The 106,979-nt window shown below is 38.2% G+C and overlaps 1 protein-coding gene across 5 annotated transcripts; it reads left to right on the forward strand.

Moving 5' to 3' along the window:
• Positions 1–7,805: 7,805 nt before the first annotated feature.
• On the forward strand, positions 7,806–87,644 carry Glcci1 (glucocorticoid induced 1). Of its 5 annotated transcripts, none has more exons than XM_052719834.1 (8): positions 7,806–8,250; positions 34,175–34,326; positions 48,949–49,035; positions 59,189–59,305; positions 63,048–63,200; positions 70,710–70,920; positions 83,336–83,456; positions 84,749–87,644. In XM_052719834.1, the coding sequence occupies exons 1-8, from the start codon at positions 7,821–7,823 to the stop codon at positions 85,092–85,094; spliced, it is 1,617 nt and encodes a 538-aa protein (XP_052575794.1). In that variant the 5' UTR covers positions 7,806–7,820; the 3' UTR covers positions 85,095–87,644. The 5 variants fall into 5 exon arrangements, with proteins under 5 accessions (XP_052575794.1, XP_052575795.1, XP_052575796.1 ...); XM_052719835.1 differs by having other exon boundaries at positions 59,192–59,305; XM_052719836.1 differs by lacking the exon at positions 7,806–8,250 and adding an exon at positions 8,260–8,356.
• Positions 87,645–106,979: the final 19,335 nt, after the last annotated feature.

Genomic DNA, 106,979 nt, shown 5'->3' on the forward strand with positions numbered 1-106,979 from the left:
GAATAATGCAGCAAAAATATGGGCATGCAGGTATTCCTGTAGCGAAGTAACCAATTGTTTTGGGTGTATACTTTAAAGTGGTATAGCTTAATCTTTCAATTCTTAGTTCTAAATTCCCAGGAGAGAAAATATGATTGCACCAGCTCTAATCACACATTGAACATAAGTCAAATCAACTGTAGTCAGAGGGGCAAGGTTATTGGGTACAAACAAAACAGCCAGGTCATGCTTTCTGGGTGCTGGGAGAGGATTCCTAGGGAAGGACATTAACTTTTTAGTTACCTTACAAATCGTCTACTAAACTTAATTTTTGAGACACTAACTCTCAGTTTTAGAAGAATACTTCTCCTCTCTGACTTTCTCTGGTCCTCCCCCGTTTTACTCTTTTCTTCCCATTCATGTGTAATTCTTCAATTTTTTTTCCTGACCCTCTTTTCTTTTCTTGTTATGCTTCTCTCTTTTGCTAACTTTATTTGCACTGGTGACTTCAAATACTGTGTGTACTTGTATAATTCCCAAATGCATGTTTCTGCCATTTCCAAGTTCAATACTAAGGAGGAAGAGAAAGTGGTGGGGATGGTGGTGCAGGAGGAAAATGAGAAAAATAGGGAGGGGGGTGATAAGGAGGAAAACCTCTCATTTAATAGCCTCTGGGCTTGAAACTTATAGCTGGACTCATTATCTTTCCCCCAAACTCCTTCCCTGTCTTGGCTGCATGCTCCTGTTGAGGCCACCACTAGCTTCTCAGGCATCCAGACTTGAAGCCTGAGAATGTCTGATCTTCTCCTTTCACGATTCACAGGATCATCAGCCCAGAAATACCATTTTCATCTTTGAACCTTTATCCATGTCCTCTGCCATTCTCTCCACTTAGCCTTCTGGACTCACTACAGAACATCCTCAAAGCTTCCACATTATCTTCTGCTGTCAGTCTCCAACTCAGGTTGTAAACTGCTCTTACATTCATCTTCTTAAAGTGGAGCTCCATTCATGTTTTTGCACCTGTTCAAAAATTTCCAACAGTTCCTCACTGTGAACTCAGTAAAGTTCACGTCTTCCTTGGCAGCGAGAGCTTTCCCTGGTGCAACATTATCTTCCATTGACAATCAGCCAAGGCACATTGCAGTCTTCTCGAAGGTCCCATGCATTCCTCACTATATGACTTTTTTATGCACTTCTTCTTAACAGTTTTCCATAAAAGGGAATTTTCCTCTCCCATGGTTTCCATGCTATTTTATTTGTATCTCTTTTATCTTGGAGGCATATCCTTTCACTCCTAAATAGATCACAACTTACCAAAGTGTGAGAATGGGTATAGTCTGCAGTTGGTAAAATAGAGTTCAGACACATCAAGGATTTTTAATGAGTAACTTCATGAAGAGTTATTAAGGCTTGGTGTAGTGTTATTGCTACTAAGCCTTCCTATGTGCTTATTAGATCCATCAATTTGGACCTCTTAAATAGAACACTAAGTAGGCACTGTGAACACTGCATGCTACCAAAGATCAAAAATAATAAAATAATAAAGAAACTTCATTAGTCAAGTGCTGCTGATGAACTGAGCAGTTTTTAAAAAATTTTTATTACACACACACACACACACATGACGTGTGTGCCTGGCTCCCATAAAGTTGACAGGATGGCATTGGGTCCCCTGGGAATGGAGTTCTAGACAGTTGTGAGCCTGCCATGTAGGTTCTGGGAATCAAACCTGCATCCACTGGAAGAGCAACAAGTGCTCTTAACTGAGGAGCTGATTCCCCAGCCTTTGACTGTATTTTAACAACAATCTTCAGAGCACTCACTTGGGTTATAAAAATCCATTGGTAGACGAAGAAATTAGTTTAGAGGCACATGTTAATCTTTATACAGTCTCCTAAAATATAATAAAACAGATTTCTTTCATATGACTACCATTGCTTTAATATATTACAGACCCTCCATTTGGGAATTAAACAAAGCAATGGTGCAGGCAGAAAGAGAATACTGACTTCTTTGCCCCACCTTGGGTAGCTTTCTGTAATACGGTCTTTTAGCTTAATGGTAAAAGTCTAGTAATGTATTGCCTTTGGGATATGCCATTAACTTCACACTTGGCAACTGGAGTTGCTATTGGAGTTGAGGCTAAAAAACCTGTGGGTCCTTGTAGGGGGTCATCCTTTGCTTGTGAATTTTGTCACATTACCAGTTAAAAATAAAATATATTTTGATTTCTATTATTCTTCTGAGTTCTTTTTAGAAACAAAACAAAATTTTCCTAACTTACAGGTGATGGTCTATGCTACAGAGTTAAATAATTTTCAGTTCCTTTATACCGGCTCTTGGGAATAGCTATTATAAAACAAGATAGGGCCACCTACCAGCCAGCAAATGTCATGTTTTAACTAATCTTCCTCAGCTGTTCCCCTCTGTCAATTCTGTTGTCCTCTCTTTTTCCTGTAAGTTTCAACAATTTTTAGTTCATGAGACAGAGTGACTAAATTCTGCCACTTCCCCTCACCACTGAACAAATATTTACTGTCCTCTGTCATAGCCTGAGCATTGTAGAGACTTAGCAGTTATAAATCTGATAAATCTTCATGACTCTTTTATTCTAGACATGAGAAAACTTACTATATAATGGATTGGATGGTGATAGGTACATTAGGAAAACAGAGCAGAGGAGGCCTAAGGGGTGCTTGCAATTTTAAAGAGGGTAACCAGGAAGGTGGTGATATTTGAGGGGAAAACTGATAGAAATTGAGGGAGGAAGCCTCAGGAAATGTGGCACAAGAACATTTATAGGAAGGCAACGCCCAATATAAATCTAGGCTATCACAAGCAATGGAGAGTTTTACTTTAAGTATCTGCCAGGGATCCAAACCAGGCAGGGCTTTGTTGCTGTTATTAGGGATCCGCTACAAGAGCATATAATCAGCTTAAGGTGAACCTCAGTGCAGATCTGTTCAGTGTTCTTCCCCATGACCTCCTAGTTAATCCCCACAGCCGGGATTACAGCTCAGGCTAGGGTGAGGCTTGAATGCTGTATTAGTCTGTTTTCCCTTGCTATAACAAAGTCCCTGAAGCAGCTTATTTGGTAAATTGTCTCAACTGGCTCATTGTTCAGGATGTGAAAACTGGGGGTGGGTGTCTCTACTGTTGATACTCTTCTTGTTGACAGTGTCCTTTGGTAATGTAGAGCATCTTAGACCAAGGGACAGGAAGCCTGTGTGTTTGTATGTCTAGTCTCTCTTCCTCTTCTTATAAGCCCACCAGACTGAATAATGGGGGCTCCACCCTAATGTCCCTATTGCATCTTAATCACTTTCTAAAGTTCCCGTCTCTTAAGCCAACAGTCTGACTAAATTTCCACACTCTTATATTCTTAATTGTGTGTGTGTGTGTGTGTGTGTGTGTGTGTGTGTGTGTGTGTGTGTGGTATGTACCCAGTGTATTCGTCATGGCGTGCTTGAGGAGGTCAGAAGAGAATTTTTAGGAGTTGGCTCTCTCTTTTTGCCATGTGGGTTCCTGGAACTGAACTCTGGCTGTGAGGCCTGATGCTCAAGCTCCCTTATCTGTAGAGTTACCTCACTGGCTCAAGTTTCCCCATGCTTTATAACAAACAAACAAACAAACAAAAAACCTAAACTTCTAAATGTTTAATTTTATGAGTATAGGTGTTTTGCCTGCATGTATATTTGTGTAGTATCTGTATGCTTGGTGCCCTCAGAGGCCAGAATAGGGCGATGGTTAGAGATAATTGTGAGCCATCATGTAGGTGCTGGAAATTGAATCTGGGTCCTCTAGAAAAACAGTGCTCTTAACAGCTTGGGCCATCTCCCCAGCTCCGAGTTTCCACCTTCTTAATATCTCACAGTGGGATAAATTTCAGCATGACTTCTGGGGAACAAATCTATTCAAACTATGGAAGATATTAAGCCCGAAAAACATGGCTAGAAGAATCAAGCAGATGGTTTTGGTAGCTCTACAGGCTTCACATTTTTTCATCTTGCTCTCTCTCTAATAAGGGCAGCATATTGTTAATCTCATGTAGTCAGAGATTTCCTGCTTTCTCCTGAGTTAAGTTAGTCTATGTATGGTCCTGAGATTTGCAAACTGTTGTCCACAGACATCCCAAGCATGAGGTCTATGAAAAGAGGTGTTCATTATTATAATTTTTATTACACTTATTTAGTTTGGATGGAGGGTTGTGTATGTGCCACAGTGTGTGTGTGTGTGTGGGGGGGTGGAATCACACTCACGTGGTGAGGTTTGACACAAGTGCTTTCACCCACTGAGCCAACAGAGGTGTTTCCAATGTTACCAGCTTTCACGCCTTCAAGACAGTGCAGTATAGCAACAGATTCATCACTAACATTTTAAGCCTTATGTACAACTTTCAGAAGTTATTATACTAGCATTCAATAAATAGGGAAGCTGTACTGGGCCTTTCTATGCCATAACTAGCACAGTAGGACAACAACGGACTTCAAACCCGGCAGCCTACACTGTGGCCAGAGGCTTCAAGTTTACTAAGAAGAATATTTTCCCAATGCTTCTGTGTTCTCTGGCTTTCATTACCATCTTTAATAAGAACAAAGTATTAAGCATTTAACTAACAGACACTTGAAAGCAGGTGCTACATTTATTCTAGCCCACTTGAATTCCTTAGGTATGACCGGCACTCCTTATTTCATGAGAATAAAGCTTTTTAGAGGAAACTATTGGTTTCTTGAATAAAGAGAAAGTGACTGGAATTCCAAATAGGTCTTGATGAGTTAGCAGCAACTGAAAATAGTATTGTAAGATCAGGTACTGTCTGGAGATGTAGTTCAGTGGTACAGCACTTGCCCAGCCTATACAAGGCCCAGGGGTCAATTTCCAGCACCAGATGCCACCAAAACAACATTTAAAAAGTCATACAAGTTCTCTCTGGAGTTCATTTAGATTTTAGATCCGATTTAAGTTTGTTATGTTAGATGGGCAGGAAACCTAAAATTATGGCCAGCTATATTGTTTTAGATCCAAATGAAGTATTGATCATTGCCAACTGTGGCTTAGTATGAATTTAGAATTATAGTAATCTAATGTGTTGAGGTTGTTCCATACTCAGATTCAGGAGTGACCAGAGATGACATTTCTATAATGAAACTATGCTGTAATCAAATCATCAACTTAGAAATTTGCCAGTATTTTTAAAACTATATATTTTAATATCAACTTGGTATAGTAGCTTTTTCTTGCTATTCTGAAAAAGAAAATACCCAAAGAAGCCATTTATTGGTTTTTTTTTTTTTTTTTTTTTTTTTTTTGGTTTTTCGAGACAGGCTTTCTCTGTGTAGCTTTGCGCCTTTCCTGGAACTCACTTGGTAGTCCAGGTTGGCCTCGAACTCACAGAGATCCTCCTGGCTCTGCCTCCCGAGTGCTGGGATTAAAGGCGTGTGCCACCACCGCCCGGCCATTTATTGTTTTTTACTCATGAAAGATTATAACTTGTCAATTAATATAGAACCATTAATTTTTGGATGAAAAAAATTTATATAGTAGGTCAATTCTATCAAATTCCAAAGAGTCATTTTGTTCTATATATAATTAAAACATATGTTGTTCTAGAAAGTAAAAACAGGGAGCTGGTTTTCACTTATAAAATCTCTTTCGAGCCCGGTGGTGATGGTGCACACCTTTAATCCAAACACTCAGGAGGGAGGCACAGGCAGAGGCAGGCAGACTTCTGAGTTTGAGGTCAGCCTGGTCTACAAAGCGAGTTCCAGGACAGCCAGGGCTGCACAGAGAAACTCTGTCTTGGAAAACAAAACACAACATATCTCTTTTGAACTGATGGGAATTTAACAGGTGACATTTGTGGTCTACTGTAAATTCTCTTGATCATGTGTCTGCCCACACCATACATTTTACGTTGGAAGGCACTAAAGCACAGGGCTTCCTCAGACTCGCAAGCCTGTCCCTCTGGTCTCAACTCTCAGCTTCCCACTTACTAGCTGAGTACTCTCAGACAAGACACTGTCTTTGTGCCCCAGCTGGGAAAACAGTGGGATAATAATAGTACATACCTTGTGGATTATATGAAGAATGGATGAGTTAACACATAGTAATGTCCTTAGAACAGTGGCTGGCACGTGGTGAATTAGTAAATGTTAACTGTTATTTTAATATGTCATAAAGTCTGGAACTATGACTAATCTAGTGGGATATAGTACTAGATGCTATTTTTTGTACTTTGATTAGGCACCATCGATTTTTTTTTCCAAAAAAGAATTTAGTGTGATTTTTGTTTGAGCATACAGGAAGCAGAGAAAGGTGAGTGAAACCCATTTAGTGCCTGGAATCAGAGAAAACCTGTCAGTGTGGGCAGACACTAGGTGTAGACCAATCAGACATCCCTCTTCTTTAGTTTTTAAAATCTTTTTTTTTCCTAATGGGAATTAATAGTAGGTATCCGATGTAGACCCTTAATTATTCCTGATTAGGGTTTTATATACTTTTTTACGCCCATGTAAAATCTTTGTACTCCTCACTTTCCTCCCCCAACACAGGAAATTACCACAATGAATTGTTACATTATGCCGAGTATCCCCCCCCCCCCCAAGAGACCATCTGCTCCTGGATAGTCAACTAGGTGCCCTGCATTAATAAATCAGATGCTGCGATGACATAGACTTTCTTGTTGACATCTACAATTCAGAATCTGATGTTCTCCACCCCACTTTGTAACTACAAAAGGCTATAATGGCAGGTGTATTTTGTTCAGTCTAGCTTCCAGACACCGCTCCCGAAGTTGTTTTGACTCACAAGGCTAGTAAGACACTAGAAGACATTACTAAGATGAAAAGGGTTAGGTATCCTTTATTCAGTTGTGACTAAAACATCACACCGGATGCAGGTGTCTTTGCCAAGTTAGTTCTGCCTCCAGCGTCCTCAGCCTCAGGTTGTAGAGGGCACGGGAGGGTGGGGCCCTTGCAACCTGCTTATCGCAGCGTGCGCGTGTCTGTGGGCGTCGGAGCAAGCGCAGGACACTCAGGGACCCACTTTTCTAGTCTCAACCTCACCTCAAAGACTGTCAACTCTTGCGTCCCTCCCTCAGCTCACCACCCCTCCTCTCCCATCCACTCCCACGCCCCGCCCCTAAAGCGGAAACACCGTCCTGTCATTGGCCAAGTCTCCTCTCACTCCGACCGCACCACCAATCCCTGGAATCCTGGAGTAAGAGTGGCGCGGCCAATCGGGGCTCTCGCAGGGTCCGGAGCCGGGTCCGGACCGCCCAGAGGCGGGGCCGGGGGCGGGGCGCCGACCCAGGATTAGTTGCCATTCCGAGTGAGAAGCGGGTCGAGGTGGCGGCGGCGGCGGCGGCGGCGGCGGCGGCGTTTGCGGTGGCGCGGGCTGCGCGCAGCGCGAGGCGCCTCGAGGCCCCTTTCTCTCCTCAGAGGCCAGAGTCGCGGCGCTCCCCGCGGCCGCCGGGTCCTGTCGCGCGGGCGCCCACCCCCTCCACCCCCACCCCCACGAGGGCTGAGGAGGCGCGGGAACCCGGCGAGTGCCCTGTCAGCGCGATGTCCGGGGCGGCGGCGGCGGCGGCGGCCGTGGGCTCGACGCGGGCCGGGCCGTGAGCGCCCCGCCGAGCGCCGCGGGGCGGTTGGGGCCGTTGGACGTTGGCCGTCGCGGCGTCCCCTCCCCCTCGGCGGCGGGGTGCGCGTCGGAAGGGGAGCCCCGCGGCTCCGCCCCTCGCCGCCCCTCCCCCGTACACATCGCACGCACCGCCGCGCCGGCTCCCACACGCTCGCGCGCCCGCTCGCCCGCCCGCCCGCCCGCCCGCCCGCGGAGCCACCATGTCCACCGCGTCCTCCAGTTCCTCCCAGACCCCTCACCCCGCCCCGCAGAGGATGCGGCGCAGCACCGCGGGCTCCCCGCCCGCCGCTGCCGGGAGCGGGACGGGGCCGGCCGGGAGCTGCGCACCCGCCGCGGGAGCCGGTCGGCTGTTGCAGCCCATCCGCGCCACGGTGCCCTACCAGCTCCTGCGGGGCAGCCAGCACAGCCCCACGCGCCCGGCCGCCGCCGCCGCCGCCGCCGCCACGCTCGCCAGTCTCCCCGGGACCGGCGCGGCCCGCGGCCCCAGCCCGTCTAGCCCGACTCCACCGCCGGTCGCTGTCCCGGCCGAGCAGGCGCCTCGCGCCAAGGGCCGCCCGAGACGGTCCCCCGAGAGCCAGCGGAGGAGCAGCTCACCTGAGAGACGGAGTCCCGGCTCGCCCGTGTGCAGAGGTAGCGAGCCCAACCCTCCCGTCCTCCCGGGCTGCGTCTCCCCGACGGTGCCCTGCGTGGAAACTTCAGCCTCTCCGGGCTTCTGTTTGCTAGTTCATTACCGAAGGTGTGAAAGTGGCTGTGGGAATCTCACCCCCCCCTGAGGTCGCGGCAGGGCTTGGAGGAGCGACCTGAAAACCAACTTTTATCTGACCCTCACACCGCCCCTCATTTTTCATCTTGCATCCCTCGCCTGCAAGGAAAAGTGTTTCGGTTTGTTAGCTTGTTAGCTCTCTGTGTTTGTAGCCGGGGAAGGAGTTGCTGGGTGAAACCCTGAAACACGCACACAAACTCTCCAGCGGCGGATGAGGTGGTAGTAGTAATCTCTGCAGCCTTTGTGCTTTCCCACCAAGTTCTTGACTCGTCTCTAGTATGTTTTGCTCGTTTTGTGATTTGGAGGATTGATGGCGTTACTTATGACGTTAGGCTATCCTTTGCATGTGTAGAGGAGACAGTTTTGAATGTGCATTTGAAGTGTGTAGGGTTTATCCACCCGCCCTCTCCACTTTATATAGCCATGCATCAGAGCACTACTACACTACAAATGGCTCGTGCCCGAAAGAAAGGTGGTTTTCACGATGCATTTCTTAAAGCCTGTTTGTGGAGTGTGTTTACTTTTTCCTTCCATCTCTAAGTATACTTAGCAGTTCAGCTGAGCTATGTAGGGTTCTCAAGTTTCTTTTTTGTTGGGTGTCAAAGGTAATGGCGAGTGGGTGGATGCTGTGAACTCCCCTTAATGTTTTCTGTTTGGGTTTGGTTTTGTTTATGCCTGGGGACATAGTGCATGATCTAGTTGATTCCTGGGGGAGAAAAAGAAAATTAGGCAAAACAGGGACGTAAGGCCATAAGGGAGAATCAAGTATCTAATATTCTTAGATACCAGTCTAGAGCTACAGTTGTTGTTGCTGCTGCTGCGTTATGGAAGGAAGGAATCATACGGAGTAGGGAAAGAAAACAAGAAAAAACACCTACTCAGAAGGAAAATACTACCAAGCTCCATACGATGTTTATATGGTATGTGAAATTTTTGTTTACGATGGACGTTCTAAGGTGTTTAGAGTTGGAGAAAGTGATTGCAGTATGATAGATCAAAGTTTAGGTATTTTAAGCTTTAATTTAGACCTGTAATTAGCATGTTGCTAAAGCACTTGCTTTCAGACCACTTGATGGTAAGCCCCTGTGTAGGATGTAGTGCAGTGAAGTAAGTGCTTGAGCACCGAGAAATACATCCTGTAATCTGTATGCACCAGGAGGAATTTGCTCCCCCACTACTCCCCCAGGTCAAGCCAGCTGCTGCAGAAACTGACATCCTCCAGCAAATCCTGAATGAATGAATGAAAACAACGTGATCGCCCTAATAATGACCACAACTGAACACACATCTTTGGCTGTATTTTATAGAAAAGTCCACCATTTTCTAACAGATTAATGCCATATGCAACTCCCTTGCACATTTTCTGTGGCTGTGTTAAAGGAGAGGTAACAGAAAGAAAAGGAGGCAGCAGACATTTTTGAATGATTTAGCTTTAACAGTTTGTTAATGGAGTTTGGGGGTTTTCTTTCAGGGAACAATGTAAAAAAATACGAATTGTAGATTGTGTGCAGAGGATTTTGTGGGCAGAGTTAGAGAAGTTTTGGCAATTGCTGCAACAGTATAATGGCCACCTAGTACCTCCTTTCCTTTTGTTGATAAACACTAACATCGTACCATAAATAATAGTACAACTTGTTTTTCTGCATCCCTCAAAAGCCCTAATTGCTTAAGAATTACATGCCCCATCATAAAGTAGTTTTAATGAAATTTGTGATCAGGCTTAAATTCTGCTCTTTGTTGTAAAATTGCACGTCAGAGTTTAATGCAATTTTAATGCAATCATGATGAAAACAATTCTTGAGTCTGGATGTGCAGTAGGCAGATTTGCAGGGTCAAAGCTTGTGCTGGGGGTTGAAGGGCTTTCTCTTCTGTGGTTCTGCTGTTTATAACATCAGGTGTTTTTGTCAATGTCTTGCATTGAAGTGATTTTTGAATGCAGGCTCTTGTGCTAGTCCCTTGATTATATTACCCTATGTTACTGGTCCACATTCTGCCTTGTTCCTCCTGCTCCATATTGAAACTACAACATATAACTAATACGTTCTTTCTGTTTAGCCACTTAAAAATCTGTCCTGTGACTTAAAATTTCAATTAGTTTCTTTTGAAACTAAGGTTCTGACTTGAGTGGGTTTTAGTTTTCACTGACCAAAGCGCCTGCTGCTGTTGCTGCTGCTGCAGACACTGACATCACTCTGCTGCATGAATGAAAAACAACAACGTGCTCCATTGCTTCCTCTGCTCTCCTCCTCCTTCCTTTTCTTGCACATTTCAAGGTGTGGGGATAGACACTATACTATACTTTGAAACTACACATAAAAATAATTAAGTAGATGGTGACTGAAGGGGTATGTACTTCATGTAGATATGTGTTGTTTACAGAAAGCTTTAAGAGCTACGGACATTTGAATTGTAGGTGACAATTAATTATTCAGAATTTTATTCATATTTTGTCTGATTGTGAAAAAATTATAGAAACAAAGTTTTTTAATTCTTTTATCAGGAAGAAATGTGAACAATTTTTGAACACATAATGTCAGTATTTTTTTCATAAACACTCTTAGCATGCATATTTATGGGGTTAAGGCTAGAGTAATAGTTGATACTTAAGTCAGAAAGCTGAGGAAAAACTGAATTCTGTAAATAGAACAATCAGTTTTAAAATTTATATTAATATATAAGACCTAGTAGAAAGATAATAGTTCCCTTTATTTTGGGCCTATAGCTTCAGATAATTTAAATGGTTACCTTAACAGAGGATGCATAGACCTGCTAACATCATGCTTTATTTAAAAAAACATGGAAATTTACAAATTGAAAGTTCTGTTTTGTTGGTGTTCCTCGATCATCCTCTTTTTGTATTTTTTCTTTCCTGTGTATTTCAAAACTTCAAGGTTTATTATTTATATTCATCTCTGTTCTTCTACTATTAGTAAAATGTCATCCTTCCCTTGTTTGGTTCTGAAGGGTTTTGAAGTGGTGAATGACAAGCTACTGAATGCATCCTCTGGCTCCCTGTGATGTGTTTGTAATAGATGTAAAATCATAAAGTATTATGCTAATAGTCATTTTTTGTGATGGTAATAACAAATTCTACCTTTGAGATAAGTAGAACAATTCGAATGAGACTAAAGCAGAGTGTTAGGGTTAAAATTAATGATCTTTAGTAATGATCTAAAGAAAATAGAAAGTGGCTGCTCTCTGAAATCCAGTAGAACAAAACCCATGGATTGAAACACTAAACAAATACAATGCTGTGAAGATAGTAGGTAGCAAATAGAAATGTGTGTGTGTGTGTGTAAATATCCAACATTAAAAACTTACAGGTTATAGAAATATAAAAATAATTGCCTACAGTGCTCTAGTTGGAGAATCCTGCTTATGTTTTTTTTTTTTTTTTTTTTTTTTTTTTTACCAAATCTAGTAACAACAATTCTGAAGATCTTGTAACTTATTAGTTCCTTCTATGAAAAACAATATGTTAATCTTTTATTTAACCTACCAGATTTATTTTGGTCTCATACTCCTAAGATATTGGCAACCCTAGACTGAAATTTGATCAGATTTCCCCCTCAAGAATGTTGAAAACCTTTTGTCTTATGCATAAAGAAATTATGCTATTATTAAAAGATAATACAAAGCCAGCAAGGGTAGAATGTTTAACTGCAGACACTGTGTTAATGGATATGTGTGTGCTTAACCAGTTCATTTGCTTTTAAGTTTTTAAGCTCTTCATTAATTTCCCCTTTTTGAGTAATTTTAATGCTGTCCTTAGTTGTGAAATACAGACATTTTGGTAATTATTTTCTCTGATAGAAATACTCTCCAATTTCCTTTTTGAAAGTTTATTATCTGGCTAATATTTTTAGAGATTGAGGTTTTCTACACCCTTCTCCCCATTTAAAATTTATTTTTCTTAGAGTCCTTTATAAGAATTTATTTCTAAACTTTCCTGAATAGAGTGAAAATATATTAAGCTTAGATTTCCAGAATAATCTTTAAATTCTGATTTGGGGGAAATATTTTTAATCTCTTGTAATTGAACTAAATAATGTTAATGGCTCTGATTTTTTTCCCCCCTGTCCATTATGGTGCATGAGATCTCACAATCAGTTGTATGAGTAGTAAAAATCATTTAATCAATCTACTTTATGTTCAAAGATTATATTCTTCCCAAATACTATTACCCTGAGCATATAGAACATTGAATACGTAAAGTGTATATAGTAGGATAATGAATTTTTAACTATCTTTAAGGTTTTACGTGTGGTTATTGGATTGAATATAATTTTATTAATTGGAGTACTTTTCACAAAGGGATAGTTAATTGACTTTGGTTTGCATTTTTGGAAGATTTTTACATTGGAGATATATTGAAAGGTAACGACATTCTTTTATTTTACTTGTGATAATGTGGGCTACATTTGAACTAAGGAAACAAGGCTCAGCTCCATGCAACAAATCAAATGTAAACAAAAGTCAGCATTCAAATTGAGTCTGACATTTAAAAAAATAGTAAAAAGTTAGTTGTACCCAAACTTCACGTGCAGCTAATACTGTATCAAGTATATATAACCAGTGACTCTGGGTCTTAATTTTAGTTCAGTCTTTTTTCCAGAGCTTAGAATTTTCAGACCCACCCAAATAGGCTTTTCTACAGTACCTGTCCTGGATCAGTGCCTGGCGCTGTTGTCGTTGGTCCCCGGTATAGCCTTCTGTTCTCCTGTCTTTGACAGCCTTTCTGTGTGCCCTGCATATTATTTATTTACAAATAAGGTTGAGCTCATCTAATGTATGGCCTCATAACTGATCTGCTACGATTAAACTGAAGAAAGAGAATACTACTCATTTCCTGATTTCAGTCTGGGGAACTGATGGAATGATCAGAGCCACCAAACTTTCCCTTACCTTTATCAGAATGACCAGAATGTAATCAGTATTTCTGATAACTCAGAAAAATATTGGTGCTTACTCTGCAAAATAAGTTTTAATGGGTTAGGGGTAAGACTGAAGTATCTAAAGATATTATTTATGAACAAATTATAGAAAAATATCTACCCCAAATCTCATTTTTATAGAAACATGTATGGCTGATACCTTTATCACTGTGGTTTATTTTAAGTGAATATTATTGATGCAAATAACAGGAGGAGGCAAGTTCATGAATAATTGGTGACTTCTTTGTATTATCCTGTCTCTCTAGTTGCTGTAGATAGAAAGGAAGAAAACATTTGAGGGTGACTATTTGCCAATCTATGTATACTTTGAAGTTCAGCAAGAAAATGGGTGTAGAATCCTGTTCTTTTAATTCTAGATTGTTGATTCCACAGTTAAACTGCTGGGATTTTTGGGCTAAAAGAATGACAAAGAAATGGATTTTCTTTTGTGTTTCCATTGACACTCTTCTGCAGTGCTGGGACATGCTCTTATACTTTCAGAATGTCTAAAAATGTTAAGACAGTTTGGTGAATGTAACTAAAATAGAATATGGAAGGATGGCCATTTTCTCTGCTTGCTTCTTACAGGGAAGGGGCCCTCACACATGCACATGGAGGAAATAGGGAGATGGAGATTGTACCTTGTTCCTGGAGCTCAGGGTTATGAACCTTATTGTAGATGCTTCCATTTATATGTAATAAGAATCTATGCTGTCTCTTGAATCACATTATACTGTGCAGAATGCTTTTCTCCTTTCATAAATGTTTAGAATTAGTTATAGATGGTGGTAAACTGATTTGACTAATGCCTAAGGAATTACTAAGCAGGTACTCGTCTCAAGTAATTGTCTCAGTAGATTGATTCAGCCTTCCTAGGAGACAACAGTTATGTTTGCAGTGTGAGTTTGAACTCCACATGTATAATTTAACGGAGTGCCACCATGTTGCACCTTAATTGTGACTTGCCAAAATTAAGAATGAGTTGAAGAAGCTAGTGAAACCCATAGTAGTGTGGCAAGGTTAGTGTTCAAGATTGCCTGTCAAGTTATTGGAATTAAGTAATTCGCCAGCCATCTAGCAGTGTTTTGTAACAAAAAACTAAAAAGCACTGCTACTTGCTGCCTAGTATTGCTGAAGATCAGAAATACCTACCAACAGCTAATAGTAATAAAAAGTATTTCCTTATGTATCCAGTATGGTCATGGTGAAACTTTTTGAAGAGTTCATTAACTGATTTTTGTCTTTTCTACTATTAGAAAAACCATGTTAATATACTTCTTAAGAGCATATTTAATTAACAGGGTCACCCTGTATAGTGTAGGTTAGCTCAAGCTGGCCATCTTCCAGCCTTAAGTTCCTGAGTTACTGGGTTACAGGATGCTGTACCATGCCCAGTCTCTGCTCTTCTTAAGAATCTTTAGAATCTATCTATAGTTGTGCATTTACAAAGCATTCTTTCAAATGTCTGGACAGTGGAGTGGCCCTGAGGATTACTTTAAAGTTGCCACTCTGTTAATATACTTTTTTCTTTCATTTTCGAAACTGAGAATAGCTTCATCCAATGGCTCCAATGGCTTTTGTAATATGTCTGGATCTACTGCATATCGTTGCATATACATAATATTCTTTTGTAGTTTGACTTAGGGTGATGTCACTGGCCTCTATGTGCTCCAAACACATATACGCTTTGTTGTAGAAGTCTGAATTGTTGTTGAATGTAGTTTCCTGTGTAGTATTGTAGAATGTGTAGCAATACTTAATGATGCCTCTTGAGACTATTCAAATGAGTATGACTTGGCTTTGACTAAAATACCTGCTACTACTGAGTGAGAATGCAAGATAGTAAACCTTTTTCCATTGACCATTTATGTGCTGTCTTGATTGAATGCTCAATGACTTATTTTTTTTTCTTATATTAGAATTTATGTATTTCATTTTTATTCCCTTATTTATATTTTAAAGTAATATTAACATTATAGCCCTCACCTTTACTCTTCGCTCATGTTCGTCTTTAAGATGGTTCGGTGTTTTCACTTTGCATAAGCCATTCAATCAAAAGTTAACAAGTTAACTTTATGCAGGTAACTCTTATTTAAGGATTTAATTTTACATCTAATCTGTGGAAGAACAAAGCGGATGCTTGGTAAATCATATTTTGTGTGCCAGTCTTTTCTAACGTTGCAAAAAGAGTATTGTAGAAAAGAGTATGGCCACTGAATATCATTATGTAGTAAGTCATCTGAAATTTTAAATAGGAATTTAGGAAATAGGACAGTATAGAAAGTGATGAAGTAAACTATTATTATTTTATATTCATTAAAAATACTCCATTCTTGAAGTCCCTAAAAATGTTTAAAAAAAGGTAACAATACAGTGTAGTTGATGAATCTTTGCGTGTTTCATCCATATTATTCCATAATTAATGTAGCTGTTTGCAAGTCCTTGGCAGTTTAGCTGTGGTTTGGTTATGATTTTTCATCTCTATATCTCTGTATGTAAGGTAATTCTTGTGGATATGTGTGCTTTATCTAATATACCTGTTATTTTTAGCATTACAGTATGTAGTATGATATCTGGTACTTAAATGGCCTTACAGTAAATATTAGTTAAATCCATATATAGGATTTACAGAGATTTCTGCTTGAGCTATCTAAATACACATATGTGCACACTAAGAGACAAGTATGCATACTCTGGAATGAAATCACTGAAGAATGATCATAAGGACATGAAATCTTATAAATATGTGATAGATTATATTTATGCTACCCCCTTTTTATAGAATTAGCTGGTTTGGGTCTTTGTTTTGGGCCTGACATTCAATGGTTGTGGTTAAGCATAGAAAAACTTGGAGTTAGATCTTTGTATAATGTAGAAGGAGCTAGTATTTTGCTGTAGAAATAGTTGGGAAAAAATGAATTTTACACAAGTATTTATATTTTGAAAGACATAATATAGGCTTCTACAGAGAGAGTTTTTTTTTATAACATACAAAGTTTAGACACAGCTGTACATGTTTTTAGTCATAGATACTTCATAGAGTGTGAAATGTACTAAAATGACTTTAAAATAGTTGCTTGCAAAGTCATTTAAAAGACTAACACAAACCATTATTTAAATGGACCTTGAGACAGTTTCTGAAGGAGCCAAAAGTCTGAATTGTAAAGATACACATTTTTTTTGGTAATTGTTTTGATGCGTGTACTAATTATCTTGTTTTGGCCCCTCCCTTCAACCCCTTCTATGTCTCCCCACCTCACTTCTCAAATTCATGGCTGTTTTCCTTTTTATTATTGTCACACACACAACACTTGTGTATATATAAATGCATAACAATATAAATACAGCCTGCCAAGTACATTTAGTATTGCTTATATGTGTATGATTTCAGGGTTGAGCACCTGTTACTGGATAGCCAATTAGGGTGCTCATTCCTGGGGAAGACTAAGTTTCCCTTTTTCAGCAATAATTTAGAATTCTGTCAAGTAGATCTTTATCTATTGAGATTCCATGGAATAAATAAATGGACTGGCATCTAAATATATTGTATTTCCAGTAATTTAACACCATCATGCCCAAAATCAGTGTGCTCTTTCAGTTAGAAACTGAAATGTAGTATTTCTTATATGGAGAATGTGAGTGATATATTAATCTGTGCTTTATTATTATGAAAACATTAAATTGTCAGGCAGGTTTTCAGGTGGTTATTTGCTTTACTTATTCTCTAACTTATGTGCAAGCAAAATAATTTACCAAAATGTTATTTGCACAAACTGTTTAAGAAGTCAATCACACAAGGTTCATCTGAGGTTGTTAAAACATATTACTGAATAGTGTAATTTCTCTTTGCTGAATAAATGTTCTGACATTTAGCAAAATTAACTAATACCCAAGAAGCTATTCTAAATGAATATGAATATATCATTTCCATCACCTCTTTAGTCTGAGTTTGAAAGTTCTTAGAAATTTGGTATTCAAATAATTCCTAAAAAGGAAAGAACTGTTGTACAAACTGTTTCTCTCTCTCCCCCTTTCCTGGGAAAAGATGTGTTTATTTTAGATAAATATTTCAAGGTCTGTTCTAGAATATTTTGTCCTTACCAAATAAACAAACAATAACAAAGAGGTATTACTCCTTTTATAATTTCTTAGTTCTTTTCCTAAGCAGCCTTAGAAAGTAGTCCTCTTTCCTTGGGAAAAGCTTTAGAAACCCTTGTATTCTTATTACTGTCAGGAAGACAAAACAATGAGTAAACATCATTAGATTAGTCATTTATTTGTAGGAATGCATGCTTTCGTTTATAATTATATATTTCTAGAGGGTAATTTTTTTTAACATAAAGCTTCCAAGTTGGGGGTGGGGAAGGGAGGAGGGAAGAGGAGAGGAGAATGGGATTGCACACATGTGTCTGTATGCTTTGAAGATCACACTCCTTTCTCAGCAATCACCAGATAATAAGTGCCTGATACTCTGTCCACATAGACGAGAGGTTCATGATCATCTTTTTTTGTAGGACTTTAATTTTAGTATACAAGTGGTAGTGACTAAATTTTGCCCACTCACATAAGATAAAATCAATGGAGACCCAACTAGACCCAGTTTTGAAGTTCTTCCCTGTGATTATGGGGTAATTTACTACTTATGTCATTACAATTACATTTCCTTCCCAGAGGAATGCTTTAAATGTTGAGCTTGTGGACTAAACTGCTTACTTTAAAGTTGTTTGATAAGAAATAGGTTTGTTGATTTGGTTAGGAGAAAAATTTACTTTCAACATGTTTCCTTTTGTGAATCATTAAACATAATTTGAATTCACAGTTGTATCCAATTTACTACTTTTTAAAATTTATTATTTTTTTATGTGTATAGGTGTTTTGCCCTGCATGTATATATCTCTGCACCACACAAGTGCCTGGTGCCCATGGAGGCCAGAAGAGGGTGTCAGATTCCCTGAGACTGGAGTTACAGACAGTTGTAAGCTGGCATGTGGGTATTGGAAATCAAACTCAGGTGTTCCTAACCACTGAGCCGTCTTTCTAGCCTGTTTATTCTTCTAAACAAATGTATCATACTTTTCTTCATAATTAGTGAGTTCAAAATTGTTTTGGTTTTTACATTCAAAACTGAAACAAGCTTTGAAAAGTGTACTAGGCATGACGGTGTATGCCTGTAATATTAGTACTCCAGAGACTGAGGCGGGAGGATAGAGATCTTAAAGCCAGTCAAAACAAGAGACCCTGTCTGAATTTAAAACAAAAAGTATAGGGGTTGGTGAGATGGCTTAGAAGTTGAGTGCCTAGTGCTCTTGTGGTGGACTGGAGTTCCATTCCTAGCACCCAGGTCCTAGGGCTCCCAACCACTTCTAACTCCAGTTTCAGGTATTCTGACCCCCTCTTCTGGCCTCTGAAGGCCACTGTAAGCAGATGAGCACACCACACACAAAAATAAATCTTCAGAAAGTATGTGTGGCATTTTTGTGGACTAGAGTTATTCTTAGAGGTAGAGCTTGTTAACAGCAGATTAAAACCGACATCCCTATATTCTACAAACTTAAAAATCTAAATATTTTAAAATATAACTGTCTTTGAAGGTTTGTTAGTGCTTTTTTTTTCTTAGATGTATGTTTTCACAGAGTAGACTACACCACACTCTTATAGTATGGAAATTAATGTTCAGTTTAGATGCTTTGAAAAAGTGGACTAGTATTATTTTATGCTACTAAGAGAATAAAATGATTTAATAAAAATTTATATATAGTTGCACATTTGAATTATGCTTTAATGATTCATTTGTACAGAGATACAATTTAGGAGTAGTTATCAAGATCAGAATATTGAATGATTTAAGTTTAAAGTCAGGGACTTGATGTGGAAATGAAGATGGATGGTTTCTTTGTTGGCACTGTGGAGTACAGTCGTGGATGATGATGATAATGATGGTGGTGGTGGTGGTGGTGGTGGTGGTGATGGTGATGATGATTATGATGATTATGATGATTTTACTTTGTACTAGCCTAAAGCTTCTATCTTATTTCTCCCTCTGATTGCTGTATATTATTCAGTCTCAGAATTCTCTTCAGTCTATCAGTTTTATTCCCTTCCCTCTTAGATGTCTAGAGGGCCCTCTAATAGGTCCCAATTATTTCCTGTTAGACTGTAGACTGCTTAGTATTCTTAGGCCTTTCCCTGCCAGTAGGCTTTTATTTTGCTATTTTACTACAATTAAGTATAGTCTATCTTTAGAAGAAAAAAAATTGATTTTTATAAAAAGATATCTTTTGGTTTCTTAGTTAATAAGGTTAATAAGAAAGTCCACCATGTTTAGCTTGACATAAAAGACTCATGCATCTTAATACAACCATTTTGTACCTGTGTTCCTGCTAGATTGAATTCACTGTTTTTAAGAAAATGTTTTGTTTTCTTAAGGATATGTGTTAGTATTCTTTTGTAACTCTTTGAATTCATAGTCTCTGTCAGAAATGTCTCTTTCTCTAATTTATGTGCATTTTTTTTTTTGCTGAAAATTCCTGAATTCTTTGCAAGTAGTCCTTCAGATAGTCTCAACTTTTTCAGGTGGGGATAATTGTTAGTCCTCTGTGTTTTTGAAGCACTGTATACACATATTTCTGTTGTGTTGCAGCTATTTAAGGAACATGGGATCTTACTTAAAATGTCACTTTCTTTATTTAGAGTAGGAATCTAGTCACTTTTGGATGTCACTGCCCGCCAAATATATTCCTCTATTTGAATGTTTTAATGTTACTGTATCAGCTTATTTGAAATTTTACTAAGATTCTTTTTAGTTGACAGTTACTTTTTTCTTAAGTGCAGGTGCCTCTGAAAAGACATTGAGACTTGTTATATTTGTATGACTTAATTCAATTACATTATTTCCCTTGTGCTACTTAGATGAGAACAAACAGTACTAAGAGAATGGATGTTCTCTTAAAAAGTAGGAGGGAATGATGAATATAGTCCTTTTTGAATAGAAAGTGCTGGTCTTTCAGTAAGATTGATAATAGTAGGTATTTGAAAACAGAACCCCTAGTCTCCAAATGGCTCCTAGTCCTATAACCTAGAACAGATGACAGCACTGGATTCCTTGCTTACCAAGAGGTTTTAGCTTGGTGGCTCAGCAGGCAAAAGTGCCTGCCCCTGAGCCTCATCTGAGTTGCCTCATCTGAGTTCTATCCTCTGGATCCACATGGTGGAAGGGGGTAATGGACCCCTAAAAGTTGTCCTCTAACCTGCATATTTGATGCAAATGTGCACATATCTACAATCAATTATAAAGTAGTTTAAAATGTTTTATAGTTAAATCTGTTGTTAAACTTACTCAGAAAATTTGACTTCAATATTTTGTTTTAATGTTACTCAACAGAATTTTTTCCCTCTTTGATGTGACACATGTGTATAGTCATAATCTGTTTGAAATGACATGCCACATTTCTCTGGTAAGCCTGTAGAACTTTGAGATAAGTGTACCATCCTCCAAACCTATTTAAAGAGATCACATTGAGGAATTACATATGTATCCTAACAATTTTTTTTGAAACTTCTTGAAAAAACATTTCATTTATAGTATTGTCAATGATGGTGAATTTCTCTTAGGGATGGATAAAACTTTTGAAAATAACCAAGAAAGTTATTAGGAACCTAGTGTTGAGTAGGTTAGATTATCTTTTCGCAGCGACAGATGATTGTGATGGTAGTCTAGTGAGACTGACTTTGAAATTTGATTCAGATTGTCTCTAAACATAATTCAGACCTTTCTGTTGTAAAGATTTCTATGTCTTTGCTAAATCCTGTTATTTCCTCCTGTATGTCCACTTCTAGACTATAATTCATAGCCTTGTTCCTCACACTAAACAAGCTAAATGGCATATGATACTTTCATCCTCCTCAGTTTAAAAATGTTAGTTTGACCTTCCTTATTCTTGCTGCCAGCTGAATACAGAGATTCCTGCAGAAGACTGATGAGGCCTAGAGGAATGGTGATCTGTAAGATGAAGGAAGTCTGAATCACTGAATGATGATACCGAGGGCCATCTGTCAGTCAGGAAGATACCATTAGGCTGTTACTGTGATAAGCCACTCAGTTTTTCAAGTAGTAGCAGCTAGCATTAACCAACATTACTATACTTTAGAGCTTCAAGATGGTTAACCAGCAATTGTCTTTGCAGTTACTTTGATATTTCTCCTTGATAGTCCCACTCTTTCTTCTTTGATTGTTAAATAGGCACATATAGCTCATTGTGTATTGTCAGTAGGTCTGACACCCCACCAAGTTGATCATGTGACTTTGATGGAATATATTTATTTGGAAGTAATTAGCTATGTGGTGATATTTTATTTGTGCTTTAATAAATAAACCTTGCCTGGAGATCAGAGGAAAAAGCTAGCCACAATACAGAAGTCATGCAGTGTTAGCACATGCCTTTAATCTTATCACTTGGCAAGCATGATCATGTGTGTTCAAGGCCACACTGGAAACAGAGCCAGGTGTGGTGGCACACGCCTCAAATTCCAGCACGAGTTAACCATGGAGGTCTGGAGGTCTGTACAGACAGACAGGAAGTGTCAGAGCTGGGCAGAAAGAGGAAGTGATGTAACTGGGCAGAGAGAGCAAAACAGATGGCAGAACAGCAAGGCATATAGACATGGGTAGACAGGAAGTAACTGGCATTTGGAAGCTGCTGAATTAGTGAGGTAAGGTTAGCTGTGGCTTTCCCTATTTCCCTGATCTCTCCCAGGTTTTCACCCACATATCTGACTCCATGTTTTTTTTTAATAAGACCATTTAGAAATTCATCTACAAGCTATCACCAACCAAAGCACCTATACTTTCTGATTAAAATATTGAAAAATCATCTTTAAAAAAGTTTATAGGTATCTTAAGTAATGGCAGCCTCAGAGAAATAAAACCAAAGTTTACCAGAGTATCTGGGAATCACAAAGATCTTAGTGTATTTGCTAAATGGTCTTCCACTTTGTTCAGTTCTTATCCCATCTCAACACTTCATTATACATTATAATTTTAAATGAGTTGCATAAACATTAAACAAGAGTAGAAATATATATGCAGTATCACAAAATTAACTTTAATTTTGTATCAATAAACTAAAATCCATAGCAATGTAAAACATTTCAAACAAGTTGTTGCTGTTTAAAAGTAGATTCAGTAATCTACCCTTGCATCTTATCAAATCTATATCCCTTTTCTTCTTTAGAAAGAGATTGCATTTATAATCATCCCCCTTTAAATAAAAATAAACATAAACAATATTTGGGGATTTGGGGCATAGCTTCCTGCTGGTTGGGGGCACCGGCAATCTTATGGAGATCCTGAGAAAATTAAGAATTATAGTTAAATCTTCGCTGTAGTAGTCTGTGAGGCTTTATTGACCCTTCAAGGGTTCTTGGTTGATCAAACTGTATTAACCTGGAAGCATCCCATAGGTTCTCATCTTCTGTGGAAATAAAAGCAAAACCTCTTTTCCAAAGCAACATATCCTTAGACATAATTTTTGAAGTCAAAATACCTTTAAAATATACATATTGAATATACATAGTGGTTTAACTTAGTAGCCTTTACAATCAAATGCCTCTTTCCAGTTAAAAATCCAAAGACAATGTAATAATCTGCAGTACCCAGATTGTTTGTGTAATTTTCATCTTTACATAGCTTAACTTTTATATTATTCTAATTCTCTTTAAAGACTATTTTTCAAAAACTATTCCTTCATAGTTACTCCTTTTTTTCTCTTTCAAGCCTACGTACATTTTTACATATATTGTAAATCGTTTAGAGTTTTATTCCATCTGAATCTGTCTTAATGTGCATTTGTAATCAGATTTTGACCATTGATTTAAACTGCAGTATGCCTACAACCAAAGCGGCAGCCCTGGCTGCTGGCTCTGCACACCTCAGCTTCCCAACATGGCGGAGGTACATTTACTGCCAGCTCTGGGAAGCAATGGGTCTATGCCTCCCACAAGCAGCATGTAGCCTAGAAACCTGTTTTTTTGTCTGTACTAGCAAAAGCTAAATTCACCATATAGTGCACTGCATGGCTTGGAGACACCTCTGTGTACAGCAGCGGGAATCCACCATGCTGTGGATCAAGCCCACATGCCATGAACCTGCCATACTATAGGTCAGGCCCGCACACTGCAGCATCTCTGTATCACGACTTGCCTGAGAGACACAATTAGGTTGGGCACCAAATGTAGCCAGAAGTTTATCCAGTCCTACCTGGCCCCGGGGTTGGGACGAATCTCTCTGACCTGCATCCCACAGCCCCTTGGTCCCAAGTAAACACACAGAGGCTTTTATTATTTACAAACTGTATAGGCTTTTGTTATTTACAAACTGTATGGCCTATGGCTTCAGCTTCTTGCTAGCTAGTTCTTTCATCTTAAATTAACCCATTCCTATTAATCTATATGTTGCCACGTGGCCATGGCGTTACCAGTCTGCTGGCATCTTGTTGCTCCGTCATGGGCAGGCTGGCATCTCCTCGCACTCTTCTTTCTCCTCTCACTATCTCTTGGATTTTCTCACCTGGCTCCATCCTGCCCTGTGGGAGGCCAATGCAGCTTTATTTAGTAGCCAATGGGAGCAACACATATTCAAAGCATGCAGAAAGACATCCTACAGCATTATATCCATCCACACTGTATCTTAAAGTTGACATAATTTGATTGTTCTTTTGTAGAGTTTCCATAATATTAATAGAGCTAGTTAATTCCTTTCTAGCTTTAAAAGTTTTGAGGTGCAGATAAGATGGTTCTGTGATTAAAGCTACTTGTTATTAAGCCTGAAATGTGAGTTAATCCCCAAAACCCATGTGGTAGAAGGACAGAACCAACTCGTAAGCATTCCTCTGACATCTGTACACACACACACACACACACACACACACACACACACACACACGGAATAAAGTGTAAACAGTATTTTAAAGAGATTCTTCTTTTTTGACATGTCTGGTGGATTATTCTCTGTCCCTTCAGAGTTCCTTTTAGCCTCTTCCATGGCAAGGAGAAGGCCCTTCTCCAGGCTTCACTCCATGATGTTTATGTCATATAGCACCGTCTTTAAGTCTGTGAGTCCTCTGACCAACCATTTCCCTTAAAGGGATTCCTGGATTCCTGTTTCTTGATCCCTTTATAGTATTTACTATAGGCTTCTCTAAGATGTTCTTTGGAATTTACTCTGTGATCGTCAGCTTTGGAAGGCAAGAATAGGTCAAAATTGTATTACGAGAGTGCAGGTGGGTGCTCAGATTTCAGTTACTTCTCTAGACTGAGCAGAAACGTATTTTTTAAACCTATCCAACACAATGAAAGTTTAATTGAATATAAGAAGTGTATATACACATATATTAAACATATATAAGGCTATTATCTCTATATGCCTGGCTTTAGAAGAATTTGTCATCACACAATCACATATTCAGAAGAACACTAATTTTACTATACTGTAGTCACTAATTTTACTCGACAGTAGTTCAGTATTTGTTTGATTTATTTGAACATGTTCTTGCTCTCCTTTTTCAAAGATTCTAGCTGAATGGTTCCTCCATTCCATCCATCCTTAATTGCTTTGCATACTTTAGGTTCAATTTCTTCTAGGTAGATTCTTTCAAAAAAGACTCAGGAAGGTTGTTATTTTAATTCTTGCTGATTTACATAACAAGAGTGCAGATATAGTTTTCACTAATATAATTTTTCTTTATTCTTGATAACTTCATACATTTTTTACAATGAAATATTATATCCACCCCTCCCATCTCTCCCACCTTCCTGTATTTCTTTCATCATGTCCCCCTCCCAACTTCTTCCTTTTTTCTTTTCCTTTTTTTTTTTTTTTTTTTAATAACTTACTATGTCCAATCAGGGTTGCCCATGTGTCCATATACTGGAGCACGAGAAACCTCGTAGTGACCACACCTCCAGAGAAAAATTACTTTCCTTCCTCTGGCAACCATCAGATGCCAGGAGCTTCTCAGTAAGTGGTGGGGCCTGGAGAGCATACCCCTCAAAATTTTATGCTAAAATTTTGGTCTTCTGAAGATAACCACACCAGCTGTGAATTAATGGGTGCAATGTGTCAGGTCCCGAAGAAAGCTTTTCACAGCACTCCATCCAATTATCTAGCTCTTATATTCATTCTGCATCCTCTTTTTCTTCATCCTCTTTTTGTGATGCTCCCTCAATTGTAATTTTTATCTAGGGCTCAAGCACATGCTTGCACCATGCCTTTGAATTTCCTAGCTTGATAATGAACTTTGATCCCATGTGAACCTCTTTTCTTTACAAATTACCCTATTTCTAATATTCTGTTGTTGCAACAAAAATGGACTAGGACAGTGGCTCATATATTGATCTAATTTTTCATTGTTTTTGTGCCAAGAAAGACAGACCAATATAGAATGCTGGTAAAATGCCTAGAACATGCTGACTAGAAAACTAAACTAGTCATAATTATATTAGATAATATTATTATACATCAGATTAGATAGAGATGCATATCTCCTTCCTACGTGCTTTCTTTCTTTTTTTTTTTTTTTTTTTTGAGACATGGTCTCATGATGTAGCCTTAGCTGGCATGGAACTCATTATGTAGACTAGGGTGGTCTCAAACTCATAGAAATTTGCCTGCCCTTGCTTCCCAAATGCTAAGTTTAAAGCTGTGTACTATGCTTGTGTCCACATTTTTTTTCTTATTCTCAGTTATGCAATTTTAATTTCTTTTAAAAATCATTCTCTGTAAATATAAGGCAAGAAAAATATAATTTGGTAGTGATAATATTTAAATATTTAACATTCATATGATATATAATAAACTATATTTAAAACTAGTTTCTAAGATAATAGCTCTCATTACAAATATACTAAAGCTAAATCTATTTATAACTGGAACTTTATCGATTTTGTCTTTAACTGTACTGAAACAGTGGCAAGCACATTCCCTACTTGTATACATTTATGGCTATTTTTCAAATCTCAGATTAAAAAGTATATCATTTTGAAAATTTTGAAATTGGAGACAAGCCACCTAATGTCTTGCTGTCTCAATGCATTTGCTGTTTTGATTTCTATGAAGATTAAAATAGGTTAAACGTTATAAAACACTATTTTTAAAGGGCAAAAGTTGTTTTATAAGATGAGTGTACAGTATTATAATTTTAGGGTCATGATTAAATCCTTCAATAAAATTAAACTATTACGTTTGAAGTTTCACCCTGCTTAAATACCTAAGTTCTACTCTGCTTATATAGAAAGCCTGTTTAATAGCCTTTTTGAGACTGCCTTATTTTTTTCAGTAAATGACTTTTATTGCAGTCAACTTTCATTGCACTCCAAATGCTTTAAGTGCTTGAATCTTCCAACCTTTTTTCCCTCTTTCTTTTCCGTGGTATTTCAATCACCTTCACTTCCCACTCTGTTTAAATAACCCTTCCCAGGTCCACCTCATTTCCCTATGCCCTCAACTTGTGTCTTATCTTTTTTTAAAAAAAAATAACCTACTGTTTGTGTTGTTAATATTCTCATGGGTGTGAGGCCTCCACTGGAATATGGTTGACCAACCATAGTCCATTTGTTTAAAGAAAACATAATTATTCTTGCCAAGAAGCCATCAGCTGTCAGTAGCTCCTGGGGAGGGGGGTAATGGGAGGACTTATGAGCCCCTCTCTCTCCTATGCTAGAACATTGACCTGCTGCTGCTGCTGCTGCTTCTGCTGCCCCTCCTCCTCCTCCTCCTCCTCCTTCCTCCTCCTTCCTTCCTTCTTTTCCTCCTCTTCCTCCCTTCTTCTCCTCCTCCTCCTTCTTCTTCTTTCTTCTTCCTTCTCCTTCTTCTTCTTTCTTCTTCCTTCTCCTTCTGCTGCTTCTTCTTCTTCTTCTTCTTCTTCTTCTTCTTCTTCTTCTTCTTCTTCTTCTTCTTCTTCTTCTTCTTCTTCTTCTTCTTTTTTTTTTTTTTCAAGACTGGGTTTCTCTATGTAGCCCTGGCTGTCCTAGAACTCATTCTGTAGGCCAGGGTGGCCTCGAACTCAGAGATCCACCTGCTTCTGCCTCTGCCTCCCTAGTGCTGGAACCACTGCCTGGCTGACTTGGTTACTCTTGTGCAGGCAGCCATGGCTAATGTGAGTTCATGAATGCAGTTTTATTGTCATGTCTAGAAGACACTGTTTTCTCCCTAACCTCTTGCTCTTAAAAATCTTTCTGCCTTCTCTTCTTTGATGGTCCTTGAAGCTTGGTGGGGGGTGGTGATAAAGATGTCCTATTTGTGACTGTTCATCTCCATGAACATTTACTCTCTGCACATTGATAAGTTGCTATTTATTTATTTACTTATTTATTTATTTATTTTTTGGTTTTTCGAGACAGGGCTTCTCTGTGTAGTTTTGGTGCCTGTCCTGGATCTCACTCTGTAGACCAGGCTGGCCTCAAACTCACAGAGATCCGCCTGGCTCTGCCTCCTGAGTTCTGGGATTAAAGGCGTGCACTCCCGCAGTCTAGCTCAATTGTTAATTTCTGCATTAACCACCACCCACTGTGCAAAGAAATTTAGGATGAAGATTGATAGCTGCACTAATCTATAGGTATAGAGACATGAATTTACAGGACAGTTTGATATTGTGTCCTTTTAACAAAATAATAGTAATGGATTTACCCACTGGGGCCTGTGAACACATCAAAAATGGGTTCTTAGCTGGCTTAACAGTACCAGAAATGCTTTTCCTTTGTGGAGTGGGTCTTAAATCTGATCAGAAACCAGTTGTTTACTATTGTAACATCTCATGTTACTATTGCACCCGTGGGCATATTTTGTCACACTGGTCATTGTGGTTCACAAAGTTCTCAGTTGGGTAAAACTTTTGCTAACTTCCTCCCAGCAACCTACATCAGCTCTTTCTGATAGTATGAAAGCTATCTGGCATGGAAGAAGCTTCCTAGTTAGTACCTACTTGATTTCTCCATGTCCTGTGAGCTTCAACAATTGTGTCTTAGCAAGTTGTGTGTGTTAAACCAACAGCAGGGATAGTAGCCTGTATTTGTGTGTGTGTGTGTGTGTGTGTGTGTGTGTGTGTGTGTGTGTGTGTGTGTAGGCATCTTTGGGTTACCCATGACCACCAACATGATGTATCTGTACCTTGCATTGGGGTTTGCAATTGATAACATAAATCTTCTGGGAGGAGCATTATCTCTTGTGTAGAGTAACTCCAATTAAACTTCTTTATGGGAATAAATAAATAAATGTGTGTGTGTGTGTGTGTGTGTGTGTGAACTAAAACATGTTTCTATATGCTTTCTAAAACATTTTTAGTGTTATCCAAATCTTTATTCAGCTTTTATCTTCCTAATGTTTACCTGAGCTCTTTATTTAAAATTTAAAATTTGCTGTATGGCCAGTGCTTAGTTTGGAAAGTGCCTTTTTTGAAGGAACAGACTTGTTATTAAATTTAGTTAGATCTAGAAGTTTAGCTTATTGCAAATTTCAAAGAACTGGTTGCCCTTTATGTAGCAGGATGTTTTCTTGAGTCAAGCTTCTATGTATATTTATTTATTTATTTATTTATTTATTTATTTATTTATTTATTTATTTATTTTGGTTTTTCGAGACAGGGTTTCTCTGTGTAGCTTTGCGCCTTTCCTGGAATTTACTTGGTAGCCCAGGCTGGCCTCGAACTCACAGAGATCCGCCTGGCTCTGCCTCCCGAGTGCTGGGATTAAAGGCGTGAGCCACCACCGCCCGGCTTATTTATTTATTTTTATTTTTATTTTTATTTGTGTGTGTGTGTGTGTGTGTGTGTGTGTGTGTGTGTGTGTGTGTGTGTGTGTGTGTGTGTATGTATTTGAGCACCTGGATCCTAAAGATTTAGTTCCAGTTTTCCAGCCATCAGCTCTTGAGCTATTGTAGAATTTGGGTGACCTGGTACCCTGAATAGTTAGTTCATTTGAAGTGTTGATTCCTTCTACCAAATTCTCCTAGACAGGGTTTTGCTATGTGTCTCAGGCTAGTGTTGACTTCAGAATTCTGCTGCTTCAGCCTCTGAGTGTTAGTATTAATAGGCAGATCATGTTTGGTAAAAAACAAAAATAGATTTTGTGTTTGGGTATGTATGTGTGCCAAGGCATTTCTGTGAAGGTCTGAGGACAACTCAGGTGTTAGTTTGCATTTCCACCTTGTTTGAGAAAGGTCACTTCTTTGTTACATATGTTATGCTAGCTGCCATGAGAGCTTTTGGTGTTCCTTTTTCTGCTTCCCGTTTCCATGTTAGGTTATATTACTGGGATAACAGATGATGCACTACTGTTTCTGTTGGCTAGTATTATTAATTAAATATTTGTATTAAGATGCTAATATGATTTCTGTACAGAAAATAACAATGTTAGTGCTTAGTTTTCTTAATCATGTTGCGGAATACTTTTAGGATTCTTTGCAATTGTAATAATGGGGTTCTTGAATTAAGAATAAAGTAGTTGGTTCTTATTGGTGCTGTTGTGACAGCTGTTTCATAGAATTACTATCTATACAATACTTCAAGGAATGATAGCTCGATTTTAAGATCTAAATATAAGCCGGGCGGTGGTGGCTCACGCCTTTAATCCCAGCACTTGGGAGGCAGAGCCAGGCGGATCTCTGTGAGTTCGAGGCCAGCCTGGGCTACCAAGTGAGTTCCAGGAAAGGCGCAAAGCTACACAGAGAAACCCTGTCTCGAAAAACCAAAAAAAAAAAAAAAAAAAAAAAAAAAAAAAGATCTAAATATAAATGATTTAAGTTTGCACTTTGCTTGTGTCATTATAAATGGGAAGCTTTGGCTGATGTCTAAACATAGAGAATTGACAGTTTTTATTTGCTCATATAGACCGAACTGAATATATGGTAACCAGACTGAAGTGTGTTAAACTACAATAAAGAATGGAAGCACTTCATGTATTGTATGCTTTACATTATGCATGACGTTTAGAAATAAGACATCTTTACTACTTGCTAAGTGTAGTTTGCAGGATATCGCGACTTGTATCATATTACCCTAGAGCTAAAGTTCTTAAAGTTTCTAACATTCTCAAACTTTTTTTTTGGTAGAAATTCCACTTTTTTAACTTTCCACTGGAGATTATTATCTTAAGATACCAGATTTTCAAAATCGCTAGTCTTCAGTAATTGCCACTAAAATAAAAAAATTAAAAACAAAACAAAACAAAAAAAAGTTGGGAGCAAGTTAATTGGATATTCTGTTGTATTACTCTTGCAGTTGAATTTATTGTGCTAAAATGTAAAACTGTAATTGGTGGGAAATATATAGAAATCAATAAAAATCTCAGGGCATCTAGGCTTAGATTTTGAAGTGGTCAAAACCCCAACATTGGAAGTTTAGACAATATGAACAGATGAGTTTGTTGATACAGTTGTACTATTTACGATAAATGCTCTGGTAATCGAAGAGCTTCATTGTATTTGATAAGTGGGGTTATTATGGCTGATCATTTCATGGAAGATTACTGTCATTGTCAGCTAGGAAGACACTCCCTGCCAGCCTGTGATCTCTACATACATGACATACATCTGAGCACATGTTCACACTAAATTTTTTAAAAATCTGTATTTATTTACTGTAAGATTAGGAGGAATTTTTTGTTGTTCTTGCTGTTTTTTTGTGTATTTGTTTTGTTTTGTTTTTGTTTTTGTTTTTTCCTGAGACAGGGTCTCATTATGTAGTCCTGACTGTCCTAGAACTCGATGTATAAAGCAGGCTGGTCTTGAACTCACAGAGCTCCACCTGTCTCTGCTTCCTGAGTGCTAGGATCAAAGGTGTGTTCCACCACACCTGCATGTCTGGCTAGGAGGATTTTTTAATTTTTACTTTTTAATGGTGATAGGTACTGAACCCCAGGGTCTTGTACTGATCAAATGATCTACATACTCAGCTTACAAAGAGTTTTAAAAGCATATAGGCTACATACAATTTTTAAATAGCTTAGAGTAAATTAAGTAGAGGTTATGTTTTTCACTATTAATGGCTTTTTAGTTTCATTGTCCTTTTTATTATTGGCTCTGTCATTCAAGGAGTAATTGTTTTTATCCTGTTTCTTTTTGGTAGATGAAGTATAAAGTAACTTTTAAAAACCTTTAAAAGGGCATGACAAATCAAATTTTAAGGTATACATTAATTTCATTTTCACAGTTTATAAAATTAGTATATATTGCTTTTATAAACTGGGAAAAATACTGGAAAGAATTAAGAGGTAATAAGAAAGGGTCAAGGAGAAAAATAGTAAAACAAACAACAAGTGGGAAGGAAATATTACAAACTAGGAAAAAATACAGTATAAGCTATGACAAGAGGGATAAACTCACTTTTTACAATAACAAGTAGGATTAGATAGTTTGTATAAAACATACCCATTACATTTGATTAGATGATCTTGAGAATAAACATACAAGGCAAATTATATAGAAAGCAGTTGGGAACCATAATATTTAGCTTGATAGTATTTAAAAGTAAAAAGTAGTAAGTAAGACAGATGTTAATTACAATGCCTATAAGTAATGATGATGTTACACATTGACATGTATCAAATTGTAAAGAACAAAAATATAAATGTGAATTTTTTCCAAAAAAAGAAAATTTTTAGAACTCAGTAGTTGACATATTAGATAACCTTTCTAAGTACCACATCCAGTGGCTAACTCTTTACTCTTAAGTTTTTATTTAATTCAGTTGACAAGTTGTATTCTAAAGCCAAAATGTATGTTTTTTTATTACTCAGGAAAATTAATCAGGTGTAGCATGAATCTTAAAAATTCTTATCAATAAAATCAAACCTGAGGCCAGTTATTGGGGTGAATGCTGGAAGATCAGAGAAGCAGAACAAGCCACAGCTACCTCACCTCGACAGTTCCTCAGCTGATCCTGTTTCCTCAGACTGGAAGGAAGCTTCTGAGTTCTCATCCAAATGGATCTCAGCTGAACTGCTGCTCGAAAGCCTGAAGCTTAAACAGCTAAAAGCTTCTAGTTTCTGGTCCTCACGCCTTATATATCTTTCTGCTTTCTGCCATCATTCCCTGGGATTAAAGGCTCACTTTCTGGGATTAAAGGCGTGAGTCACCATGCCTGGCTGTTTCCAATGTGACCTTAAACTCACAGAGATCCAGAGGGGTTACTGCCTCTGGAATGCTAGGATTAAAGGCGTGTGCTACCACTGTCTATCCTCTATGTTTAATATTGTGACTGTTCTGTTCTCTGACCCCAGATAAGTTTATTAGCGTGCACAATATTTTGGGGAACACAATACCACCACAATCATGCTTTTTTTTGCACAAAGAAAATTACATGCGATTCCTAATAGTAGAAATAGACATTAGGTTTTCTGCTTTTATGCACAGTAAACTTTAATTAAGTAATAAAAATAAAGAGGGAATTTGGTAATTTTCAGATTTTCTCTAATAATTCTTAGGTCAAACAGAAGCTACATTTCTAAGATAGTGCCTAGATAATATAACATCAGGATCCATAGTACTTTTTCTCTCTCTGTTTTGATAAACTAATAGTGCATTCTGGTTTCAAGAAGATACCTAAATGACAGTGACAAATTAAATTATTTTTCCTGATCTTTAGTAATATGGGTAGTACAATGCCTGATTTAAAACAGGACTGTAAAGACTGAGTCTTGGGAACTTTATTCGTTCCCAATCCCATGGACTTTATTATAAGAACATATTGATAGTATAAGTTATTTGGGGTAGATACATGGAAAATCTAATTTCTTTATATGTTAGGTGTTTCATGTAATAATGTTGATTTTCAGTAGATACTTAAGGTACCTGAATGTGGAAGAGAGTGAAATTGTGGGAGCAGATTGATCGAACTGTATAGAATGTTCAGAGATCTCTCTGTCTCTTTCACCATGTATCTTTCCCCTTGCTCTACTTCATTACACAATGAATTCCCTTTACTGCTTTGAATTCTTCATCTACAAATAAGGATGTTGAATTAAAATACGAAGTTCTTTGTGAATATTATTTATGTGGTCATAAGTCAATTCATTGACTATTAAACATGAGCTTCTTTTCAGTCTGTAGTATCTGAAATTATGTTCTGGTGGGAGAGAAAGACAAACTTAGGGTACCATGAAAGCAGAAGGGATTGAGGATTTCTTAACTAGAGAAGGAAGGAGACAAAAGGATGTTGAGCAAGCTTTCACAGTACCGGTCTGATGACTGACATCTAAACTGGTCTTAGAGATCAGTGAGTTTGTCAGATGAACTTGGAAGGACAGAATTATAGGCCGAGGAAATAGAGGGTTCAGAGATAGACACATTCTACTTTTGGGAAAAATACAAATGATTCAAATGACTCTAGAATAGGCATGTGGAAGAGTAGCAAGATGATAAACACTGAGGTAAATGAGAACCAAATTGTGGAAATCTTTTATGTCATAAGTAGATGATAACTGTGGAATTAGTTTTAGCAATGGTAACCAAGGAGCCAGTGTAAGATTTAGTTGAAATGAATGCAGAGATGGCATTTACAAACAAAAGTGGCAGCTTGTGAGGCCTGATGGAATCTTAATTAAAGTTACAGTAGAGATGATATGTAGATTTCCTTACAGATCCCTAAAATGATTGGGTTTTCACATCTGTGAAAATCTTACAGATTTTTTTTTATGTATATATATGAATATATTTCCTTGGAAAAGGGTCCATAACTTTCATCAGCTCATACAAGAGGGCTATTAGAGTTTGTATGTTACTAGAAAAAGTGATGAAAAGACATTTACAAGCTCTGAAGTTTATTAATTTAAAAATATGCTCTAACATCTAATTTTTTTTTCACTTTTATAGCGGACAGACCAAAATCTCAGCAAATTCGAACCTCTAGTACAATAAGGCGAACCTCTTCCTTGGATGCGATAACAGGACCTTACCTCACAGGACAGTGGCCACGGGACCCTCATGTTCACTACCCTTCATGCATGAAAGACAAAGCGACTCAAGTAAGATGAGCAAATCAAAACTAGTTCTTTGATTTTGAAACTCGAATGTGATTAAATTATCCTGGATATGAAATAAAGCCAACCAAAGCAGAAGCCATTGTTTTAAATTTGCTGCCTCATAATAATTTTTTGTCAGTTGGATATAGAAGTTTTTAAGTTATTTAATATTTAGTAAGTAAATTTAGTCTGTATTATATGATTTTAGAGGCATACTGTCATTTTAAGAATTGTTTTATAATAAAATGATAGTTCTATAATAAAATGAAGATAATGACTAGGAAGCATTTTAGAAAATTTATTTTTTTGAAGAAAAGTTTGCACAGGTCTTGAAAAATGGCTTCTAGAGTATTAGCAACATGGATTATGTTGAAAGGCTATTTTCCTGTTATAAAGGCAAGACTAAAACCAGTGAAATAGAAAATTTTCCATTTTCTTATTTTCCCTATTTTAAAAGAATCCCTAGCCTTTTGAGTTGAAGAACATTTCCTCTCATGTCAGAAAAAAGTATCTAAACATCTTTACTTATTATGGTCTGTGTTTTTTTTTTTTTTCTTTAAGTCAAAATTCTTTTTTATTTATTTTTTTCTTCAAGGCAAGGTTTCTTTTTTTTTGCTTTTTTTTAAATTTTTTTTTTAAATTACACTCATGATATTCATTAATTACACTCATGATATTAATCACATTTGTAGTATCCATAGACTACATTCGCAATATTCATTCAATTATATATAATTTTAATTTTTTTTTTTTTTATTTTGCAATACAATTCAGTTCTACATATCAGCCACGGATTCCCTTGTTCTCCTCCCTCCCGCCCCCCTCACCTTCCCCTCAGCCCACCCCACATTCACACCTCCTCCAGGACAAAGCCTCCCCCGAGGACTGAGATGAACCTGGTAGACTCAGTCCAGGCAGGTCCAGTCCTCTCCTCCCAGGCCGAGCCAAGTGACCCTGCATAAGCCCCAGGTTTCAAACAGCCAACTCATGCAATGAGCACAGGACCCGGTCCCACTGCCTGGATGCTTCCCAAACAGATCAAGCCAATCAACTGTCTCACCCATTCAGAGGGCCTGATCTGTGTTTTGACTATGTCTTCACTAAATGTTTTTTGAAAATCCTGAAATATATTAGAAATATACGTGATTGTTATTGGGCATAAAGTACATGTCATACAGGTAGGGATAGAAGATAGTAAGTAGGTATTGGATTAGGAAATATATATAAATGTAAGGGTATTCAGAATAAGAGCATTTGGGGCTTTATATTTTTTAACGGAATTACAGTTTCTTGTTTGAAGAATGAGGGAAATGCAGGAGAGAGCATTTTGGACATGATCTGTGAGAACCCTGCTTAGCAGTTTTGTTGTCACTGTTTTAGGCAAGCTTGGAAACTGAAAGGAGTTGCTTTTTTATCAGCCATCCCATCAGCTCTGCTTCATCATTTTTTATACTGCAATCTTTTGCTTTCTATTGTTTTAGCAAGAAAATGATAAATTTGATATAGCAAGCAGTGGGATTTTCAGAAGAAAGAATTCGCATACCTTACAGATATGGGGTAGGCATTAGAGGGAGATACCGATAGAGATGATTGAGAACCATATTCTAGAAGAGTTGGATTCACAATTGTGAAAGAGTATAGGTATAAAGGGTAAGAGACAACAAGTTGAATGACTCAGAACATAGTTTGGGGAAGTCACACAAAAGGATGAAAGAACTAGTTTTATTTATTTGGAAACAAGTAGAGGGAGCTGTAGCTAGAGTTTTCCTGCCTGGCCCACAGTCAGGACAAATCTCTCTCACCTGCCAGTCCTACAGCCGCTCAGACCCAACCAAGTAAACACAGAGACTTATATTGGTTACAAACTGTATGGCAGTGGCAGGCTTCTTGCTAACTTTTCTTACAGCTTAAATTAATCCATTTCTATAAATCTATACCTTGCCACATGGCTCGTGGCTTACCGGCATCTTCACATGCTGTTTGTCATCATGGCGGCTGGCAGTGTCTCTCTGACTCAGCCTTCCACTTCCCAGCTTTATTCTCGCGTATACTTCCTGCCTGGCCACTGGCCAATCAGCGATTTATTTATTGACCAATCAGCAACACACTTGACATACAGACCATCCCAGGGAGCAAACATTTACTATGTACCATGTACTGTTTGTTTTATTACCTTTTTCTTGTTTAATTTTCACAAGAACATTGCAGTATAATTCAGATGGGAAGCAGAAACTCAGAGAAGCAAAATGACTTGCCCATGATCATGCACCTAAGTCATATTAAAACTAGATTTCTTCCACAGATTATGTCTGACTTTCCTAGTGTAATAGCTGACATGGTGCTGATAATAGTTGCTGTTCTTTTTAGATTATATCTCCCCTAGGGCAAGAAAATCTTACATTTATTAAACATATGCTTTGTACTAACACTATCCAGAAATAGTATCTTATTTATCTTTTAAAACAACTCTGAAAAATAGCACCCTTAAGAACAAAAAGCAGAGAGAAGAGCTGGATAGTATAGTCCTAGAAGCCAAAAGAGAAAACATTTCTAAGAAAGGTTAGTGACTGATGCCAAAGAGAGGTCACAGAGACTATAAGGATCTAGGGATTAAGGGTATGTTGTAGAGAGTATAGAATTAATGTTATGGCTGGGTAGAGTGCCAAGATATTTGGAAGTAGAGAGTAGTGTAGAGGCAAAGACAAAAGTTCTGCGTAAGTTTCTTATGTGTCTCTTTATCTGCACAGTTGGTATATTGAAACCTAATGCATTGTTATACAATGAAATGATACTGAAGTGTGGCAAATGCTATAAACACACTAGGTTATTAACACTAGCTGTAGGAAAACAACTTTTAATACTTTTCAGGGTCTTTAGCAAATACGAACACCCATTCATATGTATATATTATTTAGTTACATAAGATACAGCTCATCCAACTTTGACAAATAAATTTTCATAGGGACCAGAAAGTCAAGTTTGAACTGGAAATTCTTGGATACCTCAGAGTTATATGAGAGAATATGTTCATAAGGGCCAAACCTATCCAAAGTCTAAACTACTCTCTTCTTGTCCCATACTATGTTCTGTCATTTGAAATGCCTTTTTATGTTTATAGAAATTTTGAATACCCCCCCCCACCATCCTCACAATTAAATTCTGTCCATAAAGGTCTTTTCAGACTATGGAGGTCAGGCTTCCTGTTGTTTAGTTCTAAATAGGCCCATATATATCTCCCTACAACAGGGATAGGCTTGTGGTATGCATGTGCTTTGTCCCTGAGTGTCCTTTTACCCTGTGTATGTCTAGAATAGGGTCAGAGGAATTTCCTATAAATCTTGGAGTGCAGAAGGTGAGCTTGCCATGCCTGGGTCTGGATATAGGTCGTTTATTTGAAATTTGACTTTGAAAGGAAAGTGAAATGTAAGCCTTAATTCTTAGATAATAATGAATTGAAGGCTTACAAAACTTAGCTAATGGATACAAGGTTACACAGCTGGTTAGGTTTGAACAGATTTGAGCCCAGATTGGCCTGCTTCTTAGGCTTTTGGTTTTTCTTCACTTCTTCTCGAACAGCCACTGATTTGTATAGCATTTAATCTAGTGTTTGCCTCACATGCCCAAGAAATGCTCCTGCCCCTGAAGCATTTATAAGTTTAATTGAAGATACAGGAGAGGAACATACAAAATTACTTTTAGTGCTATATCTATTCTTCATGGATTGATTCTTGAACTCCTGTGGGAGTAATTTTTTTTTAGTTTGATGTCAGTTGGGTAGATAGTATGTACTCATCTTGCTATAGATATTAAATATTTGCCTTCCCTTTGTAAAAGGGTATTTGTAATAATTTCTTCCTTTTGTATTGCTGTGTTTTAATTACATGATAATTAATGGTTGGAGAGAAATTATTAATTCAAAAAATGTGTGGACTTTTAAATATATACATTCTCATAACTTCTTTGGATACTAACAACACTTATAGTTTAGTATTTGCATTTTTTGTTTTGTACATACATCATTTAACAAACAGCAAAGACACATTCTAAGAAATGTGTCATTATACAATATCATCATTGTGTGTTTAAAGTGAATGCAAACCAAAATGGCATTAGCCAATTGCTGGCTTATTACTTCTTAGTGAAGAGATGTTTGAGGCTGAGGTTGACAGAACAGTGTGCTGTTTCACAGTAGACTTTTTTTTTATGTGCAAGTGTATGCTCTGATGATAAAGCATAGTATTTTTAGGTATGTAAGTAATTGTTTATTATCAATTATAACATATGGAACATATTTACATACACTGTGTGTTTATACAGCTCAGGACAGTGTAGTATTTGTTTTCACCAACATCACCATAAATTTGAAATATATTATGTGACCATGTTAAAAGCACTATGACTAGGCAATGAGAATGTTTTCAATCCTATTAATAATTTTATGGATCCCTGTTGTATGGGTCCTCCTAAATTTACTGAAATGTCATTATGCAATGCACGACTATATATGCAATATGTTATTAATTATAGTCACTATGAAACAACTTATTTCTTGAAATCATTTTTCTTTATTGAGATTTGATGCCCTTTGGTCCAGTATTGTTCCAGTCTTTGCCTCTAGCCTCTCACAACCACAATAGTATTCTGCTCATATGAATTGAGTATTGTGCATCTGTGTAGATATTTAAGTTTAGATGTGAATACATTTGTCAGTTTATTCTAATGTGCATGTATGTTTTACCATATGATTGTTAACTTTAAAAATAGAGACTACAGAAGCACACTGAACTCTGAGCTGTTTCTAGGTTAAGTATAATACTACTTTGTAATGAATTAAATAAGGTTTGCTGGATAGATGGATACATATGTGGTAAAGTAAATGTAGAAGAGTCTTGTATAGGAATCTGTGAGCTTTATGAGCTATTGAATTCCCCCCGCTATGTATGTATATGTGTATGTGGGAGAGGAGGGGTTGCTTTGGTTGAGATTGAACCCATAATATTCTGCTTGGGAAGGAAGTACCACCCTGAACCATACCAGTTTTTAACTTTTCTATTTGAAAAATTTCTTAGATTTTTTTTTTTTTTTAGAAGAAAAAACTTGTAATCCCTTGAGCTAGTTTGGGTACTATGTGTGTGTAATCCTGATGTTTGGGAGCCTAGGGCAGGAGGACTGCAGATTTGAGGCCATCCTGGGTTACATAGTGGGACCCTTACTAAAAGAAAACAACAAAACACACAGCTCATTGAATTGACTACTATGTGATCCACACATTTGTGTCCTTTTTTTGTAAAGTTGACATGTGAGTGTCCTGACCACATAGTCACTCTGAGTATTAAAAGATAAGGCTTACTGATTTTGAAAGCCACTGGAGAAATAGGTCGTTGCCAGTTTATTAGTTTAATTTGTCTAGCTTAGCAGAAAGAAGAACTAAAAAACATTTGTAAAATTTTTTGAAACTTTTTTCTTTAGCCTTGAAAGCATAATGCTTTTTAAAGAAAAATTATAGCCTTTTAAAATTTAACTTGAGGTCTAGAAAGATGATTCAGCAGATGATTTGCTTGTTCTTGCAGAGGGCTCAGGTTCAGTTCCCGGCACTCAGTTGGTGGCTCACAACCATCTGTAACTACAGTTTCAGGGGACCTAACACCCTTTTCTGACATTTGCAGGCACCAGGTGCAAACGTGGTGCAAAGACACACATGTAGACATAATACTCATACGTATAAAATAAAAATAACTAAATCTAAATATTTTAATTAATTTAGAGTTAAGGTTATTATAGTCAAGCAATAGGAACAATTTTTCTGCCTTTGCCCATAGTGTGAAGTATAATCTCTCATCTTATTTTAAATCTGTGTTTGTAAATGTGGAGCACATGTGTATATGTATATGTTAGTAAAGTAGACAGATAATGAAGAGAGTCTGCAGCACTAATCAGATGTGTTTCCTGTGATTCCCCAGGTATAATAATGATTATGACTGCTGGCTTTAAAGAGGTGGTATATATTTTCTGACAAGGGAAAGTGCCAGTGTCCATTGCTACTCCATCCATCTGGGTCACTGACTGACGGGACAAGCATGAACTTCTTACTGACCTTATCCTTGTTGTATGAGCAGGAAAATACTTTCTTTATAGTTCTAAGCTATAGTTTGTTTGTGAAGGTTTGAATCTTTACTGTCTCATAATCCAGTATACTGATGTGCAGTGTATAACCACTTCATACAATTTTTGGAGCATAGGGTTACTTATTTTAATTTAAAACTTGCAAACATTCCAGTGTGAACATAAAATCAATATCAAAAAAAGATGAATGAAAAAGATAAAGTACTAGAAGTCATGCCCCTCCAGTTTTGTTAGTAACTTAAATTTTCTTTTTTCTTAATCTTATTTAAACTAAAAAAAAAAAAGTCTTAATAGTTTACTGTCCTGTTCACCTTTGAGCTTTACTTTGATTTTTTTTTCTCATTCAGTAGAGGTAATTTTCTCTGTGTGAATAATCCATCCAAATATGAGCTTGGGCCTTGGTTTGTTACCTGTTCTATAGCTGATTCCATTTGATAGGCTATGTTCAAGTTTTTCACTTTTTTTTTTTTTTTTTGGTTTTATGAGACAAGGTTTCTCTGTGTAACAGTCCAGTAGACCAGGCTGTCCTTGAACTCACAGAGATCCGCCTGCCTATGCCTCCCGAGTGCTGAGATTAAAGGCATGCACCATCACCACCCATGTGTTCAAGTGTTAAGAGACCCTGCCACCACCTTCTTTTTTAAACAAAAATATAAAATGTCTCAGGTTAGATGTGTATTTTTATAGTTTTTTCATGTATCTTAGAAAAGAAGAAGTCCCCCAGCCTAAGGGAGAATTTTCCCTTTGGACGCCACCTTTACCACTTGTCAGAGGATTATGATACCATGCTGTTGAAATACCTCATGAAATCCACAGACTTTCATTTCTCACAGGAATGCATTTACAGACCTTCCATACTTGTCCCGTGGTGTTTTAATTCATCTGTATTGAAAAAGTAATACTATTTCAGGTTAGGTGTTTCTGGGTTTTATCAATTTTGTTTAATAAGTAAGGCCTTTTAGGATCAGAATGGTCTCTATAATTTAGATGAACATGAATAATAGCTGCCAGCTCCTGAGTCCTCTTTAATCATTATTAACAGGGTTCCTATGTGTGGTAGTGGGTAGATGCACAGGCTTTGAGAATTTCTGTGCCTGTAGAAATACACTAAATATGTGCTGATGTAATTTGAGTTTATACTGTAACTCTAACTTTCTCTGCTTGATGATCCTAGGCATGCGCCTTGACTTTATGGCTGACTTTAGTTTTATTAAATTCATCTTAGACTATTTTCTCCTATAATATTGCTGTGAAACTATCAACTTTACCATATTGAATCTTATCCGAGTAAAGGATTATCTATTTATTAAGTTGTTATTGTTGTCCTTTAGAACAAAAAATGTAAAGTCTTATAAAGTAAACTAATTTCTTGTTAAGCTTACGTTGCTTAGTGTTTTCTCTTATGGTCTGCTGCTGTAATTCAGACTTTTGATTACCTTCTTATTTATATGTACTGTATTTCAATTAGAATATTCTTGTTTTTGATAAATTTTTAGATACTTTTCTTTGGTTTTCTAGATATATGATTATATAAACAATAATTCTGTCTTCTTTTTACCTATTCTTTGTTTTATGTCTTCTCTTGGAATTGCATATTGTGTTAATACTTTCAGCCATTCAGACTACTGATTATGTTAGCAAAAATTGTTCTTGTCTCTAAGCAAATTTATTCAATGGACATTATTTTTCTGTGACATAAGTATGGTTGGTGTGTATAATACTTCCAGTATTATTATATGTTATATTATGTATCTAATCTAATACATATTATAATATTTCCAGCTTATATTCTGATTTTACTGATTTTGTTTCTTGTTTTATTTAAGAAGGATTGCTCGGGTATGATGAAGGGTTGCTTATATAACAAATGCCATTTCATTGTTATAGATTATAGCATTCTGTAATATAAATATCCTTTGAAAATTTTTTATTCCATGCTGGAAATTGAATCCATTATCTCAAGCATGAGAGACAGAAATTCCATCTATGTCACATCCCAGGTGTAGTGAGGTTCATTAGTAGACTATTATTTGGTTGTTCATTAACATTTCCAGAAAAACGCTTTGTTTACCTAGACTTAAAATAAATATACAATAGCACATGGATTATTTATGATATTAAATATTCAGAAGTTCACCATTTAGGCCTGAAGTTGTGTGTGTGTGTGTGTGTGTGTGTGTGTGTGTGTGTGTGTGTGTGTGTGTGTGTGTATGTGTGTGTGTGTGTGATGTAATACTAAGGCTAGTTTATACTTGCTTTGTGAAAAGGTCTTACAAGATTTCCTCCCTTTGTGTTCTAGCATGGTGTAAATACCATTTGAATTATCTATTATTTGAGTTTGAAACAGTTTTAATCCATGAAATGTACTAGCCTAGTATGTTTATAGATTATATTTCTTTAGAAAATCTCAATTTTTTTGTCATGACTCTATCTCCTTTGGTTATTTGAGAAAGAAATCTTTGAGCCAGGCACTGGCAGGAGGGTCCTCTGAGCGTAGGAGTTTGAGAACAGTGTTGGCAAACAACCTCACCAAAACTTGTATCTTTTTAAAAATAATAAATGGGTTGTTTAATCTTGAATGATCCTGGATGTAGTGGCGTACACCTTTAATCCCAGCACTGGGGCACTTGGGAGGCAGAAACTGGCAGATCTCATATGAGTTCAAGACCAACCTGGTCTACAAAGAGAGTTCCAGGGCAGCTAGGACTCTTACACAAAGAAACCCTGTCTCAAGAAAAACAAAAAACAAAAAACTCAAAAAACAAAATCTTGAATAAAATTCTTATGTATGTGTGCTCTTTTTCTAGATGGCTTTCTTCTTAAGTAGAATTTTTTAAATCTCATTAATCTGTTGTATGGGGAGCTTCTTGATTTTCCACCAACAGCCTTCTCTAGGAGTCTGTTTTTGAGAATAAGTATTTAACAGTTGGCTGTAGCCATCATGCAGTTAAATCACTATTCTGAATTAAAATATATACATTCTTTGAAACAGTATTAAAATATCCAGCCTCTTCCCCCTTTACCTGAAAAGAGCTTGTTTAGGAAATCAAAGGAATAGATGACATTACCTTAATAGTAATAATAATTAAAAATAGCCTTCAGCTTACCAGTTAGATCAGAAATTCATTTTTGATCCAAAGTCACAATTGATAGAGCTGTTTGGGTTTCCTGTGCCCTTGTTCAAGGACTTTCTGTTGACATGTCCTTAGGTAACGGCAATTACTTGGTTTTTGCTATTTAACTTTTTTAGTACTTTGTATGCCCTACATAATAATGTGTCAGCTATATAGTTGGCAGACATAATGTTCCCGTTTTGTGGGCTGTCTTTCCACATTGTTACTCTCTTTGCATTTAGAAGGTTCTTTGTTTTGTGTAATCTCATTTGTTAACTCTGCATTTGTGCATGTGTGTGTATGCATGTGGGAGTGGGTGTGTGTAAAAATGAAAATGTATGACTAGGTGTATGTTTGGAGGCTAGAGGTCAACATCAAGTGTTATTCCTCAGGCACTATCTACCTTGTTTATTGAGACAGCATCTCTCAGTGGACTGGAATTTACCAATTACACTAGGCCACCTGGCCAAGGAATTCCAGGGAGTGACATGCCTCTTCGCAGCACTGAGGTCACAAACATACCACCATGCCCAGCTTTTGACATGGGTTTCAGGAGTTGAACTCAGATCATCGTGCTTGTCTGACAAGCTCTTACTGACTGAGCTATCGCTTCACCACCTCCTTCCACATGTGTCAGTTCTTGTATTATTTCCTGAACTCTTAAGAGTTCTTATCAGAAAGTCCTTGTCTATTCCTGTATTTTGAAGTATTTTCCCTGTGTTTTCTTCCAGTAGTTGTGGAGTTTCAGGTCTTCCACTAAAATCTTCAATCCATTTTGGTTTTGGTTTTTCGAGATAGGGTTTCTCTGTGTAGTTTTGGTGCCTGTCCTGGATCTTGCTCTGTAGCCCAGGCTGGGCTCCCACTCACAGAGATCCGCCTGGCTCTGCCTCCCGAGTGCTGGGATTAAAGGCGTGCGCCACTGCTGCCCGGCCTTCAATCCATTTTAAATTGTTTTTTGGTAGGATGAGAAATAGGGTGTTAGTTTTCTTCTTCTGTGTTTGCTATCCAGATTTCTGAGGACCATTTGTTGAAGTGTCTAACCAAACAGCTCAGTTAATAAATGGGCAAATTAAATGAACAGACAGTTTACAGAAGATGAAGTATAACGAACCAATAAACATGAAAAATGTTCAACATTCTTAGTCATCAGGACTAAATCAAATCAAATGAAAACATTGGGATTCTTTTTTAACCCCAGTTACTATCATTAAGAAATCAGCATACCAGTGAACATGGGGATGGTGGCAGTGCAAATTAGTATGGTCACTATGGAAATCAATATGGAGTTTCCTTAAAATGCTAAAAGTAAAGCTACCATATGACAATTATACCACTCCTACTCAAGAGTTATCTAAGACAACAAATGACAGAGACATGACCTGCTTGTCCTTGTTCTTTGGAGCACTGTTTACAATAATAGCCAAGTTAAGCAATCAGCCTAGATGCTCATCCAACAGATGAGTAGATAAAATGTGATGCACATATGTATACCCATAAAGATGGAGTTTTATTTAGCCATAAAGAACAAAATCATGTTTGAAGGGAAGTGGATGGAACTGAAATTCATTAAGTGAAATGTCAGACTCAGACAATTATTGCATGTTTTCTGACATAGAAGGATGCTAGACTTAATAGATGTATTTATAATCATTTATATATGTATAGTATAAAATAGATGTAGATCTTGGAAAATTTTGGAAGTAAATATGATCAAAGTACATGATATACTTGAATGAAAATATCCTTAAGAAACTCATGGGTTTTTCCTTAGTACAGCTAAGTATATACCTGAAAGAAAGAAAAGTATTTTTCTCTAAACCAGGACCATGCCTACTTTGGTATGGACCTACTGTTCAACTCCAGACTTGCTTTATAAGATTATAGTTAAGAATTAGCTCATAATTTAGGAATAATGTTGAGAATGGATTCTGCATCTCTAGATGCTAATGCTTATTTTGTATAAATGATTGGTTTTTAGATAAGAGGAACAATGTAAACCATCTGGAAAGGTTTTTATGCTTCTGGATGCTAGAGGATAAATCTCTTACCTATTGCAGTGAAGATTATGCAAAATAATACATGTTAAGGTTCTAACACAGTTATCTAGAACATAACATACTGATAAATACTAACTACCTTTGGTTTTTGTTTGTTTTTTTTTAATTTTTTTTTTTTATGTGTGTGAGTGCTTTTGCCTACATGTATGTCTGGGCACCATGGGTGTGTAGTCCCCACAGAGGCCAGAAGAGGGCCTAGGATCCTCTGGAACTGGACTTAGAGAAAGTCGTTCGTTGCTGTGGTTGTTAGCCACCACCTTGGTGCTAGGAACTGAACCGAGGTCCTCTGTAAAAGCAATACTGTCTGTCCTTAACTGCCTTTGTAGTAGAATATAATATTTCGCTGTCATCAAGATTAAATACAATGACATTAAAGAAAGTATCAGAAAATGTCATTATTAATAGTATCAACAGTTGGTTATGCATTTATACAATTATGAACAGTAATTCTGATCGGGTAGAAAATGGCTTAGAGATGATATATTATCTCATAGCATGAAAGAGCTCTGAAATTCTGTAATTACTACAAGGTCAGAATTTTTTCAGTCAGCTATTGTTATGTATGTCTTCTGAGTAATTTTACAAATAATAAATGGCACTTTAGACTTCCAGATTCAAGTGTGGGTGACTGGGTGTCTATTATGAAAACTTCTCCTTTTGCTGTTAAATTTGCCATTATTTGGGCATGGTTAGTTTTTATGACTTCAGTGGGAGTTTTTGGAATGGTGCGAAAAATATTTGGCAGTATCTAGTAGTTATCTGTCTTACTCATTGTCAGGCATAAGAGATTTTAAAAGCATTATATATTAAAATCTAGCAAGATAAGTGGTTAGTGTGGTCCAGGTGGCAGATTTTAAGTACTTTTTTTAAATCAGTCTTATAGATATTTTAGACTTGTTTGTTTAGATGCATAAAAGGTTGCTTTTCTCTTCCTCGATAGTGGAGGCAGTTTGCATAGAAAGAGGAACTCCTAAAGTGTAGTGCCCAAAGCACATGGAATTATATACAATAATAAAATTATTGAGGACTGTTTTTCCCAAAATATCTGTGGAATAATGTCCTACATATTGTTAGTAAGCATACTTGCAAGTGTCCAGTAATCTTGTAAACAGGGGAGAAATAAGCAGATTTTTTTAAAGTGTGTATATATTTGAGTTTTTAGAATGCTAAATTGCATTGTATGTGGAGTAGAAGATGCAATGTGTGATTTCCCCCAAATTTATTTGGTTATGGAACCCTTTTATTAAACATTTTTTTTTTTTTACCAATATCTAGTGCTACAAATAGCACTTTTTCTAAAATTCTAGTTCAGACAGTAGACAGAATAATGGCAGTTGGACCTTGTGTCTTACTGACACCAAAGGAAAGAACTTCTGTTTACTTTGTCCAGTTATTTTCCTGTTTACATAAGATTTATTTATCTTTTGTTACTTTTTTTTTTTTTTTTTTTTTGGTTTTTCGAGACAGGGTTTCTCTGTGTAGCTTTGCGCCTCTCCTGGAACTCACTTGGTAGCCCAGACTGGCCTCGAACTCACAGAGATCCGCCTGGCTCTGCCTCCCGAGTGCTGGGATTAAAGGCGTGCGCCACCACCGCCGGCCTTTTGTTACTTCTTTAGCATATTCATGGACATGACTAAACTTTTGCCTCGCCTTTTTCCTGAGATTATACTTTTTGATTTATAGACACTGTGATCTTTGTGTGTGTGTGTGTGTGTGTGTGTGTGTGTGTGTGTGTGTGTGTGTGTGTGTGTGTGTGAAGAGAGTGCTACTTGGAAGAAATATAAAAGTGTTAAGTCATGCAAAACCTTAAAATTTTGACTATAGTGGTCATACAGGAATAATTCTGTAAACATTATTAAAGATACAGCCGGGCAGGTGTGGCATATGCCTTTAATCTCAGCACTCGGGAGGCAGAGCCAGGTGGATCTCTGTGAGTTCAAGGCCAGCCTGGTCTACAGTGCGAGATCCAGGACAGGCACCAAAACTACACAGAGAAACTGTTTTAAAAAACCAGAAAAAAATTATTAAAGATACTATTATTTGATTGACTAAATTATTTTCAGGTTGTCCTATCTAGAATTGAACATGTGAAATTTTAATGTTTTTTTTTTTTTTTCTTTTGGTTTTTCGAGACAGTGTTTCTCTGTAGCTTTGGAGCCTGTCCTGGACTACCTCTGTAGACCAGGCTGGCCTCAAACTCACAGAGATCCACCTGCCTCTGCCTCCCGAGTGCTGGGATTAAAGGCATACGCCACCACTGCCCAGCTATGATTTTTTATATATTATATTATTTCTTATTCTTGCACTTGCCAGTTGAATGAGATTTTTTTTTTTCAGTTGACTAAACGACTTTTTTTAATAGTGAACCCTTTAAGCAGCCTTTCTTTTCTGTATCCACTTGGTATCCAGTTGTCACTAGTTTGGTTCTGGACAATTGTCACTTTAAGCAGTAGTAATTATTGTAAAGTTGCTCATAGCATTTTGAACTATGTAAAGTCGAATGGTGGCTTTTTTTTTATTACATGGAGATTCTCAAGTACAGCCTCAGCATAAACTTGTTTTTAGCATCCAGTACAAAAAGTGTTTTATTGCCACATATATTTATTGTGGTAATTATTACCCATTGTCTATCTTTAGTTTTTACTTTCTCTTATTTACATTATACTAGGCTTTCTCGTATGTTAAAGTGTGTGGTATTTCAATTTTTTTTAATAACTCCTAAATTTCTTAAAACTTTATGGCAAATATGTGAAGTTAAATGCTTAGTGTTATACTTTAGTTAATCTCTATTAATGCTTAAATTATATTTGAAAATGACTGATATGTAGCATAGTTTTTTAAAAAGCTACATTACTTCCATTTATAAGTCAATTTATATTTGTTTTTAATCCTTTCTATTAGTTTTTTAAATAACTATTTTTAAGTGAAGATGCCTAATACTTTGCTCCATCGATACTCTTGTTAATATTCTCTTCTCCTAGTAAAATTGACTCTGACTAGACATTTGTTACATAAGCCTATGCAATACAAATGTTTCTGAAAGTTGTCTTCTGTTTTTAGTAGAAATTGTATTTTGTTTAGTTTGTTCTCTTTAAAAGCTCAGTATGTAAATATTCATAGTTTTATTTGAATTTGCTAACTATATGATTGATGCTGATGTGAAAGTATCAAATGATTTTTTTAAGCTAGATGACTCAGACATCTTAGATTAATCTGGTCTAATCCATATTTAAATAATTTTATAGTACTAGGAATTGTGTTTCAGTTATTTGAAATTAGGTGGTAGCAGCATTTCTGTTTCTTACATTTTGATTTGTTTGTTGGTTTTAAAGACACCTAGTTGTTGGGCAGAGGAGGGAGCAGAAAAACGATCACATCAGCGCTCTGCATCATGGGGAAGTGCTGACCAGCTGAAGGAGGTAAGTTAGTTTTTATTTTATTCTATAACTATAACTTGATCTTGATGGGTTGTTTTCACTATTTTCTCAATATAGTGAGACTTCTATGTTTTAACTCCTTTTTTCATAGTCACAGAGTTAGCTGAATCTTATATTTTGGTAAAAAGTGAATTTTCCTTGTTTTTCTAACCTTTATGTTCTCAGTAAATATTTATGTGCCCATCACTTACAACATGCCTAGAGTCAACCCTAATTTTATGTAATCATCTCTGTTATCTTTATTTCCCCCCTTAGCTTGCTTTTTTTCTAAGTCACAACAACCAGAGCCATAGATCATAGCTTTGTACAATGATAATACTTTATTTTTCTTATAGCTTTTTAATGATACCCAGTTTACTATGACCTTTTGGAACCCAGGGGAAACCAAATCTTGTAGAAACGATCTACTCCTTGATTTATTATGAATAGTCTAAAATATATCTATGTAGATACTATATTGTTTTTTTCTGATAGTTTTTTTCCATACAAATCATAAATTTTTTTGCCTGTTCTTTCAAAGCTATAGAAACCTAGAGTTAATGTCTAGTCTATGTCTTAGGTAAGCACTTCTTCCAAAAATGATCATCCCATCTCTGCTGCCACCTTCTCAGTGGAGACAATTCATTGCTTTTAAGAGAACTAGTGTACTGGTTTTAGCTGAGGTTGGTAAGTATTTTGTCTTAGTTTGTTTCCTAGTGCTGTGGTAAAGAACATGACCAGAAGCAGCTTGGGGAAGATAGATAGGGTTGATGTCATCTTACAGGTTACAGGTTACAGTCCATCGTTGTGGGAACCAAGGCAGGAACTTGGAAGCAAGAACTGGGGCAGAGACCGTATAGAAGTGCTTCTAACTTGCTTTTTAGTTACCTTTCTTATATAACCCAGAACCACCTCATCAGCGGTGGAACTGTTCATAGTGAGTTGGACCCTCCCATATCAATCATTAATCAAGAAAATGCCCTAAAAACTGGGCTGTGGGCCACTCTGATGAAGACATTTTCTCAGTTGAGATTCCTCTTCTCAGGTAACTGTAACTTGTGTCAAGTTGACAAAATACTACTCTGCACAGTTATTTGATATTTTGAATTCAGAATTATATTACTTAGTTTTGACTCCTAACACTTGGGTCAGTATTGTCTTCTTAAAATTCTGAAAGGGTGGCAGTGAACAGGTTTTGCTGTAGGTTAAGCATAAACATTTCTTCCAAATTTTATTTATGTGCATTTGGGTATGCCTGCTTGTATGTGCACCACATGCTTGTAGTACCCTTTACAGTCAAAAAAGGGCCTTGGATACTCTGGAAGTAGAGTTACTAGGAATCATACCTGATCCTTCGCAATAATAGCAAGTACTCTTAACTGCTAAGTACAGACAGTATTTAGTCTCAGTATTTCTCTTGAGTATTTTTCCTATGCAGAGTTCCAGACTTACCAGTGTTAATTTTATATATATACTTAGGTTGCCAGATTACTCATATACTGTGATGTCTAAACCAAATGGTCTAGTAGCATGATATTGTCTATGATTTTATTTTATTTTTAGCCACTTCTTTATGTTGAATGTAGAAAATCTGTAATTCTAGCCTGCCTCTTACCCAAATACATAAGTAAAAGTAGATTTCCCTAGCAGAAACAAAAGAAAAGGCTTAGTCTAATACATCTAGACTGAAATAGGGATACAACCTCAAGTATAGAATATAAATGATGAAAAAATCAAACTTGTAATTTTATCTTAGTTCAGTGCAGTTTCAGACATATTGCTGATATTTCACATAGTTTTGTTAGAACTGAGTGTATATAGGAGCACATGATATATGCTACTAAAAGGGACCAGCTGAATCAGAAGAATTGATTGTTCTCCTTAGAAAACAACCATAAAGCCAAACAGAATTGTCATAGTAACTGTTTTATTACTCTAGATGTAATCACAATAATTGAGCAATTATATTTATGAAAACTTGGGGTTAGAATAGTACAAGTTGTGGTGTTCTTGTTCAAAATGAAAGAGTAATTGCAAAGGAGATTGAAGATGCCAGTGGAAATAAAACCCAGTTAAGGTTGTAAAAGACCAGAACTTAAAAGGCAGTCCTGTACACACACACACACACACACACACACACACACACACACACACACACACACACACACACGAATCTAGTAAGTCTTATGAAGCGTTCATTGAAGAAAATACAAGCTCATTGGTAGGTTAGCATATGATAAATTAATGGCTTTGTCAGGTTTTTGTTCATCTTTTAGTTTTATAGCTCATAATATCTCTGGCATTAAGGAAGTTGCTTAGTGAAGTGGTTGAGATCCTGACTGGTACATATTTGTAGTTAAACATTAATACAGGATTACTTGCACAGCATTGTGAAGTACTTACTAAAAAGGGCTTACAAATTGAAGGTCAAAGACTAGGTTTACCATTTATTTATTAGGTTTCTCATATGCAAAAGGTACTTTATTTTCAAGTGATTCCCCATCTGTAAAATGGATATAATTAAGAGATCAAGTGGATTTGTGAATGTTTTTGAAAAGTTAGCCTTTGATCTAATTACTTTTCTGTTGTGATAAACGCTATGACCAAAAGCAACTTACAGGAAGAAACAAGTTTATTTTCACCTTACAGGTCACAGATTGTTTTTGAGGGGAGTCAGGGCAGGAACACAAGGCATGAACCATAGCAGAGCACTGCTTATTGGACTGCCTTCCTGCTTGCTCCCTGGCTCATGATAAGCTGGCTTTTTATAAAACCCTAGTCCACTTGCGTTGGACTGTTCTGCCCACAATAGGCTGGGCATTCCCACATCAGTCATCTGTCACAACAGTTTCTCCCAGCCATGGCCACTGACCAGCTGACTCAGGCAGTTCTGCAGTTGAGGTTCCCTCATTCTAGGTGACCCTAGGTTATGCCAAGCTGGTAATAAAAACTAGTCAGCAGTCTGCTACAGTTGTTAATACTGTAAACTTACCTTATGAAAGTTCTCCCAAAGCAAACTGAGTTTGAGACGTTTGTATGTGAGCTGTCCCTGCCTATCTCTGGGGCATTTATGGGAAACTGTATATGGGCAGGCATGTGGATGTGTAGGGGTCAATTTGCTGTTACCTAAACTGTAGAACTTTTCTGTGAAGATACTTGATCTTGTTATATATTCCCTGTTTAATATCAAAACTAGTAGCAGCCTGAGATTTATGACCAGTTTCATTTTCAGAAAAATTAGATTTATGTCTTTAGTAATTTTTTTAGGGAAAGGAGTGATGTGATTCAAGTCTTGTTAAATGTTTTATTCTCATTTGTTTACTTTGTAAGATTTATCTTTTTAATTTTTGTCTCGATTCTTCAGCCAATATAGACTGGTGGTTGTGTTAGCTTTCCATTACTGTACCAAACTACATAAGATAATCAACTTAAAAGGAAGAAAGGTTTCTTTTGGCATATATTTTCAAATTTTTCAGTCCATGATAACTGGGCTTTTTTGCTTTGGGCCTGTGGTGGTGAAACGTGATAGAGGAGGATTTGGGTACCTTTATCCTCCCAGCACACACCCAGTGACCTAATCTTTTTCCATGAAGCCTGCCCCTTAAAGCCTCCACAACCTTTGAATAGTGCCACAAGCTGAAGACAAGCCCTAGGAACACATTGGCCTTTAGGCAGACATTCTAGATCCTAACTATAGTAGATTAAGAGAGCGGACTACAGAATTCCATTGCTTTTTTTCAAATTTGAGTTTCACCACTTAAGGCAAACATATTACACTTTAAAAACCTTTTTTTTAAACCCCTTGTCTATACCTCCAAGTGGCAATAATAATAGTACCTATCTCATATTCTTTTGTTGAAAATCGAATGCAACAGTTACCATCTTACCAAGCGGTACAATAGCTTCCATGATGCTTTATTGCTCAGTAAGCAGTTATTAGGTTTTGATGATAATTTTTATTAGTGGTTGACACAGTCATCAAACTGGCCTACAAGGTACTCTGAACAATGGTTAGAAAATATATGCTGCCATTCACAGTATGCATCATTAGTACATTTCAGCATAGCTAATTATAGTATGTTTAAAATTTTGTCACCCACATTTGACAAAGGATAAATTCACAATATAATGATGTCTCTTTACACAAAGAAGGTATGTTCTAGTGTGTCACTTGTTACAAATATCATTAACAAAAATAGGATATTATGGCTATCTTTTTTTCTGGTAGCTCAATTCTGGGAACCATAGCTCCCCATTCTTTTAATGTAGTATCAAGATTCCTCTTCATTTGGCACAGTTTTCGTTTTCCTTTAGGCTTGTTAGAACCTCATGCTAGCCTTGAACTACCATTTTCTCCTTCTATAAAACAGATTGGTCATTGCTTCCTACTGTTGAACTATTACCTTCACACCTGATGTTGAGGATATAAGTAGTTCTTGCAGAAGAAAATCTCCAATCAAGTCTATCATGTTAAAATAAAAGACACTCCCACTCCCAATCTCAGCAGCACATGGAGAGTTACAGTTGTTTTATAACTTTGCCAGAATTTGGTGCTTACTATTCTATTGTTGTTAACTTACATTTTTTTTTTTTTTTTTTTTTTTTTTTTTTTGGTTTTTTGAGACAGGGTTTCTCTGTGTAGCTTTGCGCCTTTCCTGGAACTCGCTTTGGAGACCAGGCTGGCCTCGAACTCACAGAAATCCGCCTGGCTCTGCCTCCCAAGTGCTGGGATTAAAGGCGTGCGCCACCACCGCCCGGCGTTAACTTACATTTTTATGAAGAGGATAATGTTGAATATCTCTTCTTTGCACATTGACCATTTGGATATTATCTTTGTTCATTTGTTTCATTGAGTCTTTGAGTGCTTTCAATTTATTTACACTTGATGAATATATGTTGTGTCTTCCTAGGGTATAGTTTGCTTTTTACTTTCTTACAGTGTTATTGCCTTTAAATTTTTTTTTTTTTTTTGGTTTTTTTTTTTTTTTTTTGGTTTTTCGAGACAGGGTTTCTCTGTGTAGCTTTGCGCCTCTCCTGGAACTCACTTGGTAGCCCAGGCTGGCCTCGAACTCACAGAGATCCGCCTGGCTCTGCCTCCCGAGTGCTGGGATTAAAGGCGTGCGCCACCACCGCCCGGCGCCTTTAAATTTTAATGTATTATTTATTTATTGATGTGTGTGTGTGTCCACACATGCACATGTGCATGTACCTGCATCTGTGCATACACACACATGGATGTCTACATGTGTGTATGTGCATACTGTCACAGGCTAGTAAAGCTGAGAGGCAACTAGCAAGAGTCAGTGCTTTTTTTCAGTATGTAGGTCCCATGTGTAGATGTAACCAACGGTCTTATTAAATAAGAAACACGGGGCTGGAGAGATGGCTCAGAGGTTAAGAGCAGCGACTGCTCTTCCAGAGGTCCTGAGTTCAATTCCCAGCAACCACATGGTGGCTCACAACCATCTGTAATGAGATCTGGCACCCTTCTCTGTATACATAATAAATAAATAAACCTTTAAAAAAAAAAAAAAAAGAAACACAGAGCCGATTCAGAGAAGAAAGCCAAGAGGTCAGAGCTAAGAGCCTCACCCTTCCTGATTCAGGGATCCTCTTCAGCCAAGAGAGCTCTCCGAAAAAGGACCTACTTCCTGTGTGTATGTCTTTATATAGTCTAGCTGTTCTGCCTTCTCATTGGTTGTAAACCCAAACATGTGACTGCCTCGTCACTGCCTGAATGTACCGCCCTCCAGGTCCTTAAAGGCGTGCGCCACCGCCGCCATGCACTTGCTATGGCTCTAATAGCTCTGACCCCCAGACAACTTTATTTATTAACATACAATTAAAATCACATTTCAGTACAAGTAAAATACCACCACATTTCCCCTTTTCTATTTTAATAAAAAGGAAAAAAAAGAAAAAGGTTATAACTAACAAAAGAAAAACTATATACAAAAGTACAATGACTATATACAATATATACAAGTAATAAATGTCTAAACAATGTCTAGTCCATTTGTATTTGACAAATTCAGAGAAAATAATTTCATTATCTATCCTATTTTGTTAAGTCCAAAATGTATCTAATTCACTTTCTATCCTAATTAATCTTCAACTATAACTAACTAACCTTCAACTCCCTCAGAGACCCAAGAAGGAAATAATATTAGCTAACAAAAATAAAAACAGAAAGTGCACGCAAGCAACTTCCAAAGGTGCAGATCTTGCCTTTAACGGCCTGATTATTGTTTTGCATGCTGCACCCATGGGTAGAATTCAAGTCACCAGAGTTGGTGCCAGATGCTCAAGTCTTAGTTTTGCTATGGAATATCAGTTCTGAACCATGCTGAAAGGATGGTTTAGACTCCAGCCACTGTGGGTAAAGTCTTTTGTACTAAATACTATTGAGAACTTTTAGTATAGCAGTGGCATACATACCTCCCAGGTTGTTTTAACTTCAGAAATAAGAACCCTGGAGCTCTCAGACCCCTCTGATGGTTATGCTTTCATCTTGGTGCAGTGATACCTGTGGGCAAGAACTCACTGGCAACAATACATTTCTTGCTGATGAAAATCTATGTAATTTTCTTGATTTTTGGATTAGCTCTCTTTTTGTGTTCTTTCTTTTCCAAAAGTCCCCAAGACCGTGAATCCCATCCCACTGCTACCTTTTGAATTAGGATTTTTTCATTTCCCAGAGCTACTGTGGATTTGAATTAATTCTGAGAAATAAGACCCTTCTTAATCCCTGATACAAAAGTGCTCACCCAGTGTTTGGAGGATTTTATAGTTCTCTGTCCCATTATTTCTAGTTAGTGACCCAAGATTGTGTATTCCTGATGTTTTTGAATACCTGGGTTGGTATACTTATGACGCCATTCAGATTTTGAGGAAGTTTCTCTCTGGTTTTTCTTAAGGCCACAAATTAGAAAATGAATTTTTAGAGAAAAAAATTGCCATCTAGTTTTAAAAAATTCATTCCTTACATACCTACTTTTTCTATTTTGAATAGAAGGTTGTACCAAGCATTTCATCCCAGTATCCCAGGTAGATGACCTGCTGAAGAGAAGACTGATGATGCCGTAGGATATGGAACTAAAAGCTGTTGTAGGCAAAAGTTAAAACTACGGATGAACACTAGGAGCAGATATACAACTTCTTTTGCCTCTCCTCCAAGGGACACCTTTGTTTGCTCTCCATGGGTGCTGGGTTTGGGGAGAAGAGGTGTCTTCACATCAAAGGGAAAAGAAAGGACATTTTAAACAAAGCTGTAAAAAGCTAGAGTGCTTTCAGTTGCCATGTTGTGTAAGTATGCACCTCTTGTCTTTGTAGGGCAAATAAATACGAGCCTCCTGCATTTTGAAGGAAGGGAGGACTTTATGGAACAACAGTTTTGCTACCATTTCACCTATATCTAAAATGGAATTTGCAGTGTTTTAAGTACATATATTTGAGGGAAATAGGCTTTCCTTTTATTTGGATGCCTACTGATTGTAAACAAGAGCGTAACTGTATTATAATAAAAATAACAGTTTTGGAAGCTTTAAGTCTATACTATTTAATTAAGTTTTTTTCCTGAGGGTTTTAAGAATCCACATAGAAGAAAAAGTTTGTGGTTTATTTAATGTGTCAGAGGCCCTAAACAATTAATTAAGATTAACCAGTTTTAAAGATTTATTTTTAAAATGAATAATTACAAATTACTTTAATTTGCAGGCATGCCAAACTATTTTATATAAGCACTTCCAGTTTTCAAACACCACTAAAACATCATTCATATTCAGAAAACACTTAATTTTATACTTATATACTAATAAAATATCTTGCACAATTTGAAATCTTATTTACTTTCTATCATAGGAAATAATTTGTCTTGATTTGTAATGATTATTTAACTAATTTTGATTTCATGAAAATTAATGCTCTCCAGAAAAAAAATTAAGTCACTTCAAACTAGAGCAAGGAACAGAAATATTACCATCTTGTATATCTTTTGCAAGGATGTTGTATGAGAGATCTGTAGTCACAGAAGTGAAAAAATGTAAATCTTGATAGAAAGGATTTCAGTTATCCCCTTTTTGGTGGTTGTACTGTTTCCCTATTATTTACCACAGGTAAAAGTTAATTTCCCTAATAAGTCATATCTTTTTACCTTGAGCATGTATAGGTTCTAATATCTTATTGTGCTTTCTGATGCCTGTTATTTACAGCACACATTTATGTAATTTCATAGTACATTGTATTTTTACTATATATATTCTTGAAAGTTAATACGTTTTACACCTTACTTTGTGCATATATTTTATGTAGTAGACAACATAAAACTGTGCTTATTCTAGATGTTCAAGGAATAATTATTGATTAATGTTGCCATCTTCTCTATGACAAAAATAATATTAGTATTAAAGACTTCTCCCAATCTGTTAATGGTTCTTTTGTTAATATGTTCCTCATTAGAGACTGGGTAATCTATAAAACAAAAAGGGTGATTCATTATAAAGACGAGAAGTTCAAAAGTCTTAAGAATAGACAGCCCCATCTTGTTTGCCTTTGGTGAATCATATCATGGAAGATCAAGGGTATACAGGAAAGAAAAATCACATAAGGAAACATGAGAATTTGGGTCCCATAAGAAGCACATTATTTTCTAAGGGTAGGCTAGCACCTCAGTGATGCAGTCATATTCCATGGCCCCCATCTTTTAAAGAAAGGTTCCATATCAGCTCCAACTAAGCTCTGCTTCTTGGATACTTTCTACTATTTCTTCTTAAAAAGATACTTAAATTTTATGTGCACACATGTTTTGTGTGCATGTTATGTATGTGCACCATGTGTGTGCCTGGTATCCATGGAGCTGGAATAAGGAGTTGGATTCCCTGGAACTGATATTACAGGTAGTTGTGAGCCACTGTTTGGGTCCTAGGACCAGAACTTTGGTGCAAGTGTTCATGCTGAGCCATCTCTCCAGAGTCTGTATCTGCTACTACTTAACAATGCTGCACTGAGGACCAGATTTATAACACTTCAGTCATTTTTGGATACATGTGATCAGTATTCTTATCCACACATTTGAATAATAATCATATCCTTAAAATGCTTGGGAAGTTTTTTTTTTTTTTTTTTTTTTTTTTTGGTTTTTCGAGACAGGGTTTCTCTGTGTAGCTTTGCGCCTGTCCTGGAACTCACTTGGTAGCCCAGGCTGGCCTCGAACTCATGGAGATCCGCCTGGCTCTGCCTCCCGAGTGCTGGGATTAAAGGCGTGCGCCACCACCGCCCGGCTAAAGAGGGTTCTGCGGCTTTAAAGCGGGGGAGTGGGCGTCACCGCGGGGGACCCGGTGACTAGGGGAAGTTTTAAAGTACATTATGCATAACCTAAAGTATGTTAGCAGTTTAGTAAGTTCTAGATGATATTATAATAAAGACTTGGTAATTAAATCTAGAATGTGATTTATTTAGGAGAATATATCCAGATGTACATATATGTTTAAATGAATAAAAGATAACACATAAGATTAAATGCATAAAAATGTCCTTATGAAATCCAGTATTATACACAATCAGTAAATTCAATAAAAATATTAAATACTAATAAGGTACTAAATATTTGATTGTCTTTACCACCATTGCAATGTATAATTTAGAATATTTAGTAATAGATAAGCTTGATTTCTTTTGTTTATAAAATATAGCAATATAGAAATTAATGAAGCCTCTATTTAAGATATGGTGGTACATGCCTTTAATCTCAGTACTCAGAAGGCAGAGGCAGGCAGGTCTCTTGAGTTTGAGACTATTCATAGTAAGAGCCTGTCTAAAAGGAAAAACAGAAATAAAAAGTAGGTTTCAGGTTTGACAAGTTAATCAGTAGATATCTGAAATATTTCTTACCCAAGTCCCTTTTTAAGCAGAAGATGCTTCCAGCATCATAAAGGTATAATCTGAAGCAGTCTGAGGAAATTTAGTCTACCTGATTAGTAAAGTTGCAGAAATTAAGCATTTGTGCTGTACATTTATTTCTCATTTTTAATCATCTCAGTCATAACAACTGAAGAATAAATCACTGTGCTAAAACATTCTCTTTTATTAAATATTTTGAGAAAAGAAAACAGAGCAGGTATTTACTTTCGTTTTCTTCTTCTCTATTTTCTCCCCAAAGCAGATTGCCAAACTGAGGCAACAGCTTCAGCGAGGCAAGCAGAGCAGTCGGCACAGTAAAGAGAAAGATCGGCAGTCGCCTCTCCATGGCAACCACATAACAATCAGTCACACTCAGGTGGGTCAAGTTGTTCACTTTAGTAATTCCTTTTAGTGCATTACTAAGTGGAAACCAACACTATAACAAAAGTTTTACCTTTACTAAATTATTTTGTGGAAATTTGTTAAAACTGTGGTTTTTTTTTAACATTGTTTTGGTAACACATAGCAGAGTATAGTGGCCTAAGAATGATATTTCCCTGAACTGAAATCACAGGTAATGTGCTTACTGAACAATTGAGGAGTATCTTGTTTAATCCTTCTACTAGTACCTTAAACTATCTACTTTGTGTTCCAAGTATTTTGCATCTTCTTTCATATGAAAAAATTTAAAGCTAAAGTTTTTATTTTTTCCCCCAAGAAATTTGTGCTAACATATCTTATTGAACAAATCTGAAAAGTGCTGTAATGTTGTGATGAATCTTAATAAGTTAAATCTGATATCATGACCAAGGTGTGTATTGATAGTTCATAAAGATAAGGATAATTCAACATTAGGACATATTAATATAACTCACTACCTCAGAAAGTCAAAGCAGAGAAAAAGCATTGGATTTTCTTGATATTGAATAACACTTGTTAAAGCATGTATCCATTTGTGGTTATAAAAGTTTTTATTAAACTGAAAAGAGCAAAACTTCCTATTGTGATTAATTGTAAATCTCCTAAGATCCCATCCTTAAAGCATTAGCTGCATTAATGTCAAGATAGAGATCATCACAAAGATCTACATTTATTGACATGCTACATAAAGGACTAAGAAAGACATCACTAATTGTATATAATATTTTATATTTAGAAAATAAAAGTGAATTAGCTAGACTATTAAAACCAATTATGAGATCATTAATATGGAAAATACGAACAATACCAAATGATAATGAGAATGTAAAACAAAAGAGCAGCTGTGCATTACTGTTAGGAGAACACAGTAATATAACCACTTTGGCAAGCATGTACTGACCATTCTCTCCAGCATTTCTCCCTTCAAGTAGCCACTAGAAATTAAAACATATCTGCATGAGTGATTGGGGAAACATTATTCATGATATTGAAATGAAAACAAATATTCTTTGGTGATTGGACAGATATTTTACATAACTGTGCAGTGTGATGCTATTCAATAGTACAATGGAAAGTAGCTAATAGATATGACAGCAGACTTAAATTTCAAAACCATTTTGCTGAGTGAAGCAAGTTATGAGAAAAAGCAGTATAATGCATAATTTGTTATGTTAAATTCTCAAGGTATAATTATATAAACTAAGTATTAGGAGTAGAAACTAAATGCAGAGAGGCCCTAAAGAATATTTTTTGAGTAATGGAAGGCTCTAAATGTGACTATAGTGGTAGCTGGGCTTAGTAAAACTCAACTAACTGCATATTTAAAATGGGATGATTTGTTGTAACCTGATCATACCTGATCAGTATTATACAAAAACTGGTATGCCCTAGACATTTAAAGTGGGAGTTATGTGTGCTTTCTTTTTTCTTCTTAATCTGGTAGAATTAATATATTTGCAAGTTTTTTTTTTAAGCACTGTCAATAATGTTAACACATCACCTTAGTTAAGTTCTTTAAAAAAAAAAAAAAAGACTGGCCGGGCGGGGTGGCGCACGCCTTTAATCCCAGCACTCGGGAGGCAGAGGCAGGCAGATCTTTGTGAGTTCAAGGCCAGCCTGGTCTACAGCGCAAGATCCAGGAAAGGCACAAAGCTACACAGAGAAACTCTGTCTTGTACAACCAAAAAAAAAAAAAGACCAAGATTTAAATTTTTGGTATCCGGTTATTCATAGGAACTACATACTTTTGCTATATAAACATTTGTCAATGGAATATGAAGTCTAGTTTGGAATGCTTTAAAGTACTCTTTTTTTTTTTTTTTTTTTTTTGGTTTTTCGAGACAGGGTTTCTCTGTGTAGCTTTGCGCCTTTCCTGGGACTCACTTGGTAGCCCAGGCTGGCCTCGAACTCACAGAGATCCGCCTGCCTCTGCCTCCCGAGTGCTGGGATTAAAGGCGTGCGCCACCACCGCCCGGCTAAAGTACTCTTAATAACAAAAATATCTATGTAAATGGAATAATTTATAAATTTGGAAATTTTGGTAACTTTTAAATGTGCTAATGTATATATATGTTCATAAGCATTTCTTATATTCTAATTATACTTATTAGAATTTTGCATGATAAAAGGAGAACTGAAATTTAGTGAGATGATTAAAAAGTATAAACAAAAATGCAATAGTATTATATTGGGTTAGTGTTATAAAAAAGTAAAATCCCACTAATTCAAATTAAAAGGAATATGCAAGTTATACATGTTTATTGTGATTATAAAATGAAAAATAGAGAAAATCATTGTCTTAACCCATTATTTGGTGAGAATATAGTTTTAAAATGGCAATTTATCCTAAATTAGTATGTAAATTGTGTATTAGTTCCAGTTGACACCTTAAAGGAATTGTTTTAGTATTAAAGAATTGTTTTCAAAGGTTACACTGTAAATATACCCATTGCTCAGAAAGAAAATTTGAAAATGTATTGCTTTTATTATTTAAGGAGTTGTTTTCAAAGGTCATATAAACACTTATCATTCAGAAAAAAAAATTGAAAAGACTTTTTCTATCAGATACAAAAATTACTATAAAATTACATTAAAACAGGCTTTGTATGAAGATTACTAGATAATAGCTTAAGAAATCAAATAGAGAATTCATGAAGAAATGAAGTCAGTTGAATTAATATCAAGGTGATACTAAAACTGGCTTATACTATACACAGAAATAGATCATGATAGAATATTTTATTATGAAAGTAATAAAACAACTAAACAGTTGATAATAAGAAAATGGGAAATGTATGATAGAGCTAAAGATTCAGTATTCAGTATTCATTTGTTAATGAGATACAAGGCACATTAATAGGTAGCAGTTCAATAATGGGAAATAGGAACATGCTGACACTACAAATCATACGTATAAATTCTGGTTACTCAACACTATTAAGATCTTTTTTTTTATTATTTTTTGCCACCTTGGTCCTTTCCTACCCTTATTTCTTCCTATTGTATTCCTTGAGCTGCAAAATGTTCACAGACATTTTGTGGTAGGTTTTATAGTAGCTGTTGGAGGTGGCTAATTCTTGAAAACTATGCAGAGGACACTTAAACACAACCTTGGCTGCTAAATAGTGCTGAATTTAACATAGTATTGTTTTTATATTGCTTAATTACACAATGATTGTGTTAAACAGTTGACAAAATGGAAACAGAAGTTCTAAAATATAAATGTCATGGTATCTTCACAACACTACAGTGAAGTCACATGATAACTTAAAGAATTTCAACTATCCTTCCCAATAAAACCAAAAAAGGAGACATTAAAAAGTGTTGAAAATGCCATCTGCCAGTCTTTGACCAAGTGTATACATTATACAGTCATATCTTTGCACTTAAAAGTATTTTGAATAATTGTTTTGATTCTGTATTTTTTACCTTCCTTTAGAAATTAAATTTCTGTATATGTATTTGAATTTTTGCTCTATTTGAAATGTCAGCAATAACTGCTGCTAAGTTTTGTATTTTAAGGCATTTTTGTTTGCTTCGTTTTTATGGTGGGAGGCATGCAGAGGGCATGTCACATATGCTAAACAAAGATCTGTCACTGAGCTACACCCCTAGCTCTTCAATTTTTAAGATGTATCATGCTCCAATTCTTTATTGACAGTAAATAATTTTACTTCATTTTATCTTCTGTCTCAAAGACTATTGGATCAAGGTCAGTCCCTATGCCTCTGTCAAACATATCCGTGCCAAAATCATCTGTTTCACGTGTGCCCTGCAATGTAGAAGGAATAAGTCCTGAACTGGAAAAGGTATTCATCAAAGAAAACAATGGAAAGGAAGAAGTGTCCAAGGTAAGAGTATATGGGATATTTAAATGTTTTCCTTATTATTAAAGAATTTCTCAAAAGCACTTGGCGGGCGGGCAACAGCTTTATGGAGATAAAATTTATATACCATAGGGTTCATTCGCTTTGGTAGTTATCTCTCCTATTCCTCTAATACATTTGACTGTAGGCCACCATTGATCTTCTTTCTGGGTCTTTAGATATTTCTTTTCTAGACTTTTCAAATAAATAGCATCATATAATGTATGGCCTTTGGTAACTGACTTTTTTCACTTAGCGTGACATGTCTTAGATTCATCTAATTTGCAGTGCATAACAGTCCTTTGTTTTTCTTGACAGGTAGTACTAATTTTTATACATTTTGTCCAGTTAACAATTGAATGCATTTATGGTTTCTAGTTTGGTATATGCTTCCATGAACATTTGTACAAATTTTCATATGAATATAATTTTTCATTTTGTCTATGGACCTAGGATTGATTGGAATTGCCAGGATTGTAACTCTGTGTTTAGATGGGAAGGAACTGCCAGGCTGTTTCCAAAGCATCAGTACCATTTGACATCTGTACCAGGAATGTAGGATGGTTTTGATTTTTCCAAAACTTCCAGTCATCTTCTTTCTTCATTATAACCAACCTCTAATGGGAAGAGAGTGGCATTTCATCATGATGTTGCTTTGCATTCCTAGCAGCTAATGATACTGCAAGATATCTCATAAGTTCTTGATAATTTGTTTCCTTTAGAGGAATTTTTATTTAAATCTCTTATTCCATTTTCAATTAGGTTGTCTTTTTATTACCGAGCTGTAAATGTTCTTTACAAGGTTCCTTATTTTCTAGATGTAAATTCCTTATCAAGGATCTCATGATCCTTGAAATGAGAGTCATTTTTCCTTTTTCTTGATTTCTTTGAAGAACAACCTTTTTTTTTTTTTTTGAAGACCAACCTTTTTGATGAAGTCTAGTTTATTATTTTCCTTGTACATTCCTTAATCTGTGGTCCCATGATTTATTTCTGAATTTTTTTCTGTGACTTTTAATAGTTTTAGCTCTCTCTTATTGTCTTAGATAGGGTTTCTATAGCTGTAGTGAACCATGACCATGACCACAAAGTAAATTGGAGAGGAAAGGGTTTATTTGGCTTATACTTCTGTATTGCTGTTTATCATCAAAGGAAGTCAGGACAGGAACTCAAATGGTGCAAGATCCTGGAGACAAGACTTGATGCAAAGGCCGAGCAGGGCTGCTGCTTACTAGCCATGTTCCCCATGACTTGCTCAGCCTGCTTTCTTATAGAACCCAGGACCACCAGCCCAGAGATGGAACCACCCACAATGAGCTGGGCCTCTCCCATCTATCACTAAATAAGAAAATGCCTTACTGGGGCTGGAGAGATGGCTCAGTGGTTAAGAGCACTGACTGTTCTTTCAGAGGACCCGGATTCAGTTCCCAGCACCTACATGGCAGCTAGCAACTGTCTGTAACCCTAAGATCTGACAATCTCACACAGACATGCATGCAGACAAAACATCTTATTTTTTTTTAATTTTTACATTAAATAAAATTTTAAAAAAAGAAAGAAAATGCTTACAGCAGGATGTTATGGAAGCATTTTCTCAATTGAGGTTCCTTCCTTTCAGATTAACTCTAGGTTGTATGTCAAATTGACATAAGACTAGCCATCACACTTACATATTAAGTCTTTGATCCACTTTGAATAAAAATACTTTGTAAAATGACATGTCTCAGCCATCTGTGCTATATTGCATATTGTCTTGTATTTGACTATATTTTCAGTAGTGTACTTCACTAATTGAACCACTAGGAAACCCTTGGCTAAATTGTCTATTTTACCTTTTTTTCAACTGACATTTGATTTATATATAAATATATATGCATATATATAAAAATAATATGTGCCTTTGAAATAATGTGTAGCTTTAAGTTGACTTAGAATTGGTTTTGCAAAATGAAAAATTAAAATTTTCAACTAGTTCTTAATTATAGATCAGCAGATATAAGCAATATTTGTAGGTTCTTCTGTATCTGTATTAGTATATAATGAGTCACTATATGAATGTACTGTAACTTAAAAATTTTCCTATCCCAGAGGATTAGATCGTTTTTCATCTTTATCATGGGCGGCGCTTTATAAAACATTGTGTACTCCTGCAAACAGGTTTCTGGTAGTGAGATTGCTTTGTTGAAGCTTTTTCACATTTTAAGTTTTGATATGTACATCTTCCCAAAGCGTTGTGCCATTTTACTCTTTATCATATATCAAGTTATTGTATAGGTATAATGCTGTAAAGGAATTTGTTGGAATGGAAATTGTGACATCTCGTGGCTGTTTGCTATTAAAATGTCTCCTTTAGAGTAGCAATAGAAGGAAATGAAGTTGATCTTATATTTGGAAGATGAATAATCACTCACAAATTTATTTATTTGTTAAGAACATCAGAGCCAAACTTTACTAAAATATAAAACATTTCTTTTTAAAAATGAGTTGTATTTAGCCGGGTGGTGGTGGCGCACGCCTTTAATCCCAGCACTCGGGAGGCAGAGGCAGGCGGATCTCTGTGAGTTCGAGGCCAGCCTGGGCTACCAAGTGAGTTCCAGGAAAGACGCAAAGCTACACAGAGAAACCCTGTCTCAAAAAACAAAACAAAAAAATGAGTTGTATTTTAATTTGCAAGTATATATTTCAGAATTATAGAATTCAGAATTTCTAGGATTATCTACAAACTTATAACTTAAAACATTAAGGGGCTGGAGATGGCACATTGATTAAAAGCACTAGCTGTTCTTCTGGAGAACTCAGGTTCAATTCCCAGCACTCAAATGGCAGCTCACACCTGTCTGTAACTCCAGTTCCAGGGAATCTGACACCCTCACACAGACTTGAACGCAGGGGAAAACACCAATGCATGTGAAATAAAATTAATATAAACAAAAAATATTAAACTTTTAGACATTTTGTGGTTTTGGTATTTTCTGGATTTTTAAATATTTTTTAACTTTCTTACTTGTATAGAGTATATCTTGGTCATATTCTCTCCAAGCTCCCTCCCTCCAGGTCTCCTCCCCCAGTATCTCTCTCTCCATTTCCCTTCTGACTTTATAACATATCTCTCTCTCTCTCTCTCTCTCTCTCTCTCTCCCCCCCACTAAGTCCAATTAGCACTGCCAGTAGGTTCGTGATATGGAGTCATCCCTGAGGCATGGGAAACCTACTAATGGCCTTTCCTTCAAAGAAAGCTGAGTGACCTTCTTCAGTTAAGGCTGGGATATCAGTAGCTCTCTTCCATCTGTACTGGGATTTTTTTTTTTGAAGGGTGGTTTATTTATTATTATTATTATTATTTTACCTTAGTCTAACTTTTTAAAATTTTTTTTTCTTCTTTTGTAATACAATTCAGTTCTACATATCAGCCACGGATTCCCTTGCTCTCCTCCCTCCCGCCCCCCTCACCTTCCCCCCAGCCCACCCCCCATTCCCACCTCCTCCAGGACAAAGCCTCCCCCGAGGACTGAGATCAACCTGGTAGACTCAGTCCAGGCAGGTCCAGTCCCCTCCTCCCAGGCCGAGCCAAACAATCCTGCATAGGCCCCAGGTTTCAAACAGCCAACTCATGCAATGAGCACAGGACCTGGTCCCACTGCCTGGATGCCTCCCAAACAGATCAAGCCAATCAACTGTCCCACCCATTCAGAGGGCCTGATCCAGTGGGGACCCCTCAGCCATTGGTTCATAGTTCATGTGTTTCCATTCGTTTGGCTATTTGTCCCTGTGCTTTATCCAACCTTGGTCTCAACAATTCTCGCTCATATAAACCCTCCTCTTTCTCGCTAATTGGACTCCCAGAGCTCCACCCGGGGCCTAGTCATGGATCTCTGCATCCAGATCCCTCAGTAGTTGGATGAGGTTTCTAGCACAACAATTAGGGTGTTTGGCCATCCCATCACCAGAGTAGGTCAGTTCGGGCTGTCTCTCGACCATTGCCGGCAGTCTGTTGTGGGGGTATCTTTGTGGATTTCTGTGGGCCTCTCTAGTATTTTGCTTCTTCCTATTCTCATGTTGTCTTCATTTACCATGGATATCCTATTCCTTGTTCTCCCTCTCTGTTGTTGATCCAGCTGGGATCTCCCGCTCCCCCAAGCTCTCTTTCCCTCGACCCTCGCCCTTCATTACCCCTACTCATGTCCAGGCTGTTCATGTAGATCTCTTCCATTTCTCCATCACTGGGCGATACCACCTTATGCCTGTCAGAATGGCTAAGATCAAAAACACTGAAGACACCTTATGCTGGAGAGGATGTGGAGCTAGGGGAACTCTCCTCCACTGCTGGTAGGAATACAAGCTTGTACAACCACTTTGGAAATCAATATGGCGTTTTCTTAGAAAATTGGGAATCATTCTCCACCAAGATCCAGCTATACCACTCTTGGGCATATACCCAAGGAATGCTCAATCATACCACAAGAGCATTTGTTCAGCTATATTCATATCAGCATTGTTTGTAATAGCCAGAACATGGAAACAACCTAGATGCCCTTCAACTGAAGAATGGATAAACAAAATGTGGTACATATACACAATGGAATACTACTCAGCAGTGAAAAACAATGGCATCATGAGATTTGCAAGCAAATGGATGGGTCTAGAAAAAATCATCCTGAGTGAGATAACCCAGACTCAGAAAGACAAACATGGTATGTACTCACTCATAGGAGGATACTAGATGTGGAACAAGGATGACTGGACTGCTACTCACATCACCAGGGAGACTACCTGGAAAACAGGACCCCAAGAAAGACACGGGGATCGCCCAATGACGGAGAAATGTACTGGGATTTTTAACTCATGGAGGTCTTCTACAGGAAACCACAGCTGCTGCGAGTTCACGTGTGTAGAGACCAGCCTTTCCCAATACTCCTTCCTGATTCTTCGGCTTTTACGTTCTCTGTCACCTTTTCTGCACTGTGTCCTGATCTTTCAGGGAGAGGAGGTTGATAAAAAATAGCCCACTTATGGCTAGACACAAACCTTTGCTTATTCTCAGCATTTTGAACGTTTGAGTCTCTTCATTACCCTTTACCCTCTGCAATACAAAGCTTCTCTGATCAAGGTTGAAAGCAGCACAACTTTATGGACATAAGCATAAATATTTAGAAGGAAGTTGGACAATATGACTGTTTAGCAAAACAGCATTAGTAGGTTCTTTCCTACAATCTGTAGCTTCCCTAGACATGGTTTTTGACCATGTTTACAGTACCAGGTGTGATACACCAAAACTTAAGCATATAAGGATGTACGAAGATGCCTAATGAAACCCTACTAGTTCATAAGCTAACTAACTAACGTATACTTTTTTTTTTTTTTTTTTTTTTGGTTTTTTGAGACAGGCTTTCTCTGTGTAGCTTTGGAGCCTTTCCTGGAACTCACTCTGTAGCCCAGGCTGGCCTTAAACTCACAGAGATCTGCCTGCCTCTGCCTCCCGAGTGCTGGGTTTAAAGGCGTGTGCCACTACCGCCTGGCTGTATACCTTTTTTTTTTAAGTAGTTAAGCAGAGGTATCCCAAATGAGTAACAATGCTGTCCACAGAAAACATGGGTTATTAAATGGAAATCACAGTTCCAGGCACAGATTACTCTCTGTGAATTATTGGTCACTCAAGACAATATAGGCTATTGCCATTGTTCTTGGTAAGACCTTGTTGCTAAAGATATCGCACACTTGAGTTATAGAACATAGAAATCAATCTTGAACTGGCCAGGAGTTTTTCTACTTGTTGGCTAGCTTACAAAGTGCTGAAAAGTGCTCTGCAGGCTGCTGGGGAGGAAGGACAGACATTGTGGCCTTACCTAGTAGTGGACCCTGAGTGCTTCAGTAAGGACAGGTCAGATGTACCTACTAGCACAAGAGTGGAAAGACTGTTTATAGAAGTAAAAACCTGCTCTCTTGATTAGAAATTGTACATTTGCAATTATTTTTGTGTCAGAGTTTATTAAAAATAAACCAAAATGCCTGTATCTAAAATTGAAAATTGGCACATTAACTATTATTGATATCAATATTATAAGCCTTCCTGTTTCCCATATTTGTTTTCTGTAAATATGTAGTTTGTAAAAATTTGTATTGCTTTTGTAATTCTGCTTTCAAAAAAGGTTTAATCAATATATTCTAGCTAGTTGTAGATTAAAACAGAAATGAAGAATTTTATTAATCAAGTATGACATAAATAAAACATAATTCATGTTCTTAGTCATTTTGTTCTAAAGTAGTACGTCATTTTATTGTTTCCCAACATTGCCAATTTTTTTGAACTAACATTTTCTTTTTCAGAGTTTGACCTGGTGAATTCTTTCTTTTACTACTTTCCTTAATTGGAAACTTCTCTCAGTAATGAAGGAACTGGATATTGAGTTGAATATTCTCTTTATAGTAGTCAGTATCAAGTTGTAAAGTTGGTGTCTTTTCCAGCAGTATCGCATAAATAAAGTTTCCATTTCAATCAACATTCTAAAAACTACTGATTCTTTAATCTTACCTAATTTTTCTTCCTCTATTTCTTCTCTAACAGTGTTTCTGAATCTTTAAAATGACAACGCTCAGAGCAAGTGGAGTAGGCACACCAGTGAAAATGAATTCTAATTCATTATATTGGTTCATTTTACTAGCATTGTAATCCTTCCTATACAATAGTAATAGTTTCAATTATTTATGAAAAAATTGAGCATATAGTTTTACTTGTTGACAGACAAGAACAATGGGGTGAGAGCTAAGTTAACTAAAAAGGGTCTACTCAGCAGGCTCTGATGCTCTGATCCTACTTAGCACTGTCACCATCAACTCTAAACTATAGGTTCTTTATTTATGGAAGCAAAATAATTGGACTGATGAGCTTTAATGAGTCCCCTAGTTCAAAGCATGTGCTTGTGATTATAGTTTCCTGTTTACTACTTTTGCCACATTCGAGCAATACACTAGATTGAAGCAAGATTGTGAATAGTCATCCTTAGTTGTATGCCAAGTTAGCAGAATTGTTGAGATTTGTTATTCTCCATTGAATACTAGTGTAGTTTTATTAGAAATTTAGGTGATTTCAAAGGAAATAGAAGTTCTTAAGTTCTAAATTTAAATAATTCATAAATTAAAAATTTATACTCACCAACATATTTCATTTTATCTTACTAGTAAGTAAAAATGATTTCTTAGAATGTTCAGTTAATCCCTAATGTGTATGTGACATTCATGGTGCTAAGTAGTTGAAGATTTGTTATTAAACTTCTGCTGCTCTTAAAGAGTATCATGGGAACTCCCTAGGAGAATATACAGGAACCCTGTAACATGCCCAGAAATTACTGGAAGATACAAAATGGTGTATTTATTCACTGAAGAATAACTTACGGCAGTGACACGGACAGAATATGACATCTAAAGATATGCTCCATGCTTTCTGATGAATAGATGTACTTGTTGTCACCTACATGTTCACTGGTATTCCTCTTGCAGCCTTTGGATATACCAGATGGTCGAAGAGCTCCACTCCCAGCTCACTACCGGAGCAGTAGTACTCGCAGCATAGATACCCAGACTCCTTCTGTCCAAGAGCGCAGCAGTAGTTGTAGCAGCCACTCCCCCTGTGTGTCCCCATTTTGTCCTCCGGAATCCCAGGATGGAAGCCCTTGTTCAACAGAAGATTTGCTCTATGATCGTGATAAAGGTGAGAATTAAGTCATCCATTTATATGGAAGGCTTACTATTGCTCATTATAGTCTGTGTCTTAGACCATTACACCACTTTTCCCCTTTGTTGAATGGTGAGATTGTAAAAGATGAGTTATTACAGGTTTGTTTGTTCATTGGTTTCACTTTCCTCCTTTGTAACTCTTAAACATCTTCCATAAATGTGTCACATAAGCACAGTGCCTGATTCTAATGGCTAACAAAAGCTATGAAGTGGAAACTACATGCCAGTAGTTTCCTTCATTTTGTTCAGAGCCGATGATAGTTATGGTACAGTTTATATTCCTTATGTCTAAAGCTAGGTTTTATAATCAGTGATTTTGGAGGAATGTTTTCTAATGATGTCTTGGGAGCGTGAGTGTGTATGGTATGAAGGTGCGCACACATGCATGATGCATCCGTGAAGACTATGAAGTAAGACATGAGATGCCTTCTTCCGTTGTTCCCTACTTTTCTTTGCCTTAAGACAAGGTCTCTTACTGAACTAAAGACATGCCTTTTGGATGAGAATGACTGGCCAATGAGCTCTCAGGATCTTCCTGCCTCTGTCCACCAATCCTAGGGCTTATAGGAACATGCAGTCCTGCCCAGCTAAAATGTGGGTGCTGGAGATATGAGCTTGAGTTCCCAGGCTTGAATAGCAGGTTCTCCTATCCATTGAGTCATCTACCCAGGCTCTCTATCTTTCTTTGTGAAACAGGATTTCTCATGGAACCTGGAGTTCACCATTTTGGTTAAATTAGATGGCCAGGGATCCCCTAGGATCTGCCTGTGGTTGCTTTTCAGCACCAGATTGCAGAGATGCACACACCATGCCCAGCATTTACATAGGTCCTCATGCTTATGCAGCAAGAACTTGACCCGCTGAGTCATCTTCCCAGCCACTCTACCTTACTTACTCTTTAAAATATTGGATTACTCACAAAACCTGGAGCTCACAAAATCAGCTAGGCTGACTGCTCATCAAGCTCCAAGGTGTTACCTGTCTTTGCCTCTCCAGTACTAAAGTTACAGATATACACTGCCATGGCAGCTTTTTTTAAAGTACATGATGGGGATCTGCTTTCAGGTCCAGGTCCTCACGCTTGTGTGGCAAGCACTTTCCTGTTTGAGCCATCTCCCTGGCTCCATGACTATATCTTCAATCAAGTAGAGGAGGTTCAGGGAATATCTACAGAACATCACCTTAAGGTTTATAGATGAATTTTTTGTTAACTGTTGGAAAATGGATATTTCTCACTTTCTGTCAGGTCCAGGTAGTTGTTCTGTGCTCCTTCTGGCTTTGGGTTAAGCACTTGTACACCACAGTTTACATGACTCTTCACATTCGGGTCCTTAAGACCTAGCTGCAGAAGACAGTATAGATTGTCCACCTTCCATGGTCCTTGGCTACTTTCAGAGAAACTAAACTTATTTTTTAGATAGAAGTCAGTAATAAAAGATCTTAAAACATCTTTGTTTTGTGGTCCTTTTACAAATATTAGCACTGCTCTCTGATTTATTTTGTGCTGTTATATGTCAAATGTGTGGGTCCTAAGTGTGCAGCCTGGTGAATTTTTATATGTGTAGGCATTTGCGAAGGGAGGCTCAAGGACAGATACAGAACAAGTTTGTTGTCTCTTAAGGTTCCCTCAGTCTTCCCAGGTAGCACCCTTCCTCTGTACTGGCAGTGACTACTATTCTGTCTTCCTCCACCACAATTAACTCTGACCTGTTGAAGGAATGTCACAGAAATACACCAGTGTTGGTGTAGTCAGCATGGGCTTGTGTCTGCTTTACTCTACGAGTTCTGTTTCTTAGAGAAGTTAAAGGGAAACTGTTTGGAACTTTCGTCATCTTATTTGGTATCTTTTAAAGAGCTTTCCGTGTCCATCCCTTTCCTGGTTGCAGCCTTTGTGGCCACAGTGCACTAAGAGCATGCTGAAGTGCTCTGTAGACATCTCTCCTTTTCTTAGAGTGTTAAACTGAAAAACCTTCATTTCACTAAGAAACTACTAGAGAGCTGGGCATGTGGGCACACGCCTTTAATCCCAACACTTGTAAGGTGAAGACAGGTGGAGCTCCATGAATTTGAGGCTAGTCCAGTTGACGTAGCAAGTTCTGGGCCAGTCAGGGTTACAGGTGAAACACTGTCTCAAAAAAACCAAAACAACGATCAAAAAACCAAAAGGACATAATTGTGCTAGAACAGTTAAGGAAGGTAGGGGTGAAAAATGTGAAGTTGGATGGATGGGGAGGATCTAGGAGGAGTTGGGGGAGGGGAAGTAATACAATTAAAATATATTGTCTAAAAAACTTTTTACTGTAAAATCTGTTTCAAATTATGGAGTTATAGCTATTACTCATGCCTAGAATCCTAGTACCAAGGAGGCCGGGGTGGAGGATTTCTGTGTGTGAGGCTGACAAGACTGCATAGTGAATTCTAGGCCATGCCAGCTTTGGTTATAGTGTGAGAGTCTGAGAGAAGGATAGGGTTCAGGACGGATCTGAGAAACATTTAGAGTTTTTTCTGCTTTCTATGAGACAATATTGTTGATTTCTTAAAATATCTACTATATTTAGCTTAGAGATATCGTTTTGTGATTACAATAAAGTAGACAATATGTTTCCTTAGAAAACTGTATGACCTACATGTAAAATTTCTAGTTCTTAAGCAAATCAAACACTTACCATTATGTAGAGAACATTAAAAAATGGTGGTTTTAATTTATATATGCATACACACACACACACACACACACACACACACACACACACACACACACACACACATTTTAGGACTGGGTATAAAGGCCTATGCTTTTTAACTGAGTTTTTTTTCTTATGGTTTACTTGAGAAATACTTACTGAGCATTTATTACTTATCAGGTTCTGTCCTAGAAAGTAAAGAAATAGAGATAAATAAAATGTACTTTTTCTTTAAGGAAATTGCAATCTTAGAGAGTAGTAGCTATGAATGTAAAAAGATAATTTGCTTTTATAAATATTTAGAATTTTAATTGGGTTGGGGATTTAGCTCAGTGGTCAAGCACTTGCCTAGCAAGCACAAAGCCCTGGGTTCAATCCTCAGCTCAAAAAAAAAAAAAAAAAAAGAATACTAAAAGGAAAAAAAGAAAGTGGTTTATCAGTAGTGGAGCTTGTACATTAAATCATTCCCCCTGTATAATAGTCTTTGACCTGTGGCTTCTCTGTCAAAATATAGATTTGGGAGTGTTTTTTTTTTTAATATTAATTTTGTCTGATAATTTTTTTTCTACACTATGTATGGGTGTTTTTATTTCCAGTAAAGACAAAAGTAAAATCTATATAAGTTTTTTGCTGGTTTTTTGCTGGGGGGAGTATAATTTTCTAATCACCTAGGATCTGTTTGGTGTACTCTAGTTGCTCTACATGCTCTAGTTGTAAGAAATTTCTTTGGTAAAATAGCTTAGACCATTCTTAGGAGACTAAGTGGAATGATGTAGGAAGGGAAAGAATCAGCTGCAGTGAATATATATTCTATTGAAAGGTATGTTGGTGAGATGGTTATTTTTAGTATTCATTTGTTAATGTATTTATCCTTTTTCTGACTTTCCTAATGTTCTCTCTCCCTCGTTATATCTCTCCCCATGATTCATGTATAATTTTCAACTGAAGAATTCTAGTTAGCATATTTTTTCTTTGACTTTATCACTTGCAAGGCCAGAACAAAAACACTGTTAAGAAAAGGACAGTTGTTTGAGAACTTATTACAGGTGGAGATTCTCATTCTGAGTTTGTTTGTTTGGGTTGAGTCCTGTTATTTTGTTAGGGTTTTTTCCAGCAACCTGAAGACTGAAAGCAGCCTGGTGACATGTGTAGAGTTTCCAGGCTAGCTAATCTAATAGAGAAATAATCCCTAAGCCTCATTGGAGAACTCAAATTCAGAATCCAAACTCTCATCTTGACATCTCTTATATTAACATTATCAAAAATATACCCAAAGAATTGGCCCAAGTCCTTCTACAGCATCATGTCCAAGTTGCAAGAAATAATATATAGTACAGATGGCAGCATCAAAATATTAGCTCTTTTAGCAGCTCTGCCAATGTTCCTTGATGGTAGCCAAACTAGTGCTGGGCAAACCATAAAACCTAGACTTCAGTCTGCTGCTTGTCATGGATCTTTGGCACAAGTTGCTTAGGCAGTTGTTAGAAAGTTCTGCGATTTTGCAAGATATTGTAGAAACATTGATTATTATAATTATGAAGTAAATGGAACATTTTGTTGAGGCCAACTACTAAGAGTTATATTCCAAGAGTCCATAAGTTGATTACTTGTGGTTGAAGCTATATTTTCTTGAAGGAAATACGCTATGTGGATGGAGTTTCTAAGCTAGGGCATATGAACCCATTTAACTCACACTGTAGTTTGACTCAAATATTAGTATTACTAAACTGAGGGTTTTAAGTGTAAGCAATCCGTCCTCCCCAGAAAGCAAATGAAAAGTTGTAGCTTGTCTTTTTAGGATCTAGAGCTGATACTAGGCAGGCTGTTAAAATAGCCTGTTTGGACATTTTCATATTCCTATTTCTTATTTAACCATATTTGTATTTCTCTCTAGCGTTCTGTTTCACTTTATCTCTCAAACCTCTGCCTTAGCTCTCTTCCTTCTTACATAACCAAATCAGCTCAAATTTGTGACTTTTTTGTGGTTTATAGTATGAAAACAAATGTTGAATGTGTGTTTTTAACCACCTTACCACCTTACCTTGAAAGTCACTGATTTTGAACAAAAATCTGTTTTCTCAAAAGAATTTTTTATGGTTTTGGAGGAACTTCTTTATTTTTAAATTAAGAAACATTTTATTCATTTTAAATACCAGCCACAGATCTCCCCCTCTACCCTCCTCCCACCTCCTCCCCAGTCTCCCCCCCCAAACCCCCCCATTCCCTTTTCCGAAAAGGTAAGGCCTCCCATGGGGAGTCAGCAGAGCCTGGTACATTCAGTTGAGGCAGGTCTAAGCCCTTGGAGGAACTTCTTAATGGTAAAATTACAGTTTAAAAATACTTCCTACAAAGGACTGTATATCACATATTAAAACTACCCTGTTGTGTTAGAAGAACTTCTTAATGGTAAACGTATAGATTGAAAATACTATTCCAGTAAAGAACTTTACATGACAAGTGAAAACTGCCCTGTTGTAGAATTATGCCACTAAGGTCGTTGCAGCGTTTGTCTTTTTCCAGACCACATGAAACATTGCACATATTACCAGTGTCTGGAAGCATGTAAGAACCTAAAAAGTGCCATATTCTTATCTTTATACAATTTTTACAGTCGTACCAATAGCAGATAATGTCACAGCTATATATAAATGTTATCTTATTCATAATTCAAAGCTACTTAGTATAACTCAGTTGTATCTGTTATAGTTCAGTCTAGAATATAAGCAAATCAAAGTTTTGAACATCCCTACATATGTATTTTACTTCATCTGCTGTTACCTGTTGACTGACTTGGAAGGTTAGCATGGATGGGCAATCTGGTTTTGTTCATTGCATTGTCCTTGGCAAATTCAGTCATATCTGGCAGGTATGGTGCTAAGAAGGGTTTTCTAAAGTATTCTTATAAGAACTTCCTTTATGATATGTCCATATTAAAAAGATAGTCTCTTTATTAGTGTATGGAAAATACTGGTGTCATTTTCTTTGAGGTATTAAATTATGTGCTGTGCTTTTTTTAATGTTCATGAAGAGTGCACTATTCTTAAAGGGAGAAAAAGAAAAAAGTAGCCAAACTTAGTTAGAGGTGCTTTTGGTGAAGGGGTTGGGGAGCCATAAAGTTCACATTTCTTAATGAAATTAGAAGAAAGGAAGTAGCTTTTCTAAGGCATGTCCCTTCTTATATTAAATACTCCTGTTGATAATTGGCACATTTTGATCATGACTGAAGAGAAAAATATAGGTTATCAATTGGGATAGAGAAAAAAATGAATCTGTTGGTTTTTTCCACATCATTTTTTGTTGTCCTCTGAGACAGATTGGCTCCTACAGGCTGCTGTTTACTCCATCTCCTAACAGAAGGCAGACTCAACAATGGTTGCCTGAGCTGTAATCCTTTAATTAGAAACAGAGTGTTAGGAAGGAACTTGATCATTTAGCCACCTCCTCATATATCTAATGAAAACACAAGAATTTGAGTAGATCAAAATTTAGTGAAGCGGAAGGCTTAAGTAATGAACTCTGACTCGGTGATAACCAGCTGAAGCCTTGCCTTGCCTTGCCATGTATTAATTATGGGCCCGTGGACAAATTGCTCAACCTCTAGGTATCTCAGTTTCCTCATAAAATTGTTATGATTAAATGTGGTCAGGTGATCTTACTTTTGTTATTTACTATCTGCCATATCCCTTTGGGTATATGGGATTGTTGTTACAGGTTACCTAATTTGAGGCTTATTCCTAACTTCTTTATAGGCTGAATGCCAATAATGATCTTCTAGAGAGACTTCACACTGTGACTTACAGCCTTTGCAGAAAGAATAGGCTTTATGTAACATTCATCTTTGAAAGGGCCAGGTGTGGAGAGAACAGTAAGAAATAGTGTGGAAGTTGAATAATGGAGAGGAGAAAGTAAGAATGAAGAGATAGAAAAACCTAGATTTTACAAGGAGTTTGAAGGACATTGCTGAGAGGATTAAAAGGCCAGGAAGTATCTTGTGGTCACATAGAGGACATGACCAGCTTAATTTTGAAGAACCATAACTCAGATGGAGGCACAACAGTGGAGAGACTCCAGAAGGACAAGAGAGTGTGCTGTTTTAATTGTCTTAACCCTATGCTTTTTAAACTTGTACCACACACCCTTTTTAGCTATTTTGAATCTGTATCCTTAATATGTTATTATTCATTCCACAAATTGCATAAGTTAACGAAGTTTACTTGTTTTAATGACAGGAAGTAACTGAAAAAAACTTTCTAATACATTCTTCTTGTGTGTTAGCAGATAGTTTTGGTGACTGATTATATATGTTAGACAAGGGAAGATAAGGAGATGAGTAAGATAACCAAGTTCAAGTGTGGAAAATGGTGGCCAACATTAGCAAAGTGATGAGTGATGGAGAGGAAAGGGCTTTAAGGTGAAGGTGGAAGTTTCATGGGGTTTCTGACTGATCCTGTTTGTGTCATTTTCATTTCGTGAGGATTGGAGTTGATTGTCTAAGGATTCATCAAGACATTGATAGCATTTTGCCTTGTCTTCTGTTTCACACAAAGTAAATGTTGAAATGAACATTTGAAATTGTAGTGACATTTTTAGTATGAGTTTAAGCATCCTTTACACACACACAACACATACAGGCTAGTTTAAAATATGAACATTTGAGGGTTTTGCAAACTGATATTCATGCAATTTTCTTTTATCATTTTAAAACCTGAGGATGTAAAAACCAAGGTTATATTGCAAAGATTTCCCAAGATTCTTAAATTAATTTTCAAGATATAAAATATTTTGTTTAATCTGATTTATGTTTAGTTTCACTATTATGATTTTTATTAATAAAAATATGATTTTTACCTCATAGATTGATTTGAAGACTATATTCAATCATAGGACTTGTGTTCAACTTCATTTCAGAGTAGCATGTCGGGAGCTGAATCTTGTTTGTTAGGATTATTTTGTAGCAAAAGCAGTGTACTTATTGTGAGTACACAAAACCAGAGCTGTCTATAGTTTAATTTATAAATAAATGAGTACCCTTTCAGTTATTACCCAAAGAATAAGTGATCAGTATTTAAAGTAGTGTACCTACATATGACAAACGTGTAATTAATGAGACAAGCATTAACAGTGGTTGTGAGATCTCTTATTCAGAAAATAATCAGACCTGAAGTAAAGTTCAGAAATATAAGTAGCAGAAGGTAGTGAGATCACATTTTTCTCCTTGTGAAATACTCATTTATATATTTATCCCAACTAAAGTTTATGTCCTATTGAAATTTGATGGTTTTCCCAGAGGGCCTGTTTGTAAGCTCTCCTTCCCAGTCTAGCTTTTGAGTTAGGAAAAGGTACAGGCTCTTTGATACAATTGATAATATTACTTATTTCTTAAGGTTAATTGCCAAAAATCGTACATAATTGTATGGTTTCCCAAATTTCCTTTGGCCATCAGCCATGCTCTAGTTGCTAACTTAATTTCCTGAGCAAAAGAAGTAGTTTTAACACCCAATTAACAATTCTATATAGATCCATTTATTTCAGTTAGTCATATTTCTAACCTAACTCACTAGGCTAACTTTTATGCTTTTTATTATATTCTTAATATATCACTGAATGTAGTATTCAACACACTATATTCATTTTCCCAATGAACTACCTACTTGGGAAAGAATAAGAATTATATTCTTATTTTTGATTGGTTACTGCTAGATACATCCTCAAAATAATTTCTTTCTCAAAGTGGTCTGAAGAATCTTAATGGTTTAGGTATTTAATTTCAAGATGGTAGATGAGAGCCGGGCAGCAATGGCACGCGCCTTTAATCCTAGCACTTGGGAGGCAGAGCCAGGTGGATCTCTGTGAATTCGAGGCCAGCCTGGTCTACAGAACGAGATCCAGGAAAGGCACCAAAACTACACAGAGAAACCCTGTCTTGGAAAACCAAAAAAAAAAAAAGATGGTAGATTAGATTAGATCTCCCAATCCAGTCTTTGCTGTCACTAGCCGGCAAAGTTGACGCTAGAACTTTGCATTCCCAGACAGTCTGGTATTCTTAAGATTATTGGTAAGTCTATAAAGGGCTTGCCATGCAAACATGAGGACCTGAGTTTGATCCCAGAACCAATAAAAACAAACAAACAAAAAAAAAAAAACAAAACAAAAATCCTAGCACAGTTGTGTATGCTTGTAATCGCAGCACTGGGTGGGTAGAGACAGGTAGGTCCTTGAGCATCACTGGTAAGCTAGCCTACTCTGGCTCCACACACAACCTCAGGTTTTCCTCTAGCTTCCTTGGGCACATGCACTCAGGCGCACTTGGAACCACACACTTGCACATGTAGACACACACAAATCCAAACCAAAGATAACCTTGCTTTCTTGGAAGGAATAGGATGTTATTTTTATGTAACTAAATAGCATTAGTGTGGGTAAATCTTTTTAAACAGTATTTACTTTATCCTCTTCTGCTTGAGAGAGAGTGGAGGAGTGGAACAGTCAGTTTTGAATGGTTTACTTATTTAAAATTTGCATGTTAGGGATTTATTATTGTCAGTATTCTTGAGAGCTTTTTGTGTTTTAGGCACTTTTTAGTGCTTTTACATTATATTTTAAAACAGCTGTGTCTAAATAGTTATTCCTGTTTTATGGATCAAAAGCCAGAGATAACAAATACCATGAGTCATATAAGTAAGCACAGGTAGAAGTCAGGTATTCTGATTGCAAATTAGAGTTTTTAACTCTTGTAACACTCATTTCTTAAATTTGCCTTTATTTCAGATGTACTTGGAAGCTTTTTCAAAAGAGAGAATAAAAAAGCCAGGCTCCTTTGAGAGATGAGATGAGATGTGAACTTTGGAATTTAAAAAGCTTCTACTGACTCTATTGTGAACCAGGGTTAAGAGTCACTACTTGGGCTAGGAATATTCTCAGTGGTAGAACACATTCAAGTGGTAGCACCTTGCAAAACAAAACACTATAATTTATTATTGTTTGCTTAAAAATTAAATTTATTTGATTATCTAATAGGGATAAAATATATGTAAAGACTTAGGGCTGCAATAGAACCATAACAAAGAATTTACATACCTGTTTATTTATTTGTATGATTCAACAGGCATATATGCAAATTACTTTTATACGGGGATTGTGGGTCATAGAACATAGTATATAAGATACTAAAAGTCATTTCTGAAGGATAGTAATAATACATTAGCTATAAATACACATGGTTTAATGAATACTTTTTCTACATGGAATTCCAAATTTTAATAATTTAAAATTTTTCCAAGCTTTAATTTATTTGAAGATATTTGGGAAGTTACTTGTGTTTGATTTTAGTATAGTGCGTGCATAAATATGATCTATCATAATAAAATAAACAATCAAATTGTATGATGTGATAGAAAGAGTCCAGATTTACTAAATATTTGTTTGTATTTCTTTTACACTGTCTTTTCAGATCACCAAATATTAGATGTAATTGCTCATTTACAGCCAAATGATTTGTATTTAAAAGCAACACAGTTTAAAGCATTGAACATATTTGTGTTTATTTTTAACATTAATTCCCCACACCCCTAAAAAAAAGAAAGAACAAGAATGTTTAAGTGGATAAGTTAAAACAAAAACACACTACCTCTGAAATTAAAAGGAAAAAGAACTTTAAGACAAAAAAATAATTTATTTTAAATTGCTGGCAGAAAAAAAAATGTATCTGTTTTCAGGTTATCTAGCTCATGACTAGTTTCAACTTTGGGAGAGTCCTTTAAAATTATAACAAATGTGAAGAGAAATTGTGTAGTAGGCCATAGGGTGGATCCTTGATTACTGTGTAGTCACACCCCAACTAATGGCGTGAAAAACTTGTTAAAGGTATCAAAATCATGGCTGTAAGTTGATTCCACTTGCTGATGGCCTATGCTATGCCCATAGTAAACCTCCATGAGGCAGCTCAAGCCATCAGTATTCACCCACTTGTCTTCTTAACCTCATGTGTTACTTGAAGAGTAAAGTGAGGTTGAAGTTGAGAGGCGAATTCCGAGACCTCATTTACACCAGCTTACTGGTTGACGAGTATTAATAGTTTAACTTTACTGTACTCACAGACAGCACTAAGACTCGCTCCTGAGTGCATTACATCAACCTAGGCAAGAAATCATCCCCCCCCCCCCCCCACCTTCTTCTGTGTCTAAGTAAGAAATAGGTAAATGTTGAGTCTAAGAAAATCATTAAATCTGAAGCCGGGCGGTGGTGGCGCACGCCTTTAATCCCAGCACTCGGGAGGCAGAGCCAGGAGGATCTCTGTGAGTTCGAGGCCAGCCTGGGCTACCAAGTGAGTTCCAGGAAAGGCGCAAAGCTACACAGAGAAACCCTGTCTCGAAAAACCAAAAAAAAAAAAAAAAAAAAAGAAAAGAAAATCATTAAATCTGAATCATTTATAAAAAAAAAAAAAAAAAAACACGAAGCTTCATTCTGTGATTTAATTCTTTCCAAGATGTTATTCTATGCATATTCTATAAGGATATGTTTAATAGTGATAAACTATGTACTTTTGTAGTTTTTCTAGTAGTGTATGGTCTTGCTGTTTCAAAGTGATTTCCCAACCAGGGAGACAGCCACTTTCAAATGTAAGCATAGATCTGCATTCCTAAGATTAACATTTGAAATGTTCACAAAATAAAATATATGCATAGTTCCAAGCATATATTGTCTACCTCGTTGGTGATAAGTGTTCATGTTACTCATGTTTCTGAATGCTGGACTGTTTTCTGTATCCTGAACTAAAGCAAGTCATGTAATTTGTTGCTAATACCATTTTTCAGAATATGTGGAAATGATAACATCCCAGTTGATCCTGTACTTAGCATTTTAGCAGTGAGCATTGGTTTGCATTAAGTCAGAATTTAGGTAAATGGAACTATTATATTACTCAGGTCTGTTACTGAATTTACAAGTTGGCATCTTACAAAGATAATGGCACATCTTGGTGGACTTGGATTTCCAAACACTTTTGCCAGATAGGAAAAGGAGAAGTTGCACATAGGTTTTATAGCTTTTCATGAATAGACCATTTTGTTTGGGGTTAAAAAATAACGAGGAAAACATTTTTGGTAGAGATATTTTTGGGTTTTTCATGTCATTAGTGGCTAAAATGCAAGCTGTGCTGAAACAGAGCTTTTATAGACTTTAAAGGCAAAATTATGGGTAAATCATCTTTTTAAAAATGATTATGGGTAGATGGAAGACAGGTTGCAAACTTCTTTTGCCCTGCATGCTTATTATTCCTGGTGTTTTACAAGTATCATTCCTGTTATGAACTTTTGTAATAAAAATTATTCACATACAAAAATATTCAGTTAAATTGGTTGGACAATGAGAAATCATATAGAGAATCACCTCCATTATCATAAATCTTCTGTATGATTAATGCATATTATTGCACTCATTTACAGCATTTTTCTTCAGATTACAGTTATGATTTTCTCAATGAAGTTTTCAGGGCTAAAATGTCATCCTTTTATATTCTGTGGTTTGGCAGCTTACTATTGCATTTAAGTTTTTATTTTAAAAGATGTTCTACAGAAGACTGTTAGAAATAACCTTGCAGTGACAAAGGGCTTGCTTTGTAGTGAACGAGATAGGGCTGTTTGGAGATCAAGTTTAATGTAAAAGCGCTTTCAACTCCTACTTAATATAACTGCTTTAAATTTACAGACAGTGGGAGTAGCTCACCGTTACCCAAGTATGCTTCATCTCCCAAACCAAACAACAGCTACATGTTCAAACGGGAGCCCCCAGAGGGATGTGAGCGAGTGAAGGTCTTTGAGGAAATGGCGTAAGTAATGTCTTTTCTGTCAGCTGGGATCTGAAATTTTTTACTGAGATGTTGATTACAGATGAATCAACTACTCTGTCCAGCTGGTACCATTTCAAAAGCAAAATAAGAACGGGGAATTGATTAGACAGAAGATCCTACATGAGGATTGGAGGATTGCTAGAAATGTGTAAGCCAGTACAGAACAACTTAGAAATTCACCCTTGCTGCTGAAAGTCTTCCCTCTCTCTCCTCCACTGCTCCTTTCCCTCCCCTGTCTTCTTTCTTCCTCCCAACTCTTTTTCCTTCTCTTTCCTGTTTTCTTCTCTTCTCTTTCTTCCTTCCTTGTCCCATTCTCGCTTACTTTTTTTCTCTCTCCTTTCATTTTCTTTTCTAAAAAGAAATTTTTAATCTTTAAAATTTTAAGAAAATTTCTTTAAAAACTGTTAGTTTAGCTGGCTGACAGAAATACATTTAGGAACAAGGTTGGTATCCACGGTCAGGTAGCACACAGATGGTCTCTGATTCTTCAAATCAAAGGGAAAGCGGTCTCCTTCTCTGTAGATACATCTAGCATGTTTACTCATGAATTCATGTTTTCTGTCCCTTTTTCATTTTAAATTTTCAGTATGGACAAGTTAGAAATTAAATTAGAAAAAAAGAGGTTCATGCTGTAAATCTTGGGCTTCTAGAGTCACTCAGAAGATGACCATGTGGCTCTTGGTGTAACTCATTCTTTGTCCTAGTGGGTTCCAAATGCATACTGCTCTTGCAGCCTCTAGAAGGGAACAGAGACTGCGCAGGAGTCAGTTGTTGCCTTAGTTTGGAGAATGGGGTTTTGGGGGTATGGACTTCTTCTTTTGGTTGAGAGGCCACAGAAAACTTCTTTCTCCATATGTGCCGATTGAAGTACATCTGAAGATCCAGAAAAAGTTGAATAAATTGATATCATCAAATAAATGATAAATAACATCCCTCTTTATACTTTAACAGTAAAGTTCATTCTAAATGTGTATAATATTCAAGAATAGTGTAGAATTTCTTTCATAATCCTCAATGATTGGAAGCAAATTAAAGATCTCTTAAAAATTTGCTTGGCCCTTTTGAAAATTGTTTTTTCTTTAACTGTCATTTCAAAACCCTGTCCATGGCTAGTCTCCCAGCTGACCTGTGCTATGGAAGATGTTTCCCCTCTGTGTGCACATAACCCATCCCTGTCATTCACATTCTAGCTGTTTCAGAGAACTCCAATTTAATCACAAAGTAATTAACTTTATAGTGCTACCCAAACTAATTTTGTTTTATGGTTTTAGGTCTCGTCAGCCTATCTCGGCCCCTCTCTTTTCATGTCCTGACAAAAACAAGGTTAATTTCATCCCAACCGGATCAGCTTTCTGTCCTGTGAAACTTCTAGGCCCTCTCCTACCTGCCTCTGACCTGATGCTCAAGAACTCTCCTAACTCTGGCCAGAGCTCAGCTCTGGCCACACTAACAGTAGAGCAGCTCTCTTCCCGGGTTTCCTTCACATCTCTTTCCGATGACACCAGCACAGCAGACTCCCTGGAGCCCTCTGTCCAGCAGCCATCTCAGCAGCAGCAGCTGCTCCAGGATCTGCAGGCAGAAGAACACATCTCCACTCAGAACTATGTGATGATCTAAAGCAGAGGGAGCTGGCCTCCCTCCACCTAGGTTCCATGGATTGGGAATGAGATCTCAGACATCTATCTGCATGGAGTGACAAACTTTCTGAACACCACCAACAGCAAAATACTTAGCATCCTAAAATAGCTCTTCACACTGATCTTGGCAGGGACCGACTCCTCCTATTCAGCAGTTTTTGTGGAAAGCAGTAATGCTTGCAAAATGTGTGTGTCATTCAGCATTTAAGTGGAGACTATGCATTTCATAGTATGTCTGACAGATTAGTACTGTGTCCTGTGTTTTGTTCCAAAATTTTCAGTATGAATAAGCTCTATTTCAAAAAGTTGCCTGTCTAAGTAGAAAATGTCTTGCTGTGTTTTGTCCTATGGAAAATACTGTACTTCAGGATTATGTTTACAATTGATCCAGGTGTTTGTTTCTAACTTCTATAATACATACAATGCAAAAAAAAAAAATGGCCACAACAGTTGCACAGTGCCCACCCTATGGCCTAGCTTCAGGTACTTCAGTTGAAGTCTAAACTCAGGTAACTTGGAATGTATGTCATATTGGGATATTAAATATTTCACAGCTACAAAGCTAAAGAGGGAACATCACTCTTTTGCCTTTCCTTATTTTATGCATTTCCCTTTCTTCATTCCATTCCACATTAGAAAAAGAAGTGCATTCAGCCCTAGGTGATGGTAATCCTGGACATGGGGAACATGAGGAGAACCAGCAAATCTGTGGTGTGTGACATCGTTTTTTTTTGTCATGTGGTTACCAATAGAACAACTGTTGCATTCACTGTTTCAACATGTGTAAATGTGGCTTTTTTTTAAGTTGGTGTTGCTCAGTTAATGACTGTTACAATGTTGCAAATAAAGCTTCAGTAGTGGACTGTACATAAACATTCCATATTGTGTGATGAAATTTAAATGAAAGAATGGCTGGGTTTGATTTCAAAGCAAGTGGAGTTTTGCAAGAATATATAATTACGGATTTTTGTTTATATTGGCCATCAGGGTCATAATTGCTACTATTTTTATCTAAAGACATATTTATGTTTAGCTTCACTTTAGGAAATTCTAATTTGCTGGTTAAAAGGTGAGACATTTGGTTACTGTTTTCCTCAAGCATTTGGTAAATGAGTTGCATTCATGTAGAGAGTGTGTATGTTCAGAACCAATGCAGCATAAGCAAGCAGATTTCTTGTTGACTTACAAGAGCAATAGCTTAAAGCTGTCTCATTTAAGCCTCAGATAACACTATCATGAATAATTTTATTAAGACTTAGAATGTGTAGAGTGGAGCATAACCCCAAGTGAATAGCCTTGAACTTGCAGACTGGACAGAAGTTCTCTACAAAGTGTCAAGAGAGCCCTAGAGATCCCTGAATGGTCAGTTGGAGAGCCTGACTTTCTACATTGTTGGTCTGCAGCACAGAGCTTATGCAAAAGTAAAGGAAGCTTCTGTATTTGTATTCCTTTGCTTTGAGTTCAGTTAGAGCCTAGAGTTATCTCATCTCCACCTAAAATGTATGGGCACATTTTGTTGTTGTTGTTGTTTGTTTTGTTTTTAGAATTCGGGGAACAGGTTGCCTACAGTTAAAGGAATGTTCCAGTTTCCTTAGATCATTCCTGAGTTTTTCTTTGTTTGACTCTTCTAAGGAGTTTGGAGAAGGATGAGCTGATAGAGCGACACTATTTTAATTTTTATGAAATGCTGTGTGTGTGTGTGTGTGTGTGTGTGTGTGTGTGTGTGTGTGTGTGTGTATGCGTGTGTTCTGTGTGTTGTTTTGTCACCCCAGTTCTCTCCTTTCCACCAAAGTTTGCAGTAATATTCTCTCCTGAAGGTGCATTCTGGCTCCTTTAGTCAGTGTTATATTATAGGAGACTGTCATGGAGAAAAAGACTCAGTTTACTTTTGCCATTTTCACAGGGGAACCTTTGAAAACAATCTTTTCAGCAGCAGACACCTTTAACCCTAATAATCTCAGGCCTTGATGAAAATACTATATTTTGTAGATTATGGTTAAAGGGAGAAAATTACTAGTTCAGTAAGATAAATATGAGCTCCATTTAACTTCTGCTATCTGGTTTAGCATTACATGATGTGTTGATCGTATGCTCTGCATTTGTCTAAAGATGCAATAGTATCATTATCAATTTCAGAAAGATGGACTGAATATGCTTTTTTGGTGATGAAATCTATGTACGATATTTATAGTGATGTGCTTTTATTTTCTCATGAGAAACTAAATATTGTGTTGTACATTTGTTTTTAGCATATATTAAAGTTTTGAACCAAATGTGTTAAAGCTTATGCTTTGCCATGTAAATTTCCCAGAAGTTGTTGAGCTCAAATGTATCCTACATCCAGCTGTAGAAACTTGTCAGAAACTGTTTAAATTTTGTATATAGTTGTTTAATTTTAGCCACTGTGCTGAACAGTATTCAAGTTATATAATATGGCTTTACACAAAAAATATGTGGCTTCTGTTTTGTATTTTTTTCAGTATAGAAGTTCCTGTGTCTTATTTAAATAAAGTTATTAGTAAAACTGGAATGGTTTACATATGTTTTTTAAATGACTGGTTGTTGGCACAATACCCAGTGGAGGTGAATTCCGCCCTGGGTAATGGCAGCATTGGTGCTCACTGAGTTCCTGACCTGTAGATCTAGAGCTGTGAGGCGTTGAACTGGATCAGATTTCTCCAGCTTGGTTTCTTCTTGACATTTAATTTGCACACTTTCCATCCAAGGTAAGAAGCTGGATGTCTTAGAGTCCAAAGCTTGGTGCTGCTTCCAGCTGTGAGCATTTCAAATAGAGAAAACATTGTTCTGTTTTATTCCTATGCCTGGCAGTTTATAGGGAGTGAGTTTAAATTCAATGAAATCACCGCAAAGGAAGTTGCATATTCCCTACAAAACCATAATAGTAGTTTCTTTTACTCTTACTAGGTTCAGAATAAAAAGGAGAAAAGCTTTGCAGAACAAAGAAGGATACATGTATATTAAGGAATATACAATTATACAAATAGCAAAGCACTTCGGGAGTGCTTTGTGAAGAACAACTTTCCCAGAGGATTGTTCATTTCTGAAACGTAAAAGAATTAGATAAAATATGACATTTAAATTAAACATGATTGCTTTATTGGCATATTTGGTTAAGAAAATACGAAATATAAAGTTTGGAGGGTGAGATTTTGTCTATTAGCAATCTACTAAGGTTATATAATCCATACAGGAAATTATTTTAAAAGGTTTTTAATTTTAATTGCAGGTGAATGGAGGAAAGTGACATGTTCATCTTCATGATTAACTTAATCGTATAATAAACTTGATCCAAGTGTTCATAACAAATAAACTTTAGGAGCAAGAGAGAGAAATTGAGCCTAGGGATGTTGGTATTCCAACTACATCTACCTAAAACAGCTCTATTTGTGAGTACTGTTAAGTGGTTAGCCCTCCTGCCACCTCCCATCCCACACTGAAAGATACGGCCTAGTTTGAAGTTCATTTTCTCTATGTATTCCCCACTGCTCTGTGGGTAGCTTCTACATCTACCTTTCCTCTCTCTAATACTTTTGTATCCACCCATACACTTCACTCTTGGTTCATTGGACGCGTGAACCTGCTGTAGGCTCATTTGGACAAAGAATTCCTGTTTATACCTCCATTCAAGATCTTAATGCTGCTGTCTGGCCTCCCAAACCTGTACCTGCTCTCAGACTTCTAGTTTATCTCAACCTCAGTGATTAAATATAATAAAAATACCATCTTGCCCTTAAGTCAGCTGTTCGCCTTTATACTCCTATTTTTCCTGCTTCTCGAGACAAGAGGGATTTCCACTTCTGTGTAATCCTGATGTTTTGTCTATATAAATCTCAGATTTGATTGCTTTTTCTCGACACTATATTTCAAGGTGATGCTATAATGGCAGTAAGACAGCCATGCCATCTAGATGGATTTCTTTGAAATAAGATTCTGCTAATGAGACAAAGCACTAAGTATACCAGACCTTCTAGTGAAGTCAACAGATACAGACTAGGCGTTAACAAACTACTAGTGCCTGTGGGCCAAAGCCAGTCTGACGCCTATTTTTGTAAATATAAATTTACTGATGCAGTTACACTCGTTTATATTACCTATGGTTATCCTGCAGTACAAGATAAGGTTAAGTAGTTGCAGCAGAAAGAATAAACCCTAACAGGGACTCGGATGTCTATTTGGTAATTTATAAAAACAAAATTGCTGATCTGTAAAACAAGCAACCTGGAAAGTCAGTAGAAGTCACTAATATCATACATGGGGTTATTTTCAATACTAAAGAATGTAGATGGTCTATCCAAAACTATGCCCCCCAACTCCGGGGAACAAAGTGAGGAGATCGGAACAGGCATGGGCATCTCTTACAACTAGGATGTCTGGATTCAGTTGACACTGGATAGAGGGCTCAAACAGTTCTGGCTGACTATGAGCTACTTTGTATGTGGATGACAGTTCCTAGGTAAACAAGACAACATACTGTTTGGAAGGTTGCCACTTGGTTAAAAGACATAGTAATTAATTATCCTGGTGGAGTGAATTATATGCTTAGGAATAAGAGGTAATAAAGGCCCATATGTTCGGGTTTTTACTGATTCAGCCCCACTGGTCAATGACCTGGCCACATGGCTAGAGAGAAAGACAGTGGAAGCCTGGATTATTGAAGAGATGCCCATGGGGGCACAACCCTATAACCTGGGGAGTGCCTTTAAGTAGGATGTCATGATGGCCATCAAACACTCCATCTTTCAGAAAGTGACTAAAATTGACAAGCACATATCCCCATGAGCTCTCTTAAAGAGGTCACCTGGGTTCATTAGCTAAGTGGACATGGGAAACGGCTACAGCAGTATAGAGATGGATTGAATCTAGGTGCTTGCATGTGTGTCCCCTCCCCCAGACATGCTTTTCTTGTGCTTTTTTGAGACACAAAATGGCTTAAAAAACCATTCTGTCTACCAATGAGATAAAGATGCTGATGACTGGCCAGCTATGGGCCAAGTCTAGCCTGCAGCCTATTTTTGTAAATGAAAATGTACAAGAGCAATTTATCCGATTATAGCTGGCAAGTAAGAGTAAGGCTGATAGCGTGGGGATAGTGGTGGTGGCACAAATGGACCCTAAAAGGAAGAGAGAACCAATCCTGGAGTAGACTTCTTAGCTGGCAAAATTTACAAGTGCTTAGATGAACAGAAGATGCTGTCTGGGTGTAAGCAGCCAACTATCATTTCTCAGAACAAAGAACACACCATACAGCTCATAATATCCAACAGTGGGCAAAAATACCTTCATTGGAGTAACAGTTTCATAAAGAAGTAGAAGACTGTATTTAAGACAGGGAGGTAAAGGGCTGAAGGGATGGCTCCAGTCCCTTCTCAAGCATGAAGTACCCTCACTAGATATTCATGTTTTCCTGGTGGCTGTGGGGAAGGAATGAAAAAAGGATGATGGTACAATTGTAACACTTTTAAAATGTCCCCAAATTGCCTGAAAATTCATTTTCCCTACCTAATTACAGAGGCAATAGGATCAAGAACGACATTAATAAGATCTTTAAGTAGGGATGGATTTTCAGCAAAAGCTGTATGTTTTTAAACTTTTTATCTGTCTGGGGGCTGGAGAGATGCTCTGTGATTAAGAACACTGGATGCTTGCTCTTCCAGATGACCTGGATTTGGTTTCCCAGCAAATGGCAATACACAGCCATCTGTAACTCTAGTTCCAGGGGATCCAATGCCCACTCCTGGCCTGAATAAGCACCAGGCATGCACATGGTGCACAAACATATATGCAGACAAAAACCCATGCACATAAAAATAAATAATTTAAAAAAAACCACCTTTTGTCTATCTGAATGAATAGAGTGGAATGATAAGGAGTCATTTGCTAGACTAATACTGCTGCCTGCGCTCTAGACCAGTGCTGTGGTTGAACCTGATGTGTTTTCCAAAGGTAAAAACATTTGCATGTTGGAAAAAAAATAAAGACTCACTGGGGATAGAAGAATAAATAAATGAGTTATGAGGTGAGTGTAATTCAGCACTATAATCAACACCTCAGAAGAAGCTCAGAGCAAGGAATGATGTTTCCTTTTCGCTTGCTCTGTTCTAGCAAATGCTCAAGAAGGGCTATGCTACTTGCTTGCTGAGGTCACTCCAGCTTTTGGAGCCTGACAGTATCTAACGGAAAAGGCCTGTGGCCCTGAGTGGCTTCTCCTTGGGACATGCTTCAAGGTGATGACAGACTAGATTCAGTTCTAGCCATGTGTCATCTTCTGAGTTGTATGTATCCTTGAGTGTGGGGTCTATGAGATGTACGATTGGGTTCACATTCCTGCCTTAAAACTCCCTCTCCAGACATGCCATAGAAACTAGAATTCCTACTTGAAGTGGGTTATACAAACTCTAGGTACTGGCCACAGACATTCTCCCCATTACATTTTCCCTACAGTAGCTCCTAAGACCCTCCACATTTCAGCAGAGTCCTATCTCAATCTGGAAGAAAGAGTGAGAGACCAAAAAGAACATAAAACCTGGATCCTCAATAGGCCTTACTCAGTTTTCCTCTCTCAGACCAAAGTTATGCCTATATGATGAAGTCTCAAAGCATAGAATTTGGAGTGATTCCAAATGGCTGGGCAGCCAAAGTTTCTGGAGAGTGGTATTCTGAGAGGGACATGGCTTCTTCTTCCATACTTTGCCTTATACATATCCCCATCTATATCCTTTGTAATATTATTTATAAAGAAAACTTTTAAAAAACTCTTTAGAACTCTTTAAAGGATAGCATTTAATATTCTTCCCTTTCAGTGTGGGCTGGACTACTTGGCTTCTGACCAGCCAAGAAACACAATGAAGTACAAGGACCTTGACTCCTGGAAACGGGTTTCCTTGGGAAATGATGCTGGAAGAGATGAGTAGTTGATCAGGTTTAAAGAGTGGTGATAAGGACAGAGGAAGATAAAAGTCAGAAAAGGAGATTTTTCTAACCTTGAACTCCTCATTTTTTGTTGTTGTTGTCTATTTGTTTTATTTTTGAGACAGAATTGTGCTATGTAGCCCAGGTTGGCCTAGAACTCATGATTCTACAGCCTCACCCTCCCAAGTGCTAGAGCTACTGTATGCACTACCATATCCAGCTTGAACATCTTGTGGTGTTTTGTTTTGTTTTTGTTTCCCTTGGTTACCAAGAGACTGGGTAACTTACTGACTCTGAATTGGGCTATCTTATTCCATAGGCTTTTGCATCATTCAAAGACAAAAGAGAAATATATGTTGTTGTTGTTTTTTTTTTCCAGAGGTTCCAGATCAGTTTGGTAAGGATTTCTCTCATTTACAATAGCCAGTTTCTTAGCACTAAGAATTTAAACAATTAGATCATTTTTCCTCTAAAAGATTTTATGATAGCAAGAATAGGTTCCCTTTCACACTATAAGCTCCACTCAAGCCTTGGCATCTGATTGAAGCATGACTTTGATGGCATTCCTTTAGCGAGGATTGGTTATGGCCCTGCCGGCAATGGATGTTATTTCAAACCACTGTCTGGAAGCAAGATGGATAAAAGGTGGATGCAGGACTCCTAAGGACCTGCCAAAAGAGAGAAGGCTTCATGCTGGAAAGCCAACCCTCTTCTTAGGTTTTCTATTCCACTTTGTAAAGGAAAAGAATTGCACTCAGGGGACAGAAGTTAACAAAGGACACCACTCACATGCTGCAGTGAACAGCCTGTCATTTTTCATATGGACTGGAGTCAAGGCAGACGGGTAATCTTAGCTGACTTCCCTTCACCTGCTCCTCTGATTACAGACAAACAACTGGTGTGGTCTCTCCTGCTTCCTTCCTAGCCACTACCCTGGAGCAAGACTGGGAAGCTTTGTAGGAAGAAGCCATTCCTATTCAGATCCCTAACCTTATCTCCTAATTGCTCCCTGGAATCCATAGCCAGAGTAGCAGGTCCTATGGGAGGATAAAAGGGAGGTAGGTGGAGACAGCCATAAATGGTTACTGCTGGTGACTCACGCTGGCAGGTGGTAGAATGTTAGGTGTACTTTCAGTGTTCATCTGCTCCTTGGAAGTATTTGATTTTTTTTCCCTTACAACAAGCATGTGTTCCTTTTGTAAGGATTAGTAAAAGACAAAGAAGCAATGTGACCTTTTGCAGGATGACTGACAGTCCTCCTACCTCTGCCTACCCCACTATTTACCATCCATCTGGCTGGCTTTTGGCAGAAGGTAGATATACATAAGGGCAAGGTGAAAATGAAGAAAATGACTAATGTGAAAATAAATGCTAACCGAACTAGTAATCAAAGTGATGTAAGTTAAAGCAATCTGTTGCCTTTCAGTTGGTGAAGAATAAAAGGATAAAGTTCAGTATGGTCTGTATTTTAAGTGTGTGTTGAAGGATCAGTCTCTGGCCTGTGGCACTCCTGGGGAGTAGCAGAACCTTTAGGATATGGGGTCAGATAGGCTAGAGTTAGCCTTTGGGACCCTTTTCTTGAAGGGGACATCAAATTCCCTATCCACCTCTGTTTCTGTTTTTGCTTCCAGGCTGCCACAAAATGAACAGGCTTTCTTTGTCCAACCAGCAAGGTGTAGTGTGTTGCCACAGGCCCAAAGTGACAGGTCAAGAAACCTTGTTCTCCTCGGGAGGCAGAGGCAGGCGGATCTTTGGGAGTTCGAGGCCAGCCTGGTCTACAGAGTGAGTTCCAGGAAAGGCACAAAGTTACACAGAGAAACCCTGTCCCGAAAAACTAAAAAAAAAAAGAAGAAGAAGAAGAAAAAAGAAACCTTGTTCTCAAACTTATGAAAACACAATCCTAGGGAAACCTTTCTTCCTTATAACATGTTTATCTCAGGCACTTTGTCACCGTGCCAGGTGACTAATGGAGACACCCTTTTCTCCTGTAAAAAGAACAGACTGTCACACTCATTTTGAACAGCAGTGTATGTTGCAGCAGTTCCTGACTTGATTCAGTAAGGGCACAAACCCGTGTAACCACTTATAAAAATATGCATGTGAGCAAGAAGAAATGAAGACATTGCAAAAAAATAAAAAGTCAGTGGTGGATCCATGTGAGTGGATAATTCTTTCACATTTGTTTTTCTGTTGTTGAAACTTTTGACTATTGTTACCTATTAATCTTCTCATTTAGAAAACAAAACCAGATAATTTCTAAATATGAAAGGAGAGGGAGGAAGAAACAGACAGCAGCGATGGAATATTTTTAATAAAAATGAGCAGCAGGTGTCCAGGTCGAAGTGACTTGCCAGCGGGCACATGCCTTTATGTCCAGTGCTTTGAGGCGAAGGCAAAGGATCCCCTTGAGCATGAGGCCAGCTTGGGATCCATCCCGAGCTGAAGGCTGGAGCAGAGCATTTCCTGGTGTGTGGCTTCTGCTACCGTGTCTTCTCCTCCGGTGAGATGAGTTTATTCAGTGGGCAGTCAGGGAGCTCGGAAATCTGCCCTCTCTCATCGATGCTTCTTCAATGGCCTCATCTAGAAAATCGTCCCCCCAGCCAGAAAATGATAGAGCGATTTGCTTTTGAATAAGATCCTGTTTGTAGTACACTTACGGCAGCTGCTTGGTTGTGTTCAATGGATGCCCAGTGGGTACCGTAAGATGGGCAGGGACTCTGCTGAGTCGGAAGGAAAAGCATTGGCCTGGCTGCAGTGGATGGGTTGGTAACAGCGATATGTGATTATCATTTGACTCAGCAATTTTGTGTGTACACTGAAGAAAACAAAATACGCATCTGCACAAAAGCTTGTCTACAAATGCATGACACAAAACAGTTCCAAATGGCCACATAAATCGCATGTGTAATCTGCATTCAGCTGAGTACCACTCAGCAAGAAGAAAGAATGAGATGCTGATAAAACTGATGGGGTGATATGGATGAGCCTTTAAAACATTATGCTAAGTGAAGCCGGCCAGGTACAAGACAATCCCACTGACATGAAATGTTCATTCAGAACAATCCTTAGGCAGAAGTGAGGTTGCTAGGGTCTGAGGAAGGGAAAAGTATGGGTACACGGGTTCTTTTAGAAGCAACAAAAATGTTCTGGAGCAACAGGATGTCCAGGAAGAGTCCCAGTGAGGACCCAGGGTCCATGGTGTAGCAGAGACCTGGGGCCTTGAACCAGACCAATGACTCTTTGTGATGAACGCCTGCATGTAAAAATGTATGGATAAAGGGGTTTACTTCGTGACTCACTGTGTCACACTGCAGCTTCCGTGATGAGATTTTTCCCCTTCTTCCTTTTTTTTCTTTCTTTTTTCTCTTAAATTTTATTTTGCTTTATCCTGGGGGGAAGGAGATGGATGGGAACAGGAGGCATGATGTGAAAGACACAAAGAATAAATAAAAAGCAAGTTAAAAAAGAAAACCTTCAAATAAATGAAAGAAACATCAGTGAAAAAGATAAAAATAAAAATGTTCTGGAATTAGAGAATGACCATGGTTTCATGACTCTGTAAATATATGAAAAGTTATTGATTCATACACTTCACATGCGGCACAATTCAGGAAAATGTATGTGTCTTACTTAGTCAGTGTTCTATTGCTGTGAGGAGACACCATGACCATGTCAACTCGGAAATCATTTCATTGGGACTGGCTTACAGTTTCAGACGTTTTGCCCATTGTCATCATGACAGGGAGTGTGGTTGAATTCAAGAAGGCATGGTGCTGGAGAAGTAGCTGAGAGTTCTACATCCGGATCCACAGGCAGCAGGAAGAGAGAAACTCGGGGCTTGGTCTGAGTCCTTGAAACTTCAAAGCCCACCCCTAGTGACATACTTATTCCCACAAGATGACACTTACCCCAACAAGGCCTCCTAATCCAGCAGTTCTCAAATAATCCATTCAAGGGGTCACATATCAGATATCCTGCATATTAGATATTACATTATGATTCACAATGGTAGCAAAACTACAATTATGAAGTAGCAACAAAAGTTGTTTTATGGTTGGGGGATCACCATAACAAGAGGAACTGTATTAAAGTGTCACAGCATTAGGAAGATTGAGAACCACGGACCTAATCCAATAGCGTCACTCCATGGTAACCAAGCATTCAAATCTATGAGCCTATGGGGACCATTCTTATTCAAATGACCACAACATGCATATAAAAACATCCTATACCAAAGCATAGTTAATATGAAGTGGGCATAGTGTCTGGTCTTGAGTAGCCCTTTTGTGGACAATAGTTGCTTTTTTTTTTCCCACCAGCTGTGTAACGTCAGAAGGAGTTGATGGAGTAACACACACACACACACACACACACACACACACACACACACACACACACACACACAGTTGATAGTTAATGGACATTAACTCAAGAGATGTGCAGTGAACTTCCTCCTCTGAGGACGTCTACTGTACGTCCTTTGCACCTTTCCTTGATTTCATAGCATGGGGCAATCAAATGCCCCTCTGCCCTAGCTGCCCATGATTACTCAGAAGACTTTTGTTATCATCTTAACCTGTGATCTTGGGTGTCTGGTTCCCTCCAATCCTGCCTAGATCTGGGAAACAATGCCAGAAACCTAGGATGATTGAGGCTTCAACCCAGGTCCACCCCTTGTGTTTTTGAGGTACCTTTTTTTTAACCACAGACCAGGTTTATAGGTCAGAAAAACAAGCTTGTTCAGCTCTGGGCTTCTCCTCACAGGCTCACCATTGGAGAAAGTGGGGCTGCTTGCTTGTGAGAGCAGGCAACAGATGGGTGGCAAACTGCAGGTAGCCAGAGCTTAGGCTAGTGTGTGGTGAGGATTTGCCCTCTTCTTTCCAACAGGAGCCAAAGTCACAGCTCAAGTGGGATGGCAGTTCCTAGTGACAGGATAAAAATACACCTCAGTTTGACTATGGAGGCACAGTTCGGCTATCTCAACCTTTAAGGGCAGGGAAAGAGGAGAGATTGCAGAAGGCTGGGCCTGTCCTGCTGGTAAGGGAACCACTGGGGAGTCTCCACCCCATTTGCACACAGATGGTAAGGGCTGTCAGTGTGCAGGGGTTTCCAGGTACCATGGTATCTTCTGCACTCGTCTGTTGCTGACTTTCACTGTTCATCAACCCCTTCGAGAATATATAGGCTAGCCCATTTTCTCTGGCAAAAATACACATGGGTGCTTTTTTGCAGATCCTTACACGGGCTCTCAGGATGTGCCAACTGGTGAAGAGGAGCACGTATCTCCAAACCAGAATAGACTTTATAGCTCAGCTGGCAGAAGGCAAGGCCAACTGCAGAGGAGAATGGGAGCAAGAGTGTTGATTGCTCAAGTGCTGGTACTGGAGAACTGCTGTTTGTACCAGGGATGGGAGACTGGCAAGGGTACTGTGAATATAGGACTGATTTTTGGAGCACCACAGTTCAGGGGCAGATAGATCAGGAAGGCAACACTTAGATAAAAATCAATAAAAGAATTCCCTTTGTAGTAACTGGGGAAGGGAGTTCTGGAGAGTTGATACACAATCCAACCTCTCTGGAAGAGTAATTTCTAAAATGATTGGCGTCTTCACCAGCTGGCGGTGAAGCCTGTGAAGACCCCTCTGGCTTCAGAGTTCTTCTGTGTGGGAGCCCCTGCAAATGTCAGAGCTGGCAGAGCAACAATCCACGTGAGGAGAGAAGGAAATCATCCAGCTCGAACGACGTAGTTAGCAGGTGTTGGTTCAAACTTCTAGAGTCTGACGCTGGGAGTTTATTGTAGGCATATTTAAGTACAGTAAGTTTCCTGGTGACAGTGATCACAATAATGCTTAAGACATACTACCTTGACACTCTTTTGCAAAGTATATGTGACCTCTTCCATAAGAATAAGTTCTACAGCGTAAGGGCCTAGGGGAGGATCTGTGTGGTCTAGGTCATTGTAGAGGTCACCACGCTACAAAGTACATGTGACATCTCCCATCAGGATGAATTCTATTGATTGAGAAACAATGCTTAAGATAAAGGTCTAGGGAGGAAGAGTCTCGGGTAAACATATAGTCTGTGGGATTCAGGTGTGGCCTGGCCCTACAGATCGCACAGATCATTAGGCTATTAACTACATCCTCTCCCAGCTGTCTGTGCAGAACACAGGTGTCCATCTCCTGCATTGAGGAGCTAACCCTGCATGTTTAACATTCCTGGTTTCCCTAGTGCTTATCTGGGAGCCCTCTACACTCCTCAGCACTTCGGGTCAGCTTTCTAACAAGGTGAGTGTATTGGTTTACTGTCCTAATGGCTGCAACCAAATACCCCATCAAAGCTAGTCAATGAAGGGAGGGTTTATTTTTGGCTTATGGTTTCAGGAGGACACAGCCCACCATGGTAAGGAAGGCATGGTGGCAAGAGCAGGAGGCTGGCTGGTCATGTTGCATCTACAATCAGGAAGCACAGAGGGAACAGGAAGTGGAGCTAGGCTATAAAACCTCAATGCCCTGTCCCAATGACCCACTTCCTCTAGTGAGATTCCACCTCTGAATGTTCCACAACCTTCCCAAATAGTGCCACCAGTTGAGAACAAAGTATTCAAACAGATGAGCCTGTGGGGGATATTTCACATTTAAACCCTAAGAGCGAGTCATGAGAAAGTTGCTCATCCTATTACCATAGAGAAAAGGGCATTCTGATGGACTTGGATATTCTATTCTAAGAGTGTCAAGCAAGGAGGAGTGAGTTTAATTCAGAGCATGGGGGCTCCAAAATTTGATTGATTTGAACCATTCTCTCCAGAAGACTGAACAAAGGGTTCAGTCACTACGGCTAAATGTTTAAGAACTCTTGAGCAATTTGGTACATTGAACATGGCAGGGCCATTGGGTCAGGAATTTCCTATCAATGAGTGGTTAGAGGACAAGACCTAGGTGTTTATTTTGAATTAAGGGCAAAGATCTTATTTTCCGAGTTGAGTGCAAAGAGGTGTAATTGATCAAAGAGGCTTGGATGAGCATCAGGAGTTCAATGGCACTCAGTCCTTAAGGTGACTCAGTGACTCACATTTGAAATTTTACTTGTATGAATCAAACTTGTTCTTTGACGATTTCATACATGTATATAATGCATTCTGATTCCTCTCACCCCCACCCTCCCACCTGTGACACCCCTCCCCCTTTACAAATCTCTGTCCACATTCATGTCTTTTTGTTTGTTTTGTGACCCACTTAACTGGGGCCATCTGTGTGACCTTGGGTTTGAAATTATCTGCTGAGACCTCGTGGACTCAGCAATGGGTCTACTACTCATGACAATGACTCCCAGAGGCTGCTAGTAGCCAATAATTAAGCAGGGAAGGGTAAGGCCCCCCGTACATTCCTTTTATACCCATGACTGAATGCTGATTTATACAACTAGTGCAGGTTCCTGCAGCTGCTGGTTGCAATGGCTGTGGCATGCCCAGAAGACAGCATTTTGCACCCTTCTCTCTATTGTCTGGCTTTTACATTCATTCTGACACCTCTTCCATGAGATGCTTCCTGAACTTTGAGAGGATAGTATAAATGTCTTATTTAGGACTGTCAACTTATTCTGGGCAACATTGGCAGCCATGAGTCTCTGTATCCACCACCATTTACTGCAAAGGGAAGCTTGTCTGAGTAAGGCCTAGAGTAGCATTTATCTATGGATATAAATTTAGGTGTTTAGAAGGTAGTTTGATACTATATCAATTTAGTTAGACAACAGTAGTAAGTTCCTTTCTGGGGTTTATGACATCTCCAGGCAAGATTTATGACTGGGTTTGCATATCAGTCATGGATTCCCTCCTGGAGAGATGTCCTTGAATCCAACTGTAGAATGACTGGTTACCCCCATAACAGTTGCGCCATCATAGCACATCTTGCCTGGCAGGTTGGTAAGGCCACTGATGTCTTTTTATTCCTAACCGTTTGAATAGCACCTTCTAGCGCTATGAAAGCTGTCCAACAGGGAGGAGTTTTCCAGCTCAGTTCTAGCCTATTTTGTACATATCTTGTGATCCAGCAGTGTCTCTAGCAAGAGGTCTTATCATCTAGTTCTGGTGCTCCACCTTTCCATTCCTCTGCTCTGCCAGCTTATCCTCTGTGCTTGGATGGGGCTCCTGCAGCTTTATAGTGATTGTGCATTGTTTCTGGCAACCTAGGCTAGTGCTTTAGTAATGGACAGATTTGTGTGATCACCAGCCCAGAATGAACGGAGGAAGAATCGGAAAAGGTCTTCTTCAGGTGAACAGCTGTTCCAGCAGGCTTCTTGAACTCATCTGATGAAACCAGGTGGCCCTGTGGCTCAGAGCATGAGTCACTAGCCGAAGATTTGTCTTTTCAGATAGAACAGGAGCCAGGAATGTTTAAAAGGGGGGAAACAAGAGTATGGAGGGTATCTTGAATATTTGGTTTATAATGGTACATTTTCAATTTTTTCCCAATCTTCTGTAAGAAGACAGAGCTGTTCATCGTTCAATATTTTTTGTATTCTAAAACCGCACAAAAATCCTTTTAGTAATACATGCATATTTCCTTCTTGCCATGGAATTGATGTGTTTCACTACTGCAATGTTTTCCAAAGCCAGCTTTGAAGATCATGACCCTTTTCAAGATCAGTGTAGCATTCAAGCAATAGTCTATCTGCTAGAAGCTATTTCCCAGTCCCTTGCAGTTGAACTGGGCCACATGGCCATTTCTGGATACTGGGGGTGGGTAGGGGCAGTGAGTGTGATACTCCTTGATGAAGCGTACAGTGTGTGACTCCAGCTCGCCCTCTCTTGCTGCAGTGCCCGAAAAGCTCAAGTTCGTGTGACCACACTTGCTGAAGTTCAGCTCGTCCTGCCCTTGCTAACACCCAGGTGGCTGTGGCTGTGAGCTGCACTGCTCTTGCAGCAGGAGGCACATCTGCTGCCCTCCCCTGCATCACAGGCTGAGGCTTCAGTTCCAGATTCCCAGGGGCTCTCCTGCTTCATAAGGACCGTGTATTGAGAGTCCAGAGTCCAGTCTCTCCCCTTTTATTACACTTATTAAGGCATAGTTTACACTCAGTACAGTCCACCCTTTTTAGTGTATACCTTTATGGATTATGACAAATTCAGGCAGTCATGAAACCATCAACAGAGCCCCAGCAGAGTTCCATCCCCCCAAATGCTCTGTGACTTCTGCAGTCCACTACCTTTCCTCCTCAGTCTTTGGTAAACATAGATCTGATCTCTCTATATATATAGGTCTGACTTTTCCAAATTTTATGCATATGGAAACCATATAGTACCAAGCCATTGGGGTAAAAGATCAAAAATACAACATTTACGATGGAATAATTTTAGATTCATAGAAAAGTTGCAACATAATACAAAGTTTCCATATCACCATGGCTGGCTTCCTTTTTATTAACACCCCATATAACTGTATGACAGTTGTTAAAAATTTTAGTAACCTACATTGGCACGAAGTACTATTAGCTAAACTGTCAACTTTGAGAATCACTGGTTTTCCTAATAATGCCTTTTTTCTGCTCCAGGTTCCCATGTGGCATTTGGTTATCTTGATTCTTACAGTTTCCCTCTATCCGAGGTGGCCTTCTTCAAGGAAGCTTTTGAAAGGTATGGATCTGGGATTTCGTACAGTGCCTTGGTCTGACTTCGTTTGGTACTGTTCTTATTTTTAAACTGGGTTATGAATTTTGGGGGGGAATACACAGATGTAAAGCATTCTTCACACAGCATCATCGAAGGGGTGCACGCTTTCGGTTGAGTTAGCCTCATGTAGCTTGTTCGTGTTGATTGAAAAATAATACCTCTCTATGCTTGTGCCACAGACTTTTCATTTTACTCCTTCAGCAGCTGAAAGACATCTGGGCTGTTTCCAGTTTGGGAGATTATGAATAAAGCTGCTATACATTTACATAGAGGCTTCTGTGTGGATACATATACATACATATATTTTTTTTCCTCTCCCTCTCTCCAGGGTAAATTCCTAGTTGTGGGATTGGCAGGTTTGTACAGCATGCATGTGCTTAACTTTCTGTGAAACTGCCAAACTGTTTCCCCAAATAGCTGTTCCATTTTGCCTTCCCATCAACAATGTTACAGGGGTCCAACTGCTCTGCATCCTAATTATTTTAATTGGTGTTCTGGTTAGTGAGTGATTCATTGTAAAAAAACAACAACAACAACAACAACAAAACAAAAACAAAATAAAAAAAAAGAACCTTTTAAAATTGGCGAGTGTTATAGTGTATCCCTTAGGTCCAGCTCAGAACCCTCTTCATTTCTCTCGACCTCAGCAGAGAATCTTGTCCAGTTCGTGGGAAAGTCAGCAAACACTTGTTTATTAGGCTTTCTTTAAAAATTATATATATATATATATGTAGATAGATATAGATACACACACACACACACATACATGTTAATGTGAGAGGGGCAAGACAGGGTCTCCAGTCGCCAGCTGGCCTTGAGCTCGTATGTAGCTGAGGGTGAGCTTGAACTTGAGCCTCTGTCTCTACCTCCTGCTTTGGGATTGTAGGCGTGTTCCACCAAGCCCACTTTCCATGGTACTCCAGACCAGACTGAAGGCTTCGTGCGCGCTAACTAGCACTACCCTCGCGCTACCAACAAAACCACATCTTGAGCTTTTCATTAGATTTTTTTCCAGGCGCGGTTGGGGATTTAGCTCAGTGGTAGAGCACTTGCCTAGCAAGCGCAAGGCCCTGGGTTCAGTCCTCAGCTCTGAAAAAGAAAAAAAAAAAAAAAAGATTTTCCAGGCGCACCCCCTTCCATTCCTTTGATATTTAGGAATGAGTCGATAAACAGTGCGGAAAGAAAATGGAGCTTGGTGAGTCTGCTGGAAGGTCATTGAGAAAGGACAGTCTCCCTCCCTCACTTTAATAAATAGCATCTCAGGAACTGAGGAAGCCTCAGTGATGCCTGTTTCCAGTTGTGTGCTGTTAGGAGCTGAGGTCCCCATGGAAGGGTCCTAGAACTGAGGTCCTTCCTCTGTGGTAACTCCACTGGACGGGACTGTTATTTCCTCAGAGAGGGCTATGACCTACAGCCGGCAGAGGCTTGACTTGAAGAGAGATAAACTCTTGTTTATTGCCCTAAACTACTTTCCTAAATCCTTCCTTAAAGGGTATATTTAATGACTGGCTTCTGAAAAGAAAAATAAGAAATGTGTGTGTGTGTGGGGGGGGGGGGTGGAGGGATAAATATTGGTTCTTGCAGGAACTCTGCCTGTCTTTGTATTCTTTCTTATAGCTTGTTATCTCTAGCAAACACTTGGATGTAAAAGAAGCCCTGGCTTGGGGTCCAACCACATGGGTTCCAGTCCTAAGATGCCACTGACTTTGAGTATTTTATTGATGGCGCTGTGGTCCCTAGTTTCCTTATCTGGATAGAAGTGTGTTAGATGCAGAGGGCTTCTGGTCCTCCATAGCCCCTTATAGGCACTGGAAGGCAAGGAGCCTCAACAAGTCACCGGGGCTGCTGGCTTCTCTAACCGACCTGTTGCCGTCCACTCACTCTCCTCTGGGAAGACAAGTGTCTCCTCGAAGTCATTTCAGTAGAGAAGCCAGGGCAAATCGGTAGTGCCTTCTTCTGCTCAGCCGCCATCCTGTCTTCTTCTAGGAAGAGCATCCCACTTTACCTGAAGGGAGCTTATCAAACACCCGTTTTCTACCCTTTGATCCCAGTGAATAAAGAGTACATACAGGACCCACACAAGGTACATTCCAAAACTTTGATTAGAGATACTGGTGGCCATTTCGTATCTGCTAAGAAATGTCTGACCGGGTTGAAGAAATGGAGGAATCAGAGCTGAGAGAGGAGAGGGAGGGGGAGGGGGAGGGGGAGGGGGAGAGCTAGAGCGAGAGCGAGAGAGATCTAGGCTGGTCTCAAACTGACTACATAGCCAAGGATGACCTTGAACTCATGATCCTCCTGCCTCCATCTCCTGAATGCTGGTTTTACAGGTCTGATGTTTAAGTCAGTTTGAGTTGGGATGGGCTTTGGTAATGACTGGGCCCTGAACTTTGTTGTTCTTATCACACATGTCCTTCCCTGAAGGTTCCAGAATACTAGCTCCTTTTGATAAAAAGAAAGTTTCAAAGCTTCCTGGAAGGCAAGGTCTGAGGCAGTGTTGGTTGCCCCACACCCATCATAAACTAGATGGGTTCTAGTAAACATTGCTCATTTTCTAGAAGCCTTCCCAATGCAGAATTCTTGGCAGCCATGGTCAGTCATTTGGATTTGCCTCCACGCTGGAATCTATCTTCCAACCAAGCTGAAGAGACCTACCGACATCACTGCACAGAGAGTGCCAGTCAGAGGGCCAGGAAGCTGCCTCCAATCAAAGCAGGAAGCAGAGGATTAACTGTGTCCTTTGTGGGGGACACTAGTTGATCACAAAAACAGGTGCAGCTCCAATATATTGACAAAATCAAACAGTGTTAGTATTTAGCCATGAGCCCTTGCCAGAGACTCTGGGCTCTGGGGTGGGGTCTTGGTGCAGCATCTCCTAAAAGGGGAACTCAAGCTGACTCCAGGAGTGGGCAGAAGGCAAAAAGGGCTTGGTAGGTGTCATCTGGTAGGGGCGGGGCCTCACAAAGTACCTTCAGAGCCCTCAGCCCTGGCCCCAAACCAGTTATAAAAATTGGCTAAAGCATAATAGATTTGCCTCTCCTTCACACCCAGGGGTGCTAGCTTCAAGCCGAACACAGTTTTCTCGAGCGAAAACTTCCAGCAACCAACCCCCCCCCCCCCCAAAAAAAAAGTGCTGGCTCTTTCTAAATCAGTGATTTCTAATTCTGAGGCTGATGGGTGCTTTTCTCACTCATCCAGAACTCAAAATCAACTTGACATTTCTAAAATTACAATTGGAGGGGAATGAATCTGTAAAGCGAATCCAGAGCCAGGGCTGGTGTCAGTTGGGAAAAGAAGGCAGGCACAAAGAGAATCATTCCCAGCCCCTCCTTCCAGTGTGGGTTTCTTTATCTGTTCGCTGGGGGAAGGGGAGGGGGCCCAGGGTCATACTGAAACCATCAGAAACAGCAGGAAAACCAAGGGAAGCCCGATGAAGAGGCTTCCTATCTTTGTCTCAAGCTCCAGTGTAACTGTGGCTCAGGCTGGCTGCCTGAGGTGAGATGGAAATGGAGAAGCGAGACTGTGGGCGAACAGGGGAAAGACACATTGTCTTCTTCATGTCAGGAACAGGTTTAGGGAGGCTCGAGGTGGGTCCCAGAGGAAGTGCCTCGGCCAGGCGGTGCACAGGCCACCGACAAGGCAACGGAGCTGCAGCTGCTTCTCCTTGAACAGGAGAGGTGGTCGAGGGGCTTTGTGTGAGCAGGATCAAAACACGCCTCTCCAAAGGGATCAAGAGGCTGCCCAAGTGGATTGCAGATGGGAAAGGAGACGGAGTCTGTTTCTTTTCTTTCCTTTTCACAAAGAAAATAGAAAGAAAACTCATGGAGAAAAAGCCATGAGCAATCCTTTCCTTTTCCTGGTGGCGAAGCTTATCCAACTACCATGATCCTCTTTCCTCTACTCCCTGATGCTTTAAAATGCAGCCTCCTACTGTTTAAAGTAACCCATTCAAAACAGAAGAACTCCCCTCCCTTGCCCTCCCACTGCCTGGATGGAGCAGACTGGCCCTCCATATTCAGCTCCTCACTGGGACTTTGGGGGTGTTTCATGGCTGCAAACAAAGGTGGCCCAGGGTGAAACTAGGACCTTTAGTCCTCACTCCACATAGGACAACTTGATCTGGTAATCATAAATCCATTGCTCCCAAGGCGACTCTAGGGCTCTGGCTGCTTGAAGGCAGATTTTGAATAGGGTCTTGATCTCTAGGGTGGCAGCATCTAATGGCATGTGCCTAAAGCACAGACCTGGCCAGGCTCAGTTGGGCACCATCCTGGCCTGGCTAAAGGAGAGAGGCAGAGGTAGGGCAGGAGGCAGACTTGCAGGATGACAGTAGGGCTCAGTCCTTGGTTTATTGAAGGTACATCTAGAGGTATTCCAGTGATGGAGGTGAGCTCTCAGGAAGCTCTTGAAGACTGGGAAGGGTTGTCATGGTCTCCCACATAGCAAACAGGCCCTGAGATGGTGGACTAGGGAGATGGCACCACGCCAATGTTTAGAGGAGTATGAGGTAGGGTTCTGATTTTGTTTCTTGACAACTTCAAAGTACATTAACGCAGAGCTGAGAAATCTGCTAGAGAAGATTCTAGTAATGTTACCCTGACAGCCTGCACAGGGCAGCAAAGCCAGAAACGAAACCTGAACTAAGGCCCCGCCTGGCTCCCAGACCGTTACCTTTCCTATCCCGAGAAGGCACCTCTAACAGTCTGTGTCTCCAGCCCTCAGAGTATTTTTTAGAGCTGTGGTCAAGCCCTTTGATGAGGTGCTCCTGTGTTTCTGAAGGTGGCCCAGAAAGCCTTCTCTGAGATGGGCAACAGGGCCTGGAAGAAGCCACTGGCCTGGCCTAGCACTGAGAACCTTTCTTCCCCTGGACCATCACTCATCCCACACAGGACCTTAAGTGCATTGCCATAGTGTACGTGAACTTCAGGGAATGTGTGGGACCCTGACATGACCGGTAACCTGTGACCAGGAGGGTAAGTGCCAACTCTAGGGTTAGTGATACTCTATCAGTATCACTGAGCTGTTCATGTGCCCACACAGAAATCTGTCATTACTGCTGTTTCCTGATCCTACAAAAATCCAGTGCAGCCCATATAACCTGGTTGTCTTATTTGGGGATGCCTGCCTGGGGTCTAGTCAATAGCTTCAGAACTGCCTGTGGGGCCCACCTGCCTCCTCTATCCCACCATCCACAGTGCCCCTCTTAGCACACAGCAGAGTCTCCAATAGAAGCCATGACTTGAACTTGTGTATCGAATGATGTTT

The sequence above is a fragment of the Peromyscus californicus genome, unplaced genomic scaffold, assembly GCF_007827085.1.
Source record: "Peromyscus californicus insignis strain IS unplaced genomic scaffold, ASM782708v3 Scaffold_6__1_contigs__length_162567912, whole genome shotgun sequence".
NCBI classification, from domain to species: Eukaryota; Metazoa; Chordata; class Mammalia; order Rodentia; family Cricetidae; genus Peromyscus; species Peromyscus californicus.

Coding starts and splice junctions, on each gene's coding strand:
- Glcci1 (XM_052719834.1), top strand. CDS start 7,821: ATGTCCACCGCGTCCTCCAGTTCCTCCCAGACCCCTCACCCCGCCCCG. Junction 34,327..48,948: donor TGAAAGACAAAGCGACTCAA/GTAAGATGAGCA, acceptor TTGGTTTTAAAG/ACACCTAGTTGTTGGGCAGA. Junction 83,457..84,748: donor AAGGTCTTTGAGGAAATGGC/GTAAGTAATGTC, acceptor TTATGGTTTTAG/GTCTCGTCAGCCTATCTCGG.